The sequence below is a fragment of the Phocoena sinus genome, chromosome 11, assembly GCF_008692025.1.
Source record: "Phocoena sinus isolate mPhoSin1 chromosome 11, mPhoSin1.pri, whole genome shotgun sequence".
NCBI lineage: Eukaryota > Metazoa > Chordata > Mammalia > Artiodactyla > Phocoenidae > Phocoena > Phocoena sinus.
The window spans coordinates 42,667,221-42,809,304 of record NC_045773.1 but is presented as its reverse complement, the minus strand read 5'-3'; the positions used below and the strand labels follow the sequence as shown (position 1 = coordinate 42,809,304).

Sequence of the window (142,084 nt, the reverse complement as noted above, 5' to 3'; positions counted from 1 at the left end):
GTCCTCTGTGGAATGCGATGGAACAGGAAGCAGTTTGCCCTATGCGGACTTGGGATGCTTCTGTGCGCCCGGGGAAAAGGGCAGCTGAATGGAGACCCCACCCTGGCCACAGCAGTCTAGTGCTTCTTACTCCAAAAGACCAAACCCAGGAAGGTTCTTCTGTGCACAGAATCAATCTTTGGCTCTTTTCTGATACCTGCCATATCGCATCCACCGAGACCACCCCACCACCCCACATATACGACACGGGGTAGGGGGATGCTGCGGCAAGCTGCCCAGAGCGCCTTTTAGGGCTGAGGTATTATTGTCCCTCCAGCTGCCAGGAGTGTGGCTGCTGACAGCTCGCATCTGCACCCCCTTCTGAGCACTGCCCTTGCCTTGCGGGAGCTGCCTCGCCGGCCCACCACCAATGATTGATTGAAGTGCAGGTAGAAAAGTTTGCTCCCTCTCCTCTGGTCTCAACTGGGGACAACTCCACTGGGTCACCCAGCTCCAGAGCTTCCCGTGGCCTTTGGCTGAAGCCATTGTTGCAGCTGCATTGGAGATCCCTCTGCCTAACCCTGTCTCCCTCACATCCCTGTCTCCCTCACATTCACTGAAGGCAAAGAGTGAATAGGCTTTAGTTAGTACGAATGCCGAGTTCAGCCTGTAAAATATTTATTCTGTTTCTCACATGTTATTTCATTTGATTCTCTCAATAACTCATTCGGGTGGGTATATGATTATTCCATTTTGTATATGAGTAAAGTAAGGTCTGGAAAGGTTATATGTGTAATCCAAGGTCACATGGACAATAGTAATTGATCTGATCTGAACTTCTGACCCTCCAAGCCCTGCTCTCTAGTTCACTACACTGGCCAGAGCTGATGGGTGAGGGACAGCATTTTACAAGGAGGAGATGGGCTAGGTGGAGGCAGGAGCAGGCTGCCATGTGCAGTTGTGCTTCACACATTTTGGGGGCAAAATGCGCATTCCTAGACATCAGAGATTTACATCTATTTTCTCTCAGCTCTCCAGCAGATGGCAGTCGACTGTCCGGAGGAAGGGGACCATTCGAAGGCCAGCATCATTTGGGCTGGTGGAGACCTGGCAGAGTAAGGGGGTGGGTGTCTGACTAGGGCAGAAGGTAGATGTAGGACACAGCAGATCCCACCTGGCAATAGTCCCTCAATAAAAGCATTAGCCTGCCCATCATCTAGGTATAAAGGGGGCATCAGGTCACCAACCCTTTGGAAGCAAGTCATGTTCTTGCCCTTGACCGTGAGCAAAGTCTCTTCCAAGGAGAATGCTGACAACCCACAAGGGTACCACCTTATTACTACTTAAACTTATCTGGGGTAGACACTGAAATGGAGGACTTTCTTCAAAATATAGTGGATTGAAGACATCTCTTAAAATTCCACTAAAATTATAGTGAAATAATTTTAAAAGGCATAAACGCTACAAGGCAGAAAGTCCAGAAGCGGAAGTAACAGCGGATGTGACAACAACTTTTTGGAAGTTTGAATGGTAACTGACTTAGCAGAGAGGGGAAGGCTGAATTCAAAGAGCCCTCGGAGGGAGGGGTGCCAAGGAGAGCAAAGGACCCCTCCGCCTCGAAACCCTGGGACGTTTCTGGGACTCAGACACTGGGTACCTCTGGAAGTGGGGAGGGGGTGGGACCAAAAATAAGAGAGCTGGAGAACAGTATTGAGAGCACCTGAGCTTCCAGATCCCTCCCCACCCAACACAATCTGGCTGCAAATCACAGAGAATTCAGTCTCATTTGTTTACACAAAGATTCAAAGAAAATATGAAGGTGTGGGCTCTGCGGTTCATGGTCATTGGGGCCAACAGCTGCAAATCTCCTGGCCTTACCTCCGTGGTTGTGTGATGGCTTCGTCAGCTCCAAGCACTGTGCCCTTGTTCAAGGCAGGAGGAAGGGGAAGAGGGAAGACAGCTCATTCCAGTGCTCCTGTCCTCTTTTATCAGGAGGGGAAATGCTTTCCCAGAAATCACCGTTCCCCAGCCAAGCTTTGCTTATGGCTCGAGGCCGTTGTAGAGTCACGTGGCCAGCACCGGGTACATGGAAAATTGGACAGGCAAATACTTAGCTTGTCCAGCCTTCATAGGAGAGACAGGCAAGGAGAAATAAGATGGGAATGAATGTGGAGCGAGCAGAGCTCCTGGACAGGAGGGCTTCCAGTGGGGGAGATTGGGTGGGTGCCCACGATCAGAGGTCTTCTCTCTTGGGCTGGTCATTTTCTCAATGTGGAATTCCCCAATCCTTTGCCAGAGTTGTGGCACCTAGCAGAGGGAACCAGGGATCTCACTAGATCCCCTTAGTCTCAGGAAAGCTCCTCACTCCTGCCAGATGCCCCCTCCCAGAGCCAGAGTTAGTTGGCTGGATGGGGGACGACCAGCCTCTGTCTTAGGGGGTAGGGAGGAGGCGTCTCTGGGTCTACGGGCTTTGGTGTGAGCTTTCCACCACGCCTCCTGATTCTAGCCCCCAACTTGCACCTCCACCTTCTATGATGCCTAGTCCTGAGTGCTTATGGGTTCTGAACCCCTAATCAGCTTGCTTCTTCACCTACCCCTGCCTCAGGCATCAGCAGAGTGAAGCTAACAGAAACACAAGCCAGTTACTACTCTTCCATCTTCAATCCTACCTAGCATCCATCTCTAGGGGAATGGATAAATAAAATTCAGTGGGTGCATAATGCAGGACACTCTGCAGCTATCAGAAGCAAAGAATTCGCTGCCCACACCAAAACATGGATAGAGCTCAAAAGCAAAGTGTTGAGGGAGAAACGTAAGAAAAAGGATGAAAGTTAGAACAATGCGCATTTATATAAATGGAAAGCACATACACACAAACGGCCAATAAACCGTGAAAAAGTGTTCCATTTCATTACTCATCAGGGAAATGCCAATTAAAGCCACAATATGAAACCTCTTCACACCCACTCAAGTGGCTAAAATGAAAAAGATAAAAATACCAAGTGCTAGAGGATGCAGATGAACCAGAATTCTCTAACATTCACTGCTGATAGAGTGTGTGTTGGTAGAACCACTTTGGAAAACTGTTTGGCTGTGTCTCCTAAAAGCAAGCATACTCCCTCCCATGGCCCAGCAATGCCACTTCCAGGCAGGCACCTGGCAGAAATGCACACAGACGGTCACCAAAATTCACACCCTAGAATGTTCATAACAGTGCTATTCACGGTAACCCCAGCTAGAACCACCAAACGCCCATCAGCCGAAGAGTGGATAAATAAAGTGTGGGATATTCACACAGTGGAATTCTATTCAATGAGAACAAACAAACTATATATACGACTACAAGCAGCAGCAGGGATGAAGCTCTCAAACCCAAAGCTAATCAAAAGAATCAGATACAAGAGTCTGTACTGTATGACGCTATTTAAATAAATATAAGAAGTGGGCAAAACTAACTTAGGGAATTCGATGTGAATATAGTAATTAACCCTGGGAACAAAGTGGTGGTAACAGGAAGAGGGCAGGAAGGGGATGTCTGGGGTGCTGGTACTGTTTAGTTTCTTGACCTGTGTGCTGGTTACAGGGATGGGTTCAACTAGCGACACCTCTCGCGCTGAGCCTTCGGGTTTGTGCACATTTCTATATGTAGGTTCAATAGAAGTAAAACATAAAAAGAAAAGCCTGGGGCTTCCCTGGTGGCGCAGTGGTTGAGAATCCACCTGCCGATGCAGGGGACACGGGTTCGTGCTCCGGTCCGGGAAGATCCCACATGCCGTGGAGCGGCTGGGCCCGTGAGCCATGGCCGCTGAGCCTGTGCGTCCAGAGCCCGTGCTCCGCAAGGAGAGAGGCCACAACAGTGAGAGGCCCGCGTACCGCCAAAAAAAAAAAAAAAAAAAAAGAAAAGCCTGGGGCAGTAAAAACGCATAAGAAAATCCATAGACACAAACAACAATACTGCGTATTTTACAAAGATGTGTACATATTTAAAGATCTAGCTATAAGAATGGGTGCCTGTGTGGGGAGAGAGAGGACAGCGAGGGAGTAGATGACAGTAGTAGCAGGGAGCAGAAATAAAAGGAAGTGATACCAGAGAGGAATCCTGTGTGCATGTACAACAACAAAGTGCTTAACCCAACTTTGAACCTGAGCTAAGGGGAAGGGCGGAATAAAAGCAATAGGAGTTTTAAAAACCTTGGACTGTTTTCTGACTGCCGACTGCATGTTTCTTCTTTAATTAAATGGGGTCTGGTGAAGAGAAGGGAGTCTCCAAGATCTTGGCAAGGGCTCCTTGTAGGAGGTGCCCTGTCTCTGGCCCGTTGACCTCTCCTGCCCTCTGCCGCCACTCTCAGGCCACCAGATACGTTGGCTGAATCTCCAAATTAGAACCGAATCAGAGTTCTATTTCCTCCTTCTCATGAGCTTCTCTCCCCTCGCTTAAATCCGGGGTGCGTGCCTCTCCGGCGGGCAACATCCAAGTGCCCAGCACCAAGGAGGAATGTGAGAACCCCACCTCTGCTAGATGTAGATGAAGCAGTGGGTCTCTCTAAGCCCACCCTCAGCAGTCTCCGTTCTCTCTCAGTCTGCTGCCCGCTCCTCCCACCTAGGAGGGGTGGGTTCAGATGGTGCCACACTGGGCTGAAAAACTGACATTGTCTGCACTTCCCTCTGTGGCCGCTAGTGGGAGATGCTGGCCAACCTGAGGCCCACCACGGGGCTAGAAGCAGGTGGCCAGAACGTGGTTTATCTGTCCGTCGCCAGCCACCCTACCAGACCCAGGGCCAGAAAGGGTCCTGTGTCCGGATCTTTTCTGTAGACTGGCTTTCTTACTGATTCCCGCACTCTGGGCTGGCTGACCCGCCCCCTCCTGCAGGAACCGGTAGCTCCTCAGCATATACATAAGGCACCCAGTGACCCCAGGAGCCGCTCTCCCAAGTCCCAAAAGGAGGATGGCCCCCTGGTGACCTCTCCAAGATCCCAAAACTGGAGAGGCAGGTCATAGCCTTTGAACTCCCAAACACAGCACCTGGGTGCCCTCTGAGAACGATTTAGGAGCCTTGAAAGTGTGTCAGGAGAGATTAGAAGGCTGCTGGGGAAGAAGACAAACGCTGTGTGTGTGTGTGTATGTGTGTTTACATGTGTACTCCTGTGTTGACTCTGGGCAATAGCCGGTCCCTTCCAATGATGTTACTGGCCTGTGGGCAAAACCTGGTGGCCTGTTTCTTTTAAACAAGGATGTGTCTTCCTGGGTACATCTCCCTGTGGGTCAGCCTGCATGTGTGAGCGACTGTGCTTGTCAGTGTATGGGTCTCTGCATCCATGTATGAGAGACAGTCTACCTCATTGTCAGCATGTAAGTGCCTCCGTGTGTGTCAAGGTGTAGGTTTTCTGTAGCTCAACAGGGTGAAGTGAGTGCATGTGTTTCAGTGTGGGTGTGTCTGTTGGTTGTGTCTGTTGGTTGTTTCTGGTCTGGGTGTTGGTTGTTTCTGGTCTGGGTGTGTGTTTCTGTCAGTGCCTATATGTCAGTATAAGTGTCTACCACTGTGCAGACTTGTGTGCTCTGTGTGTGTCTCTAGTTGACTGTGGTTCTATGTGTGTGTCTCTGTGTCAGTGTGTCAGTGGATGTGTGTCTCTGAGTCATGCAGGTGTCCCTGAGTTTGTCAGAGTATGCCTGCCTCAGTGTCGGTGTGTGTCAATGATGTGTCTGCTTGTGCCCGTGTGGGAGTCTGTGTGTGTCAGTGACAGCAGGTGTCTCCGAGTGTCAGTGTATGTCTGTGTCCACAGGGGTGGGTGGCTTGGGTAAGGTCACCAAGTCAGTGAGGATGTGTGCGTGCGTACTCCGCGTGTGCCGGGGTGTGTGCCTGTCCTCGTCGGCCGTAGGCGGCTAACTGCGGCGAAGCGTCGCCAGGTCGCTGTGTGTGTACCCCCGCGTGTGCCGGGTCTGCGCGCGTCTGTCCGTGTCCGCGTGGGCCGCTTTCTGTGGCGGGGCGCCCCCGGGTCAGCGCGGGGGTGTGCGCCCCAGCGGGTGCCCAGGGCTTCACCCTCAGAATGGGCGGAGCGCCACGTGCGGAGCCCCGGGCGCGTTGCTCTGGGGCGGAGCCAGCCCGGGGCCCCAAGCCCCAGGCCGAGCCCAGGCGGGGCCCGCCCCCGACCCCGCCCCCAGCACGAGCCCGCGCCGCCCGCGGAGCCCAGGCGCCCGAGCCCAGCCGCGGAGCCGAGACGACGGCGGCGGCGCCCGTGGGATGCGGGGATCGCGCCCCCGGGGCCGCTGAGCCTGCGCCCAGTGCCCTGAGCCCCGCGCCGAGCCGAGTCCGCGCCGAGCCTCAGCCGCCCATTCCGGGCCCCTGGCCGGGGGACCAGCAGGTGAGCGAGCACACACGCGCTCGGCAGCCCCGGCCCGGCCGGAACCCCCTCACGCGCTCGGCAGCCCCGGCCCGGCCGGAACCCCCTCTGCCTGCCGCCGCCCAACTTTCCTCCCCGAGGGTTAGAGCCTCCAACCGCTGCGCGCCCCTCCCCTGCCCCGGGTCCGCAGGCAGGCTCCCTCCCCCATCTCTGCCCCCGAGGGTGGGAAGGGGAGAAGAAGGGGCGCAGAGCAGCCTGGCTGGAGGGGATCCCCGGGAGCGGGGGGCGTCTGCTAATCGGTGCACGCCCCCTCCCCTTCCCTTTCCTTCCGGGTTTCCCAATGCGCTGTCGAGGGCCGGGGGAGGGGGAGCTGCGGCTCCGGCTTCCCGGCCGATCCTGGCGCAAGCTCGGGGAGGGTCTGGGATTGGCACCCGGCTTCCGGAGGCCAGAGACCCCAAGGTCAGAACAGCGACTAGGCGCGTAGAGAGTGGGGGAACTGACCGAGAAGGACTGGGAATGGAGGAAGGGGCTATGCCCGCCCCCCTTTCTCTGGTTCCCGCGGAGCAGTCCGCTGGGGGTGTCCTCTCTGGGGTGAGATCTCTGCCGGTCCTGACCGGGGACAGATCTATGTGCACCCTGACGGGGGAGAGATCTATGTTGTGTGCCCTATCTCTGCGCGTTCCGACCGTAAAGAGATCTCTGTGCCCTCTTGACGCCCTAATGGAGACACATCTGGTCTCTGTGAGCCCTGAAGTGGAGAGATCTCCGTGTGCTCTCAACGGGGGAGATATCTGTGCTCTGGGATGGGGAGAGTTCTTTGCTCTCCTAGCTCTGACCCGGGAGGCCGGAGGCCAGGCCGTTTTCTACTTGTTTTTTGATCGTCTTTGTTGGTGCCCTGGAAGGAAGTAGAGGTGCCTAGCCTTGTGGGGGATGGAGGTGTGGAGAGTGCTGGTGGTGGTGGGGTGCTGGGCACAAGGCCCTGGCCTTAGGCCCGCCTTGCAAACACCTGTTGGAGGCCAGTGCACAGCCCCGAATCAGGAGGCCATGGCCGAGGTTGTGGCAGGAGTCGATCTTCTCTCCTTAGTGCTTTGAGACCAGTGTGGGTGACGGGATCAGTTTCCTCTTGGGGTTCTGGGCTGCCATTCCATTTCCCCACCACTCTCCTCCCATCCTGCTGGGAACGCAGGCACCTCCACTGGGAGGCTAGACTGCCCGGTAGAGACAGGCACTCCACATGACCCCACCGTCCCTGCCACAGCACATCTGCTCTCTCCCCGATTCCCTTCAGGATGCAGAGGGGCCCTGAGCGGCAGAGGCCCAGGTCATCAGGAGGCCAGGCCCCTGCTGCTGCCCTCAGCGTCTCACAGTTAGAATTGGGCAGGTGCATGTGAGTGGGTGGTAATGGAGCTGGAAGGTGGAATGAGGCTGGCACGGGCTGATAGCTCAAGCCCTGCTGCAGTCACAGGAGCGAGGGGAGGAGAGGGTCAGGGAACAGCCAGAGTGCGGAACACAGATTTTACACTAGAGTGTTCAGCCCCATGCTGAAATGAGCCTCAGTAACCCTATCATCACCACCACATCGTGCGGGGGCAGGGGGGAAACTGAGGCTGAGAGTGGGTCAAGGACTAAACCAAGGTCACCTAGAGAGTCAGTGGATTGGGGGCCCCACTCAGGGTGAAGATGCCTTGAGATCTACTTTCTGAGAGCCAAATTGACCTAGGACTGATCACAGAGAATCTGAGCAGAAAGGGATGTGGTCCTGAGGTGCCAAGAACTAGCATTCAGCCCAGTGTGGCATGGGCAGCTGCTATGCCTTTGGGGTGCTTGGTCCCGACTCAGTGGTGATTGAAGCCCCTCTGGAAAATTTCCAGGATTGAGTCACTCAACATGAAGATGGAGTTCGGAGGAGTGGTAGGAAGTACCAGAGACAACTGGGAGTTGGGGAGAACAAGAGGCTGGTGCTCAGGGATTCCAAGGAGAAGGGAGTCCTGGGGGCAGCCTGGGACAGTGGTAAATGGCAGTCTCTGTTCTGTTCGTAGGAGGCTGGTTCCTGCTGACCCTTGGGAAGCTTATTGGAAAAGTGTACAACGATAGAAGTGTGTGCCCACAAACCACTCAAAAGAGGAGTGATTGCCTTTGGCCAGGAGAGTCAAGGGTATCTATCTAACAAAAATAACTTTCCAGCTGGATTTTGAAGGATGAATAGGAGTTTTCTAGATAGAGAAGGTGCAGTCTAGCCATCAAGACTATCACGTACAAAAGCACAGAGATGTGAAAACAGTACGATCGTTCAGTGACCCGTTGGGTCCCGTGGTGTGAGGAAGAGAAGAGCAAAAGCTAAAGCCAAGGTCACAGTCACGGGGACCCTTGGAGCTCCTCTCAGGAATTGGGAATTTATCCTCAGTAATGGTACTAAAAATAGCTAACATTCACTGAGTGCTTTCTGCCAGCCAGGCACGGCACTAAGCACTTTATAAGACTCATCTCGCTGAATCCTTGAATCAACCCTGGAGGCAGACACCATAATAATGACCAATTTGCAGGTGGTGAAACTGAAGGCCCAGAAAGGTTAAGTAACTTGCTCACTGTCACACATCTACTAAGTAGCGGGACTTCAGTTTGAGCCCAGGTGTCAGTATATCTGCTTTGCACTGTGCTACCTCTCCAGGGCAGACCATGGATGCCGTCCAAAGTTTTTCAGTTGAAGGAGAGGGACAGGCAGGTGACCACAGGTGATACAACCTGTGATATTCCAGCTTCCTTCCCTGTTAAGGGATATGGCACTCTCCCATCCCCAACATCGGTTGCTCACTAAGTGATATTCGCTGCTGCTGTATCACACGGTGGGGAGTGGGGTGGATGGGCAAGTGGAGTTTGGGTTGGCAAGGTTGATGCAGAACAGAGAAGGTGATGGATGTTTCAGGGTCCTGATCTGAACGTGTAGTGCTTCCAGGGAGATGCCGATATCTAGCAGTCAGTTGGAGGGAAGGGTCCAGGGTCCAGGAAGGAGATCTGGGCTGGAGGTAGGAACTTGGAATCATCCGCAGAGGCTGGTTGTTGGAGCCATGGCAGTGAATTAGATTTTCCAGTGAGAATGCAGACCAGTGGTTCTCAACCCTGGCGATATTAGCATCACTTGGAAAGCTTTTTTTTTTTTTTAATTAATTAAATTAATTAAATTAATTTATTTTTGGCTGTGCTGGGTCCTTGTTGCTGCGTGCGGGCTTTCTCTAGTTGCGGAGAGCAGGGGCCACTCTTTGTTGCGGTGCTTGGGCTTCTCATTGTGGTGGCTTCTCGTTGCAGAGCACAGGCTGCAGGCACACAGGGAAAGCTTTTTAAACAAAACCAACCTATGCCCAGACTCCACCCCCAGAAATTCTAATTCATTTGACTCTGAGGTGAGGCCCAGGCATCAGTAGTCTTGAAAGCACCCAGGTGACCCTAATGTGGAGAAGAGGGTGGGAGAGAAGGGAGTTCAGTCTGGAGCCCGGAGGCACTCCAACACTTGAGGCTGGAGAAGTCTGCAACGAAGGCTGGGAAGGAGCAGTCAGAGAGGTAGGAGGACAGCCAGCAGTGGGAGGTGTCACAGAAAGCACGGAGGGCGCACGTCCCGGGAGTCTCCTGTTTGTGCTGGGAGAGTTAAGAAGATACGTTTTGAGAAGTTCATGGGAAGATGAAAAAGAATGCATAATTTAAAAATGAGTGTCCATTAGACTGAGCGACCATGAGGGTGCTGGTGACCTTAACAACAGAAATTTTCCTCTTGGCACCCACAGAATGTGGTGCTGGGTAGAGATGGATTTTGATGAATGAATGAATGAATGAATTGGTGAGAATGGAATCCAGTTTGGAGTGGGTTGAGGAGTGAGCAGAAGGTGAGGATGTGGAGAGAGCATGTGTAGACAGCTTTTCCAAAGAGTTTGATGGTTTAAGAGCGAAGAGAGAGCTAGAGGGGAGCTGGGGGGAGGGTGGGGTCGAGGGAGGGCTGTAGGAAGAGCCTGGAGTGGACACTGCAGGCGTGTGCGTCCGTGCAGTGCGTCCATGAGCGTGAGATTGTGGGGAAGATGCTTTCCCTCACAGGGAGGGCCAGAGATCTGTGAGTTGAAAGTGTGCCCGTGGGGTCTCAGTTGCTCTGGTTTGTCCAGTGGGCCGGTCAGGAAGGCCTGGGGTGAAATGACTCTTCCTATGAAGCTCTGAGAGGGTGATTTTGATGGCAGGAGCTGTGACTCCTGCTGGGGGCAGGGAGTAGGAAGGAGAGGGAGATTTGCTCTGAGGAGAGAAAAGTGTTCCAGAAAGCCAGTGTCTGAGGATAAGATGAGGTCGTCTAGAGCAGGTTTCCAGGAGTAGAGGGCTTGGGCTAAAAGTCCCGTGGCTAAATCCACGAAGGAGACAGAGAAGAGAAGGTGAAGCCAGGGGCAGCCTGTGGAGAGAGGCTGGACGATGCAGGGAGGGGTCACAGGGGTGGTGAGGCCTTCAAAGTGAGCCCAGGATTGATGCCCACTGCCCTCTGCCAGCCCAGACTAGCCTGCAGCAGAGGTCTGAGGCTGAGTTCAGCCTCAGGTGGTCGGAGAGAGCCTGGACAGGGCATCCAGCACCTAATCTCTGTCATGGAACATTCTAGAAGCTGTACAATTCAGATACAATAACTGCTCTCATGAAGTTTACATACTGTTGGGTAAGGACAGGGCTGAGTCCCACGAAACAATTAAATACAGAAGATAATTTTAGATTGTGACCGGTGCTATGAAGGAAATAAAACAGGATGATGTGATGGAGAGACGGGAGTGACGCTAGACTGGCTGGTCGTGGAAGGCATCTTGAAGGAGGAGACTAAACTGAGACCTGAATAACAAGAAAGAAGCAATCCTGAGGAGATCTGGGGCAAGAATGTCTTGTAAAGAGGGGAATGCCAGTACAAAGGCCCTGAGGCAGGGCCAAGCTCCTGAACAGGGTTGGCTGCTGTGCTGGAGCAAAGGGACTGGGGTGGAGATAGAGAGGTCCCTTGCCTCCATTCCACCTCCCCCCCTCAGTCGTTAGCCCCTTCAGACTGCCCCTTTGCTTATGCACGGCTTACACCACTCACCTCGGGCTGCCAGCGGTTCCTGAGGGTGACACTATATTTAGACACTTCTCTCTGTGGTCCTGGAACATCCTGTGTATTTTTAAGATGATCAATACGGGATGGGTGCTATTTATAGAGACCCCAAGTGAATTCCTGGGACCTGGGGCCCTCAGATAGTGGAGGAAATCCAGGACCGGGCTTTTCGGGGGCAGCCACTGCATCTGGCAGAGCATTGGAGACATCTGATTCACGGACTCCAAAACTCGTATCACCCCCCTTGCCAGGCCTGCTTCATCCCATCCCTGCAGAGTTACCACAGCCGTGGGCTGGGGAGCTTGGATGCCCATAGTCCACCATCTCCAGCTCTGTTGCTGGAGGGGTATCCAGTGTGCCCCCAAGCCCAACAGAAAATTTCATTGTGGTTGTTGAAACCAGAGTCTGATGGGACAGTTTGTCAATCTCTTGTTCATTCCTCGCTCTGTTTACTGGCAGAAGAGGACTCTCAGAGCCTCCCAGGTTTACCCCACTGGCCAGAAAGAGGTCTGCCCAGGAGTAAATGTGAGGTTGGCATTGGAAGCTTAGCCTTCCCAGTGGGAGGTCAGTGTGGCCCAGAGCAGCCAGGGAAGGCTGCCTGGAGGAGGTGGGATTGGAGCCCAGCCATGGAAGATGCACAGCATTTGGAGAGGCGAAAGGGATCAGATCAAGTTTTCAGGCCTGTTTTTGGAAGAATGTTTATGTTCCAAGGCTGGAGTTCTTTCTCTTTCTCTCCCCTTCAGTTTTTCTTCTGATTAAATCTCCCAGGGAGACAGTGGAAAGTCACGTCCCCACAGAGGTATTAGCTGAGTGGAAGGACGAAGCTGCTCTCACGGAGTCTGTGTGGGCCCGAGAAGATGCCTCACCCCCTTGGAGATCCCGCTGTTGTCATCTGCAAGGGCTTTCACTCCCCTCCTTACAGCCCTGAGAGGCCAAGGGCTGGTACTGGTCACCCCATAGGCTCAAGGTCACACAGGCATGCAAGTGGCACTAAGCCCAGAGCCAGTGACTCCCTGCCCCACCCAGGCCTTGCCCAGGTATTCCCAGTGCTTTCTGGGAATGGATCTTGAACAGTAGAAAGGCTCTTCGTGGCATCAGGAGGGTGGTAAACACCTTTCTGGCGGGTATTGATTCCTTGAAGGCCTGTGTGAAGGAAGGACCTGGCTCAAGAGGCAGTTCTCAGAGAGACAGCAGAGCAGGAAGGGTAATCTGGCTTGAAGTACCAACTCAGTTCTCAGGCTACCTTAGCATCCCTCCATCCGGGCTGGCCTGGGAGGTGCCCCGGGAGGATCTAAGATGAGGGGCAGGGGGAGATCAGACCATGGGAGGGACCAGCCCAGCCCAATCAATACCTCCTGCCTGGCCATCAAAGTCCCAGCCTCATCGACCTGGACCCATAGCCCGGAAGTGGTCCAAAGAGCCCCTCAGAGCCCAGGTGCCCTCCCTCTGCTGCCTGCCTCTGGGGCTTTTCCTCGGAAGAATACCAGCCCTGGGTCCATTCCCTGCTGGGCCCAGGGCCCCACCCAAGGGACACCCTACTGGTGTGTGGGTGCAGGGAGGCTGAGCGACAGAGGCCTGCCCACCACGGCCAGACTTGAGCAGAAGACACAGGAGCTCAACTGGCCATTTGCGGCGCCGACCCTGCCACCTTGCTGGGTCACAAGCAGCACAGACTGCCAGTGAAATAAAGCGACAGCTAGTTGATAACAAAACTGGAAACGTAGGGAAAGCCCCCACTCACTTGCTGGGCCTGGGTGCTTATTAGGTGTGTAACTGCTGAGCTTCCATTTCAGGAAATGTCTGAGGGAAGGAGAGAAAAAAACTCCCTAAGGATCCCCTGGGGCCGCCTGTCCCCGGAGACTGCTGGACTTCGGGTCCCTTCCAGCCCTCGAGTTTTATGATTGAATCAAGGACTTGTCCCCAGATGGTTCACTTGTCTTCCCAGTGTATTGCACAAGTAACTTAAATGGCACTCACCGACAAATAAAAAATAAAATTCTCAAAAGCATTATGTTAAGTAAGGACAGCTGACACACAAGAGCCCATACAGTGTGATTCCATGTATAAGAAGTTCCAGAACAGGCAAAACTAATCTATGGTGATAGAAGTCAGAAAAATTGACTGGAAAGGGACAGTGGGGAACCGTCTTAATTGGCGTAGTAGTTACACAGGAGTATACATTTATTAAAACTCATCCAGCTGTACACCTAAAATCTGCATTTTCTTGTATATGTATTATACCTCAATTTAAAAGAATATCAAGGCACAAGGGTTGCACATTTGGCTACACTGTGTCATGACACTTCTGCCGTGTGGACTTTGTGGATTCGTGGATTGGCTTATCCCTCTGGGGGTAAATGACCCCGTAGCACAGGGATCCTAGGTTTCTCTGGGCGCATTTCTGTCTCCTTCAGTGCATGCAGTAGGTGGCCCCAAAATGCCTAGATTGCCGTGGCGTCTCTGCAGTTCCACTGCGGAACCTTTTTTCAGCCCAGATGGAGAAAGTGAGTTGGAAGGAACTGGGCTGGAGAGAGACAGGATGCTGATTGCTGTCTCAGAGGCACCTCTGTTCTAGGAGGGTGTTTCCTGGGCCACAGGTGGACACCTTTCTGGCTCGATTGTATGTATTGTGTGGGTGTAGCTCTACAGGGTCTGGGGCAGAAGTGCCCCAGGCTGACTGAGCCAGCTCTTCAACTTCTGGGCTCTGTGGTCTCCGAATAGTAGATCATCCAGGTCTCCACCCAGGAGACCCAGGGCCCCAGCAGCTCTGACAGCTCAGAGCTGCTCAGCACATTAAACCTCCCTTAGTCATGGAGCGGTACAGGGTGTTCGGAGGAAGACTTGGGCTTGGGGGAAGTGGGTGCTGTGTGCCCGGTGGAAGGGGCCCTACATGACCTGGGGAGTTTGTGTTTCCCCTGGCCTGACACCAAAACACCACTGAACACTCAGATGAGATAATGGGATGAACTGGCACTTCCCAGCCCCCAGGTCCCCATCCTTAAATGGGGAAGGGGGATGAAAAGGCAGGAAGGAGGCTTGGGCTGAGTTCAGGGCTCAGGTCAAAAGTGCCCCTCCCTCCATACAGCTCTTCCATCAGCTCCCAGTCCAGAAGGGGGCCTGGTCTCAGGCACCCACTTTTCATCCCTGCCTGGAGAATCACTTCAGCAGAGCAAGAGGGGGAGGTTTTACTGTCAGCTGAATTAGCCTCGGCTTCAGCCTGACTGTTGGAATAAATGAGATGCAAATGCATGTAAATGAGGGCATCCCCGGCTTCTGGGGTGGGTGTGTTCACCTCTGGGAGGGATGGGGATGATTCTGCAGGACTTCCTGAGACTGCTGGGGGCTGGGATGGCAGCTAGAGAAGGAAAGCCCCTTCACGATGCCTCGCCCCCTTCCCGAGGACTGGGGTCCAGACTGGACAGGGTTAATGCCTGTGCAGCCTCAAAGGAGAGGAGCCTGCAGGGAGCCGGTTAGCTGAGGCCCTGCCCGCACAGGGATGTGCCGGTGTGCCTTTGATCTGGGAGCAGGGACCTGAATGCACAGGCCATGGGCACCAGCTGGCACCCCCGCTGAGGCTTTGTCCAAGCGGTTACCCCGGGAGAGCCAGGACTGTGCATATAATTGCCTGGGCAGGAGGGATGGCCTGAAACACACTGTCGACTCCTCCCCTTCCCCCCACCCCCTACCATCCCAACCTGTGGGATCCCCGCCCTCCAACCCTCCTTCCACCCATCCCCACCTTCCAGCCCTCCTCCCCTCCGTTTTCTGCTCCCTCCCCTCCCCCACCCCCAGGCTAGCCCGAGGCCCAGCCCCAAAGCAGGTGGAGTTCTATAAGGGTTTAGGGCCCCGTGGCTGGAACTCTACGACAGTGCCATCCAATAGAGATATAATTTGAGTTACAAATGCAAGTCACATATGCAATGTAAAATTTTCTACTAGCCGCATTTTAAAAACTAAAAAGAAACAGGTGAAATTAATTTTAATATATTTTATTTCACCCAGTACATATATCCAAAATATGACCAGTTTAAATTTTAATCGATATTTAAAAGTTAATAATGAAATACATGACATTCTTGGTCATGCTAAGCCTTCCAAACCAGTGTGGATGTAACAACAGCACATCTGGATGGGCACTAGCCGCCTGCCGGGTGCTCGCTAGCCACAGGTGCAGAGTGGCTTTCCTATGGGACTGGGCAGCTGTATCTGGTGTGGAGAGCTGGAGAGACAAGGGCAGAAACTGGCCAGGTCTCCCTGGGACCATCTGGCCACACAGGCTGCAAAGAGGGAGGACCAGCCTCAGAGGAGGCTGTTGGGCCGGCTCTTAGCTTTGGAGCGAGGATCACAGACATACTCAGCCCAGGTAGGCAGGCCACAGATAGCCCTGACCCTTCCTCCCTGCTCTCCATGTCCTCAGAGGTGGGAGGCAATGTCGTGCGGTGGTTAGGCTTAAGGCCTGGCTTCAGACAGACTGAAGCATCAGATTTCCCATGTGTACAATGGGGATAATAACGTCCCCTCTTCCTAGGATTGTTATAAGGATGGAATAAGCGTAGTCCCAGGCACATAACGAGCAAGTGATGCTGCTGGGATGACCCACCCCAGCTCATGGTTGAGGAAACTGAGGTCCAGAAAGGGGGGAGGGAGAGTGGTAAGTGTGACCTTGTCCCAAGGTCACAGTGTGGGTTAGTGGCTGGGCAGTAGGAAGGTTAATCTGGCGCTCATTCATTCATGCGTTCATTCCTTCATTCACCAGGCCCTTATAGGCACCTCTTTGAGGCCAGACTGTGCTTTGGGAGCTCAGGACACAGCCAGAGGGAGAGGCAGATGTGGAAGCAAATTACTCTACCCTGTGATGAAGCCAGTATAGGAGGAACGCAGTGTGCCAGGAACGCAGAGAAGGGAAGGGCCAGCCAGGCGGGGAGGACTGGTGTGGGCAGCGACAAGGTTTTTCAGAGAAGGGTCTTCTGAGCTGGGTTTCTTAGGAGAAAAAGAATGGCAACAATAGCCACAATGATTATAGCAAATGACACTCATTGAACACTTTCTGTGTGCTGAGCATGTGCAAGTATTAATACACTTATGCCTGAGAACAGCCCTGTGAAATAGGTACTGTTATTAACCCCATTTTACCTATGGGAAAACTGAGGTAGAGAACCATCAGTTAACTTGCCCAAGAACATACAAGTGGCCAGGACCCAGGTTCACACAAGCAGTCTTGCTTCCAAGCCATAGCCCTAACCATGCCCCTATCCCGCATAGGACTAGGAAGTCTTCCAGAGATAAGAGGGGTGAGCAGACCCGGTCACAGGGCTGGGTTCTCTGGCCCAGGGCATTTCCTCATTGCCAATCTCAACAAGACCGAGTAGAAATTTCCTTAAAAGCTACCATACTCTCCTTGCTGATGACTTTTCTCCCTTTCTTGTCATCACACCTGTTGACTTGCGACCCATCACTTAGGGAAGAAAAGTATTCTAAGAAGTCATTTGTAGGGCCATGCACACAGTGGGTGCTGATTAAATGTTCACTGAGTCATCAAAATGAGTCTATGGGTTGAGGTGTTGATTAGTTTCAACGGGTTCTCCTCAAGGGAGAAATGAAGTGGCTCCTGATACTCCTCACACCTGTGGGGAGTGAGCCCCTGCTTCGGGGCCACCCACACCCTCTCCCTGAGCCCTCAGGACTGAGGGGCAGTGGAAGGGCACAGGTGGAACTAGTGCCCAGGGTGGTGGGTGCTCCAGCCCGAGGTCACCTGGACTGCAGGGTGGGAAGGAGGCGCCCAGAGCAGAGGAAGCCAGCAGAGATTTTCTAGGAAGCCAGGGAATCACTTCCACAGAGCTCTTTGAATAAATTTACATGGCAAAGAATATTCTTTGCCTGTTGTGTTCCAGAGGCTCCGATTCCAAGGCGAGCAGAAGTGACTCAGGAACTGCCTTCAGGAGCTGGGAGGGGCTCCGAGGAGGGGTTAGGCTGGAGTCTGGTCCCTCCTCACCCCAGGGACGGCCAACTGGCCTGGTTTGTCCAGGACTGAAGGGCATCTGGGATGCAGGAATTTTAGTGCTAAAACCAGGGAAGTCCTGCGCATCCCTCCTCCACCCCAGCACTGCATGGCTGCACTGCAGGCTGCCGGGCTGTCGTGTCCCGTATCACGGCATTGTAACCACCATTGACTGAGCACCAGCTGTGTGCCCTGTGCATTCAGGAAGGAGACAAGAAGATGAGACAGTCTGGGGCGGTCCAGTTTCTGGTGTGAACAGTCCATATTCTCCCCCCACAGCATCTCCGCCCTGATGTGAATTCCCACACCTACAGGCCAGTGACTCAGAGGAGGGGGGACCCAGCCTTGCCCTAAGATGAGGTTTCCAAGATGTTTGGGGAGACCAGACCCACGCTAACAAGTGTCAGAGAGCAGCCGAGGCCAGGAAGAGATCCAGGGCTGGATGTGGGGCTCAGCCTCCTGACCCAAAGGAGAGAGGTCAGTGTGGGTGGGCAATCAGAGAGGGCGTCCTGGAGGAGGTGGCATAGTGAGGGGAGCATGAGGTGGCTCTGCCGTTGCACAGGGCATGGACAGGGTTTGGCAATGTCTGAACTAGGGAGTGGTGGGAGCTGCACATGGTGGGTGGAGGGAAAGAGGGAGGAGGCCGGTGGCAATGGGATCAGACTGGTCCCAGCTGGGGCCAGGAGGCGCATCCCACGGCCGTGGCCTTGGGGATGGAGGCCTGATGTTTGGTGGAGCTAGGGAATTGTGGCCAGTGTCAGAGGAAACGGTGTCAGGAGGAGCCAGTTTGAAAAGGAGGGTTCACAGTTTGCTCCCAGCGACTCTCAGGAGCCAGCAGAACTGAGGGAGAGATGCACCCAGTAACAGAAGCTGATGAACTTGAGACAAGATGAAGCAGGGGGTCCTTAGAGCTCAGGGGACACCGATAGGACAGGGGAAACTGGCCCAAGAAGAGGGATCATCTGGAAGAAGCTGTCCCAGCCTGGGGAGCAGGTGTAGGGCTGGTACAGATGGAGAAACCGGTGAAGGTGAAGTTGGTGCCGGTGGAGAAGCTGCTACAGGTGGAGAGACTGTTGCAGGTGGAGAAGCTGGTGCAGGTGGAAAAGCTGGTACAGATGGAGATGCTGGTACAGATGGAAAGACTGTTGCTGGTGGAGAAGCTGGTGCAGGTGGAGAGGCTGTCCTGCGTGAGGGTGAGAGTCATGGGGTGCCGGCATCTAGAAGAGTATGATCTTTGTGTGATCTTTGAATCAAATCTCGTCCAGGCTCCCCTACATGATGGAGCTGTGTGAGATAGAGGCTCCTTGCACTTCCCCAGCCAGAAGTGGGTCCTCCCTGCAAAGCTGGGGGCCTGCCCTCCCAGGCCTGAGGGGTATGGCTGGGCCTGAGCCTGGAGTGTCCTCAGATCTACCCCGATCTCTCCTTACCCTGGCATCACCGGAAAGCTTGCAGCCAGGGCTCAGCCAGTCTCAGCCTCAACAGGGCGTGGGCCCTGAGCTGCTGAAGGAAGGGCAGGGCCAGAGCCAGGTGCAGGCAGTGGGAGAACAAGGGAGAAAACGGATCCCACCCACTCACAGTGAGCCACCTGTGGGGACCCAGAGACAAAGGATGCTCTTGGCAGGTTTACCTTGGAACCTGAAGCTGCCTGGCTGCTGGGGAGCAGGGAACTTCATCTGGAATCTGGTTTCACAAACTGCTGAGTCCCAGGGGTTCTGGTGCCCTGCTGGAGGCGAGCTGGGGCAAGACCCTTCCGAGGACCCAGGGCCCTGTCATTGGGGCTTCGTTATTACTATATTAAATAATAATATCTAATAAGTGTTGTAATTTTGAAGTAGCCATGGCATTAATGCTATTTGAGATACTGCAGCCCCTGTAATGGAACAGAGAAATAGCTGCATTTCTATTGGTCACAGCACTTCCATCTTGCTGCCTACATTCATAATGGAAGGAAATGTTAAATTTCAGATAGAGGTTAATGAGAATGAGATGCAATTCCCCCCAGATTTTTTCCGCATCACTCCAAGAGGTCTGTTAGGTTCCTCTGAGCTGCAGAGGCAAACAAAGCTAGTCTCCTGACTGTTAGCAGCCGGGAGAGTGGTTATCCAGTTGCTGACTAGAGGGGAACCCCAGTCAGAGGGACTGGAAATTATCCATTTCTTGACCTGGGCACTAGTGACTGGGTGAGTTCAGTTTGTGGAAATTCATCCACCTGTGTGTACACTTAGGATTTGGGCACCGATCTGTATGAAGAGTTGACTTCAATACAAATTTTAAAAGCACCTTTACCAGAACAGATGTATATGCAGGTGCAAGCTTGCGTGCACACGCACACACACACGCACGCACACACACCACACACACATACCCCGCTATGTACCAGGGGCCCTCGGTCCATGGGTGTCCACGTGTCTCCAGAACGCTCGCAGGCATGTGGACACAGATGGATACAGTGAGACAGAGAACACTATTTTTAGGAAATAATTCCAAGTAAACGAGGAGACTTCCTGATTTACAGGACTAGTGATTGCTCACAGTGGAGAGGATTGCCCTGCAAGAAAGGGGCTGCTGTCATCCGGGCTGCCTTGTGTTTTGTTTTTTAATAAAAAGAATGATGACTTTATTGTTTTTGAAAAAATAATATAAGATCATCATAAATAATTCAAAACTGAAGAAAAGCATGAAGAAGAAAGTTTAAAATTACCTAAACTTCCACCAGCCGAGGAAAAAACGTCACCATTCATGTTTGGTGGCGAGTATTACAGACGCCTCTCTTTGTTCACGCAAAGATGGAGTTAGACAGGGACAGCTTTTATTAAGTAGGGACCTAGTCCTTCACCTGCTGTTTTCAACAAAGATGTTCCTTTAACTTTACTGGAGTGAACCAGAAGAACAAGAGGCTGAAGGATGGGGTGGTTCTGACAGTGTCTGTCCCGGGACCTCTCTCCTCTGGCTTCCCTTCACACATTCCGTGCTGCATCTCCCTGCGGACCAGAGGCGGCCTTTTGAGACCTGGCTGTGTTGTGTTTGCTCACTGTTTACCTGTTACCTGTCCAGGTGCCTACTTCACCGTGATTGGAGCCTGGGCCCTTGGCGGGATGTGTGCAGGGGTCGGGGTGGCAGCCACTCATTGGGGTCATTGGTGACACGTGTCCCAGGAGTCAGATCAAGGCAGAGCTTGTCTTTGACGGAAAGGGATTCTGTCTTGGCAGAGATCTCCAACAGGTGCCCGGCCCTGCCCGGGGGGTTTGATGTGGTAATTAGTGACACGGCCTCCCCCTCCTAGTGGCAGTGGCGTCCCAGTCAGGGGCGATGCTGACCGCATCCTGTTTTGGTGGGGCAGTCGGGAACACATCCTCCGGCCTCCGTGTCAGAGTCAGAGCCTGCTCACACCAGGTCCTGGGTCATCTGAGGCCGCTGGGGGCCACATTCTCCCTGTTTGGCGTCACATGCAGCTGCTGGCTGGGCGTCCTAGCGGAAGTGCGGTCACTGTGTTCTGGTTCCGCTGTTACTCGAGATGGGCCCTGGTTTGTTCAGACTCAGGAGGAGGGGAGTGAAGAGTCTGGGATGCTCCATCAGCGTTTTCCATCTCCGGAAGGATGCCTCACTCTGGGGATTTCTTTGAGATCCTCTCAGGGGGCTGTGTGGCAGCTGTGTACACAGCTCTGCGGTGCCAACATCTGGATGGCAGCTGCCAAGTTGTTACCCAGCTGTTCCCAAAAACCTGCAGGACTTGCCTGGGCCTCGGTGAGCAGATCCAGATACCCCCTCAGTGGCCAGATGTTGGAACCTCCGTGCCCCAGGTGAAGTCTGGGCACCCTCCCCCACGCAGGTGCGTGGTGCTATGGGAAGACCAGACAGACTGTCCCCAACCCTCTGGTCCCACCACTCAGGCCGAGGATCTGCCTGAAAAAGAAGCCCAGGGTTGGGACGTTGGCCCAGGAGGGCTCTGATCACCCTCCTAGGGTCCCAGGGTTTCCTGTAGAGGAGACAAGCTGAGGGGAAGGGCAGCAGTGGGTACCTTCTAACGCCCTTGCCCCTCATCTACATATTCGTCATTCATTCCATCCTTCATTTGTTCAGGACCAGCCTGGCCAGAGATCTGAAATAAAAAGGTGACAGGCCCCCTCCCTGCCCCATGGAGTGTCCCCCTCAACCCAGGGTGTGTCGGGATCAGTTGTGAGAAGTGTCTCAGAGTGGACTTGGTTAAGGAACCAACAGGTGTGAGTGTGCCCTTTTGTATCGAGTGGGGTAGAATGAAGGGTCCCCGATGACCCAGTCACTCGTGCCTACTTGCATTCAAACGTGCTCATTGGGATGGGAAAGGGAGGAGCGACCCTCCTGCAGGTCCCCATGCATTCCCCGGAGCCTGGAGGGCTCTGGGTTTGCCCAGGCCGGCATCCGCCAAGTGTGCCTGTGGAGAGGTGGGGAACATCTTTGCCAAGGTGCTGGTCCTTCCCTCCGCCAGCCCAGCCACTCCCCCCAGGTCTGGCCACCCTGCCCCCTGGCCATGGGCGCAGCATCAGCCCCATGTCTGTGTCTTTCAGCTTCCCTGCAGGCAGCGTGAGGACAGCCTGTGCCCCAGAAGCAGGATGAGAAGATGGCAGACTTCCTGTTACCTCGGGTCACCAGCAGCTTCCGCAGGTTCACCCGGGAGTCTCTGGCGGCCATCGAGAAGCGCATGGCAGAGAAGCAGGCCCGAGGTTCGGCCGCCTCGCAGGAGAGCCGAGACGGACTGCCCGAGGAGGAGGCTCCCCAGCCCCAGCTGGACCTGCAGGCCTCCAAAAAGCTGCCGGATCTCTATGGCAACCCACCCCAAGAGCTCATTGGGGAGCCCCTGGAGGACCTGGACCCCTTCTATAGCACCCAAAAGGTGACTGCTGCCCACCCCACCCCACCCCACCTCCCTGCAGCATCCCTGTCAACACAGCAGACAGCGAGAGGGCCTCACCTCCATACGGGGGCTCTGTTTGGGGTTGGCTTCCCTGGGCCTTGGGAGAGTGAGTCATTAGTGATCTATATTCCCATCACCTTAATGTTAGAGTTCCGGAATAAAAGGCCAGAATTATGCAGCCTGAGACGGTTTGGTGCTATGAAAGAAAGAGCAGGCAGCCACACTTGAAATCTTGCCTCCCTGTGGAGTATCTACTTTGGGAATCATCTGTGGTTAGATTATTCTCACCCCTGGAGGACTCCTCCCGGTCCCGTGGTATGTGTGAATTGGAGTCAGGCCCTGAGTCCAATTTGGGCCCCAGAGCACAGCATGTGATCCCTCTCCTAACCAGAGACAGCATGTAGCCCCCATCCCCCACCCCACGGAATTTGCTAGGCACTGGCTGTGTAATGACAGCTCAGGCTGGGGGCCACGGCAGCAGCATCCTGGGCCTTGTGGGCTGGTGATGGGACCATGATGGCCAGTGGGAAATCTGAGAGGGGTAGGGAGGGGTGGTTCTGCCATTGTCCCTCCTGAGTGTAGGGAGAGGAAGGGGATTTTGTCCACTAGGGCAGGGTAACCCAGGCTTCCTCAGGCGTGGATTTCTATCCAGGAGGTCAATTCCCCCGTCTGGGTCCCCGGCCCTGGCCTCACGAGCTCTCAGGACCGTGTGCTCAGCCCTGCACCCAGCCAGACCACGGGCATGCAGGGCTCCTGCAGAGGCCTGGTACCCACCCCAGCTGCCCACACTTCGGGCCTCACTGCCGGAAGAAGGCGGGTTCGAATTTGGGGGAGGCCTTTCCCCAGAAGGCTGGGTGCCGAGGGGGATGGTTCCTACCCACATCACTGCAGTTGGTCCAGGGCTGAGGAAGCGCTGAGGAAGTGAATGCGAGCCCCTGGCGGGTATGAGTGTTGCGTGTCAGTGTCAGCGGGCGTCTGAGTTGTGTGTCACTGGGCAATGAGACTGCATTCAGGAGACCAGGAGTCTGAGGGTGGGAGAGGTGCCCATTGTCTCCGTGTGTGCAGGCACTCGTGAGTGGGTAGGTGGAAGGAAAGCCCACCCAGGCTATATGCACAGGCGGGAGAAGAGACCTTGAACCTGGTCTCGATTCCCCCTAGAGTTCGAGTGACTCAAGCTGGGTTAAGGTGGGGGCCTGGGGCCACGGTAGGGGTCAGAGTTAGACTAGATATTGGGATTAGTCAGGTTGGGTGAGCCTAGGTCCTGGTTGGTCAGAGCTGGAAGTGAGAATTAGGGTCGGGTTAAGGCCACAGCTGGGGACGAGTCAAGGTTTGAGTGGTGCATCAAAGTGGCGATGGGGTTGAAGTTAGCTGGGACAGGCAGGAGTCATGGCACAGGGACCCGGCTGAGAGTAGGCCAGGGCTGGGCTGGGCTTTGGGGGGCTGGTGGCAGTTGAGCCTGGGAGGAGTCAGGGACGCTCTCCTGTCCCTGTGATCGGGGACACTTGAGTGGTGGCCCCAGGTAGGATTCTGGTCTCTGACCTCCCGTCTCTCCTTGCTGACCCCCCGGTCATACTGCCTGCAGCCCCACCGGGTGATGCAGGCACCACAGCAGAACTTTCAGTCCTCATCTATCTGGTCAACTTGTCTCCCCAGCCCCGAGTAAAAAGAACCTTATCTCAACAGCTCAGCCCTTGGAGAAGCACAGCCCCAGGCTATGCCACCTCAGCTGTGCCCGCTGAGCCAGGGCAGGGGGAATGGACTGCTGTCCTCAAGGGCGGCATCTGGCTCAAATGCCCACTCGATGTGCTCGTGGCTCAGCCTCTAGCACCCATTGTCCACTCCCATGCCCCGTTGAGCTGTGTAGATAGAATCTTCTGGAAGCACAGGGAGTGGGTTTACCCTGGGCTGTGCATGATCCCCCGAGGAAGACACTAGGTTGTGTCCTCCAGGGTCAGGTGGGGCTGCCATCTGTCGGGACTCCAGGAGACACGGTCCCCGGGAAAGCTTCGCTCTCCTGGGCTGGGCTCTGCATTTTCCTCATCCCTACTCTCACCCATTAGTCCTCCCTGCTGACCCAGCTCCCTTATCAAGACCCTCACTCCTCAGTGGGCCTCGTGGGGAAGCACAGAGGGGTCAGAAGGGAGAGGGGAAGGAGCGGGCATCAGCTGGGTCCTGGCCTCCGCCGTGGTAACAGCTCGGCTAGGATCATGAAAGGCCTCTTCTGGCTGGGACTGTAATTTTCAAACGAAACTAAATCCACCCAACCTGACAATCCCTTAAACTTGATCTCATCCCACCCCAGCCGTGGGTGACCCAGCAAGGGTCCACTCACCTGCCAAATATGCCGACTGCCCCTACCCCCCACCTCTCCCTCAGGCCCTCTCCTCTTCCTCTCACCCTACCCTTTCTCCAGAGTTCTAGGGCTCTGAGCCAACAGCTGCCCCCCAAAAGCCTCTCTCCTCCATAAGGGCCTAAGGGCTGCCACCCGACCTAAAGCAGCTCTCCGTCCACAGACCTTCATTGTCCTGAACAAAGGCAAGACCATCTTCCGGTTCAGTGCCACCAACGCCTTGTATGTCCTCAGCCCCTTCCACCCCATCCGGAGAGCGGCCGTGAAGATCCTCGTTCATTCATATCCTTGGCAGTCCGTCCCCGCTGTGTGGGCCCCAAACAGGGCGGGAGAGGGGGGCGGGTGGTGGATGGGGCGTTTAGGGCTGAGGGTGGTGCTGATTCCCGGTCAGTCCTCAGACGAGCACACAGTTGTCACCTGGGAGCGGTTGGACATCAGTCTCTCGGACCCCACGCCAAATCTGCATCTGCATTTTAACGAGATCCCAGGGGATCGTGGACACATGAAAGTCTGGGAGATTCGGCTCTGCTCCTTCAGGAGAGAAATGTCCTAGAAGCTCAGCTACTGAGGATCCCAGAAGAAATGAGGCCGATCAGTGTCCCCTGGTTCTGGTCTTGGCTCCACATGTCCCCTCCCACTGCACCCCCGGGCCTGCACCTCCCCGCCTACCAGCTGGGACCTCAAGCAGGTCAGCCAAGGAAAAAACGCTTCCCAGTAAAGAGGCCTCTGGTTTATTCACATGTGGGCCTCTTTCAAGGGAGGCATCGCTTGCTTTTTGATTAGGTGTTGACAAAATGTTTGCAGTTTCCGAGTATCTCAGAGAACTCTGGTTAACGTTAAGTTACATAAACCACAACCTAAAAAATCTTCAGGCTGCGGAGGAGAGCTGTGGGACGGCTGCAGTATGGTAAGGGACGGGTACTGGTCTTTGGGCCCTAGGAGGACCCCATTCGGGCCGAGCACGGGACAGGGAAACGGCTGTTCTCTGGACTTGAGAAAAGGGGCCCTACACATGGAGCCTCTCGGGGCGGGGGGCAGGTGTCTGGCTGTGGAGTCAGAGGCATCTGTGTTTCACTGTGAGGGCCTGAGCAGCTTTGCTTTAGCTGTAGCTGACTTGCCTGTTAATTGAATCAATGATGCTGGGCTCAGTGGTGTGATTAGCTGTTAGGTTGGCGGCTTGGCCCGAGAGCTCCCCATGGTCCCCCATCAGTTCCCCCCTCCGGATGGACCTCTTCTGAGGCGAAGGTGAAGGTCTCACCCATTAACCTCTGGTCAGGGCAGGAGGCTTCAGGAAAACAGCTGCTCAGTGGGGGACTGAGTAACAGAGACAGATGCTGACTGCTCGGGGGACATTTCCTGTCCAGGCAGGGATGAGGGATGCTCCTTCCTAGCTCCACTGTCTGCCCACCTGTGCCCCGGCGCCGGATCCCAAACCCAGGGACCAGTCAGAGGGCCTCAGGGCCCCGTTTGTTTTCTGCTTGCAGACGCTCTCCAGCCCCCTCCAACTGGCTCCTGCCTTTCTCATGGAGATCCTGAGATAGATGTATGTCCAGGGACCCCCCCCTGCTCCCAGCCCATGCAGGCCATGGCTGTGGCGTCAGTAGGGTGGTCTCTAGGGTGGGCCGACACTGTGGGGAGAGACTGTATTCAAGGGCAGCCTACCATTCACAGCTGCATCCTACTTTATGAGGCAAGGGTGGTCCTGGATTTAATTTTGAGCCATTCTGCAACTGTTCCTAAGCCCCCTGTAGGTGCCAGGCACTTTGCCCGGCACCCTGGGGGTGTCAAGCTGAATAAGACACTGTCCTTGCCCCCTTGGGAATTTTACAGCCCCCTCAGCGTGATTCGACAGCCACATGAGGAGTTGTCATTTCTGCCGGCACGTGGGCGTAGCCTGGTGAGAGCGGTGCAGCGGGAGGAAAGGCCAGCCGCCTTCTTGCTCTGAGCCTGTCTCCGGCCTCACTCCAAGGGCCTGGCGTCCCTGAAAGCATGCTCCGGCTCCCACCTGGGGCTTCTCCTCCAGGTATCTAACCAACTTTTTAGGCAACTTCCCAAAAGTTTGGCAGCCACGGCAGCCCCTAGGGATGCAGCTGCAGCCCCGGGGCTCCTGCAAAGCTGGGCCATGGGGCAGCTGAGGCCAGGGAGGCGGTAGGGGCAATGCAGTCCCCAGCCTGGCCAGAGGGTCCACCGAGCGGTGGCACTGAGGCTGTGAGGGGCTGGTTCCGCCCGGCAGGACGGGCCCTGAGATCACTGAGATGGACCTTGTCTCCCAGGGCAGCTGCCCCAGGGAAGTGGCTCAGCATCTGGGAGGCCCTGTGCTGGGCTCTGAGCAGCTGCCTTGACGCTCCACTGGCTGGGGATGGGAGCACGCTGCTGGCCTCCAATAGCGCCCCTTAGCGGGCTTGGGGGGCACTGAGGGAGAAGAGGGGCCTGGATTGTGGGGTTTGGGAACAGCCCCTCTGTGTCCTTGAGTCTTGCCATCAAAGTGTGGTACACCAACCAGCAGCAGCAGTATCACAAGGATCTTAAAGGAATTGCTGAGACTTGGGCCCAGAACCCACGTTTTAGGAAGGTCTCCATGATTTCTGCACACACTGCTCTAAGGCAGTCATTTCCAAACGTCAGTCTGCCAGTGGCACCTGGGAAGTTTGTTAAAAATGCAGATTCCTAGCGCCTTCCAGACCAGAATCACCAGTGTGAGGCCTAGAGATCTACAAGCTCTTCACGCATTTCCCTTTTTTTCAATCAAGATACAGTTCGCACAGCATAAAATTTACCATTTAAAGTGTACCATTCAGTGGACTTCAGTATATTCATAAGGTTGTGCAATCGTCATCACTTTCTAATTCCAAAACATTTTTATCACCCCCGAAAGAAACCCCATGCCCACTGGCGGTCACCGTGCATTTCTAATGCCCACAGATTCCAGGTTTTGAATTAGGAGCTTTCTCTCCATTTACATTTTTTTTATTGTAGTAGAAAACATGTAACATAAAATTGACCGTCTTAATCATTTTTACGTGTCCAGTGTAGTCATATTAACTATAGGCACATTGTGCCATAGGCCTCTAGAATTTCTTCATGTTGCAAAACCGAAGCTGATTGTTGGCTTACATTTCTATAGCCATTCAAACATCTCAGTCCCCAGTGTGCAAAGTTCTGTGCCAGGCCCTTTGGACAGGGCAGTAGGGGCAAAGACTAACTTACGAGGGGGCAGGCATGCAGTCCCTGCTCTCCAGAAAGAAATCCCGCTCCCTTGCGACAGTCCAGGCGTTCCCAGTGACATGCTGGTGATCGTGCCATACCTCAGTTCAGCTTTGCTCTGGGCTCCACGCTTGCAGCGTGTCCCTGGGAAGTTGCCTAAAAAGTAAATATGGGCATGTAGAATTTTTTTTTCTGAAGTATTTTTGTTATAATCCTGCAGAATGTGTTCCTGCCAGGATTAAATAAAAGAAACCAACAGAACGCCAAATTCCGCTGCAGTCACATTCAGAGAGGCCGCACATTCATGGCAAGCAGCATTTTGCTTGCCTTCCTGGGTGCATAGGATCTGTTCACAAAATCCTCCCACATTCCCCTGGAAGATTCAAATGGGCAATCAAACCACATGTTTGTGTGTGTGTGTGTGTGTGTGTGTGTGTGTGAATTTAATAGCACAAATATATGAAAATACCCTGACCATTAATTCCCTTCTCTTTGGGAGTTTTTTGATTCCTTAGCATCTGAAGACAGGCAGCCCCAGTTTCAGACTTTCCCCACAACCCAGGCTGGCCGTCCTTGCTGGCATTTTAATTATGAGGCTGGGAGTGGGTGTTTGGGGACAATGACACGGCAGGATTGAAGATGTTCAGCTGAACTCAGCCCCGAGAGCTGGCCTTTGCCTCTGCCCGACACGTGAAACCAGCTCAATCATAGGCCTGAAACCACCAGGCAGTGCAAACAGGTGTGCCCTGGCCGGGAGTACACTTGACTTATCTCTCTGGTATTGGCTGTGTGCGTGGCTCCATGGGGGACGTAGGGATGCTTGGGCGGAGTCACATGGACTAGAGCCTCAGTCTAGGTAGGAAAAGATCACATACACAGGAAAGACTGAGAATAATGGAAGGGCTGTCCTCAAGGATAGGAGAGCCAGGCAGGGTTTTGAGCAGTCAAGTGGCAGAGACCAGAGTCTGTGCACCTCACCCTCCATTGCTGTGTCTGCAAAAGCCAAAATTCAGTCAGGGAGCACTTGTCTTTTCCCACCATGTGACCCAGGCCTTAGCTAGCAGGGCTCAGCAGGGCTGTCTACTCTGGTTCTTCCCTAAGTCTTGATGCTAGACCTTGATTCACCTCTGTCTGCGTCCCGCCAAGTCCTCTGGTCCAAGGCGGCCTGTCCGCACTGCTGCTGTCTGCCAAGTGACCTTTTCTCCACTCTAATGAGAGCTATGAGTGGTGTGTGCACTGAGAGAGGGCTTGGGAGAGGCTTGGCTCCCCAGACGGGGGTCTCCCCAGTTCTGAGCCTCACCAGGACTGATGGCTGGAGGAACCCTGACCAACCTTCAGTGCCTGTCTAAATGCCTCCTCCAGGAAGCCTTCCTGCCCAGCCCAGCCAGAGGCGGGTCTGGTTTCTCATAATACCCTATCTTGGAGCAGTTCAATGGCTAAGAGGCCGCCCTATCTCCCGCACAGAGCCAGGCACATGTGCTCTCATGAGGTTTGTTCTTAAAAATGACAAATAATTCTGTTCCTCTTCCTGGGTGGCCGTCTGCTCACACTTTACAGAGCCCTTCACCCTGTGGTTTGTACCCACAGTCGTTCTCTGTGACTGCCGTAACAAACTACCACAAACTTCGCCACTTGAAACAACACAGACTTACCACCTTATAGTTCTGGGGGTCAGAAGCCCAAAAAGTTCTCACTGGGCTAAAGCAAGGTATCGGCAGGGCTGCAATCATTTCTGGAGGCTCTAGGGGGAGAGTCTGTTTTCTAGGTTTTTCTGTTTTCTGGGGGCTACGGGAAATCCTCGGCTCTGGCCCCCTTCCATTTCCAAAGTCAACAGCAGCTGGTGCAGTCTTGCTCTTAGCATCATTACTTTCATATTTCAGGAATCATCTGATCCTCAGTTGGTTTAGCAATTGATCTGTGGGGATGAATAAAGTCTGGTTGAGGCGCTTGTTAACTGCCTGCCCAGTGAGGAACACCTTGGCAGGGAGCCGAGGTGTGAGGAACGGGAATGTGTGTGCGCACGCGCGCACGTGTGTAGGGGAGAAGGGCTGCCGAGTTGGGTATCTGATTCTACCCTTGAAAGCTGGAGAGGAGCTAGGCCTGGCCGTGGAGACCCTCCCCCAGGCAGAGGGATGCACAGATACCAAGCTGAGGGAGGGACCTCAGTGTCTGGAGAGACACCCTCTGGCCGGGGAGGAATCAAGGTTCCCTGAGGCCCTGGACGCTGAGCTGAGCAACTCTGGTTTGAGTATCCAAACCCTGGGGTGGGTGTCCCAGAACCTGACCCCTCTCATCTCAGATGAGAAATTGGAGAATTCGTTATATACTGGGGGCCAGGTCTGACATGCCATTGCCTGATACCCTGGATTCCCTAGAAGGAGTGCTGGAGGTGTGGAGGGCATTCATCTAGATTCCTTGAGATATCCCACCTCTCTCTCCAGCTGGGCCAGCCCCCCACCAAAGTCAGTACCCCAGCTCAGCCCCATCTCCAGTCTGACTGCAATTGGGCTCCGCAGCGGGCCCGAGGCTGGGCCAAGCCATGGGAAAGGGTGGAACCGTGATGGGGAGGGGAAGAGGCAGGCCCCCTGGAGCTCAATTACTGCAGCTCCCGGGCTTCTGGTGGGAATCGCCTGGCTGGCAGCTGCTGCCCGCAGGGCTGAGGCCGGGACAAGGTGGTGAGCCTGGGGGCAGCTGTAGGGAATGGAGGCCCAGTTTCCTCTCTTGGGCTGGGGAGAGGATTTGTGGGGTAGCAGAGTGTCCCCGTTCTGGGCTGGGCCTCTCGGGGGTGCCCCTACCCACAAGAGGCCCAGGGTCTGGCCCTTGTTCCTCTGCAGGTCCAGTAGAGGTAAGGGAGGCCATGGCGGTCAGTCAGAGCTTTGTTCAGCCTGAAGCAGTGTCTGGGACTTGGAGACAAAGAGTCAGGGATCATGGTGGCACAGTGGTTAAGAATCCGCCTGCCAATGCAGGGGACACGGGTTTGAGCCCTGGTCTGGGAAGATCCCATATGCGGTGGAGCAGCTAAGCCCGTGTGCCACAACTACTGAGCCTGCACTCTAGAGCCCACGAGCCTACAACTCCTGAGCCCATGAGCCACTACTACCGAAGCCCGTGCACCTAGAGCCTGTGCTGCACAAGAAAAGCCACCGCAATGAGAAGCCCGCGCACCGCAACGAAGAGTAGTCCCCGCTCGCTGGAAATAGAGAAAGCCCACGTGCAGCAACAAAGACCCAACACAGCCAAAAATAAATAAATATATTAAAAAAAAAAAAAAAAAAAGACTCAGGGATCAGACAAGGCCTGGAGCAGTTCAGCATGAGGCTAAGGGCCCTGAGGATGCCCGAGACGCAATCCCAGCATTTGAAGAGCTCCCCTTCTGGTGGGGACAGATGGGCACTGCCATTCAGGGAGCCAGACATGCTGAAAGAGGGATGCCTGGTGCCGTGGGGGTGCAGCAAGCAAGAAGTCAGGGCAGGTTGCTCGGAGGAGGCCCTCGTTGAAGGAGGGAAGCAGTGTACTAGGCGGAGAAGAGGCCACGAGTGAAGAGCATGTGCGAAGGAGGAAGCAGCCAGGGATGTGGTCCCCTGCCTCCCCCCGGGTCACTGTGTCCGGACAAGGCATGAACGTTTTGGCAGAAGTCCTAGTTCAAAGGTCAGCCTGGGCTGCTCCCATAGAAGTGGAGGAGGGAACTCGGGGCCCTGCCACCGTGGCTTTCCTCTCCCTGAAACAGTGGACCCTGAGAAGCTGTTTATAAACACCCATCTCCCTCTAGTGTGGCCAAGGACAGCGCTCCCACTAGGCCATGGGTAAAAACCTCTGAGGTCTGAGGGCTGGCCCCTCCTCCCTTCTCTCCAGGATGGGCCCCACAAGGGACTCTGCTGTTTGCATTCAGGTGTCCGGTCCCTGTTGGGGGCTGTGGAACAGGGCAGGTGTCCAGCCTCAGTGGGGAGGGGTTGGCAAGGACTGGGCAGAGCCCTGGTGTGTCTCCTGGGAGCCCCTGTCTCGTTGATCTGACAGCCCTGGCCTGGCGGTGCCGACACCTGGGGCGGGACCCCCTGGCGGTGGCAGCCCGTCCGGCCCCCTGCAGGCGGCTTTCCTTGACCCTGCGCCATGCTCTTCAGCATGCTCATCATGTGTACCATCCTGACCAACTGCGTGTTCATGGCCCAGCGCGACCCTCCACCCTGGACCAAGTATGTCGAGTGAGTATCTTCAGGGCCTCTCCAGCCAGCCCCTCCTGCCCTGCCTTTTCCGTTCCAGACTCTTGGCCTCAAAGTTACCCCAGCAGAGGCCCAGGCACTCACCCACCTGGTGGGGGGGGGGGGAGTGGTCCTTGCCCTAGCCCTTCCCTCTTTCGCTGCTTCCAGTCCTGCCAAATTCATGCTTTGAGTTATGTCCTCAGGAGAGGAAGCTCTCCAGGTTGGCAAAGTGAGGGTTTCTCCCTGACCCACCCTAAAGAGGACTGATGGGATTGGAGAAGGCTCTGAGACAATACTACTAATAATTGATTGAGCACTTAGTGCCTGCCAGCCACTATCCTGGAGCAATAAGCATCACGTAACCCTCATGACCACCCCATAGGGCAGGTACAGACGCTATGCCCATCTGACAGATGAGAGACAGAACTGGAGAAGTAACCACCCCAGACCTTGCAGCTAGGGGGCGTGGTGGCCGGGAAAAGGCCCAGGACTATTCTGACCTCAACACCACACTGCTGCCTCTTTCCCCTAAGTCCTGCTTCTATAACCATTTGCACAGTTTAGAAAACTGTGCCTGGTTCTTTCTTCCCACATGAACGTTCCTGACCCATAGGTTCTAGTGGAACCCAACAGGCCCTGTTTTTAGGGGACCAGTGAAATTTTGGGGACAGCCTCTCTTACCTAAGTGGCTTGCCTGGTGGTGCTCCTTGTTCACACAGGACCCAGCAGCACGGCTGGTGCTGGGGTCTGCATCCAGCTGCTAAGAACTGGAGACAAGCATGGCTGTGGCCCTGTGGGCCGCAGTCCCAGCATCCGAACATTTGGGATTGCTCAGCTGACCCCGGACACAGAGAACAGCAACCTCCCAGCCTCAAGTGTTAGAACATCGACCCCCTTTGCGAGCCAAGGTAGACAGCTGTACCCACCTACCTGTAGCTGGTTGAGGATGAGAATCCTCCCATCACTGAGGATCCACAAACAAGAGTGAGGGCCAGGACTCTGAGTGTCCTAACTGTCCCACAGTGGCCACCGTATGCCTGTGTACCTGGACCCCAGGGCTGGGGTGAGGAGACGCGTGGAGGGTCTTCTTACATCAAGACAACCGAGAGACAGAAGATGGAGGGTTCACATGGGCATGCACAACGCTGAGTAAACGGGAAGATGCATAAGTTGACCAGGTGTTTGGAATGAAGCTCCGGCCCCCAACTCCAGCTCTGCCATGGGGGCTTTGCAGGGAGCCTGGTCTGAGAGCCCTCGAGAGGGAAGCTGCATAGTGCTCCTGCCAACCTGGCCTGCGGGCTTCACCCTCCCTGAGAAAGCCCACCGGTCTCTCCTCCCCAGGTACACCTTCACTGCCATCTACACCTTTGAGTGTCTGGTCAAATTCTGGCTCGAGGCTTCTGCCTGCATGCGTTTCACCTTCCTTCGGGACCCGTGGAACTGGCTGGACTTCAGTGTGATCGTCATGGCGTAAGTACCTCGCCCCTGTGCTGTGCGGGGTGCGGCCACACTGACAGGCGTGGGCGCCACTCCTGGCCCCAGGCTGCCCAGCCCTCTCTGCCTCCCTGCAGAGGCAACATCAGCTCTGCAGGAGGAAGATGGCGTGGAGGCCCTCGGCTCACCCTGGTGGGGAGAGACGGGTTCAGAGTAGCCTCACGCGGCATGCTGGTTAGGCCCCCTGGCTCGTCTGTGGCTCCGTGGCAGCCCTTTGCTCAAGGAACTTCATTAAGATTCTGGTTTAGTATCCTCTGCTGTTTCTGTCAAGGGAAACCAATGTTACAACCTGAAATCTCTGGACACTATGAAACAGTGACCTGGATTCCAGGGTGATTTAAAACTGCAGGAAAGAGAGCAAAGGAGCTGGAGAAGTGGCTGGGCATCCCCAGGAGCTTATGCCAGGTGCGCCAGCATGGCTGCAGTCTCCACTCAGAGAGTCAGTGTCTGGGCACATTGTGAGACGCCTGGTTACTGACATGATCCAGTGGGTCCTCACACCAGCCAGAGAGGTCACCTGGATGGGGGTTCCTTACTCCCATTTTACAGATGAGAAAACTGATGCCAGGGACACAGTAAGCAAATGTGACCCCAGGCCTGCTGCCATGCTGGCTGAGGCCCCACTTCCTTGCCAGGGAAGGGACCCTTGCTTAGGGGTTGGGTTGAGGCATGCCACTCTGGATGTCTCAGGCAATGGATGCTGGTTTCTGGTGGGGATGAACGATTAGGGCAGGCCTCCCATGCAGGAGTCATGGTCAGGGGCTCAGCCGTCAAACCCTTTATGAAAGCCTGATGTGTGTGGAAAACCCAGTGTGTGCAGGGCTGGGCGCCGTACCTTGGCAAGAGCAGAGCTGATGAGGGTTATACTCCCTACCCTTATAGAGCCTCAGTTTCCCCACTGGTGAAAGGTCGGTGTTGAGCTGGGTGGTGTCAGAGGTTCAGTTCAACTGCCACTTTCTAGGATTCTCAGATTCACGGAACCCACCTGTTCATGACAAAGTCTTTATTTACCCTTGGATGTGAGCGGCTCATCCATGCAGTGGAGGAGAGAGGAGAAGAGGGAAACGACCCTGCTGATGGGGTGCTCTCTGCCCGGTGGTCAGAACATGCATCAGAACCCCTGTTTCTAGGCACGGCTGCTTGTGAGCTGACTCCAGCCTGCCGCTTTACAGGTGGGGAAAACTGAGGCTCAGAGAGAGGCTACCGCTTGCCATGAAGCCAGTGTAGATTTAGGCCTGGGCAGAGCTAAGTGAACAAGGGAAGGAGTAGTGTGGGGGACAGGTTGTACAGCCTTACAGGCCATGATAAAAGCCAAGTGTGATGGGAGCCTGTGGGGGTTAAAAGCAGGGAGGGACGTGGTCTGATTTACATTCTAGGAAGATCACCCTGGCTGCTCTGTGGACAGGACTCTGTGGAGGGATAAGGGCGGAAGTGATGGAGCAGCTCAGAGGCTATTTTCGTAGCCAGGAGAGAGAGGATTGTGTCTGGGACCAGGGTCCCGGTGGAGAAGGTGGGAGACGTGGTCAGATTCTAAGTATATTTGAAGGTAGGCCTGACAGGAGACCTCAGGGTGGCTATTGGCTTGAGCAGCTGGGTGGCTGATGCGACCATTCGTTGGCCTGGAAAACAGAGGGAGGAGAAGAATCAAACATCCGGTCTGGAATGTATTAGGTATGAAAGCATCCAGGGTAAGATATCGAGTCGGCAACTGGATCTTCCAACCTGGAGTTCAGGAAAGAGGTCCACTCAGAGGTATAAATTTAGAAGCTGTCGGGATACAGATGGTATTTAAAGCCAGGAGACCGGATGAGATCATCTGGGAGTGTCGCCAGGGAAGGGAAGCCGCCTGGGACTGTACCCTGGACGCTCTAACATCCTGAAGTCCCGAAAAAGGAGGATGGAGCGAAGAAACTGGAGGGAACCGCCAGGGAGTGCTGAGGAAAACCAGGAGAGAGCAGTATCCTGAAAACCAGCGGGGGAGTGTGACTCGATTTGAAAGAAACCACAAGGAGGCTGAGGAAGGCGAGAACCAAGATGGACCGTTGAAGTCAACAACATAAAAATGGTTGACGATTTTGACCTTGACGAGATGGCTTCCAGGGGAGTGGGGGACACGTGGCTGATGAGAGAAGGCTTGAGGGAGGGTGGGAAGAGGGCGGGGCGGGGGGGGGGAGGCAAATGTACCCATCTGCTTTGTGGGTTTGCTCTAAAACAGGACCCAAAGTAGGGTGGTGGCCAGAGGGGAGGATGGGTGAAGGGAGGACCTTTAAAGAAGGGAGGCATCGTTGCAAGTTGATGGGAACAATCCACGAGAGAGGGGAAGTTGGTGATGGAGGAAAGGGGGCAGTTGCAGGAGCAAAGCCCTTGAGCTGGCCCGAGGGGTAGGAATCCAGGGACTGGGTGGAGTGTTGGCCGTAAGAGCAGGGAAGGCAGAATTTCAAGTGGCAGTGGAGGTAGATTGATAGAGCCGACAGTGAGAGAAGGAATTTCTCTTCTGATTGCTTCTGTTTTCTCAGTGGTAAGAAGCAGGATCATCATCTGAGAACACAGAGTTGGGAGGCAGGTCTGATGTGTGAGGACGGGGGGAGCATTCTCTCAGAGCCAGGGGCTTGCACTCATGGGAATGGAGTAGGATGGCTAAGGCGGGCCCAGGCTCCAAGGTGCCCTATGGCGGGGGTGGGGTGGGGGTGGGGTGGGCAGTGATCCACGGGCCCCTGAGGGCCCGAAGTCACAGGAAGTGGCTTCCAGAGGATAGAGCATCTGCCTGAGCCTTTTCTACCTTCCCATCCCGGAGCCTCAGCAGCTCTGTGTCATGGCAGCAACGCTCCCAGAACCCGGGCCCCTTGTCTGATGGCAGGAGCCAGGCTTTGGCTTGTCATCAGCCCACGACTCTGGGAGATGCTCTGAGTCCTCCCCATCCAGCCCTTAGCCAGTCCTCCTGTCCTGTCTCATGCCGGTCAATCCCCGTGGAATCCCGCAGAAAACCTCTCCCTCCACTGGGAATCGCAGAGCAGGAGTCCCTTCCTCACCAAGCCCTCCTGCCTTCACTTTGGACCAGAACCAGGGGAGAAAAAGCAGAACGGGGCCTCAGAGGCCACGAGACTATTTCCAGGTTTCCGAGTGTCTCACAGAAATGGACCACTGACTTCCCCTGGGGCTGCCTGGGCCCGTTGGCACGCCAGGTTTGTGCTCTGGGCTGGACTGGCCTGGCACTTTGATGGACAGTGCTCCTGCCTTATGAAAACAATGAATTACTGCCGTGGTAATGCTGTGAAAAGTGTTCTGCTATAGCCAAAATGATTCAATAATGAGGGGCTCTTAGAATCATCAGAGGAGCCTTAAGTGGCAACAAAGTTCTATTCAATGAAACTCCCCATCCCACCTTCCGTTTTACAGATGGAGAAACTGAGGCTCAAAGAGAGCCTACCACTTGCCTAAAATTGTTGAATGAATCAGCAGCAATGCTGGGGCTCAAACCAAGTCTCCTAACTCGTAACCTTGAGAAGCACCCCTATTCTGATGTTTCTGGCTAGGCCTCCACCTGATCCCCAACCCCACCCACTTTAGAATTGTGGAGGGTTGGAGGGGATGCCAGGAAGCCTGCCAGGCTCCACTTGCAATCCCGCAGCCAGAGCTCTTCCTGTCGCCCCCTTTGAGCTGGGCATTACCTGCTAGTTAGCGCAGCCTCCCACCTTCTGGGGTTGTTATGGCAACCAAACATGGAGGGGAAGGGAGGGAGGGCAGAGAGGAGAGGGTGGCAATCACCGCAGTAGCTAACGTGCTGTGCTGTCTGTACCTCTGCCTGGCAGCCCAGGAGGGGCCGTCTGCATGGAATGGGAGGGCTGCACAGCAAGATAGGGGCAGAGCAGGAAGAAGGCCAGGGTCTGCCTTCCTCATGGTCCCTCAGCCTCCAAAAGGCTCCCTCCTGCGCTGGGGCTGGTGTGATGGGGTAGAATTCTCACCCACCACCGGCTGCTTTTTCTGTGTCAGGGCCCACGATCCACCCCCGCAGCTGTCTGCCCCTGCCCAGCCGCTTGGCCCCAGCAGAAAGAGTAGAAGGACTTGGAGGAGCGTTTTGCCAGCTTGGTAGGAGCAGAGCTCCACCCTGACCTGGGCCACTGCTGAAGCTGGCCCTTTGCTAAATACAGGGTCTCTCCTGCCTTGCCATTCTCCGAGGCCCCAAGAGAGGCTTTGGTGGGGGTCTAGGGCCCCCAAATGGGAAGTAGCCAGGCACTAGGTTCTGGGTCAAGTAAAAGAGGCAGCAGCCCCCGTGTCACAGACACGGTCACAGACACACCTTGTCCTCACCCTGCTCTGTGCCCCACCGTCAAGTCTTCTTCCTCCTCAGTATTGCTCTCCCACGTGTGACCTGACTTCACCCACACTCAACCACTGGCCCCACCCTGTTCTCAGCCACACAGCTGGCCTTGAAGGCTGCCGGAAGCACATACCCTGGGGTCTCAGCTTTCCTATGCCCAGCAGGTATTGAGCAAAGGGCAAGCACTGTCAGCGCTGGGGGCCCTGAGGGCGTGGGGAAGGCAGGGTCTACACTGGGACAGGCGAAGACAGGCTAAATCCAAGCAGGAGATGGGCAGGGCTTCACTGGAGACACGAGGGGACAGGCAGGGTCTGGAAGGGACAAGAGGCTGAAGCAGGGACGGTTGGTTCCCTCTCCATTTGGCACAGTTCTCTGCCCATTCCCTGTAACCAGAAGAGACAGCCTTGAAGCCAGTGTCCTGAACAAGAAAACTTTGTCCCAGGCCACACCCATTGGAGTAGCAGCAGAAAATGGATCCAGAGCCATCCACAGGCTGAAACTGTGGCTTCCATGTAACAGCGACATCGGCAGCGGTCCAGGTTCAACCTGGCAGTCCCATGGCCACACCATGTCTGGACAGAGAGTCCAAGCCTGAGAGGAGAGTGTGGGACAGAGGTCTGAGGGTCAGAGCCCTCACAGAAAGTAGAATAGCCATCAAAAGTTGAGAGGGAGCTTCGACTAAATCAGTAGACGTATATGGGCCAGAACAAGGGAGGTGACTTCTACGCCCCCCGGAACACAGGGCTGCATCTGACTGTCGCGCCCGAGAAAGATGTGCAAGCTGCAGTGAGTCCAGCAGAAGGAATGGAGACCACACCATGGAAAGGATCTGGTGTAGACAGAAGGAAAGCTCTGCTGAGAGTGAGTCTGCTGACTTCCCAGCGCTGAAGGGATGTGGAGAGTAAGGAGGGAGCAGGCCTCGTCCACGGGGCCCCGTAAAGACGGAATAGCCCCATGAGTGGATGGAGAGGAAGCTGGTGTCAGCCCAGAGTCAGAGCTGGACCCGGCTGACCCGAGGACATTGAGTCCCTTGTCACAGCCTGCCAAGTCCCTCCCTGCAGACCCCAGAGCTTGAAGGCAGATTCAGAGACTCTGAGCCAAGTGGAAGGGCCTGGAGGTCCACCATGATAGGCAGAGTGAGTCTGTCAGCACTGTCAGCCCACCGTCGACACTCACCCAGTGTCCCTGGACTGACGTCACTCAGACACCGGGTCGGACACAGTTGGTTAAACATCTCAGACATCCTGAGTCTGCTGTTCTTTGTCAAACATCAGACACCTTGGGTTAAATCTCAGACACCCTGGATATGAAACCTTTGGTTAAATATCACAAATCACTTGCCACTGTCCCAACAGCCCTGGTCACACACTATCCATCCATCTCTCAGACATCCTGGTCATGTGACCCATCCACGCGTGTCTTCACGCTCTGCTTGGGCGGGTCCCTGCCAGCCAGAGACCGACTCCTTCCTCCTGTGATTGTGCAAGCTATGGATGGACAATTGTCCAAGTTGCAGGTGGGAGCCCCACGGCCACTCAACCCTGCTGAGCACCACTCGGGCCCAAGCAGGACATACACCGAGGAGGGCTGCTTGCCTCCCGAGGTCACTACTCCTGTGGACACCCAGGGCCATCGTGAGGAGACACCAAGACTGGGGTGGACTCATGGGAGAGGGGCTGGCACATCCCTAGGACCCCTCAGCCTGCTTTTTTCTTTTCTTGTGTTGGCCGTGGCCCGTGAGTAGTTAAGAGCTAAATATTTGGGCAACCTCCCATCTCATCTTCCAAAGCATCATTTTGGGAACTCTTCTCTCTTTGAGTACTCAAGTCACCTCCACCTCCTGACTTCAGGGACTCCTGAGCCACGCCTTGCACAGAGAATTGTGATTGGAAGGAGGGAGTGGGATGCCCTCAGACACCCAGCCTTGGCTCCACAGCGGTCTCAGCTAGACTTCAGGGTCCCACGGATCAGAGCTGCCCGGCACGAGCTGGTGACACCGCAGAAGACATAGAGCAAAACCAGGACCAGAAACCCGCTTGCTTCCTATATCACCTGGCCTGAGCCTCCTGGAAAATGGAGTTTCCCTCTTTGCTCTGTCCCCAGTCTCAGACGCTCCCCCATGTGGCTTCGTGTCATAGTCCGCAAGTGGCATGGAGAACGTGGCAGAGTCGTTGCCTCGTGGCGCTGGTTATTCACAGGACCATCACCGAGAGAGCCGCCTGGGAGCTTGCTCTGTGGACATCCTTAAGGCACCCTCACTGAGGTTCCCCGTGGCAGGAGGGATGAGATCAAGAAGAAAACGTAGGGGAGGCCCCGGGTCATGCACAGCCCTCCCCGTGGGAGGGGGAGAAGGGAGAGGGCCGGTCGGGGAGGGCGGGCTGAGGTGCCGCTTTGTAATTCCCAATAACTGTGATTTGATTCTACAGGTATGTATCAGAAAATATAAAACTAGGCAATTTGTCGGCTCTTCGAACTTTCAGAGTCCTGAGAGCTCTAAAAACTATTTCAGTTATCCCAGGTAAGATGCCCAGGTTTGCCTCCCAGATCTCAGCTACAAGTGACTCTCTCTCCGTCTCCCCCACCCCCCTCCTCTGACTGTGTGTCCTACTGGCGTGTTGTCACTGTCTTGTGTGTGAATTTCCCTTGTTACAGATACACCACTGAATTTGTGGACCTGGGCAATGTCTCAGCTTTACGTACCTTCCGAGTCCTCCGGGCCCTGAAAACTATATCAGTCATTTCAGGTGAAAATCAGGTTAAACGCCAAGGCTGGAGGGACACGCTTGGGCCTTTCCAGCTACCTGGGAGCCAAGGCGACCCTCGGGAAGGCCCCTTCAAATGTGCCTGTCCCCAGAATACCTTTCCCAGAGCTTGGGTATGGGGGCTGTCTTCAGTGGACACGGCTGTCCCCTCCATGCCTCAGAATGGGCTTTGGACTGTCCACGCCAGCAAAGCCCACCACCATAGACCCCCGGGGGCACAGAGTACTCCATGGCAGGTCCTGGATTGAACCCAAATTCTTCCCAAGGTAGTGATTTATTTCCCAAACTGAACTCAACTATTGGAATAGCTGAAAGCTTGTATGTGAGTTGCTTCAGCCTGAAGCATCGTGCTCCGATAAGGAAACTAAAAGTACTGTTTGTGAGGGAAACCACACCCAGAGTAAAAAAGGACAGCTCAGGCATGGCCTTTCATGGCCGAGCGCCCGTTCCCTGCCTTGAGCCCCCTTTGGTGATACACACACAGCCGACACCGCAACCCATTCTGTGAAACAGAGAGTACTCTGTGGACAGGTGTCACCGGGCCTTGGCGTCTAACAGCCCTTGCTGCATGTGCGGTAGAGGTTTAGCAAACCGTGCATGGTAGCCTCGGGAAGAAATTCTCCTTGACGCATGTTGGCAATTGTCCCGGGAGACCTTCTGAGGCCCAGACGACCTCTCTAGAAAGCCAGTCTACCCCATCCATCTAAGAAAGCTCTCAAAGACTCTAATGATTTCAGAGCCTAGAGGCCCCTTCCAGAAACTTTTCTGAGTGCATCCCCACTCAGAGCTGGAGAAGGCATTTCTTTTAAGAAGGCAGCTGGAAACAGGTTGCATGTCACCGATCTGGAGAGATGTCAGAGCTGGTGAGCCAGATGGTTGTATCCACTCCTGACTTGGAAAGCCCGGACGTCCTGGGCCCTTGGCCTGCATTTGCTATTGCTGCCCCCAGGGAGGCAGGGGCCCTGCTGTGAGCTCCCAGAAGGAGTTCAGACTCCCCCGGTGGGGCTAATTATCTAATAAGTGGAGCCCCCACTTATGCTGATTTCACACTGAGCCTCAATACTCCTCCTGGCTCTGAACCCACCATGGGGTGAGCACAGGAGCCCCTTGCCCGCACACTCCCTGCACGTGGCCCAGACCTCTGCTAAGAGCCCGTAGCGAGTGGGGCACTGTGTTCCCATCCCCATGGAGCCCCCCCCAATGTTGTGACAGGCATCATCGGCCAGGGTCTGTCCTCTAGGGGACTTCACAGCACACACCTGGCAAGGATAGCTAAGCACACTGACCACAACAATTAAGAAAAATCATCTTCCAGTTTGTTTTATTAAAAAAAAATAAGGCTGACAAAGGAAAGTATTTCTCAGTCCGGGGTTAAGGGAGGGAGCCAGCCAACCCCAACGGAGTCCCACTGGCTCTCTTCAAAGCTGCCAGCAGCCCAGTGAGGCAGCACACAGCAGCTGCTGAAAGCGGTCATTAGGAAAATGCTGTGGTCACAGCATTACCGACGTCTCCCTGGAGGAGGTGTTCCCTGAGCTGAGGCTTAATAGCCGTGACCCTCTCCAGACCTCAGTCTCCTTTCCTTTAAAATGGGAACGAATCGGAATGGTTAGTTTCCAAGGGCTCTTCGCCCAGCCTGTTAGAACTTCAGTGGAGGGAGAATTTCCCACTTGATCCCCCAGCACCCATCTCTTCCTGGGTCTTCTCAGAAAGAATCCCTTTACTTGGTTGGAATCATTCTTGCCAGAAGTGGACTCTCATCAATGTGAGAAATGGTTAAAGGAATGGGTCACCAACTGATTGTCCCCAAGGACACTATCTCCACAGACCAGGAGGTGCTTTTCAGAGCCTTGGACTGAGTGATTCAGGCCACAGATACTTTGGAGGCAGAGTTTAATTTGGGTATGTGAGCTGCTGCCCACGGCCCCTCACTTTGCCCCCACCATGCCCCACACTGTGGGTGGGTCTCCAAGCGTGGTGAGGAGAACCAGATGCCCACCGAGGGTCCTAGAAGCTCTGCTAGAGATGAAGCGTAGTTCTGGACTACAGAGGGCTCATGAACCCCGCCACCACCATCACCACCTCCACCACTCTGGGCCCAGACCCCTGCAAGGTCCACCCAGTGCCCAGGCAGTTGCCAACATCTGCCAGGATGATTTCACAGAGAACGCTGAGTGCCTCCCAGCCCTGGACAGGCAGCAGCATTGGCGGCACTGTGGGAAGGACTTCCTCTCCCCTCTCCCATGTTTGCCCATCGCTGCCTCCTTGTCTCTGAGTCATGGGCACAGCAGCTGCGGACACAGCCGCACAGGTGCTCCTAACACATTAACCGGCTGGACGATGGATGGATGGAGCTTAATCTGAGATCTGGCTGCTTTGATGGGGGGGAGGGGTGGGGAGGAGGGATGGGAGGTGAGTCCCTGCCGCTGGCAGAGAAGCCCCCTCGCTCCCAATGCTCTGCTCGAACTTGTGAACTTGCTGTAGGACCGCAGCCAAGTGTCAGACCAAAGACGTCTACACGTGCTTTTCTGTGCGGCGCTGGCTTCTGCGGGGAGCTGGGCCGTGCAACTAACAGATCACGGCCTCTTAGCTTTGGGGGGTGGGATGGACGGGGGTGGGTCCCAGGGGGACAGGGCAGAGGAGGAAAATACAAAACAGGTACCCCTGTGCCTTTCCCAAAAGTGGGGCCTGAGCCAGAGCAGGCCCCTCAGGACATCACCCACCATGGCCTTAGCCAGACCCACCTACCCCCCAGCACCGCCCCGTCAACCTCCCCAGTGCACACACCACATTCCCCTACCAAGAATGGCTGTGTCTCTCCCCATCTCAGGATCAAGGCCAAGGCTGTCCATTGCCCTGGAGGGGGCCTGGCCCTCTGTCTCCTTTCCAGGAACTACATTTAAAGGGACAGGCCTGGCATAACTTGGGACTAACGGGGGGGATAGGCTTTGAGTGTTTTCTCCTGCAAGGAAACAGCATTTTCCATACTTATTTCATTTATTTGGCTATGGAGAGCAAAGAGAACTAGGCCCCTCTGAAAATACACAGCCAGACTGGACTCCCGCCCCGGGGGGATCAGGACAGACTCTCAGCAGCAGAGGAAAGGGAGGTTTCGGTCTGAAAAGCCCAGGAGAGGCCTCCTTCCCCTGCCCGCCCCCATGATGGCTCCCCCAGCCCGGCACCCCTCAGGCCTGGCCCGTGTCCACTGGAGCGGGGAGCACGGGTGCCGTGGGTGACTCCGAGCTCCTCCTCGTCTCCCCCAGGCCTGAAGACCATCGTGGGGGCCCTGATCCAGTCTGTGAAGAAGCTGGCCGATGTGATGGTCCTCACGGTTTTCTGCCTCAGCGTCTTTGCCCTCATCGGCCTGCAGCTCTTCATGGGCAACCTGAGGCACAAGTGCGTTCGCAACTTCACCGTGCTCAGCGGCACCAACGGCTCCGTGGAAGCCGACGGCCTGGTCTGGGAATCGCTGGACCTCTACCTCAACAACCCAGGTGCTGACTGGCTCCGTGGCCCAGGCAGGGCTTTGTGGGGCCACCAGGGCCGAGCATCTCCCACACAGGCCTCCTTCTGAGGATGTCCAAGCCCTACCTGCTCCCCCAGAGACCCAGCTGCGTGTCAGAGATCCCAGCCCCTGCCCTTTGGGGCTCTGGGAGAGAGGACAGGAGAGGAGCAGACTCAGCACCTATCCTCCTGAGTTCTCAGGCTAGACGGAGAGATAACACTTGAAGAATGGGAAGGATGGAGAGGTAGATAGGAGCACGGCAGCTACAACATTTGAAGGGTCAGGAATGGTGAGGAGACCAGCCTGCCAGCAGGGAGAGGGGTTTCGCTTGGGAAAGGGTGGGGGGGACGGAGCTGGGGTAGTTTGTGAGGCTTCCGAGTAGAGGCCCCATTTGCTTGGCATGGGCTTTTTCACTTGACTTCAGTGATCCTTGTCAGGATGTTAAGTCCATACCCATGCACCCCAGGACAAGCTCGGTGATTGTACAAAGCCATGTGAGCCCCTCGAGTTGTTTCACTGCCCCATGGGTTACACTTCCATCCTCCGGGCTGATGACCAGCACCTCTCTTGACTAGAGCCATCAGTCTAGGCCAAAGGTAGATGCTGGTACAAGGCCAGATTCCAGGCCACAAGGACCCCGGGGGCCATTCTGAAGTTAAGGCCTCTAACATACACCAGCAGTCCACTGTAGAAAAAAGAAATAGATGGAAACTCAATGAGTAAATTTGCTTGTGATTCAGTATGGCCACGTAGCAGCTGTTCTAAAACGTACGTGTACACCAAAGTCACCTGGAAGGCTCTGGAAAACACAGACTGCTGGGCCCCACCCCACGAGTTTCTGGGTCAGTAGCTCTGGGAAGTTACCTTTCTAACCAGTTCCCAGTTGATGCTTGATGCTGCTGGTCTGGGGACCACACTTGGAGAACTGACACCTAAGACTAAGGCAGGTAGTGGGGAGTGATGGGGACTGATGGATGGTCACAGAGTGGAGGCGACAGGACTGATGTCCTACGTCTCTTCTGGTCCAGCCCCAGCCATGTCTGAACAAACCCCTGCCTCCTGTTCAGGGCCTCTCTTGACCCAGGTTGGCCCCCTGAGTGATTGGGGCAGGGTCCGGAAGCTCCCCGTGGGGATTTCCTGAGTGCACCTGGGGACACTGGCAGCTGAACGTCGGAGGAGGAGCCAGAGGAAGCCCAGGGAATCAGCCAGAGTTGCCTCAGACCTGGTCAGGCAGAGGGCAGAGGTCAGGCAGAGGGCAGAGGAGCGGATGGAAGACCCCCAGTAGTGTCTACCTCCCCAAAGCCCAGGGTGCAGTCTGGAACCCCCAGGAGTCTGGGCCACACGTGCCTCTCACCATTGGATGCTTCTCTTCCAGAAAACTACTTGCTCAAGAATGGCACCTCTGATGTGTTACTGTGTGGGAATAGCTCTGACGCTGGGTACGTAGCACCCACCCCCCCCAGGGCCACCTCACCCAGCTGGGGGAGTCTCCTTCCAGTGCTTTATCAGCTGACTATGCTTTCAGTTTATGCCCTTGACCCCAGGGACAGCAGGACCTTTCCCTGCCTCCCTTCCCTGCCAGGCCCATGGCAGCTGCCCCCCACCTCCACAGGGAGGCAGCTGGGAAGGGGTGAAGAAAGAGATGGGGCTTTGGCTTTTCAGGGAAGGCAAACAGAGCCTTGAAGATGGGACTGGACTTGGGGGGCAGCCCAGGAAACCCTGCAGGGCCCCACAATAGCCCAACCCTGGCTCCATTCCCTTCCCAAAGCCCCCCAGGGCGGCACCCACCCCCTCCTGTCTTCACTTGCTCCCTCCTCATCCGTCCATTAGGTCAAAAGTGAGTATGGCCTCCCCTGGCAGCCTAGACTCTCCTCCAGGGCAAGCAGGGCCTGGACCTGCAGCCTGGGTGTGGTACCCAGAGATGCCCAGTAGCCACGTGCAGCTTCCAGGGCCCTGTGCACACCGGCACCTGGGTCAGTGTGACTGTGTCATAGGTTGTTATGGGGAGGGTCACACAGGCTCACCTAAGGGAGGTGCTCTTCGGGGCTGTAGTCCCGCATCTCTGAATATGTAGATCTTCCCTGCAGACCTCAGGGTCTGGGGGAGCAAGGCTGTGCCAGGGGTTCAAATGGCTGCAGAGCCCTTCCTATCTCTAAAGAAAAAGTCTTAAATTAGGACATTAGCAAGACACAGAGGCCCCCTTGGCTGCATCCTCCTACTTGCCAAGTTCCCCTTGCCCCCATCCTCTCTCTCACACACTCACTCCACTCGTGACTCCAGACCAGCGCTCCCTCCTTGGGAGAGAGGCTGTGCCCTCCAGACATGGCCGGACCCCAGCCCATCCACCCTAGAATCATCCCACAGCCCCATGGCCGCCTGACCTTTGCCTTGGGCTCCATCCTGTTCACCTCAGCCTCATGCTCCCCCTGTGTGTCTGCACTGTGCCCAGCTCCCCTGGGGTAGGCAGGCAGGGAAGAAATCTGAGCCAGGCCCTTGGCACTTCCTCTGGGAGGGGAGAGGCAATGCAGACAGCAGCTGGGATGGTGTGTCACGTGGGCAGAGGGAGCTGGATTTAGGCCTAGCAGCATACAGATGGGTAGAGAAAAGAGGAAGACGGTGTCCCGGGTGGGAGGCACAGCATGAAAAGTCACGGCAGCAGGACCCCGCAGTGTGGCAGTAGGTTTGTGGAGCTAGCGTCTCAGGGGCAGAGGGCCCCTCACAGCATGGGATAAAGTCCGTGTGTCTGGCCGTAGGACATGTCCCGAGGGCTACAGGTGCCTGAAGGCAGGCGAGAACCCTGACCACGGCTACACCAGCTTCGACTCCTTTGCCTGGGCCTTTCTTGCACTCTTCCGACTGATGACGCAGGACTACTGGGAGCGCCTCTACCAGCAGGTACGTGGGTGCATGGGGCCAGCAGAGAGCTGCCAGGAATGGGCTCAGTGTCTAGCACCAGGGCCCAGGCTGCACAAACGACTAGTCACAAGCGCCCCAGCAGCTTCCCCACTGGTCAGAAGAGAGGAGGCACAGGGGACGTTTGAGGGATGGGGACTCAGCAAGCAAAGAAACTTTCCTTTAGCTGGTGACCAAGTACCCAGCCCTCTATATAGGATACTCCATGCTCTGTTAGTGGAACACTGGTCCACCCTATGTGACACTTCCTGTGTCAACTGAAATGTACTGCCTCCTTCCATGGGTGGGGTACTGCCCCCTGTGTGCAGGTCACTCTCTTCAGTAGGTTAGGGACACTTCCCTCTATAGGTGGGTCATGCTCTACCCGTTCTCCAGGCTGTGGCCATTTGAACCCCTGGCACAGCCAGGCTGGGCAACTTGGGATTTATGGCCTTGACCCGGAAGGGGCCCCAGTGAAGATGACCTCCGCCCCCTTGCTCCCCCAGACCCTGAGGTCTGCAGGGAAGATCTACATGATCTTCTTCATGCTTGTCATCTTCCTGGGCTCCTTCTACCTGGTGAACTTGATCCTGGCTGTGGTTGCCATGGCCTACGAGGAGCAAAACCAAGCCACCATTGCTGAGACAGAGGAGAAGGAAAAGCGATTCCAGGAAGCCATGGAGATGCTCAAGAAAGAGCATGAGGTGGGTGAGCAGTGTGGCCAAGGAGCCTCCAGAACAAGCCTTCACCTGATTGTGGATGCCTATAAGTGTGGCGCCTGCTGGGTAAAAGCTGGTGGCTGTAAGTGATGCATGCTGGGTGAAGCTGGCGCCTGCTGGGTAAAGCAAGTGTCTGGTGGGTGTAGGTATTTCCTGTGAATGTGGTGTCTGCTGGGTAAAAATTTGTTACCTACTGGGTAAAGACAAGAGCCTGTTCATGGGGAGGTGCCTGCTAGGTAAAAGTGGTGCCTGCTGAGTAAAGGTGGGTCCTGTGAGTGTGGTGCCTGCTGAGGAATGCTCTTCCCTGTGACCGTGGTGTCTTCTGGGTGATGGTGGTGCCAGGTGGGTAAAGGTGGTAGCTCCTGGCTAAAGGTGGTCGCCGTGAGCCTAGTGCATGCTGGGTAGAAGAGAGCCATGTGTCCGTAGACATAGTTTATCCTAGTCAACGGATGCCTTCTGATGGGGTAGTGAGGAAGATCCAAGGTCGGAGGCCTGAACAGGCTCAGCAAATGAGCACTGGCGATGCTGCCATGGCTGTCCCCACAGTTCCACACATGGTGGGTGCCGGAGGCTGACTGCAGAGCAAACTTTTTAGAAGCTAGGCCAAGGACATCCACTTCCTTCTCACCGCTCCATGCCACATCCTGCAGCAGCCATTTTGACCAGCCGAACCTTCTCGAAGATCCCCTGCCCTCTAGTGCTGTCACTACCTCAGCTCATCAACACCCCCTCTCCCACCTGCCCCGACACTCCACTCTTGCAAGAACTGCCCACTTAAGGCACTACTCTCTTCATCCCTGGATCTGGATCTTTCTCAAAACATCCTGGGTCGTCTGAGCTCACCTCTCCATGATGTACTCGTTTGGGGGGGGTGTGGGCAGGTCCACTTAACTGTTGGGGAAAACAGAGGTGCTGAGAGTTGCCTGGCCTACCTTGGCCTGAGGTTGCATCATGTCTCAATGACCAAGACATCCCTTCTTCCACCGTTTTTCAGGCCCTCACCATCAGGGGTGTGGACACCGTGTCCCGCAGCTCCTTGGAGATGTCCCCTTTGGCCGCAGTAATCTCCCACGAGGGAAGGAGCAAGCAGAGAAAACAAATGTCTTCAGGGTCGGAGGAGTGTGGGGACGACAGGTTCCCCAAGTCCGACTCGGAGGATGGTCCCCAAGCAGTGGTAATCTCCGGCCGTGGCTCTGGCCCTTTCAGGGTGGATCCGGCATCAAAAGGCCATCGTGCTAGTCCCCTGGTGCTGTCACAGCCCCCACGGTTGCTCCCCAAGGAGAATATTCCTTGAGCCCCCTCCCAGCCCCTCCTGTTTCCCATGGCCACTCTTAGAGTGGAGGAGCCCTGGGCAGAGGGATAGGGTAGGTTTGGGTGTTAGGATATCCCCAACCTCAGCTAAGTCCCCAGCATTGGGACTGGGACTGAGGGTCTCCCCATGGTGTGGATTGGTAGGAGCTCAAGGACGTGCCCAAATAAGTGAGGGACATGACTGATTGCCCCAGGCCCTGCTCGGGCCAGGCCTGTTTGCAGGGGCCTTCCTGCCCCCTTCTCCCCCAGATAAGCTTCGATCTCAAAGCCCCAGAGGCACAGGCTTCACGTGAGCAGAGATCCCAGAAGATGCAGGATTGCCTCTAACGCTGCACCCCTCCTCTGAGCACCGCCGGCTCAGCCCATCCAGTTCCTATGTAGCCGACAAAAGCCCTCGATGCTCCAAGTTGAGCTGGGGCCAAAGCCACAAGTGATAAGCTGGGAGCACGGGAAGAGCTGCCTTCGTCATGTCCCCTCTCTGTGTGCCCTCAGAATCATCTCAGCATCACCCACGGCCTCAGCAGGACCTCCTTGAAGCCACGCTCCAGCCATGGAAGCATTTTCACCTTCCGCCGACGGGACGTGGGTTCTGAGACAGATTTTGCAGATGATGAAAACAGCACTGCCGGGGACAGTGAGAGCCACCGCACATCACTGCTGGTGCCTTGGCCCCCGCGCCGGCCTAGTGCCCAGGGACAGCCCAGTCCCGGAACCTCAACTCCAAGCCACGTCCTCAATGGCAAAAGGAACAGCACTGTGGACTGCAACGGGGTGGTCTCCTTGCTGGGGGCAGGCGACCCTGAGGCCACTTCCCCAGGGAGCAGCCTCCTCTGCCCTATGATGCTGGAGCGCCCCCTGGACACGGTGAGTCCGCCCCGCCATGCAGTGCCAGGCGCGTCCCATCTCCCAGACTGGTCACCAGAGCCAGGTCTAAAAGTATTTACTTTTAGAGTAAAGTACTAAGTATTTACCAAGTATTTACTGAGCGCCTATTGTGTACTGAGCTCTGGGGGTGAATAAGCCTACTAAAAAATCTCTGCCTCCTAGAGCTTCCAGACAGACAAAACTTAAAGAAAGAAGAAAAATGTGTATGTATGCATATATGGTATGTAATGATGATAAACAGGGATGACAGTTAAATATTTAGCAGCTAGTAAGGCATGGGCACTGAGACACTGTGGTGACACAGGACCAGTGCCCTAGAGGTCTTGTGTGTGCCAGGTGTGAGCCCTGGAGAGTTGCGGATCATGGACAATCTGGAGAAGGGCCAGAGTGGCAAGGGAACACTTCTGAGCTTCTGGGCGACAGTTATTCATCAAATTCAAAATATTTTGGCACTTTACAAACTGATACATGTCAAGTAATATTAGCCCAAGCTCTAAGTACTGTGCGAGGACGAAAGTGGGGGAAGAGGGAAAGGGAAACCCCCTTATTACAAGGCATTTAAACAATGACCTGAAGGAGGCAAGGAGCGGGGAACCAGGTGAGGGGTGGTATAGCAGAGGGGTTAGCACCCAGATTCTGGAGACAGGTGGGGTTTGCTTACCAGCTGGATGGCTGTGAGCAAGTTATTTTATTTCTCTGTGCGTCAGGTCTCTTGTCTGTAAAATGGATTTAAAATACCCACCTCAGGGACTTCCCTGGTGGTCCTGTGGTTAAGACTCCACACTGCCACTGCAGGGGGCGCAGGTTTGATCCCTGCTAAGGGAACTAAGATCCCGCATGCCCCTCGGTGTAGCCAAAAAATAAAATAAAATAGTAAAATAAAATACCCACCTCAGGATCGAAGCCAGGATGAACGCGTAAAGCAATCAGGACACGCACGAGTACGTTGATGTGGTGATAATGTTGTAGTAACATACTGCCATTGCATCATCTGTGGGAAACATGTTCCAGGCCTAAGGAACAGCAAGTGCAAAGGCCCTGAGACAGAAGCATATCTAGTGTATTGGAGGAAATGCCACGAGGGCAGTGTGGCTGGAAACCAGGGAGTAAACGGGAGGGGAGTTGGAGCAATTGTCAGAAAGGTGACAGGAAGGGAGGGCCAGATCATGAGAGGCCAGTCAGAGCTTTGATCACTCAGTCAGCCTATCCCATGACAGGCTGATGTCTGCCCAACCAGTCACCGAGTGCCCTTGCTGACCCCTGCCCCCAGCACAGGGCTCAGAGCAGCCCACCCAGGAAAAGGGCAAATGTGGGTCTCAGACCCTGAGGCCTGCAGGAGGTGGAGGAGGGCAGACCTTCTGAGGAAGCAGGACAAGACAGGGAAACCTGATCAGGAAAGTGGAGGCAGGTTGAAGAGGGTGCTCACAGCCAGATGGCCTGTTTGGCTCCAGCTCAGACACTTGCTCTAGCTGTGGGACTTTGCACAGGCAATTAATCTCTCTCTGCCTCAATTTCGTCATCTGTTAAGTGGAAATAAAAATAATATCCACATCAGAAGGTGGTGGTGAGGACTAAAAGTGTTAATACCTGTCTGGTGCTTAGACCAGTACTTGCCTCATGTTCAATAATAATTATTATTATCTATGATTGTTATTATTGAGCAGGACGGAAGGAGTGAAGACTTGGGGCCCTCGTGCTCCTCTGGAGCAGGGAGTCAAGGAGAGGGTCCTGGGAACGCACTGGGGGCAGACCATAGCTTCTGGGTGGGTCTGGGGACCCACCTGGCCATTACCTGGAGGGTGGGGGTCTGGCTTCCCAAGAACACAGATTCCCAGTTGCTGCAGGTCCAGCCCTGGAGCCTCAGCCTTGTGGAATCAGGTCAACAGCTGGAGCGCTAATAGAATTCCCTAATCTCATTAGGGAGAAAATCATCTCATTGTACTGCACATGTCCGGAGGAATCCAAGTTCAAACACTTCATTACTGGGAACTCTGACTTCACCCATTCTCACTTCTGTGGGGCCCATTTATAACCTTAAAGGGATTAGCAGGCCAAGGGGGTTATCTGCAAAGTTAAAGGAATTAGTGGACCAAGATGGAGATGTTGAAAAGTTAAAGAGGTTAGCAGGCTGTAGGCCTCTGAGGATGCCTTCCCTGCTTCAACTGGGTCCCTGATGACACCTCTGCCCAGTTCTAGTCTGAAAACAAAGCACAGTGTCGGGCACGTAGTGGTTTCTTCATCAACACAGGAGGCGGCAGGCCCAACAGACAGCTCACTTTATTTTTTTTATTTTTTTAAATATATATTTATTTATTCGGTTGTGCTGAGTCTTAGTTGCAGCAGGTGGGCTCCTTAGTTGCAGCTTGCTGGCTCCTTAGTTGTGGCAATGTGAACTCTTAGTTGCGGTGTGCATGTGGGATCTAGTTCCCTGACCAGGGATCAAACCCGGGCCTCCTGCATTGGGAGCGTGGAGTCTTATCCACTGCACCACCAGGGAAGTCCCTGGACAGCTCACTTTAATTTGGGGCAGAGGGTGAAGGTTTACTTTGCCTGCTGTCTGTATGCGTGCCTGGCCCCAAAGGCAGAGGGAGTTGGGGAGGCACCTTGAACAGATTCTTCTCCCTCCTCCCCACCCCCCTCCCCACCCCCGTCATCTTAGGGACAGAGCTAGAACTTAACCCAAGCCCCTGAGTGCCAAGTATTTATCCATTTAACCCATATCTATCCAGTGCCAGCCCTCTGCATAGAGTGCCAGTGTTTAAGGCTCCAAGGATGGAACAGTGCACAGAACAGACAAGAGCTCTGACCTCATGGAGTTGGCATCATAGGCAGGAAGACAGAGAGTAAACTGATCAATATTTCTAGGGACCAGTAAGGGTCATGTGATAGAAAGTTGCTAGGGGGAGGGCTGGGAATGGGGGCTATTAGTTAGAATATGCAGGGAAGTCCTTTATGTGGAGGTGACGTTAAAAATTGACCACCAGGTGATTTTAGGGAGCCAGCCACAAAGATGTGGAAAAATTGTGTATTAGGCAGAAGGGACAGAAAGTGTAAAGGCACTGAAGAGGAATAAGCTCAACATGTCTAAGGGATGAGAGGGCCAGGCAGGGCTGGGTGTGGTGGAAACAGAAGGGGATATAAAATGAGTTTGAGGAGTTAGGATTTAGGCTATGCAGGGCCTTGTAAACTATAGAAAAGTTTGGATTTACTCTGAGTAAGGTGGGGGGAGTTGTTGATCAGAGGCTTATCATGATCTGATTTACTTTTTAAGGAAATCCCTTTCAGCTGTGTAGAGAATCGAGTGGAGAGAAGAGGCCAGTTAGGAGGCTGTTGTAGTAGTTTTGGGAAAGAGATGATGACAGCTTGCACTAGGACAGTGTATCAGTCAGCTATTTCCACAATACTGCTGTGTACCAAACTACCCCCAAAGTCAATGGTTAACAACAAGCCTTTATTCTCACGCTCACTTCTCTGCAAGTTGACCATGGTTTGGCTGGTCTAGGTTGACCCTGGCTGGGCAGCTCTGCCTCAGACTGCACATGGCCTGGCTCCATACTATAGGTTAGGCTCAGGGCTGCTCCCCTTGTCTTTGTCCCGGGCTGAAAGTGTGGCAGCTACTTGGGGAAGCTCTTTTCCTGGAGGATTACTGGAGCACAAGAGCAAGGCAAGTGGCACAAGCACATTCAAAGCTTCTGTTCACATCATGTCCACTAACATTCCCTTGGCCAAAGCAGGCGTGTCACCAATAAGACAGGGAATTTTGCTTCAGTCACAGTGGGAGAGGAAAAGGTAAATATTTGCTGAATGATAACCCAAACTATCACAGATGGTAAAGGAGAGAAGTTGGGAGAATTTAAGACATGCGTGTGAGTTAAGCTGGCCAGATTTGTAGTTGCATTGGACCTAGGGTACTACTGTTCCACCAGCTATCTCAGCTTTCTCAGGTGCCTCTGCTTGAATACTTCGATGACTGGGAGCTCACTCCCTCCCTAGGCAACACGTCAGGGCAGTCCTACCAGTCGCAAAAGCTGACCTGAACTTGAGCCCAGATCATTTTGGTACCCACCCCGGGCCCTGGCTCTGCCACCCTGCGTTGTCCAGGCCCATCTTCCCTCTGACAGATTATGGAGCCTCGCTCTTGCACGTTGAACAGCGCAGTGCCTTTGGCAGCCCCAGCTTGGGCTCACGGACTGTGGTCATGCATGGCCATGCTGACATGAAGTCTTTGCGGGCCCCTCTTGGTTCTGTGGGGGGCTCTGAAGTAAGCCTAGGGAATGTCTGCTGCCACCCCCTTCATTAGATCACACCCCATCTCCATTTGTAGGCCTGGTTCTTTTACTTACAAAAATGACACAAGCATGTTGAAAACAAATCCAACAGTGCAGAAGTAAAACTCCTTGCCTTCCCACACAATCCCATTCCCCGGATATAGCCACTTTAACAATTTAGTGTGTTATCTTCCAGATCTTTTTCTTGTTTTCTCATCAAACTGTTTGTCTTGGAAGTGCTCCCATGGGAACATACGTGTAACAGCCTCGTTCTCCTTATTGTCTGCGTCAGAGTCCAGAGTCGGACTGTATCCATAACTGATTTTAATATTCTTCCTATTGATCAGTTGTTTTGTTTTTATGGTATTTGAAACGACGCTGCAGTGAACATTGTTGCATACGTATTCCTGGTGCACGTGTATAATTATTTATGAAGTTTGATTACCAGACAAGGCAATGCAGAGCCAATGTAAAATTTTCTTGGTAGATACAGCCAACCTGCCTCCACAAAAGCTCCCACCAGCTGTGTCTGAGCATTGTGCTTTATGCTTCCATTAGTGTCGCCTTAGAGCATTGTGGATTTTTTTTCAGCTTTTGTTGACTCTGGGGAGCTTGGGGTCAATTAAGACTCCCAGATTGTTTTTGCATGTACTAATGTATATGTCAGCATCTGGTTAAAAGAACCTGGTACATGTCATTTCCCGTCCACACTCAGGAATCACCACTAATGAGAGATGGTGAAAAAAAAAAAGAGAATGAAGGAGATAATGATTGGCGAGAGGGGAGTTGTTAGCTGGGAGGGAATTGGGAGCAAAGAAGCCCAGCACCCAGTGTCCCATCAAGACCCCCATGTGGCCCCCTGTGACCTCTCCAACCTGAGTCTGGGGCAGCTGCCCCAGATCCAGGCAGACCCCCGTCCCCAGGCTGATGCGTATCTCCCGGTTACACACAGACCACACCGTCGGAGGAGCCAGGCAGGCCTCAGATGCTGACCCCCCAGGCTCCGTGTGTGGATGGCTTCGAGGAGCCAGGAGAGCGGCGGCGAGCCCTCAGTGCAGTCAGCGTCCTCACCAGCGTACTGGAAGGTCAGCCCTGGTGTCATCCAAACACTCCCCACTTCTAGTCTGAGCACCCTCACAGTTAGCCAGGCCTGAGCCAAGTTCACCCCAGCTGCTTTGCCTGCCTTGGACATCTGCACAGCTGTCCCAGACTTTTCAGTCTCTGTGGCCTGTCCTGGGTGTCTTTTGGTCTGTTCCAGCTTGTTTTGACCTGGGCATCCTCAGGAGCCATGTCTGTGTTTCTTCCAAGCATCCCCACAGCCGTCCTGGCCTGTCCTAGGTGTTCATTGGTCTCATCCTGTCCTCTCCCAAGCATTCCCATGTCTGCTGGAACCATCCCATCCCAAGCATGCCTGTTCTAGCTTATCCCAGCCATCCCCATATCTACCCCAGGTTATTCCAAGCCTCCCACATCTGCCCAAGCCTGTCCTACTTTAGGCAACCTCACATCCAATCCATCCTGAACTTGGCACCCCCTGATTTGTCCTCTCCTGTCCAACATGACTTCTGTCCCAGGCATCCCCCCCGCATCTGTCCTGACATGTCCCAGATATCCACATCTGTTCCTACCTGTTGGGTCCTGGGTGTCCTTATATCTGAACTTGCCTGTCTCAGATGTTGTCTCAGCCTATACCTCCCCTGAGTGTCCGCGGATCTATGTGGGAGTGTTGTCTCAAGAGAGCCCACATTTGTCCAAATCTATCTTGTCCCAGTTTTCCCCACATCCATCCTGGTTTTCTGTCCCTGTGGCCCTCTTCTCCCGTATTCCCAGAGTAAGGAGCCAGGACATAGGCCACTCTTTCCCTTAGTCATCCCTGCCCCTCTTTCTGTCCCCCCGTCATGTAGCAGCCCTGTCATCTCCTGGGTAGGTCATACATCTTTTCTGGAATACCACGAGTTATATAAGAGTTGGTCAACAAAAACATACCAGCTCATTGGCTCTCTGCCCCGCCCCCTCCCACCCAGAGTTGGAGTCTCACCGCAAGTATCCGCCATGCTGGAATCGCTTCGCCCAGCGCTACCTGATCTGGGAGTGTTGTCCACTGTGGATGTCCATCAAGCAGAGAGTGAAGTTCATGGTCATGGACCCATTCGCCGACCTCACCATCACCATGTGCATCGTGATTAACACACTCTTCATGGCACTGGAGCATTACAACATGACAACTGAATTTGAGGAGATGCTGCAGGTCGGAAACCTGGTAAGGGCTGCTGGCAGCTGACTCTCAAATGGGCATCGTGTTGTGAAGGGCTCTTGGCCAGCTGGCACGGCCTTCGTGGGTAAGGGAGGAGTGACTCAGAACATGAAAGGATCTTCTGAAGATAGGAGTCACTGTGGAAGACCTTGTGGGAGGAGCCTCAGGATCAGCTTTCGTGACAGTTGTAATTGGGAGTGAGAGGTTAGGGATAAAGATGCCCAAAAGCTAGAAAACAAAAGTGAGTTGAGTGTGAGCCTGAAATGTGTGGGGACGTGAGGTGTGGCAGTTAGTAATGGAGGAGGAGAGTGTATGCAAAAAGAGGCAGTTCTCTTAGGGAAAGGATGGATGGATGGCTGGATGGAGAGAAGGAGGAAGGGAAGGATAGAGAGATAGATGGATGGATGGATGGATGGATGGATGGAGTGAGTAAATCAGGCAGAGCCAGATTTGAATTCTGACTCAGCTCTTACTAACTATGTGACATCTAGCAAATTACTTAGTTTCAGTAATTGGTGCAGTAAGTATTTGTTGAATTTAATAAATGTAAAATTAGTATGACGATATCAACTTCATAGGAAGCTAATGAGGATTGAATAAGATAACGTGTATAATGTGCTTGGCTCAGAGTTTGATAAACCATAAGCACTCAAAATAAATGATAGCTGTGGTTATTATCTTTGTTGTTGTTATTAAGGAGACTGTTCCTGGAGGTCAGAATGTCTGGGTTCTAATTCTGATTTTTTTTCTTCTTGACACCAAATCAAGTCCTAGCTCTTCACTCTGAAGATGGAAAACTGAGGCCAGAGAGGTGACATAGTGATGGCATAGCTGGGCATGTAGCTGTTGTCTCCTGACTCTGGGGGACAGGGTCCTACTGGCTCTGTCCAGGTAAACAAAGGGTCGACCCTTCTGCAGAAGATCCTAGAGCAAGGCTGCAGAGAGCCCACTGGCCTCTGAAAGGAGCTCCTGGGATCATCACTGAGGTTGAGTGGGGGGAGGGGGTCATTCATTCCAAGCTCTCTCCTCTTGCAGACCCAGCCCTGTCTTGGTCCCAGCTGCACAGGTGGCCCCCACAGGTAGGCACGTCTCCTACACTGTGGAGTGTGAGGATTTTCTTCCCTTATTACTTCCCATATCCAGAACTCTAGATAGTTCTCTACAGGGTCTATTCAAATTTTTTCACAAATGTGAGTCCGTTTTGCTGTGATTCTGCTTTTCTTTTCTTCTTCTGTATACAAACAGAAGGAAAAGCTAGATATCAGTCTGCAAGAGTCCTGTGGCACAATTGTGCCTGCCTTGTGTTGGGTGGTCTTCAGAGGGTGGTTACGTAGGATTTCAGTTGAATACAGTTTTAATGGAATGTGACCGTTGGGTTGGACTGAGCAGCAGTCGAGGTGATGAAGAGCACTGGTGGCTTCCCTGGAGCATTCAGTTGTGATTGAATTGCAGTTGTGTTAAATTTGTGGTTCAGTTATTAGTAATGGGTCATGTCATTGGATTACAGCTCTATTTTGTTCTGTTTGGATAGCTTTATTGCTAGTGTGTAAGGTTTCGATTGTCTTGCAGTTAATATATTCTAGATGGTTTAAATATTAAATGTAAAGAAACAAAATCACAAAAATAAGCATGGGTAAATAATCTTGGTGTGAAAAACATCCTTTCTAAGCATGTCACTAAAGACAAATTCCATAAAGGAGAAGATTGATAGATTTCACTAATGTTTAGCCCATCATATAAACAAAGGTAAAAGGCAAATGAAACGTCTGTTCCTAGCAATACTGTGGACAAGGAAACCTGAGATGTTTCCAACTATGAAACAATTAAAAATACAGCAAACATTCTTTGACATGCATAGTAAAGTTCATGAGAAAGTAACAAAAACCCCCAAGTGCCAAAAACAAAGAGGGACTTAAAAACCATAGCAGTAAACGTGTGAAATCGTTCTGTAGTTGCCCTGAGGGATGGGAGGGGTGCTGATTTGAGTAATCTTGGGGGCTTGGATTTCTGTGAACACGCAGGGACAGGACTTATACTTGGAACAGTGCAGGTAGGGTTTGGAACTGAGTAGCCCCATGAGAATGTGACCCTATGTTCAGTAAAATGGTAAACTAAAATAAATCCACACACTGACCCTGGGAAACAATAAGGAAGGAAGGTTGTCAGTCTCAGCCAGGGCTGGAGGGGGGTGAGGGGGTGGGGAAAGTAACCTCCAGAAGCTTGTGACTATGAATTTGACCTTATACAGATTTGGAGTTCAAATTTATACCTGGGTGTTCCTGGAACCTATGTCTGAAAAATTAACACACAAAGTGATCCTGGCAATCCTAGCTAATACTTGTTGAACACCTAATTTTTATAACAACCAGTAAGGGGGATGGTATTATTATTACCCCTATTTTACCAATAAAGTAACAGAGGCACAGAGTGGTGAAATAAGTTAACCAAGGTCACACAGCCAGGAAGTGAAAGACCCAAGATTCAAATCCAAGCCATTTGTATCTAGAGTTCATTCTCTTACCTAGTGTCTTACACTGCTGTGCTGCAGCTCTAGCTTTTTTCCCGTCTCCCTGCTTCGAGTCCAAATTATACTGGAGTCCTTGTCAGTGTGGTAAGAGAAGAAAAAGAAGAATTATCTATAGAAACAATCCAAGAAAATCTACAGAAAGACAATTAGAACCAGTAAGAGAGTTCAGCAATGTTGGTAGGTACAGACGCTACATACTAAAATTAATTCTGCTCCTAGCCACCATCAGTGATCATTTGGAGAGTAATTTCTAAAAGTTAACACTTACAATAGCAATAAAAACTGTGAGGAATCTAGGAATAAATGTAGCAGAAGATTGTAAATTTTATATGAAAAAAATTACAAAACCATTGAAAAATATAAAAGAATAAATTAGTGAAGAGATATGCCATTTTCATGGATAAAATTCTGAATGCTGTAGAGATATCAGTTCTTACCAAATTAACCTGGATGTTTAATGTAATTCTGATCAAAATCCCAACACATTTTTACCCATGGGATTTGAAAAGGCAATCCTAAAATTAATATGGAAAAATAATGTCTATGAAACAAATTAATGAATCAGCTGGGGAGCTTACCCTACCATGTATAAGATATATTATAAAGCTATAGTAATTGAAACATTATAGTATTGGTGCAATATAGAAAAACAGACCAGAACTACAGAATCAAGAACTCAGAAATAAGAAATGCATATTTGGAGACTTGATAAATAACAGAGATGGCGTTATAAATCAATAGGAAAATGACAGACTATTCAATAAATAAGATTGGGAAGAATAGTTATCTCCTTTTTTTTTTTTTTTTTTTTTTTGGCTGCACTGCATGGCATGCAGAATCCTAGTTCCTGGACCAGAAATCGAACCCATGCCCCCTGCAGTGGAAGCACTGGAAGCATGGAGTCTTAACCACTGGACCATCAGGGAAGTCCCCAGAATGGTTATCTCTATGGAAGAAAATAAATTAGATCCCTACCCCATACCATATTCATTAATTAGTTGCAACGAAATGGATTCAACACCTAAAAGCAATAAAATAAAATCTTAAAGCTTTTAGAATAAAAATGTGGAAGAATATTTAAAATTTGGAGGTTGGGAAGGCTTTCTCCAACATACAAAAAGTTTATACCATGAAAGAAAAGATTGCTAAATTTACCTATGTTAAAAAATTTGTAATATGTGTACAATAAAGGATATGGTAAACAAAGTGAAATCACTACCCCAAACTGGAAATTGATGTTATGAAAAGTATTTAACTGGAAAGACATGGAATCCAGAATATGCATTGAATGCTTACACATCAATAAAGAGAAGAGGGACAATCCACTGGCAAAAACACGACCACAACAATGGACAGAAGAAATGACAGAAGAGGAAATTCAGATAGTTATAAACAAATGAAAAGAAACACAGAGGAATGCAAATTAAATCAACATTGAGATACTGTTTCTCACCCATTAGAGAATCAGCAGTAAACTTCTGTGTGTTGGCAATGATATGAAACAGCGGCAACTCACACTTTGTAAGAGTGTCAATTTGGTACAGCCATTTCAGGGAACAGTTGTACAGTATCTGATAAGTCACGGATATGCATACCCTATAACTTAGTTTCAGATATACATGTTCTTGAGAAAGTCCCACATGTCTGTATAAGGAGACATGTACAAGAAAGCTCTTTGCTGCATTGTTAGTCACAAGGAAAATTGGAATCAATCTAAATGTCTGTCCCTCCGCTTAAAAATGGATAAATAAACTGTGGTGTTTTCAAACTGTGCACAATTAGAAGGAATATGTATACATCTTTCAATATGGATAAATCTCACAAACCTGATGTTAAGAATAAAAGGAACTTGCAAAAAAGAACACATATGGTTACAGAAACCTTAAAACAATGCAAAAATACTATGCATTAAAACTGTAAAAACATGCATGGGAATGATAAACATCAAATTCAGGTTGGTGATTACCTTGGAGTGAATGTAGTTCTATGGGTTTTACCTGCGATGGCAGGTGGTGATCAAGACTATGCAGAAGAAGCCAACTGTTTAGGTTCATGTCAGGTTCCATCATGTGGGCCAGTGACTTAACTTCTCTGTATCTCAGTTTCCCTATCTGTAAAATGGGGATAACAATAATACCTCATAGAGTTATTGTGAGGATTAAGTGATTCAATATATGTAAAGCACTAGTACAGTACCTGGCATATAGTAAATGCTATTTAAGTCTTTGCTGTTATTTTGAGGGAAAAATGAAACAAGATTTGCAGCAAATACGGCAAAATGTTAATATTTGGTGGAGTTTGGTAGTGGGTACAAAGGACGCATCATATTATTCTATACTTGTTTATATGCTTAAAATATTTTATAATTTTTAGAAAGTACAACGACAAAGATAAATGACAAACCAAGAAAACTGCAATGCACACAGTAGATAAAGGGATAATACCCTTAATATATAGAGGACTTTTATAAACAACACCAAAAAAGGCAAACACCCTAATAGGAAAACAAGTAAAGGATATGAACAGGCAATTTCACAAAAGGAGAAATACAAAAATCAAAGAAATATCCAACAAGGCAACAGTAAAAGATGGCTTTTGTCCTATTGGATTGGAAAGGTTAGTGGGACAGGAATTAACATTTTTATGAGGGAAACAGTTATCCCATGTGGTTCATGGAATTGGTTAAAACCGATCTCTGAGGATCCTTTAGTAGTTATGTGTCAGAATCTCTAAAAATGCTTGTTGGCTATGCAATTCCATTTCCAGAAATTTATACTAAGAAAATAATTGGGCAAGTTGTTTTAAAATAGGTATGTGAAAGGATATCTATTATGGCAATGGTTTTTTAAACTTTATTTATTTTATTTATTTGGCTTCATCAGATCTTAGTTGCGGCATGCGGGGTCTTAGTTGAGGCATGCAGGATCTTTTGTTTTGGCGCGAGGGCTCTTCGTTGCAGCACGCAGGCTCAGTAGTTGTGGTGTGCGGGCTTAGTTGCCCCGAGGCATGTGGGATCTTAGTACCCCAATCAGGGATCAAACCTGCGTCCCCTGAATTGGAAGGAGGATTCTTAACCACTGGACCACCAGGGAAGTCCTGGCAATGTTTGTAATAGGGACAAAAGAATGCCCATCACAAAGAAATGGTTAAACTACTTACGGCACATCTGTACCGTGGAATATCCCACAACTATTTTTTTTTAAGGAAAAAGAAAATGATGCTGTAGATGATGTTTAAATGGCATGGAAGGATGTTCACAAGGTGTTACGTTTCAAAAGCAAGTTTACAGTGTGTACAGGGTGATCCCATTAAAGACATTAGCCAAGGTCAGGAGAGTTAGGGGTTTCTCAAAAGTCCTCCCACTTCCTGAGAAGCCACCATTAGCACTGATGGCTCCGTGTGCCACCTGCCAGGAGTCAGGCGAGGTGGGTGGCCACACTCACAGCCTGCCTGCTAGATCCCAGTGAGCCTATAAATCATGCAGAGCCGTTTGTATCTGAAGCCCCTGCCTGGGCCTGGAGTTTTCAGCAGCTATAATAAATGAGGCCAATGAGAACAACAACCGCCCTCTCTTAGGCAGTATCCACTTGACATCCACTAGCTCTAACTCTTAGAAACCATCTATGGTGTTATTATTATCCCCATTTAACATATGGGGACACTCAAGGCTCAGAGAGATGGGGAAACTGGCCCAAGATCCCACTGTGGCAGACCCTGCTTTGGAACTCGGGTCTGGCTGCCGTTCTCTGCACATCTTAAACCACCCAGCTTTGATCTCGTGTCCTTACAATGCCAGTGGTGATCCTTTGGAAGGAGTCACACCAAAATTCATGTACTTCTAAAGCAGTGGTTCTCAAGCTTAGCTGCACATTAGAACCACCTGGGAAGTTGATAAAACTCTCGCTACTTGGGTACTCCAGTCCAACTTACCTCGAATCTGTGGAAGTGGGACCCAGGCATCAATATTTTAAAAATTCCTTAGGGGGTTCAAAGCGCACCAAGTTTAAGAACCATTGCTCAAAAATAGCACTTCTCAAACTTCAAATCACCGGTGAGTCTGGTCACAATGCAGATTCAGATCAGCAGGTCTGGGACGGTCAAGATTCTGCATTTCTGAAGACCTTCCAGGTGATGCTGTTGGCTCTTCTGCTCATCACCTCCCCAAAGGAAATCCCCAAGAGCCTCCCTGTGCTGTCTTTTTCTTGCTGGCTTCCAACACCACCTTGTATCTGCTCTTTTGCTGCCAGAACAGCTGCGAACCTGGGCAAAGTGAGGTGGGGGGTCTTTCCTGAGCTCCTTTACCAAGACATGCGTATTAGCACTCGTGGGTCTTAAGCACACACTCACTCACCCTGGCATCCTCAGGCAGTGGCCGGGGAGACCAGAGGGCTGGGGCCAAGGAAGGGCAAATCCAGGCCCCACCCTTAGGGGCTCTCAGCAAAGCCCAGCGCAGGGAATGCAGCTGGGTGAGGGCCGTTGCTGAGTAGGGAAGGCCTCAGGAAGACAGGGACATGGAGCTGGGCGCTGCAGGAGGTCTAAGGCCCAACCACTTGCATGCTTATTCAGCCAATATTGATGGCCCGCCTATAGGCTGAGCACTGTTCCAGGTACAGTAAGACAGGAAAGGTCCCTCCTACTGTGGAGTTTACAGTCTAGCCAGAGGAGACTCAACACACAAACACACAGCTACCGTACAGTATGTCAGGGTGGCATATGAGGGAACAAAAAACAAAGCAAGGAAGAGGATAAGCACAATCGTGGGCGGGGCCCCGATTTTAAGTGTTAAGAAGTTTTGTTGAGTTGATGAGGTGGCTTTTAAGCAGAGACCTGAAGGGAGTGAGTCCTGTGGATTGGGGAGGGGAGGATCCAGGGAAAGGGAGCAGCAGGTACAGAGGCCCTGAGGAGGTGACGGCAAGGAGGCAAGCGTGGCTGGAAGAGTAGTGGGAGATGGGGTCAGAGAGATGGAAAAGTTATGGGGGCAGGGAAAGCGGCGGAACCCAAGGATGCCTCTTCACATGTGAGGGCAGCCTAGGAATTTGAGCAGAGGCTGGAGGATTTTGGGGTCTCTCCCTTCCCTAAGACCCCAGCTGGTGGAAGGACAGTTCTCTCTGGGCACAAGCACTAAAGGGACCACTGAAGTCACATGGGCTGGGCTGATGGGTGGTACCCTGTATGGTAGTGCAGAGGTGCCCACCCACCTGCCATCCTAGTGCCCTCCCTGGGCCAACAGCAATCCCCTGCCCCCCAGCCCACTGCCACAGGGCCTCGTTTCCGGAGAAGGGGAAGGGCTGGTGCTGGGGCCACCAACAGGTGCAGATGCCTCTCCTTCTCTCCTTTCAGCGCAGAGTCTCCTCAGGGCAGGTGCCAAGGACAAGGTAACCCCCACTCCTGAGTGCTGACCTCAGTGAGATGCCTCAGCCATGCCTCCCATGCTTCTGACCTCCACAGCTACTGAGGCCCTCTGACCTCAGGCCTCCCCTGCAGAAGACCGAAGAGCCTCCTCACCACCCACAGGATAACCCCACCCCCTACCCCACCTGGCTCCAGGAAGGCCTGATACACAGGCACCAACTTCCTGCTAGCCACACCCTCAGGGGATATCCCCTCCTCCCAGAGCCATGCGCCCTCCTGTCATAGCAGTTGACACAGCTCAGAGCCGTTGGGCCTGCCTGGCCCATCACACGATGGACTCCTTAACCTTGAGTCTCTGTCTTCTGAAGCTGGGCTGCTCAGGACTCGTGAGTCGGTGAACCAGGTGAAGCCCAGCCCTTGCCCACCTCAGGAACGTTTCTAGAAGGGAGAGTGGTTGCTCTAAATCTTGAAGGACTGCACTGAGTTCATCTCCTGGTTCTCAAATTTATGAGCTACTTGACCCCAGGCATGTTACTTAACCTCTCAGTGCCTCAGTTTCTGTACCTGTAAAATGGGGTTAATGATACTTTTCTCGTCGGGTTGTTGGACAGATTAAAAGAAACAATGTATGCAAAGCATTCTAGCCCAGCTCTTGGTACATAGTCAAGCCTCAAGAGATGGTGGCTGGTTGTTATCACAGTGAGAAGAGTCAGCATGTGCACAGGGAGGAAGTGGGAACAGCACGGGCAAAAGCCATGAGCCATGAAAGTGTGTTTGTGGGAATGTGTGTATTTGGCATGTGTGAAACTTCCTGTGGCCACACGGGCTGGAAGGGGTCTGGAGCTGTGGTGTCAAGGCCCACCCCAGCTTCCCCTGATCCCAGGTGCCTCCCAGAGCCGTGAGTCCCTGCAGAGCCTGCAGTGGGCCCGGCTGTTTCTGAGGCCCAGGCTGGTGGGTCATGCCTGGGAAACAGCGGAGTTGGCTGGAGGCATCAGGCTGGAGGTGTCCCCACTGGGATTCTGGGCGCAGTCAGAGCTGGCAGCCCAGAAGGGGGACCCTACAGGAGCAAGAGTCAGGAGGCAGGGAGCCCCTGCTGCCACAGGCTTTTTCCAGCCTAAACGTCGGGAACCCCTGATTCCCGCTGCTTCCCAGGTCTTCACAGGGATCTTCACAGCAGAGATGACCTTCAAGATCATCGCCCTGGACCCCTACTACTACTTCCAGCAGGGCTGGAACATCTTCGACAGCATCATCGTCGTCCTCAGCCTCATGGAGCTGGGCCTGTCCCGCATGGGCAACTTGTCGGTGCTTCGCTCCTTCCGCCTGGTACACGGCTGGGCCCGGCAGGGGGCGAGTGGGTGGGGGTCTGGGGTACTGAGCCACACCCCCTCCGAGGTCATCACTTAATCACTGCTACTGTGATCTTTCATGCCTTACCCAACAGCTGTTTGCTAGGTACCCCAGGGCTGGTGATGTGGGGGACACAGAGGTGGGCGAGACAGAGGGAGATAGCCCTCCCTCCAGAGGGGCAATTGGGGTGCCCATCCATCCTGACGATTTGCAAAGCCCTTTATGACTCACCATGCCCCCTTTGGTCCTCACAGGATCCCAGGAGAGGAGCTAGTATTACTACATTCCCATACCACACTCAGAGAGATGAAACGATTTCCCAAAGCCACATGGCAAGCAACAGGTGGAGCCAAGTCTGCTGAGGCTCTACCTCCTGGTTTTGGAATCTGCATTTTTGAAACTTTAATGTGCACACAAATTGCCTGGGGATCTTGCGAAAGTGCAGATGTGGATTCGATAGGTCTCGGATGATGTCAAAGCTATGCGTCTGTGGACCATGCTTTGAGTTCAAAATGTCTAAGAGGTCCAGGCATGGGGCTAGAGGTAGGTCAGGGAAGGCTTTCTGGAGGAAGTGGCTTCACTTGGGGCTAGGCAGGCGGGCTGTTGGGGGCAAAATAGAAAGCCTAGGCTGTGGGTTTTAATTCCGACTCCACTGCCAAGAGCCAAGGGACCTAGACAACATACTCCACCTCTAAGGGTTGGCTTCTTCATCTGTCAAATGAGGTAATAATAGTGCCACCCTCATGTAGTTATTTGGAGTTCTGAATGAGCAGGTCCATCCTAAACATAAGGCCTGGCACAGTGAATGTTCAGTAAATGCGAAACACCAGCTCCCTTTCTCTGTGATGACTGAGAGGAGGGAAAGATGGAGGTGACTGGGCAAGTCAGGGATGGTTTGAGCTCACCCAGAAGGATATCTGATGAGGAGGGTTCTGGAAGAGGGACATTCCATGATGGGGAATCTACTGGGTGGTTCCTGGAAGTGAGACCAAGGTGGATAGGAGGCTGGTGTGGGGACAGAGAGAAGGGGTGGGTTTGGGGGAGGAGTCTGGAGCTGTTGACCTGACTCCCAGAGCAGGGCCCGATGAAGCTGCCCTCAGGCTGTGGAGAGAAGCAATAGTGTGTGCTCTTGCACAAACGAGGAGAAACAGGTGTCGGTGACCTTTAAGGGTGCCCTGGGTTCTCAGGCAGGAGCTGTCGGGGGTGAGGGTGTCTATGGGCAGTGGGAGCCAGAGCCCCTCACAAGGACCCCTCCCTCCCCAGCTTCGGGTCTTCAAGCTGGCGAAGTCCTGGCCCACCCTGAACACGCTCATCAAGATCATCGGGAACTCAGTGGGGGCACTGGGCAACCTGACGCTGGTGCTGGCCATCATCGTGTTCATCTTCGCTGTGGTGGGCATGCAGCTCTTTGGCAAGAACTACTCAGAGCTGAGGCACCGCATCAGCGACCCAGGTGTGCTGCCCCGCTGGCACATGATGGACTTCTTCCACGCCTTCCTCATCATCTTCCGCATCCTATGTGGCGAGTGGATCGAGACCATGTGGGACTGCATGGAGGTGTCTGGGCAGTCGCTGTGCCTGCTGGTCTTCTTGCTTGTTATGGTCATTGGCAACCTCGTGGTAAGTTGGCCGGTGGCCTCACACACACTCACTCGCCTACCCATCCATTCATCTACCCAGCTACCCACCCACCCAGGCATCCATCTGTCCATTCACTTACGCTTCCTTCCATCCGTCCACTCCCTCACTCAGCCATCTATCAAACAATCCATCCACCCATCAATCTCTCATCCATCTATCGATTTACCCATCCATCCATCTACTCATTTACCCATCATTCCATCTATTTACTCACCCGTTCATTCATTCACCCATCTGTGCACCCACTTACCCATCCATCCATGTCTCATCAATCCCTCTATTACTTACCCATTCACTCTTTCATCTCTCTACTCATCCATACATCTACCTATCCAGCCATCGATCCACTCATCAGTAACCCACCCACCAACTCACCTATCCACCTGTCCACCTTTTCATCGATCTGCCTACTCAGTTACCAATCTCCCTACCCATTTATGCACTCACTCACCCAGCCATTCATCCATCAACCTCCATCTACTCATTCACTTACCCCACCATTCATCTATCCATCAACCATCCATCCACCAACCCCCGTTCGCACACACGTGTGCACACCTGTTCATCCATCCATTTGCCCATCTGTCTACCCATCCATTCATTCATCCATCACCCATCTTTCCACTCACTCATCTATCCCTCCATTCATTCATCCACCTCTACATCCATCCGTCAACCCACCCATCATTCATCAGTCCCATCCATCTACTCATTTATCCATCCAGCTATCTACTCACTCACTCATTTAGCTATCCATTCACGCACATCACTCTTCATTTGCTCATTCTTCCATTTACCCATCTATTTACCTATTTATTCATTATGTATTCATTTTATATCCATTAATTAATTATTTTCTCCTCTCCTCATTGTTTTATTAGTTATTCACTGTCAGTGATTTGTCGCCTGGTTCAATTCGGCGTAACAAACATTTGTTGAGCTCCCACTGCACGCAGAATATTGTGCCAGATGCTTTTGGGCACACAGAGATGAATGTGGCTCTGACATTGCTCACCACCTTGAGAGAGTGAGGAGGTGGAGAGTTCAAACAGGCCTGAGATAACTCTCAAGCTGGTCAGAATGGTCAGAGCCATTAAGAGGGAGCCCGTGGGTGCTGAGCCCCTTCAGCTGGGGAAATCAAGGAAGGCTTCCTGGTGGAGGGGGTTTCCCGCTGACCTGATTGACAGGTGATGCTAGAGAGGGAAGAAGCAAGGTAAGCAAAGCACAGGCACAGGCAGGTAGTGGTGGTCCAGGTGAGGTGGGGCCCGAGAGAACCTTGTATGTCATCCTGAATAGCTGTGGTGAGAGTCCCTGCGGTCCTGTAATGAGAAGCCCAGGTCTTTGCTCCCATGGCCACCTGTCTGTCCCAGGGAAAGTGCATCTTGCCTTGTGTCTTTACAATGTGGGCAATTCTGGAGTTGAGAGAGATCAAAATCTAAATGCCAGAGAAGGAGCCTTCGGAAGAGGCAAGTTGGAGAGCGGTCAGTTGTTCAGGGAGAGGTCAGTGTCCACTGTGGACATGCAGCCACCTTCCTGGGTACACAGGGGGACCACACACGCTCCAACGTCACACCTGCAGTGTCTGGCTCCCACTGCCCATGGTGTGGGCAGCTCAGGCTCACAGAGGCTCATAGAGGGATTTTAGGTGATGTGAGTACTGTGGGCTGCAGATTCCAGAGCCCTTCTCCAGACCCGCCTGCTTTCTCCTCCCATGTGACTTAACCAGGCCAAGTTGGGGTCGGTCTTCCTCAGCCTCCATAGGTGGAGCCCAGAGAGGAAGCAGAGTGCACAGTGCCAGTGGATCCCAGCTCTTTGGAGGGCCCTGCAACCCCCCTCCCATCCCCTCAAACCTGCCGCCCCTCAGGGTGCCCCTCGCTCAGCCCCTGGCACAGCTCTGGGGCTGCCAGACTCTGTGTGTTCCAAGGAGGATGCGAGTACACAGAGCTTTTAGCCCAGGGCCAGGCTGAGCTGCCCTCGTGCACACACAGCACGCACACACAGCCTGCGACACACACAGCCTGTGACTGGGGATGAGAAGATTAGAGGCTGCTGGAGGAGGGAAGCTAACGCAGCCCACGCGGCCCCCTCCCTGGCTGCCTCAGGAATTGGGCTGCTTCGGGGCGTGGGTGGAAGCAAGATTGTCATTGAAATGGGAAGTGATCATCAGGCAGGGGCTGGGGAGCAGCAGTGTGATTGACAGGGAAAGCACTGGAAGCAGCCGAACTTCTGAAGCCGGCGGCAGGGGAGGCCCTAGCGTCTTCTGTGGGTGGGCAAGGCTGCCCAGGCACCCCCTGCCCTGCCCCCAGCCTGGCCCCAGATGCCTGGAGGTCAGGGGATGTGAACCCAGGGTGGGCTACCAGGAGCTGAGGCAGGCCAGGCCTGGGCCAGTGTGGACAGAGGCCAGGAGCCTGGCCAGAGGTCAGTGTAGACAGCAGCTCTGCAGCTCTGCATCACATCACATGCGTCACCCCTCCAGTGACGACATAAAAGAGACTGCCAGGTGTCAAAAGTGATCATCTCTCTGTGGAGATAGAACAGGAGAGCCTACTCCTTAACCTTTCCATACTGTCCACATGAATGTTAATGTTTAAAGCAAAGGCACGTTTCTGAGGCCTGGCACTCCAACCTTGCCCACTGCTTTCGCCAGAATTCTCGCTCCCAGCTCGCTGACAAGCATGTCTCAGGGGCTTGTAAGAAGCCAGAGCAGGGACTCAGATAGGGTGTCCACCTTCACACACCACCCTGCTATAGAGGCCCCCATTCAACTGGACTCCCTTCTGGGAGTGGCTGCGGAGGGGAGACCCGAGCCCAAGGTGGGGAGCTTGTGTCTCTGTCCTGTTGGCCTGGTGATGCTCATGAGCCAGTCTGAACCCTGTGTGGAACGAGCCCACCACCATCTTCAACTACCCTCCCCAAGCCCAGTCCCTTGTCACTTGGTAAAAGTTCTCTTTTTTAACAAAAGCTAAAACTTCACACTTGCAGGGTGGTTTAACAACAAGCAGTAGTCCAGAACCATCCGAAGACAGAGAGATTTTTCAAACCCCCCTTAGGGATGGACATCAAGTCCATAACCCCTAATAAATAACTTAAGTAAAGACTGTGTGTTCCGGCACCTCTGAAGCCTCAGCCCCAGGTCCCTCCACTCTATCCAAGTGTGTAATCCTGCACGCAGCACCCATCCAAGCACCCCTCACTGCCTGGACACAACTCTGTCTCAGTAGCTTGACCCTACAGTTAGTCCCAGGCGCCCAAGGGCTGCCACCTGGCCTCTTTTCCTGGCATCGCCCTCTCCTCTGCTCATTCTCCCATGTCCTTCACCTGGAAAGCATGGTCGGATCTGGGGAGAGTGGAGAGTGCTGCACAGCTGGAGCCCCAGATCTTTGAGTGGTGACCCAGCTTCAGTGGGGAACTCAGGGACATATCACTGCCCCTCCTTCACCAACAGATGCAGAGGCCTCTTCCCAGGAAAGCCCCAAGAGCAGATGGGTGATGGATGAATGAATGAATGGATGGGTGGGCCCTGCTGATCCCAGATTGGATCTCACTTCCCAGGGAGCAGCCCTGTGCTCACCCTGACCTCACTGCCCCCCATTACTCCCAAGACAGCAAGGCCCCATCTGCAGGCTTTGACATCACATGAACCCATGGTTCTCCCATTGAACCTGGGCCAACACCCAAGAAACCTGGGTTTGAACGCCCTCAATTCAGACTGTATCTGAGTCCTTGGGAGGAGGGATTGATTCTGGCAGTGAAATGCTGGAAGAAGGACCTCAGTTCTTCTTTGAAGAAAGGATTCAGCAAAGAGACCAAGATTGTGAAAAGATAAAAGCATTTATTAGAAGCAAAGTACATGTGGAAAAAACAAAATATCTGTGGAAGAAACAAAGTAAGTGCGGAAAAAACAAAGTATGTGTGGAAGAGCACACAGGCAAGCTCAGAGGGAGGGGCTTAGGTGGTTTCAATAGGGCCAGTGTTCCGGATTTTTTTTCTGGCCCATCCTCTTCAGATCTGGTCCTGGTGTGGGCACGCATCTCTCAGTCAAGATGGATTCCAGCTGGCGTCTTCTCCCTCCTTTTGTCCTTCGCCTAGACTGAGGACCTTCTCTGAGCATGTGTCAGGCCAGGGAATCCATGAGAACGCACCCAATCAGGGCCCAATGCCCCCGCTGGTATCCCAACTGAAGCATCAGCAGGAGACCAGCTGCAGCTGCTCAGCCTGGGCCTATCGCCTACCTCAGGATGAGAACTTGTCTTTCCTTTTATAGCCAAACTGTCTATATTCAGGGGTATGGGGGGTTAGGATGAGAGCCTAGGGCCCAGGGTTTAAGCCTCGAGCTGTCTGCCTCTGGCAGTGCTCATCATAGCCCCGAGGCTGAGCACGCAGGGCACGGCATTATCTCCACAGGTCCTGAACCTCTTCCTGGCTTTGCTGCTCAGCTCCTTCAGTGCAGACAACCTCACAGCCCCTGACGAGGACGGGGAGATGAACAACCTCCAGCTGGCCCTGGCCCGCATCCAGCGGGGCCTGCGCTTCATCAAGCGGACCACCTGGGACTTCTGCTGTGGGCTTCTGCAGCGGCGGGCTCAGAAGCCTGCAGCCCTCGCCACCCAGGGCCAGCTGCCCGGCTGCACCACCACCTCCAGCCCCCCACCACCCTCAGAGACAGAGAAGGCGCTGCCAGCCCGCAAGGAGACACGGTTTGAGGAAGGCCAACGGCCGGGCCAGGGCACACCCGGGGATCCGGAGCCCGTGTGTGTGCCCATCGCCGTGGCCGAGTCAGACACGGATGACCAAGAGGAGGATGAGAACAGCCTGAGCACAGAGGAGGAGTCCAGCAAGCAGGTGAGCCCCATCCCCCATCCCAGCCCCGCACCGTGTGTGCAGCACCTACTGTCCAGGGGACCCAGCCTCACTCAGAGCATCTGCCCCAGCAGGTGTGGCCTGGAGGGAGAAGACAGGCCATCCCCCAAAAACCAGCCTCATGGAGGCGTGCTGAAACCAGCTCTGAACCCTCTCTCCCCAGCCCAGCCCAGCCCAGGAGGGCATCTTGGGAGGGACTGCTGTCCATCATTCATCCCCTGGCTGGTCACGGGCAGCTAATTGTACAGAAAGGGAAACTGAAGCACAGCAAGAGAGAGAAGAGAGAGACTTGCTAGGAGTTCCTCATGCATCTAGGACAGAGCTAGGACACCTGGCCCCCAGACCCTGCCCTGACCTTGTCACCTCCAGGACTAACAAGGTGGAATGGCTTGGTGAGGGAGGAATGTAACCTCCAGACCTCCCCACTGCCCCTTCCCCTCCTCCCAGGCCCAGAGCTAATTCTGAGATTTAAAAATAAGCATCCCTAAGATGGCAGGTGTCAGAGACAGCACTATCTTATCTCCCAACCTGTTATTTTTAACACTTAGGACTAGAGTCTGGACAAACGGAATGGTACCCCTCACCGCCACCCCAGCTCCCTCAGTTTTCTCATGGCCTGAGCTAGGCTTAGATGGCTTCTCCCTATAGGTCTCGGGTCAAACAGAGAGGACTGGTTCTCTCTGTTTCGTTGGGCCCATCCTGGCCGCTTCCTCAGGGCCTGCACTGGGTAGGTCTGGCTGAGAAGAACAGCTGTTCCCTTGCATGGAATTTGATCTGAGGCTCCAGGCTTGATTCCACATCCTCCTGCCTCCCTGTGGTCCCAGAGGCCAGCTTCTGCCCTTTCAGTCGGGCTGCAGGACAGCCACAGTGTCGGTTGGGGGAGGGGGAGCGTTGGCGTTGCCAGGACCACAGCTTCCAATTAGCTCCAGGACGTTCCCAGCACAGGAGTGGAATTCCGCCTGCCCCTCCTTTTCCTCCTCCTTTCCTTCTCTTGAGCCTTTTGGCCCTGGCTCCCTGGGGCCAGTGTGTGTGTGTGTGTGTGTGTGTGTGTGTGTGTGTGTGTGTGTGTGTGTGTGTGTTTGTATGCGTGCGCGCATGTGCTCACACGTGCGGGCACGCAAGCAAGCTGGGGTGCCATGGGAACTCCTGGGAAAAGTCAGCATGTCCTTCCTAAGTAGAGTTGCCAGCATCTGGGAGCTGGGCATCATAGCCCAGCTGTACCCTTCAAGGAGTGGGAGGAGAGGGAGATTTGTCTAGCCTTAGGCCCTTTGCCCGAACCTATCAGGAGCCTCCTTCGGCCTCAGGACGCCCGAGGGAGGGGTCTTCAGTGAGATGAGACCTCATGAAGAGGGCAGGAGGCAGTGCCCCGCTGCATGGGCAGGGCCTGAAGCAGAGCCAGGGGTCCTAGAAATACTCCGACCTGGTAGCTCATGGGCTGCGGGGGGGTCTCTTCAGCAGGAATCCCAGCCTATGTCTGGCAGCCCAGAGGCCCTCCCGGAGCCCAGGTCCTGGAGCCAGGTGTCAGAGACCACCTCCTCTGGGGCCGAGGCCAGTGCAGCTCAGGCAGACTTGCGGCAGCAGCGGAGAACAGAGGCCCCAGCCCCAGGGTGCAGTGAAGTAATGCACACCTTTGTCCCTGAAGCCGGTGGGGCACCGCTGCTGGGACTAGAGGCCGTGAGAGGCCCTGGGCACAGGCCTGCATTTGCTGCTGGGAACCACAGCCACCGTCACAGCCAGCGTGGGAGACCCGTCTGCGGAGCGGGGCATGGGCAGCCCTGTCCTGTTAGGGGAGACACGGCTTGGGGCCCAGAGCCATGGGGAAATTCTGGAAGCAGCCCCTCAGGACCACGATGCAGAACTAACCCCAAACTTGTGCTTGTCACCCCCTCCTCACTCGGTTCCTGTGCTTTGCTCCTGTCGGCACGTTTGTCCTGTGAATCAGCCCATCCCAGGGGGCGGTGGGAGCTCTGAGAACAAGTTCTTGGCACACAAGCCACCAGCTGCTTCTCACCTGGAGAAAAGCAGAGGCAGCAAACACAAGGCCTGCCGGAGGGCTTTGGAGCACAAAGGGTTTTAATTTGAATTTGCTACCAACATTTAAAACCCAGAAGCTTTTGTGGAAAAAAATCTGCATTTCTGGCTTCTCTTGGAAAAAAAAAAGTTGCAAGAAGAGCCGCCCTGCTGGAGACGAGTGGTAACCGCCGCCTCCTCCTTGACACCGGCTGGAGCGCTCCGGTTTGCCAGTTCCCACCTGCCTGCCCTCATTCCATCACCTACCTGGCCCTGTAAACATTTGAGTTTGCAACCCCTGAGCTAACTGGACTGTGGCACAGCTGACTACACCCCACCCTGGCTCTGCCGAGCACCAAGGAAGATGGAGGTCATATGTTCAGAGGCAGCACTCAGGGGCCCTTGAACTGCTGCCTGACCTCGGTCCTCATCCCGGCAGCTGTGACTTGCTCCAACAGGATATTTCTCCTTTGCCTTGTTCCTTACGTGAGATGGGCCCATTGGTGGCTTTGTGATCATGGCCAGTTTGTAAGCACGAGGGCCTGGTGGAATCATCATCCTGACTGTACAGGTCACACTTCTCCCCCTGGAGAGTCTGACACACCAAGCCTTGTGGGAACAGGAAGACATAGGAGGAGCAGAAGGTCACGGACGGAAGAGGCTCCCGTACTAGAACGTTGACCTTTGAACGAGTTTTGTAACTTCATCACCTCTTCAAATCAGGTCACGGTGGGAACGAGGGAGAACGAGGTAGGCTGGGGCTTTCCTGGGAGAAGGACACCTCATCCCATCTGCAGCGGGATTCTGAGAACTTGTCCTCCCACGTGACAGCTCCAGTGTCTGAAAAGAAAAGCTGCATGAAGACCTCTGACTGTGCCTCTCCCAGCTCGGTGCCGCTCAATGAAGCTGGGAGAAGGACATGACCCTCAAAGCCACGGGAGACCACCCTGCACCCAGGAGCACTGTCTGCATTCTCACCAGGATCCAGCCCTTCCTTATCGCAAACCTCAAGGTTAAAGAGGACTTTGAGACAGCGGTGGAGTGAATAGTGGAAGGAAGGGAAAAGAAGGCAACTTTGAGAGCAAAGGCTGCCCAAGAACTCAAACCAGCTCGCCCCTAAGTGGAGTGGAGCTTGAGTGGCATGAGGCTGGCCAGTTGTGTCGGGGAATGTAGACGTGACCTGAAGCAAATGAAGGCTGCCCTTCCTTTACAGAACCCCCTTCCCCACCATACTTATCATTAAGGTGGGCTCCTAGAAGCAGAGCTGGAGCCTGGCTTCCTGTGCTAATGTTTCGTTGAGGGAGTACCCTCAGGAGAGACCCATAAGGAAGTGAGAGAAGCAGGATGAGGCAAAAGAAGCAGCTCCAGATGGCATGCGGGCTGGATTCCAGCCTCAGCTTGGTGTCCTCCATATCAGTCAGTCACTAGGCGTCAGCCACCCCTGGCTTCGATGTAACCACCAAGCCATTTCCAGGGATTGCAGGTCCCTGGCTAAAGACACTTTTCTGGAGAAGGGGCTGGCTAAACAGCATTCATGGCAGCTGGAGATGGGTGCACTGGCCCAAAGAGGGGAAGTGGGCAGAACTACAACACCCCTATACACTGGCACCCCACATGTGACACACACAGACACTCATAAGGGCACCTGCACACACCTCTCTATAATCAAGTTATGCGGGATCAGGGCAGCAGAACCCTGCACAGCCGGGCAGGAAAGCTTCCAGCACCTTCTCACTCTTGTTCCAGGCTCTGTGCATCACACCAGCACCCACATGAATTGAGTGAGAAATGTGGGCTGGGTTGCTGGCCTGTTCTTTGCATGTCTGACCTGCTACCTGTGCGTGCCCATGATCCTGGCTCTGACTCTGTTCTGGGTGTGGCATGCCTGTTTCCTCTGTGTGTGCCGAGCTGCCACTATGTGTCCGTGTCCCAGTGTGTGTCCCTGTTGCACCCCATGTCTGTTTTACTTCCACCTGGATGCCTTCCCCATCCCCAGGGTTTTCCCAGAACCCTTCCCCGACCCCCTGTACCCTGCCCTAGACACCAGTAGACCAGAATCACAAACTCAGGAGCCCTAAGGTCCAGGCTAGGTGACCTTCATGGCAGGTTCCCATCCACCCAGGCTCAGATTCCCCAGGTGTGCAATGGAGGATAGTCTGGGCACCTCCACTCTGGGAGCCCCAGGCTCCCCCAGACTCTGGGCCTGAGGCTGGAGGCTGCTACACAGCCCACACTCATGCCCTCATCCACCCTACCCCACGGTCCTGCCCACAGACACACGAGAACAGTTACTCTGAGGGGAGCACAGCAGACATGACCAACACTGTTGACCTCCTGGAGCAGATCCCCGACCTCGGAGAGGACGTCAAGGATCCAGAGGACTGCTTCACTAAAGGTACTGCCCTGGGTGGGCCTCTGGCCCAGCCTCAGCCCTGCCCACCGGGGCAGGAGGACCTGCAGCTCCTGGGGTAGTGGGCCATGTCGCACTCCACTCTGATCTGGGTGCCTGCCATTTTTCCCCCATTCTTCGAGACCCTGGGGGCCCCTCCACCTGCCTGTGACATGAGTCATGGCAAGTGTGCCGGTGACGTGCTGGGCTGGGCCTCTGTGGATCGGCTGCGTGTGTGGGACGGTAGCATGACCAGGTGTCCCCACAGCGGCAAGGACTGGATCTAATTCCCCCTGTTCCCTCAGGCCCTGGCACGGCACCTGACATATAGTGGGCCCTCTGTAAATATTCAAGGTGGGTGTGGCATGTGGCTGTGCTGGTGATTGGCATCTAGAGCTTTTATGAATCCATGGTATATTCGGAGGGCCGCTGGGGATAAAATGAAGGTTTGCCCTCCATGTGGCACATCATTTGGGGCTATCAGTGAGGAGTCTGCCCTTCTTAAGGCTCAGAAACTGCAAACGTGGAGAAAGACCAGGGACACAGCACCCCAGGGGGTTCTGGTACATTCCCCCAGGGGGAGAGTTTCCTAGATGAGCACAGGGCAAGCTGGAGCTCATCCCAACCCCAGCCTTGCCCCTGCCCAGAACTGCCAGGCCCTTCCTCTACTTACTGGTTGCCTAGTCCATCCAGCTTATCCACAGGGTACCTGCTGAGTGTGGGCTCCTGAGGGCGGCACTCAAAGTCACCCCTCCCTGCCACCCACCCCCTGCCATGGCCCCACCCACCATGTTACCCAGTTCATTACCCATCATTGTAACCTCTTTCAGTCATTCTTTCAACCATTCAACTTTCTGCCATCAGATGTGGGCATTTGCAGGCCCTGGACTGGGTCTGACTCCTCTCCCTCCCCCAAAGGCTGTGTCCAGCGCTGTCCCTGCTGCACCGTGGACACCACGCAGGCCCCAGGGAAGGTCTGGTGGAGGCTGCGTAAGACCTGCTACCACATTGTGGAGCACAGCTGGTTCGAGACGTTCATCATCTTCATGATCCTGCTCAGCAGTGGAGCGCTGGTACCCTCCTGGGGATTGGGCAGGGAGGTATGGAGGAGGAGGGGAGGTAGAGAAAGGAGATCTCCAGCTGGAAAACCAGGTCAGAAACTGGGGCGGAGCCTCTGTTGAAAATGCATTCCCCCAGGGCCCCAGATCAGGACCAACTCATAAACTGTCAACACCCACAGCACATATGGAGGTCAGAGCAGAAAGGGCTCACAGAGGTCATCTCTCCAGGCCTCCTTGTTCCACAAAGGGAAGTGATTTGCCCAGATCACAGTGCACAGCTGGCATAGGTCGCAGGTCACCAGTCACCTACACCCAAGCCCTGGTGATACACCCACCTGCACACAGCGTCAGACACTCCGTCAGACTGGTTCAATGCAATTAACAATGCAGGCTGATATTACACTGGTAGCTCCACTCATTCCATGTCTTCTAGGGCTAGAGGCCAAGCTATGTAGTTCACGCATTATCACATTTAATCCCCATAGCAACCCTTTGTAGAAACATTAAGTAACTCACCCAAAGCCCCACCACTTACAAGCAGCAGATGTGGCATTTGAGCCAAGAGAGTCAGATTCCGAGTCCTTTGTCTTGACTTTCCATTTGTTCAATGGGTCTTTACTAAGCTCTCCTTGTATCTACTGGTCCTGTGAGCCGTGGAGGAGCAATAGGAGGAAGAGACTCTGGCTCTGGCCTCAGGGGCTCCCAGTCTAGTTGGAGAAATCAGATTCAGCAGGTTTGAGATAGTCAGATATCAGCTCGAGAGAGAGTTGAGTAAGAATGGAGTAGATGACTCAGGGTGATGGGAGGTCAGGGGGAACTGGAGCAATCAGGAAGACTCCCTGGAGGAAGCTGATGGAACTGGACTATGGAAAATAGGGAGGTTTGGTGAGGCCGGGAGGAGCAGTGAGGCACTCCAGGGATGCCCTATCTGGTTCCCAAGTACCTTACTCATCTCTCAGAGCCCTTCTAGGAGATGGAACAGCCCTGGAGAGGGTTGTGAAAGGTGCTGGTGGGCAGAGAGAAGGGTGATCAGAACAAACAGAAACTTTCCTAGCCCAGAGGGAGCAAGCACCTGATATTGTTGAGGAGTTTAGAACCCCATGGGTGAGCAACTAACAAGGAATGCTTTGGACTATAGAGAGGGAGAGGGCCACTCTGATCCCAGGCTGTTTGCCTCCAGCACATGCTGCCTCCTGTCGGGGCAGGCCATGGGGAGACATTGCAGCTATCACTTCTAAACCTCTGGGCCTCCCATCCCACCCTGTACTGCCCTGCCCCTGTTCCAGAGTGGGCCTGGAGCCATGGCTTGCAGGCTACATGCTGTTTTACCATCAGCAGCTAGAGCCAAATCTCTGTAGGCTTCAGAGAAGGAGGATTTGACAATATGTTAACGAGTTTTGTTTTTAAACAGCCACAAACAAGGGCAGCCAGAGCCATTTAGTCTGGTCTGTGGAGGAAAAGCTCAGTCTAGCATAAGTGAGGAGGAGTTTTGGCAAGTGAATGGTGAATCTCATCAGGGTAGAGAGCCAAGCACTGTAAAAAAAAAAAAAAAACACACACACACATCAATGATATACAGAGAAAAAGAAGTCAGAGTGTGTTATTTAAAGTTATAAACTTGTTTAACAGAAAGCAGAGTATGTATCACTTTGAAATTGCTGAAGGGAAAAATTTTTTAAGAACACAGAGAATTTACAGCAAAAGATAGGGGGAAAAAAGGAACAAGGAAGCATTAAATCAGGAAACAATATGGCAAAGGCAAGATCAAGCATGTGTTTTAATAATAAATGTAACTGGATAAAATTCATCTTTTAAAAGAAAAGGACTCTAAATGGACTGAAGAAAAATATCTTCAGCTATGTGTTCTCAAATGACAAATCTGAAACACTGTGACTCAGAAATAGTAAAAGGAAATAAGATATAGCAGACAAATGCAAACAATGACAACAAAAATCAGAGTGGTTTTGTTTGTTAATGTTAAACAATGTTGAATTCAAGGTAAAAATTGAGATAAAACAAAGAGGGTCCAACCTATAATAAAAATACAACTATTATGAATATATTTGCTTGGGATTTCATAGCACTTATACAAAGCAAAATCAGAAAAAAAGTGGCAACAGTGCAGTAGTACAGTGAGATTTTACCACACTTCTATTAGCGCTTGACAAATCAAGTAGAAAGAACAAGACAATGAGATATGTAAGAAATATGTATAGTTAATAAGTTTGATCTAACATAATAAAAATAACAGCTAACACTTAAATAGTACTGACTATGTACCAGGCCCTATTGTAACATTTTACAAACATTAATACATTTAATTCTCATAATAACCCTGTGAAATAGGCACTGTTTTACAGATAAGAAGACTGCTAAGTGTAGCAGGAATAGAAAGATTAAAAACAAACCCTTAAAAATGTAAAAGTTATTCTTAAACTTCGGATCAAACAGAAAATAGTTTCATGGTGGGTTCATGGGTGTTCATTATATTAATAAGTAAGCAAATAAATAGAGACTATTCATGGACTAAAGATGACAGTGTGTCATAAATCAAAGATTACAGTTCAACCAGTTTTGTCCACATGAAATCTAGAAAAATAAGAACGGAAAAATAGAGGTATAGAAAAAACTTCAACTTGGGAGAGGGGGAAAGAAACTAGAAAATAACAATATCAGTAATACTGCATGTGGGATGCAGCCAAAGCTGTAATGAGTAAAATTAATAGACTTAACCATTTTCATTATTAAATAGAAAGAATAAATTCATTAACTCAAGAAATTAGAAATACAACAACAAATTATTCTTAAAGAAAGCAAAGGAGGGACTTCCCTGGTGGTGCAGTGGTTAAGAAACTGCCTGCCAATGCAAGGGACACGGGTTCGAGCCCTGGTCCAGGAAGATCCCACATGCCATGGAGCAACGAAGCCCGTGCACCACAACTACTGAGCCTGTGCTCTAGAACCCCTGAGCCACAACTACTGAAGCCCATGTGCCTAGAGCCTGTGCTCAGCAACAGAGAAGCCACCACAGTGAGAGGCCTGCGCACCACAAGAGTAGCCCCCAGCTCACCGCAACTAGAGAAAACCCCTCGTGCAGCAGTGAAGACCCAACACAGCCAAAAATAAATAAATAAACAAATGTAAAAAAAAATTTTTTAATAAAGCAAGGGAATAATTAATAAAATAAAAACACAAATTAATGAATTAGAAAATAAATAGTAAATCTGATAAAATTTCCAAAGCTGATTCCTTCAAAAATTAAAACAATCAAATAAACCACTAGGTCTAATCTCTTACATCTCCAAGAGTGGATTCTTTCATATTTTCAAGGAAGAAAATAATTTCAATCCTATTTAAAATCTTCTAGGGTATGAAGAAAGATGGAAAATCTACAAATTCTTTTTATGAAAGCTAAATAGTGCTGATTTTTAAAACCTTAAGTATACCAGAAGTAAAACCACAGACCAGTTTTCGTACTCTATACTAGTGAATAGTGATGCAAAATTCTTAAAATACATGCAAATAGGATCTAGTAAAATATTTGAAAGACTAAATGAGTCATAGCTAGGTATATCCTAAAAAGTCAGAACGATGCCCTACTAGGAAATCTATTTGTATGAGTCAGACAAAGAAAAACCATATAATTGTCTCAATGAATGCCTGATTTTTAAAACTTTGGTAAGAATAGAAATAAAATATATTTCCTTTACTTAATGAAAAACTTACTTTCAAATTAACTTCTTCCATCATCATTAGTAGTAAAGCACTAGAAACATTTTTATTAAAGTCAGGAATAAGAAAAGGATGATTTAACTACCTTTTAGCTGTTTTTCATTATTTAATAATAATCTTGAAGTACTAGCCAGTGCAATTAATCAAGAAAATTAAACATACAGCATAAAAACCAGAAAAACAGAAGAATTTAAGTTAATACATTCAAGTATAAAATGAGTTTAAAATAATAGAAATATATCATTACTTGTGGATAGTGATTGGTTAGAAAAATTTTAAAACCTATTAAAAATATTATATGACCAGTTATAAAACAAATATACAAATAATTGTTGCTGTTGTTTTATACTAACAGAAACCACTTAGTCACAAGTAACATTTCTCCAATAGTCCTTACATGCCAGGCATTGTAGCCATAAAATAATTGGGAATGAATATAACATGGAATGTATAAGAGGTACATGAAGAAAACTATTAAACTTGCCTAAGGAGAGTGTAAAAGAAGACAAACAGATAAACATACTATAAATATACTCTGGTCTTGGGCAGAAAGACTGTATCAGTTCCTAAAGCTAATGAGTTATTAAACTCAAGGCAGTAATAAATTTCTAACATTTTAAAGGGAATTTGACAAAACATTGCTTAAGTTTGTCTTAAATATTATGAAAAATGGCCAGGAAAATTCATATGACACTAATTCAGAAATAGACCAAGACAGCAGTAGAACCACACCGAGGTTGGAAATACATTTAAGCAAATATAGAAATGTGGTAGATGATAGTGTTGACTTCTACTCTGTGGATTCTTTAATAAAGTGTTAGGACACTTGACTAGTCACTCTGAAAAAAACATTAAAATATATATTTGCTCCAACCAAAATATGTTAGATTTTAAAAATTGTAATATAAAACAATGAAATGAGAAAGGAAGGAAGGAAGGGAGGGAGGGAGGAAGGAAGGAAAGAAGGAAGGAAGGAAGGACAAAAGGAAAAGGAAAAGGAAGGTCATTTTTTTCCTAGCCTTGGAATAGGCAAGGGCTTTCTTTTTGCTTTTTTCTTTTCATTTTTTTTCATATGTACCTCATTTAAAACTTTTTGGTAGTATTTTTTTATACATTAAAATTTTTTATTTATTCATTCATTCATTCTTTATTTTTTGCTGCACTGGATCTTAGGTGTGGCACACAGGATCTTTGTTGTGGCATGCTGGATCTTTAGTTGCGGCACGCAGACTTCTCAGATGCGGCACATGGACTCTTAGTTGCAACATGCAGACTCTTAGTTATGGTATGCATTCAGGATCTAGTTCCTGGACCAGGGATCCAACCCAGGACCCCTGCATTGGGAGCACAGAGTCTTACCCACTGGACCACCAGGGAAGTCCCTATAGTCTTTTTTTAATTAAATTTGTATGCTATATTGGAGTATAGTTGATTTACAATGTTGTGTTCATTTCAGATGTACAGCAAAGTGATTCAGTTATAAATATACATATATCTATTCTTCTTCAGATTCTTTTCCCATATAGGTTATTACGGAATATTGAGTAGAGTTCCCTGTGCTATACGATAGGCCCTTGTTGATTATCTATTTTATATATAGTAGTGTGTATATATCAATCCCAAACTCCTAATTTATCCCTCCCCCCCACAACCTTTCCCCTTTGGCAACCATAAGTTTGTTTTTTCATGTCTGTGAGTCTGTTTCTATTTTGTAAATATGTTCATTTATATCATTTTTTTTAGATTCCACATATAAGTGATATCATATGATATTTGTGTTTCTCTGTCTGATTTCACTCACTATGATAATCTCCAGGTCCATCCATGTTGCTGCAATGGCATTATTTCATTCTTTTTTATGGCTGAGTAATATTCCATTGTATATCTGTACCACATCTTCTTTATTCATTCCTCTGTCGATGGACATTTAGATTGCTTCCATGTGTTGGCTGTTGTAAATAGTGCTGCAATGAACACTGGGGTGTATGCGTCCTTTTGAATTATGGTTTTTCTCCAGATATATGCCCAGGAGTGGGATTGCTGGATCATATGGTAGTTCTATTTTTACTTTTTAAGGAACCTCCATACTGTTCTCCATAGTGGTTGTACCAATTTACATTCCCACCAACAATGTAGGGGGGTTCCCTTTTCTCCACACCCTGTCCAGTACTTACAGTTCGTAGACATTTTGATGATGGCCATTCTGACTGGTGTGAGGTGATACCTCATTGTAGTTTTGATTTGCATTTCCTAATATTTAGTAATGTTGAGCATCCTTTCATGTGCATTTTGCCATCTGTATGTCTTCTTTGGAAAAGTGTCTGTTTAGATCTTCTGCCCATTTTCGATTGGGGAGTTTATTTTTTTGATACTGAGCTGCATGAGCTGTTTGTGTGTTTTAGAGATTAATCCATTATTGGTCACTTTGTTTGCAAATATTTTCTCCCATTTTGTGGGTTACCTTTTTTGTTTTGTTTATGGTTTCCTTTGCTGTGCAAAAGCTTTTGAGTAGAATTAGGTCCCATTTGTTTGTTTTTATTTTCATTACTCTAGAAGGTGGATCCAGAAAGGTATTGTTGCAATTTATGTCAAAGAGTGTTCTGCCTGTGTTTTCTTCTAAGAGTTTATAGTATCTGGTCTAACATTTAGGTCTTTAATCCACTTTGAGTTTACTTTTGTGTATGGTGTTTGTTAGAGAATGTTATAATTTCATTCTTTTACATGTAGCTGTCCAGTTTTCCCATCACCACTTATTGAAGAGACTGTCTTTTCTCCATTGTATAGTATTGCCTCCTTTGTCTTAGATTAATTGACTGCAGGTGGGTTTATTTCTGGGCTTTCTATCCTGTTCCATTGATCTATGTTTTTTTGTGTGTGCCAGTACCATACTTTTTTGATTACTGTAGCTTTGTAGTATAGTCTGAAGTCAGGGGGTCTGATTCCTCCAGCTCCGTTTTTATTTCTCAAGATTGCTTTGGCTATTCAGCATCTTCTGTGTGTCTATACAAATTTTTTTTTAATTTTCTAGTTCTTCAATAAATAACATTGGTAATTTCATAAGGATTACATTAAATCTGTAGATTACCTTGGGTGGTATGGTCATTTTGACAATATTGATTTCTTCCAATCCAAGGACATGGTATATCTTTCCATCTGTTTGTGTCATCTTCGATTTCTTTCATCAGTGTCTTATAGTTTTTGGAGTACAGGTCTTTTGCCTCCTTAGGTAGGTTTATTCTTAGGTATTTTATTCTTTTTGAGACGATAGTAAAGGGGATTGTTTCCTTAATTTCTCTTTCTGATCTTTCATTGTTGGTGTATAGAAATGCAACCGATTTCTGCATATTAATTTTATATCCTGCAACTTTACCAAATTCACTGGTGAGCTCTAGTACTTTTCTGGTAGCATTTTTAGGATTTTCTATGTATAGTATCATGTCATCTGCAAACAGTAACAGTTTTACTTCTCCTTTTCCGCTCTGATTTCCTTTTATTTCTTTTTCTTCTCTGATTGCTGTATCTAGGACTTCCAAAACTATGTTGAATAAAAGTGGCAAGAGTGGACATCCTTGCCTTGTTCCTGATCTTAGAGGGAATGTTTCAGCTTTTCAGCACTGAGTATGATGTTAGCCATGGGCTTGTCATATATGTACTTTATTATGTTGAGTAGGTTCCCTCTATGCCCATGTTCTGGAGAGTTTTTATCATAAATTGGTGTTGAATTTTGTCAAAAGTGTTTTCTGCATCTGTTGAGATGATCATATGGTTTTTATTCTTCAATTTGTTGATGTGGTGTATCACACTGATTGATTTGTGGATATTGAAAAATCCTTGCATCCCTGGGATAAATCCCACTTGATCATGGGGTATGATCCTTTTAATATATTGTTGGATTTGCTTTGCTAGTATTTTGTTGAGGATTTTTGTATCTATGTTCATCAGTGATACTGGCCTGTAATCTTTTTTTGTGGTATCTTTATATGTTTTTGGTATCAGGGTAATGGTGGCCTCATAGAATGAGTTGGGGAGTGTTTTATCCTCTGCAATTGTTTGAAGTAGTCTCAGCAGGATAGGTGTTAATTCTTCTCTAGATGTTTGATAGAATTCACGTGTGAAGCCATCCGGTCCTGGACTTTTGTTTGTTGGAAGTTTTGGGTTTTTTTTTTTTGCAGTACGTGGGCCCCTCACTGCTGTGGCCTCTTCCGCTGCAGAGCACAGGCTCCGGACACGCAGGCTCAGCGGCCATGGCTCACGGGCCCAGCCGCTCCGCGGCATGTGGGATCCTCCTGGACTGGGGCACAAACCCGTGTCCCCTGCATCGGCAGGCGGACTCTCAACCACTGCACCACCAGGGAAGCCCCAATTTCATTACTTGTGATTGGTCTGTTCACATTTTCTGTTTCTTCCTGGTTCAGTCTTGGAAGATTGTACCTTTCCAAGAATTTGTCCACTTTTTCCAGGTTGTCCATTTTATTGCCATATAGTTGCTTGTAGTAGTCTCTTATGATCCTTTGTATTTCTGTGGTGTCCACTGTAACTTCTCTCTTTTTTTCATTCCCAATTTTATTGATTTGAGTCCTCTCCCTTTTTTTCCCTTGATGAAACCTGGCTAAAGGTTTATCAATTTTGTTTATCTTTTCAAAGAACCAGGTTTTAGTTTCATTGATCTTTTCTACTGTTTTCTTTGTTTCTATTTTATTTCTGTTCTGATCTTTATGATTTCTTTCCTTCTACTAACTTTGGGTTTTGTTTGTTCTTCTGTAGTTGCTTTAGGTGTAAGATTAGGTTGTTTATTTGTGATTTTTCTTGTTTCCTGAGGTAAGATTGTATTGCTATAAACTTCCCTCTTAGAACTGATTTTGCCATGTCCCATAGGTTTTGGGTCACTGTACTTTCATTTTCATTTGTCTCTAGGTATTTTTTGATGTCCTCCTTGATTTCTCCAGTGATCCTTTGCTTGTTTAATAGCATATTGTTTAGCCTCCACATGTTTGTGTTTTTTACAGTTTTTTTCTTGTAGTTGATTTCTAATCTCATAGCGTTTTGTTTGGAAAAGATGCTTGATATGATTCCAGTTTTCTTAAATTTACGGAGGCTCACTTTGTAGCCCAGCATATGGTCAATCCTGGAGAATATTCCATGTACACTTGAGAAGAATGTGTATTCTGCTGCTTCTGGATGGAATGCTCTATAAATATCAGTTAAGTCTATCTGGTCTAATGTGTCATTTAAGGCCTGTGTTTCCTTATTGATCTCCTGTCTGGATGATCCGTCCATTGATGAAAGTAGGGTGTTAAAGTCCCCCACTACTGTTCTGTTACTGTTGATTTTTCCTTTTATGGCTGTTAGTATTTGCCTTATATATCGGGGTGCTCCTATTTTTTGTAAGTATATATTTTGGGTGCATATATACTTAACAATTGTTATATCTTTTTCTTGGATTGATCCCTTGATCATTTTTGTGTGTCCTTCTTTGTCTCTTTTAACAGTCTTTATTTTAAAGTCTATTTTGTCTGATATGAGTATTGCTACTCCAACTTTCTTTTGATTTCCCTTTGCATGGAATACCTTTTTCCATCCCCTCACTTTCAGTCTGTATGTGTCCCTAGATCTGAAATGGGTCTCTTGTAGGCAGCATATATACGGGTCTTGTTTTTGTATCCATTCAGGCAGTCTGTGTCTTTTAGTTGGAGTGTTTAATCTTCTTACATTTAAGGTAATTATTAATATGTACGTTCTTATTGCCATTTTGTTCATTATTTTTGTTTTGTTTTTTTTATGTCTTTTTTCTTTCCTTCCTCTTTTATTCTCTCCTCTTATGATTTGATGACTATCTTTAGTGTTGTGTTTGGATTCCTTTTTCTTTTTCGTGTGTGTATCCATTGTAGATTTTTGGTTTGTCGTTACCGTGAGGTTTTGCTATATCAGTCTGTATATATACAAGGTTGTTTTAAGATGCTGGTCTCTTAATTTCAAATGCATTTCCAATATCCTGCATTTGTACTCTCCTCTTCTCACAATTGCTTGTTTTGATGTCATATTTGTGTGTAGATTATTTCTTACATTTACTGCATGTTTGCTTTTACCAGTGAGCTTTCCCATTTAAAATTTTCTTGTTTCTAGTTGTGGCCTTTTCTTTTCCACCTAGAAAAGTTCCTTTAACATTTGTTGTAAAGGTGATTTGGTGGTGCTGAATTCTCTTAGCTTTTGCTTGTCTGTGAAGCTTTTGATTTTTCCATTGAATCTGAATGAGAGCCTTGCTAGGTAGAGTATTCTTGGTTGTAGGTTTTTCCCTTTCATCACCTTAAACATATCATGCCACTCCCTTCTGGCCTGCATAGTTTCTCCTGAAAAATAAGCTGATAACCTTATGGGGATTCCCTTGTATGTTATTTGTTGCTTTTCCCTTGTTGCTCTTATATTTTTTCTTTGTCTTTAATTTTTGTCTGTTTGATTAATATGTGTCTTGGAGTGTTCCTCCTTGGGTTTATCCTGTATGGGACTCTCTGTGCTTCCTGGACGTGGGTGGCTGTTTCCTTCCCCATGTTAGGGAAGTTTTCAGCTGTTATCACTCCAAATATTTTCTCAGGCCCTTTCTCTCTCTCTTCTCCTTCTGAGATCCTTGTAATGTTGGTATGTTTAATGTTGTCCCAGAGGTCTCTTAGACTGTCTTCCTTTCTTTTCATTCTTTTTTCTTTATTCTGTTCCACAGCAGTGATTTCCACCATTCTGTCTTCCAGCTCACTTATTTGTTCTTCTGCCTTATTTATTCTTCAGTTGATTCCTTCTTGTGTATTTTTCATTTCCGTTATTGCATTGTTCATCTCTTTGTTCTTTAAATTTTCTAGCTCCTTGTTGAACATTTCTTGTATCTTCTCAGTCTGTGCCTCCATTCTTTTTCTAAGATCTTGGATCATCTTTACTTTCATCACTCTGAGTTCTTTTTCAGGTATATTTCCTATATCCACTTCACTTATTTGTTCTTCTGGGATTTTATCTTGTTCCTTCATCTGGAAGATATTTCTCTGCCATCTCGTTTTGTCTGACTTTCTGTTTTTGTGGTCTCCGTTGCTCAGGCTGCAGGATTGTAGCTCCTCTCACTTGCAGTGTTGGCCCCCTGGTGGGTGCAGTTGGTCCGGGGGCTTGTGCAGGCTTCCTGGTGAAAGGGATTGGTGCCTGCCCACTGGGTGGAGCTGAGTCTTGTCCCTCTGGTGAGCAGGGGTGTGTCAAGCAGCTGTCAGCTCAGGACTTCTTTAGCCAGCCTGTCTGCTGATGGGTGGGGCTCTGTTCCCACCCCGTTGGTTGTTTGGCCTGAGGAATCCCAGCACTGGAGCCTGCAGGATGCTGTGTTGGGCCAGGTCTCAGTGCCAAAATGTTGACCTTTGGGAGAGCTCATGCCAATGAACATTCCCTGGGGCCTCTGCCACCAGTGTCCTTGCCCCCACAGTGAACCACAGGCAACACTTGCCTCCTCAGGATACCCTCCAAGACCCACAGGTAGGTCTGGCCCAGGCTCCTATGGTGTCACTGCTTTGCCCTGGGTCCCAGTGCACGTGAAACCTTGTGTGCACCCTCCAAGAGTGGAGTCTGTGTTTCCTCCAGTCCCGTGGAGCTTCTGTACTCAAGCCCCACTGGCCTTCAAAGCCAAATGCTCTGGGGGCTCCTCCTCCCAATGCTAGACCCCCAGGCTGGGGGAACCTGATGTGGGATTCAGAATTCTTACTCCTGTGGGAGAGCCTCTGCGATATAATTATTTTCCAGTTTGTATGTCATCCACCTGGCATGCATGGGATTTGACTGTATCGCAAAAGTGCCCCTCTTACCATCTTGTTGTGGCTTCTTCTTTGTCTTTGGATGTAGAGTATCTTTTTTGGTAGTTTCCTATCATTTTTTGTCGCTGGTTGTTCAGCAGTTAGTTGTAATTTTGGTGTTTTCATGAGAGGTGATGAGCTGAAGTCCTTCTACTTTGCCATCTTGTTCAGGGAGTCTCTGGCAAGGACTCTCTTAACATGATGCCAAAGGTTTTACTAAATGAAAATCATAACAAATGATATAAATATATTAAATTATATAATTGAAAGTAAAGTATAGAACTTCAGTATGGTAAACAAAAGTAAACAAGATTTAAAGGCACAGAACTAGGATAAAGTATATAAAACAAAGAGTTAATGTCCCCAAATAAACCAGACCATCAAGTGAAAAAATAGGTAAAGGACATGAACAGGCAATTTATAAAGAGAACACTGCAAATATCCAAGGAAATGATGTCAGTATCACTAGTAATAAGATAAATTAAAGTGTAACAAATACAAATTTCATTCATTAGTCTGGGAAATGTGACAAAGGAGAAACTGCACCAGTATGGGTGGTGGGGAAAGAGCCACATTCATGCACTGTGGAAAGAGTCTCAAATTGGTGTCCCTTTTTGGAGGTCCTTTTCCTAATCTGTACCAAAAGTATAACTTTGACCTGGCACCTCAATTCTAGAAATTTATCCTCAAGATAATCAGACACTGTGCTCATTGCAATGTTGTTTCTACTAGGGATAAATTGGAAACAATGGCTAAATTAACAGTAGTATATGCAAATAATGAAATATCACACAGCCTTTAAAAAGAATGATAGATCTTGTATGTATTCACATTACTTAGTAGGTAAATGTTCACAAAAGATTGTTTCATGGAAAAAGAAATTTCAAAGCAAAATATTTTAGCCTATTTATAAAATTGTGCACTCAAATATATACACACAAATAGTGAGGGCTGAAAGAATGTTAACCTAAATGTTAGCAGAGGTTACTTTAGTGTCATAAAATTGGAGATGACTTTTATTCTCTTTTTTTTAATCAATTTTTTAAATTGAAGTATAGCGATTTACAATGTTTGTTAATTTCTGCTGTGCAGCAAAGTGATTCAGTCATACATATATATACATTCTTTTTTTTATATTCTTTTCCATCATGGTTTATCATAGGATATTGAATATAATTCTCTATGCTGTACAGTAGGACCTTGTTGTTTATCCGTTCTGTATATAAAAGCCTACGTCTGCTAACCCCAACCTTCTACTCCCTCCCTCTCCCAACCCATCCCCCCACCTTGGCAACCACCAGTCTGTTCTCTATGTCTGTGATTCTGTTTCTGTTTCGTAGATAGGTTCATTTGTGTCATATTTCAGTTTCCACATAGAAGTGATATCATATATTTGTCTTTCTCTTTCTGACTTACTTCACTTGGTATGATAATCTCTAGCTGCGTCTGTGTTGTTGCAAATGGCATGATTTCATTCTTTTTTATGGCTGAGTAGTATTCCATTGTACATATGTACCACATCTTCTTTATCCATTCCTCTGTTGATGGACATTTAGGTTGTTTCCATGTCTTAGCTATTGTGAATAGTGCTGCTATGAACACAGGGGGTGCATGTGTCTTTTTGAATTATAGTTTTGTCTGGATATACACCCAGGAGTGGGATTGTTGAATCATATGGTAATTCCATTTTTAGTTTTCTGAGGAACCTCTGTATTATTTTCCACAGTGGCTGCGCCAACTTACATTCCCACCAACAGTGTATGAGCGTTCCCTTTTCTCCACACCCTCTCCAGCATTTGTTATTTGTGGACTTTTTAATGACGGCCACTCTGACCAGTGTGAGGTGGTACCTCATTGCAGTTTTGATTTGCATTTCTCTAACAATTAGCACTGTGCATCTTTTCATGTGCCTACTGGCCATCTGTATGTATTCTTTAGAGAAATGTCTATTTAGGTCTTCTGTCCATTTTTTGATTGGGTTGTTTGGTTTTTTTGTTGTCGTTTATTCTCTTTTTTTATAATTTCTGTATTATTTCATTTTTTATAGGACGCATACATTTTTATACTCAGAAAAAAACAGGCCTACTTTCTGTCTTGAACAACTCCCAAAGTCCATTTTGGGGCCTGAATTATCCTGTTGTCATATCTACATGGACCAGATTAGCTATGTGGTCTGCTAATCTGACTGCTGACAGCACCGGCCCCCTGGATCACTGTGGCTCACAGGGGCCCTGCAGTCAGACAGGGAGGCCCAGAGCGACAGGTGGAGGCAGCTCCCTGGGGCCCTCAGTGACGCATTCAGTTGCCTAGACTGGGAGCCTCAGAGTACATTCTGGATAGGGGAAGGTAACTCAGGAGGGGCAGGTACAGATCGGAAGCCTGGAGTTAGAAGAGGACAGCGGGGCCATCTGAGTCTCTCTATTGGCTCGGGGATTTGGCTTGAGGCAGCAGTGAGGAGGTGGGGAAAGACCGACAACTTCTAGCATTTTAGGAATGTTGACTCCCAGATGCTGAGAATTGCAGGAGGTTTGACTTCATCTAGTCCTGTGTTTCCTAATCTTCATATCTACAAACCGCCTTTATTATCATTTCTTTAAAATTTTGCCTTAGATGAACATTCACTGTTTTTTTGTTTGTTTAAATACGTTTAATTTAAAGGGCAACTTTGAATGATCGTTGTCACTGGAAACAAATATTCTTTCCTATGAAAAGTAGGTAATTGCCAAAGTAAATTGAGTAAAAACACAGTGGAGTAGAGGGGGTGGGGAAAGTGTATGCTGTTTCTAGCAGCAGGCCTTGAGCTGTTTCAGAGAGGTCTTAACAACGCACTAGCACTGAACTGAGACTTGCTCTTTAAAGTGAAGGAAGAAGCATTCTCACTACACATTCTGCCTTGTTGTCCACACACCACATAACATCATTTCCTAAGCCAGCAATGGTGCACACGCGGCTCAGAGGGCACACTCAGGAATCCCCTCCACGACATGGCTCCCCTCTGCCCCGCCCTCCTGGGCAGCAGATACTGTCAGAGATGAAGACTTGTGCGGGGTGGGACTGGCTGGGTCAGGATATCATGTCTACCTTGTCTACCCTGGTCTGGAGGCCTTCGAGGACATCTACCTGGAGGAGCGGAAGACCATCAAGGTCCTGCTGGAGTATGCCGACAAGATGTTCACCTACATCTTCGTGCTGGAGATGCTGCTCAAGTGGGTGGCCTATGGCTTCAAGAAGTACTTCACCAATGCCTGGTGCTGGCTCGATTTCCTCATTGTGGATGTAAGTGAGGACCCTGAAGGGAAGAGAGGAGGGGAGCGCCCGTTGCCAGTGTGAGAAGGAGCTGAGGCCGAGGGACAGAAGGGCAGAAGGACAGGGCAGCAGGAGACAGCAGGACGAAGTGGAACATCTTGGCTGTGCCACGGGGTGGGCAAAGGGGCAGGAAGCCTGAGTCTGGGGTCACAGAGTGGATACCTGGGCTCTGCCATCAAAACCCCCGACTGGGGACACAGGGAAACCTAGGCTTCTGGGAGAAACTATACTCACCACGGGGGATAGTGAAGTGCAGTTCCTGCAGCGGTGTGAGCCAGGGCAGGAGTGGGGTCCCACCCTCTCAGGACGTCCAGAAGGGGGAGCGATGAGCCCGTATTGCAGCCCTCACCACGGCACCTTGTGAAGTGTCTGTCAGGCCCACTACACAGATGACCGGTTAAGAGCCTACATGTCCACACACAGAGGAGGTGTTGTATAGGAGATGGAATGAGCCAAAGGCCAGAGGGCACGGCATTGGGAAAAGGGTGCTGGGCAGGCAGGAGATCCTCCTGGCTCAGGTAGAAGGTACCACTTGGGGAGGATGAGAGGGGTTGGAGTCACCTGTGAGAAGGAGGAAAGCATGAATACTGGCTGAGGGGTTCCAGGTGGCTGCCCTGGGTGATCAGGCAGCTGGCAGGGCTTGCCTGACCTCCGGTGTGCCCAGGGGACCTGGGGCAGGAGGTTGGCATATCCCCTGAGCACCCAGTTGGCAGATGGAATGGGAGGCCCCTGACCCACAGTTCCCCAGGCCGCGGGACACTTCTGTGTACCAAGCAGGGTGAGTGCAGGGTCTTGAGGGGCTCCTGAGCACAGTCAGGTGGGAGGGTAGCCATGGCGGGGTGAGAATTGAGACTCAGAATGCGGGGCAGCCTTGGATCTGTGCTCCCTAAGGGCGGAGGGAACGTGGCGAAGGGCTCAGGCGAGGACTCATCATCTGGTTGTGGTGGGTCTCGCACAGCAAGATGTGGGTCAGGATCTGCAGGCTGGGAAGAGCTTTCCAGAAGACACTCGTAGCTCTGCCCACCAGCAGGGGCTGTCCTTCCTATAGTTATAGATGAGCGTAGGCCTGTGCTTGGTCCCCACTTTGGGCCCACAAGCTAAAGGGAGGGGCTCAGCTGCCAGTGGGCCTGGCCAGGGTCCAGGCCTGGGTGGGAGGACAAACTTGAATGGCTCCGTGGGCTAGAGTATATGTGGAGACAGACATCCGCGTTGCTGGGCCTCCAGCCCAGGCCTCTTTCATCACCCCAAGTGGCCGATGCTAATGCTGGGGTGAGAGGTGCTGGGTTGGCAGAGACGGGGGGAGCTCAAGATGCTCTTACAGCCTGGAGCCCTCAGAGCCTCCCTGAGATGAGGGAAAGGACCCCTGAAGCCTCCTTGCCGAAGGGCCGGGGGAAGGCCTGGGATCCTGGCAGCTCTGCCCTGAGGCCCCCTCACCCAGCTGTTCCTGCAGCTTTTTGGGACTCCCCCAGGGCAGGCCAGATAGAGTTTGCAAAGACTTCTGGGGAAGCCCACCCACCTCCCACCACCCAACACCTTGGGGAACTCCACTGAGGCCAGGCCTAAGGGCCTGAAATTCTCAAGATTGGAGAATTAGCCTGTGGAGAAGGAAACTGAGGATCACAGCAGAGAAGGGCCTGGCCCAAGGTCAAGGAGAAGGAAGTGGGTGCTGGAATCCAGCTTTCCAGACACTGGCCATGCCCCCCTATCCCCACACTTCATGGGAATGGTGGACTTCAGGCCTCAAGGTCTGGAAAAGGATGTTTCCGTGTTCAGTTCATGCATTTTTTCGATACTATTGAGCATCTACTGTATGTGGGTGCTATTGTAGATGCTGAGGATCTTGGGGAACAAAACAGACAAAACCCCTGCCTGCACGCAGGAAGGTGACTGTGAACCAGAAACATAATACATGAGCCAGCTTTATATTACGCTGGTGATGTATACACATGGAGAAAAGGAAGTAGAGAGGGAAGGGGGTTAGGAGGGCCAGGACTCAGGGAAAGGAAGACAGAGATTAGAACTTTAAACAGGCTGGCCAGAGTGGGCTCACTGTGGTGACATTTGAAGGAGGTTGGGGTTAGCCAGGCAGATGTCTGCAGAACATTCCAAACAGAGGTTGGAACAGCAGTGCAAAGGTCCTATGGTAGGAGGGTGCCTGGGATACTTGAGGAACTGCAGGGAGGCCAGAGTGGCTGGAGCAGAGAAGTGGGGAAGGGAAGTGCAGGAGATGAAGCCAGACTGCATGGGGTAGAACGGATGCAGCCTTTGAAAACCATGGGCCTTTATTTAGAATGAAATGGGGAGGCGTTGAAGGGCTTTGGACAGAAGAGCGACATCATCTGACTCATGTTATGAAAGAATCACCCTGTCAGGGTGGTGGGGGAGGGGAGTGGAGGCAGGGAGAAGGTTGGGAGGTTGTGGAAGTGATCCAGGGGAGAGATGATGGCGGCCTGGCCAGGATGGTGGCGGTGGAAGCGGTGAGAAATATTTGGACTTCTGACATATTTTGAAGGCAGAGCCAACAGGAAATCCTGATGGGTTGGATGTAGGATGTGAGAGACAGAGAGAAGGCAGGGATGATGCCAAGGCTTGTGGCCTGAGCAGCTGGAAGGATGGAGTTGCCATCAACTGACATTGGGTGGAGCAGGCAGGGCGAGCTTTGGAAGCAACAGACAAGGCTGGCCTGCTGGGAGCTAGGCGGGGAGACTGGCCGGACCTGGCTGCCCTCAGCAGCAAGTCCCTGAGAGATGCCCCTCACCCTCTCCCGGGTGGGGGCAGCACAGAAGTCCATCCTGGGAGTCTTCCTCTTCCAAGCCCCTCTGCCCAGACTTCTCCCAACCTGCTGCTTCCAAGCCTGGGAGGAGGGCCCGGGAGTCAGGGCCCCGCCTGCGGCCCCTCGCCACCGTCAGGCTGCCCTCAGAGCTAGGGTGGTGGTAATGGTGATTGCCGGCGAGGTCAGGCAGGAGGCCACTTCTAACCTGTGATCACCGGCCAGCAGTGACATAAGAAGGGTTTGGATGCCCCTGGAACTTTAGAAGGATAAAATCCGCTGGGTGGAAATGCCCTGGTGAGGGCGGGGCAGAGAAAGCAGACAGCAGAGAACAGCCCTCAGGGGCTCCATCTGCGCTTCCCTTCTTTGAAGACAGCAGAATGTTGTGACGTCCAGCTTTGGGGAAATGCCCCAGGATTGTCTTGTCTGCACATACTCAACTCAGGACCGTCCTTCTTCCCCAGAGAGTCTACTGTGGGGCAGGGAACGGGCAGGCCCAAGAATCTGACTTGAAGGAAAGCACATGGGACCTAAAGCGCAGGCTTTGTGGCCCTGCTCCTCCACACTAGCGGGTGGCTTTGGAACTCAGTTTTCTCATCTGTAGCACTGAGAGGTGCGTTCCAAGTCCTGGGGTGATTGCGGCTATTACAGACATGTGAGTGTGTGTGTATGTGTGTGTGTGAAGTGCACACAGCAGGCCCTCGGTGGAGGTCTGAAAGCTGGGACATGCTTGGGCTTGCCCCCAGCCTCTTGGGCCGCGGAAAGTCTGGCCCAATGCAGGACAGCCTGTGAAGACGATCCAGCCGGGAATCAGAAAGACTGGACACAGGAAGACCTGCTGACTCTCTCACACCCAGCCTGTTTTCGGTGGGCCGGGAGCCCTGCCACTGTCTTGAGCTGTCCCCGTGGCTCCACTCCCACCCTGCCTCCCACAGGTCTCGCTGATCAGCCTGGTGGCCAACGCGCTGGGCTTTGCTGAGATGGGCCCCATCAAGTCACTGCGGACCTTGCGTGCGCTCCGACCCCTGCGAGCCCTGTCACGATTTGAGGGCATGAGGGTAAGAGGGGTGGCTCTTCCCACAGGGGCAGTGGGAGGTGGCTCCATGGAGGGGACCCGCAGGCCCACTTGCTGTCCAGGCGGCCCTGACCCGGTGGGAGCATGTGCAAGATCTCCAGGAAGCACGGCTGGGCTTGGTGGCACTCGGAGATGGAGAGCTGTGAGAACCTCCCCCGAGGCCTGCCACCCCCAGCCCTGTGGGATCCACGAGGGCCAGAGAGCCCTGGATAATGGAGAGGAAGTGAGGCCTGGGGCACAGCCGTCTCAGCTGCAGCCAGCCCCACCGGCCCAGGGCCCCTTCGGCTTCTGCTCTCCAGCGGGGCCTCGTGTCTGTGTGTGCCCCGGCTCCATGTGTCCATCCCTGTCCCCTGCCTCCTGGCCATCACAGGCTGCCTTCCCTCTGTCTGTGATAGGCAGTAGGGCAGTGCTAGGGAGGATGAAGGAAGCAAGGAAGGAGCCAGCTGTATTCTCACCATGAGAGAGCAGCTTGTATTTGCTTAGTAAACCCTTTGGCACTATTTTCTAAGTGCAGAGCCCTCTGCGTTTGTTTCAAGTCACCAAATTTTACCAAAGAATGTGCACATGTAAGGCAAATTGAAAAGCCCACCAAGAAAAAACATTATCCATTTTATATAGCAAGAAAACGAACCCATGTGTTTGTGTGTGGGGTTTTTTTTGTTTCTTGTTTTTACAAAATGTTCACAGTTCTGTTGTGACTTTAGCAGACACATCTGTGTGTCTCTCACTGACCCTGCAGGCACCATTACACAGCCCCAGTTTGGTTGATGGTTTTGAACTTTGCTCACACCCCCAATCCATGGAGAAGCAAGCTGTTTATTTCTGGTGGGAAGCCATTCACAAGTGAATAATCCGACCAAAGTTAAATGTCTCTTTGGGAGCAAGGACATTTTGTTCTGGGACAAGGGGACATGGGGGAGACACTAGTTGCCAGGAATGCCTCTGCTGTGGCTGCTGTGGCCACAGAGCCAGAGAAGGGCAAACGGGAGAGTTGGTTTCCCACCCTGTTCCCAGGTTCATCATGCCTGCTGGGGGGCCACGGACCGACCCCCTTCTTTGCGTGTGTCAGCATTACCACATCCACCACCCAGCCCCACACCAGCTCCACTCCTAGTCTGTGTGGCAAACATGTTCCTGGCTCACAGACAGCTGAGAACTAGCTCCCTCACTGGAGTGGAGTCCCCAGTTATTTTTGCCAAGGATACTTCTCCTGGGTGCTGTGAGTTTAAATGAAGAGCATGGGGCCATGGCCCCATGGGGTCAGAGAGCCTCTCCCTGGGGAGGGCAGAGGCACACGGAGCGCGCACACCACCCACCCTGCCAGCCCTGCTCCCACCGCAGCATGGGAGGGCTGTCAGAGCACCCTCCAGACGTACCACCCGGAGGTCCCCTGGGCACACTTTACAGGAGAACACCCATCCATCCCAGTAGCAGCAACCCCAAAGGAAACCAGAAGCTTAGCTCAGAGAGTGTATCTCCAGAGGCCCTTTCTCATCAGACTTGTGGCATACTCATCCAGCACAGACCCTGCTGAAAATTAAGTTTGAAGGTCATGGATTCCGGGCAGAGCCAAGAAGGGAAAGGCAGATGTTCTGAGCTCTGTCAGACTTTAGGGTGCAAAGCAAAAGGCGTGTGTGTTCTCTCTCACTCCCCTCGCTGCCCACCAGAGCTTCCAGCCATGGGTTCCCCTTCACTGGGGACAGGAATTGTTCCCCACCCCCATAGGGACCTATACCCACGAGGTTCAGTAGGTTGGGGCTCTTGAAAAGGATGTGTGTTCTGGGCACCCCCAGGAACTGAGCCTCTTCTCTGCCCACTTGAGGTTGTGGTCAATGCCCTGGTGGGTGCCATCCCCTCCATCATGAACGTCCTCCTCGTCTGCCTCATCTTCTGGCTCATCTTCAGTATCATGGGCGTGAACCTCTTCGCGGGGAAGTTTGGGAGATGCATCAACCAGACTGAGGGAGACCTGCCCTTGAACTACACCATCGTGAACAACAAGAGCGACTGTGCGTCTTTCAACGTGACTGGCGAATTGTACTGGACCAAGGTGAAAGTCAACTTTGACAACGTGGGGGCCGGGTACCTGGCCCTTCTGCAGGTGGTAAGTCCTGTGGGGGTGGGGAAGGGCCTTCCTTCTTCCTACCGGCTGACCAGCAACAGGCACCTTCCCCTGTGCTGTGGGCAGGAGAGGGAGAGCAGGGCCACTCTGGATCCTCGCGATAGGATCATGTTGCCCAAAGGAGGCTTAGGATTCTCCAGGGGAATCTTGGCTGCTTGGGAAGGCCCCAGATTTTCCATTCTAAGGAAGATGCTACATTCTCCAAGTATGGCATGGGGCTCCAGCACTACGGCAGAACCAGCTCCCCAGACAGCAGTCAGTTTGGCAGTACGATGGCACAGATTGCAAGTGAATGACCATAGACACCCAGGGACTGAACTATTAGCAAAATTGTGACTCTGGCCACCCCTCTGTTATAAAAGGTAGTGATACCTCCTGCATTGTTAAAAGAATATATTTCCTTTCATCTCTAATGTGCAAGGTGTGTGATGTTGAAACACGCATGGCCTTCCCCAGTCTTTCCGAAGTTTCCATTGATTTGCGAGGACAGTGGCTTCAGTGATTGTAATGCACAGCATACACGTAACCTTGACAACAGAAATCAGTCTGAACCATAACATGCGAAGCTGCAGCTTGTTCTTCTTGCTGTCCCAACCAAAAGCCCAGACACCTGTCTCTAGTCCCCAGAACAGAGGGAAGCTTGGCACATCCCCTCACACCTCCACCCACCTCTTAAATCGTAGGGATAGCTTTCCCCAGCGACTCGCCTGAAATACCTCGTGGGGAACATGATTAGAGCCAAACTCAGAGCGCCTTCCATCCCTGTGACTGTCCCTTCTGAATGTCAGAACTTGGAAGGAAAGCCCCCTTTCTGTTGCAGACAGAACCGCACAGTGGCTGGGAAGAATTCGGCCACGGGCATCTCGTAACCTTGGGTGGTCCCCAGCAGGTCCCACAGCATCTCCAGGCCTCTCTGTACAGGTGAGGGCCCCGTGGCACAGGGAGCTGAAGCAGTTGCCTTCTCTGCGGCTGCCTTGGTTTCCCTCTGCCCTCCCTGACTCATGAAAACTCTTAGACGTGGAAAGTCTGTGCAGACCAGCTTATACCCTGAAAGTAGGCTCAGGACACGATCGGATTTTGCCGAGGACACAGGTGAGGTCCGCTAGGCAATTGGTCTCACCACCAAGCATGTCCCCCAGGGCTCTTTCTGAATCATCATAGCATCCCAGACTTGGGCAGTCCATGCAGCCAGTGCCAGGACCTTGTCCTATTCGGCCTCCTCTTTCCTGCCTCGTGTGCCATGCCAGCGCCGGCACGTATGGACTCACAAGAGCCAATTGCTACATTTTCCAATATTTGGCAAGCCATTATTAAAAATTAGATTTTTTTAAACTTGTAATTAACTCAATGGTATTGAAACGAAATCAGAACTCACCATTACCACTTATTATCAGCTATGCTCCTGGGGTTATTCACGCCTATTATATCCATGGAAATATTACAGAAATACAGTGGAAATATTACAACGCTGTGTTCCTGTGCATCTCTCCCCAGCTCTGTGTTCAGTAATGACATGTTGGCAACTTAAGGATGACAATGATGGGAGTATTTACACAGAGAAGTTGGCAAACGCAACAATCAGGGCTTTTCTTTTTCTTCTGGAAAGCCATTTGTTAGCCATTTGCCAACACACCACTAGCAAAAGGACCCCCTTAAGTATGAGGGAAGGTTGGGATTCTTCAGGGACTTCCTTTGAAAAGCTATGAAGCAGAAGCACTAAGGCTCATGACAAAGGGGACCAGGTCAGCCCTGGAGTCCACCTTAAGTAAGAACTGAGAGCCCAAGAGCCACCTCTCTCTCCCTGATACCTGCTGTGCGCTTCTGTGTCATTTTAGAATCTGAAATGAATGTGGATCTGAAGGGAAGTCTCTTGACCAACATCAAGAAGTTTATTCCCCCACTGTATGACCTTCTTGGGGTGTCTGCTTGGCTGGCTTCCCCTCCTCCTCAGCCCTGAACAAGAAGGCCTTTCCCTGACCACCCAGCCATTTGGATACTGCTGAAAGGGTGGGATGGACTGCTTGCTTCTTGTAGGAGGTTATTTCCTGGCCTCATCTGCCCAGACAGGAGCCCTACGTAGCTCCATAGATGCAGGATTAAAGGATTTCCTTACTTTTGTTTTTTCCTTCCAGGCAACATTTAAAGGCTGGATGGACATCATGTATGCAGCGGTGGACTCCAGGGGGGTAGGTTGTCACACTGGCCTCTCGGCCTGAGTCAGGCATCCGAGGTTCCCAGCTTCTTGGCCACCAGGGAATCAGGGTCTACATCCCATAAGGGCCAGGTCTCTTGTGTCAACCCAGAGTTGAGCCTCTCTGGAATGCCTAGGCCTGGCCCTGGGGCAAGGTCGTGTGGTCTCCCAAGGAGTCCCCAGATTTACAAGTATCTTTCAAATTAAATTCACTGTAATTTAGTTGAATCAAAGTCTTACCCCAGGAGGATGGGGTGGAACCAACAGAGACATAAATCAAGTTTCTCCTTTGTCCTTGTGCTCCACCCCCATCACACTGACAGTTGCAGGCTGAGAGATGCCCCTATATACTCAAACCTCCCAGTGGCCCAGGGGAAGGAGCCATGCAGGGACGCTGTGCCAGCCCTGAGCCCAGCATGCCTGCCCTTATCACCTGCCACCACCCACTCTTCTCAACTCCATCCCCACCCACCCATCACACACACTCAGACATACACCCTGTGTGGTGACCTTCCTCTGACACACCCAGCCAGCCCACCCCCGTTCCCGCCTGTCTGACCTCCCGTCTGGTTTCTCCCCTCTAGTATGAAGAGCAGCCCCAGTGGGAATACAACCTCTACATGTACATCTACTTTGTTATTTTCATCATCTTCGGGTCTTTCTTCACCCTGAACCTTTTCATCGGTGTCATCATTGACAACTTCAACCAACAGAAGAAAAAGATACGTAGAGCGCAGGTTCCCCAGGCTGCAGGGCAAGGCTGGATGCCAGGGACTTGGGAGCCTTTCCAGCTCCTGGCCCCATTTTTCCTTCCTGTTGGGGATGGTCCTCTTCTTGCTCCTGTTGGGATAGGGTGGGAGAGGGGTGTGTCTATGATGTGACCTGCTTAGGGCTGTAAGCCTGTAACAAGGGGCCCCACGCCTGCCGTAGTCTGAGAGATGAGGCTCCTAAGAGAACCTGGGGTGAGGGTTGTGTCTATTTACCTGGTCCGTGATCAGGGACAATGGTGGGGGCGGTGCTGCACAGAGGCCAGGGTCTTCCAGGAGCTCCATCAGAGGGGCCGTGATTGGGTGGCAGGCAAACCAAGTGGGCAGAGAGAACTTCCAAGGTGGCTGAGCTGGGCAGGGGAGAGGATGGGAGTAGGGACTGGATTTGCAAGTCACAAAGTCAGAGAGAGCTCAAGGAGAATGGGGACAGGGACTCAGGAGAAGCAGGTCCGGGGGTGGGGGGAATCTCTGGTGCAGGATAGAGGCACACTTTTGTCCCCCGGGAGAGGAAGTACGGAGGAGCGCAACCCTGGCATCCTCATCAAGGAGGCGAGATCCCTGTGCCCTCCATGCTGGGGGCTCTGAGGACTCCAAAATGAAGCTGGTGCCTGTCTCTCTGCACTTAGGGGGACAGGACATCTTCATGACAGAGGAGCAGAAGAAGTACTACAATGCCATGAAAAAGCTGGGCTCCAAGAAGCCCCAGAAGCCCATCCCACGGCCCCTGGTGAGTCAGGCTCTCGATTTGGTGGGAGTGGGGAGGACCAGCTGAGGGGACCCTGAGAAGGCCCCATGCCACAAGACCAGCTATCAGGGCCTCTTCATAGTCTTTTGGCCCAGCCTAGGGCCCTCAGCCTGTCCAGGAAAGGAGGGACCTATAACCACACACAGGGGCCTCAGTCTCACGGAGATAGAGGGGAAGGCATGAGACAGCTATGGCAGCCCAGGGGACACTCCCCTCCCACAGGAACCTCTCAGTGAGCCCCCTTCTCCCCTGCAGGGCTGCAGGCTTTCCCCAGGGAGCGCAGGGCAGCCTGCCCCCACCCCCGTGCATAACCTCATCCTTGCAACTCCCTGAGCAGTAGAGTTCCCTGGTAGGTGGGGCCCAGAGGGGTGCTGGGTTCTCTGCTAGGCTGACTCCCTTGGCCCAGAAAAGTGTGTGTGTGTGTGTGTGTGTATTGGAGCAGGATGGGGGCAGTACTGAGGTTAATTAGGTGAATGGTACCTAAATCACTAGCTTGTAAGTGGCAGCCCCAGTTTTTGCATCTGATTCATCCATTTCATCTTATACTTTCCTGTTCTCCATGCTCAGTTCTAGGTTACTTGTGTGTGTACGTGTGTGTGTGTGTGTACATGCGCACACGTGTGTTTTCACTTATTTATAATCGTCTCTCTTCCCCAAAATAATCTTACAATTAAAGACACATATAAATACAGTCAGTAGAATCCACTGGACCACCGGGGGAGTCCCAAGTAGAATAAATAAAATAAATTCCATAAAAAGAGTGGAGAAAATTTGTTAACCTGAGGACTGAGACAATTACTAGGACTGAAATTTAAATCTGACCTTGAGCCTTCAGACAGTGGGAACAAAAAGGGAAGCATGATGAATGATGTGCTGAGGAAACTCGGGGTAAGAGAGGTCCCTTTCTGAAGAGCCATCAGAGATGGTCTCAGGGGAGAGAGAGCCTAGGACTGGGCCTGGAAGCCCAGGGAGCTTTCAGCAGGAGAGCCAGGCTGGCCGGCATCCTGACTTCTTCTTCTTCCCGTGACTGTCTGGGGGCATTGGCCCCCGCCCCCCCCAGAGGATGAAGTAGGAGGGTAGGTGGCCTGGGCTGAGAGGCAGCAATGGGGGCGTGCTAGCCTGTCTGAGACCCCTGCTGAGCCCGTCCTCTGCCCCTCCTTTCAGAACAAGTATCAGGGCTTCATATTCGACATTGTGACCAAGCAGGCCTTCGATGTCACCATCATGTTTCTCATCTGCTTGAACATGGTGACCATGATGGTGGAGACAGATGACCAGAGCCCTGAGAAGGTCAACATCTTGGCCAAGATCAACCTGCTCTTCGTAGCCATCTTCACAGGCGAATGTATCATCAAGATGGCTGCCCTGCGCTACTATTACTTCACCAACAGCTGGAACATCTTTGACTTCGTGGTTGTCATCCTCTCCATCGTGGGTGGGTATGCAAGTTGGCTGGGCAGAAAAGCCCTCCCCAGGCCAGGACTTTCCCTCTGCTCCAGCCCTGGATCTGTACTTCACCATAACAAGTACACCAGGCTCCTACATTCTTTTCTCTCTACATTCCTTGCCTCTACCCCCATCTCATACACACACACACACACACACACACACACACACACACACACACACACACACTCACACACACATCTGGGAGGGCCCAATCAGGCCAAGGGGCCAACCTGATAGAGGACCCAGCACCCCCTCCTGGCCCCACCCTCCCTGGAACCCTGGAACACAGCTCTCTGATTGGAGAGCTTCAAGGATGAGTCTGGGAAAGGGAATGGGACCTGTGGGGGCTTTCCTGCCTTCCCAAGGGAAGCCTGCCCCTTAGGCTGAAGGAGGAAGAGGTTCCAGAGTCGGGAGGCAGGTGGCCCTCTAAAGTAGAAGTTATCCCTGGAGATGGAAAATTCTGGAGTCTAGCCACCCAGGTATGTGCCAGCTTCCTTCAGACATCACCTGCCTCATGCAGTTTACCTTATAAAGTCAGCACTGAGGCAGGGAAATCATACAACTAGGGAGAAGCAGAGACAGGATTCGTACACAGTCTACTCAGGCTGCTATAACAAAATACCAGACTGGGTAACTTATAAACAACAGAAATTTACCTCTCACAGTTCTGGATGCTGGAAGTCCAAGATTAAGGCACCAGCATAATAATGTTTTCTGGTGAGGGTCCTTTTCCTGGTTCATAACCTGCACCTTCTTGCCATGTCCTCACAAAGTGGAAGGGGCTAGGGAGCTCCATGAGCCTCTTTTATAAGGGCACTAATCCCATTTATGTGGGCTCCACCCTCATGACTTAAGCACCTACCAAGGTCCCACCTTCTAATACCATCATCTTTGAGAGTTGGGATTTCAACATATGAATTTAGGGGGAGACAGAAACATTCAGACCATAGCACATGCCCATATCTGTTTAACTTCAGAGCCCAAGTTCTTTTTTTAACAACAGTTTTATTGAGATATAATTTACATAACATAAATCCACCCTTTCAAGTGTACTTCAGTACTTTTTAGTATATTCACATAGCTGTGCAACCATCATCACACTCTAATTTTAGAATATTTTCCTCATCCCCAAAAGAGACTCTGTACCCATTTAGCGATCAGTCCCCATTTTCCCTCTCCCCAGCCCCTTGGCAACCAGTAACCTAAAATTTTGAGGGGCCGCCAAACTGTTTTCCAAAGTGGCTGCACCATTTTACATTCCCATCCTCAATGTATGAGGGTTCCAATTACTCCACATCCTTACCAACACTTGTTATTTTCTGTATTTTTTAATTATAGCCACTCTAGTGGGTATGAAGTGATATCTCATTGCAGTTTTGGTTTGCATTTCCCGGATGACTAATGATGATGAACATCTTTTTATGTGTTTATTGGTCATTTTCCTTGGTATATCTTGGTATATAATAAGAGAAATGTCTTGGAGGAATGTCTTCAAATCCTTTGCTCAGTTTTTTAATTGACTTATTTATGTTTTTATTGAGTTGTAAGAATTCTTTATATATTCTGGAGGCCAGTCCCTTATCAGATATATGATTTGCAAATATTTTCTCCCATTCTGTAGGTTGTCTTTTTACTTTCTCGGTTGTTATCTCTTGAAGCACAAAGCTTTTATTTTTAAGTCCAATTTATCAATATTTTTTTTCTTTTGTCACTTGTGTTCAGGGCCCAGTCTTGACCCTGCCTCCACAGACCTCTGCCTTGGGGTGACTGGCTTTCATCTTTCTGCCATGTTCAGACCCTGCCTTCAGTGACTCAGAGGCAAAAGCAGGGGCTGCTATGGCTGCAGTAATGGACAGATGGTTAGAAGCTGGAAGTTAGGTCAGGAAATGCTCCAAGAGGTCCCAGGTAGGGGTGAGGGCGAGATTGTGCCTGGTGGGACTGGAGAGAAGCTTTAGAGAATGCGGGTATCAGGAACAGAGCCCTTGAGGCATAGTCTCAGAGATTCCAGGAGGTGCAGTCTGTCCTCAGGAACACCTAGTGATCCCAGAGCTTGTGTACCAGAGAGGCATAGTTAACATGTCGACTTGGAGCCAGAGTGTCTGAGTCAAATCGCAGCTTCTCACTGACTAGGTGGTAACTTGGGTAAGTTTCTTCTTCCAGAAAATGAGGATGATGGTATCAGCTTTCCTCCTAGGGTAAGCCCTTTCTTCTGTTGGAAGGGCTAAATGGATGGATATGAATTGCTCAGCCCAGTGCCCTATTGACAGTGAACACTGGACATATGTCAGCCAGTGACATTATTATCATATGAGGAGTCGGGAAAGGTCACTTGGGCCAATACGAGGCAAGTGTATTCCACTCTTTCTCCTATAACTTACATCCCTGCCCCTCGGAACTCCAAATCCAGAGTAGTCAGTAGAGATGGGTGGGCAGGCCCGGCAGCTAGCAGAGTTGAGAGGGTCATAGGAAGCACCTCAGAGAGGCTGAGATGCGACAGGTGAGGTGCGGGGAGTGGGCCGACTGCCTGGCCAGTGCCTCTTGTATTTCAGTGTGCACACAAACGACCTGGGCTTGTTAAAACACAGTGGGTCTGGGGCGGAGCTGAGATTCTGCATTCCTGATAAGTGCCCAGGAGATCAGGCTTCTGGTCCTTGGACCACACTTTGAGTAGCAAGGAGCTAAAAGTTCCCGAGTTCTCGTCCAAGGTGGGCCACCAAGATGCTGAGAAAGTCCCCTGAGGCCTCAGAACCCAAGATCTGGAAGATGGGCCTGGTACGGCTCTGCATGTGTTCTCAGGAGACTCGGGAACGGAGAGCTAAGAAGGCACTTTGCAAAAGATGCAGGTACTGTAGGTCCTCCTTTTCTGGACCACAGATGCAGCAATGGAGCCTCAAAGAGGTGGGTGGAGGCAGGGTCCTTGCAGGCCCCAGGTGACCCAGGCCTCCGCTTCCTGGCTCCTCGCTGTACAGAGACCCCTCCCAGCGATGCTGGGCTGGAGGGAGGACAGCAATGCCATCAGTGGCCACAGTCTGCATTGTTTCCCACAGGCACTGTGCTCTCAGACATCATCCAGAAGTACTTCTTCTCCCCAACGCTCTTCCGAGTCATCCGCCTGGCCCGGATCGGCCGCATCCTCAGGCTGATCCGTGGGGCCAAGGGCATCCGCACGCTGCTCTTCGCGCTCATGATGTCCCTGCCCGCCCTCTTCAACATTGGGCTGCTGCTCTTCCTGGTCATGTTCATCTACTCCATCTTCGGCATGGCCAACTTCGCCTATGTCAAGTGGGAGGCTGGCATTGATGACATGTTCAACTTCCAGACCTTCGCCAACAGCATGCTGTGCCTCTTCCAGATCACCACGTCGGCAGGCTGGGACGGGCTTCTCAGCCCCATCCTCAACACGGGGCCTCCCTACTGCGACCCCACCCTGCCCAACAGCAACGGCTCCCGGGGGAACTGCGGGAGCCCCGCCGTGGGCATCCTCTTCTTCACCACCTACATCATCATCTCCTTCCTCATCGTGGTCAACATGTACATCGCCATCATCCTGGAGAACTTCAGTGTGGCCACGGAGGAGAGCACGGAGCCCCTGAGCGAGGATGACTTCGACATGTTCTATGAGATCTGGGAGAAGTTTGACCCGGAGGCCACCCAGTTCATTGAGTATTCGGCCCTGTCCGACTTTGCTGACGCCCTGTCTGAGCCACTCCGAATCGCCAAGCCCAACCAGATAAGCCTCATCAATATGGACCTGCCCATGGTGAGCGGGGACCGTATCCACTGCATGGACATCCTCTTTGCCTTCACCAAGAGGGTCCTGGGCGAGTCTGGGGAGATGGACGCCCTGAAGATCCAAATGGAGGAGAAGTTCATGGCGGCCAACCCGTCCAAGATCTCGTACGAGCCCATCACCACCACACTCCGGCGCAAGCACGAGGAGGTGTCGGCCTCGATCATCCAACGGGCCTTCCGCAGGCACCTGCTGCGGCGCTCCATGAAGCACGCCTCCTTCCTCTTCCGCCAGCAGGCGGGTGGCAGCGGCCTCCCCGAGGAGGATGCCCCCGAGCAGGAGGGCCTCATCGCCTACATGATGAACAAGAACTTCTCCCAGCGCCTTGTCCCGCTCTCCAGCTCCTCCATCTCCTCCACGTCCTTCCCACCCTCCTACGACAGCGTCACCAGGGCCACCAGCGATAACCCCCAGGCACGGGCATCTGACTACAGCCCCAGCGAGGATCTCGCGGACATCCCCCCATCCCCAGACAGGGACCGTGAATCTGTCGTGTGAGCGTGCCCCGGTGGGCCAGCGCACAGCGTCATGGCAAACCCGAATGCAGCCCCAGACCAGCAGCCATTGGGCCATCTGTCCTTGCTTTGGGCTTCCGGAGTGAGAGATGAGCCTCAGCCCCATGGACCGACAAGGCAGAGTCCTGTGCACCATGCTGACGGCTGGAAGCATTTGGCTAAGCCAGCCATTCGGGGTGGCCTGTCCCTAGAGGCCCCAAGTGTACCAGTCCTGGTGGAAGGGTCTGGTCAGGCAACACCCCAGGGCTCTGACAAGCAACTCCATCCCAGCTGCTGAGACAAAATACAAAACTGAGACTGTATGTGTTGTGAACGGGCTTTCATAAATTTATTATATTTGATATTTTTTTACTTGAGCAAAGAACTAACTTTTTTCACGGACGGATCGGCAGCAATTCCCGCTGCCTCTTCTTAACTCTGCACAAGAGTGTCTATGGAGCTGCTGGGACTCTGTTGTCAAAGCAAAAGTGAAATCCAGTGTGTGTCCCACAGGCCTTCACTGCCCAGGGGTTGGGCTAAGGTGCCAAGAGGGCTGAACCCCTTCCCCTTCATGCGTGTGCACACTCTCATACACACAGAGGCCAGGCACAGGCCACGTGTGGCCTGGGCTCCCCGAGGTGAGCACCAGGCAGCCTCTTCTGCCCTAGCCTAAGGGAGACAGGCCTTTCCTCCCGGCCCCCATGGGTGGGATTCTTGTCAGCCGGGGCTCATCCTGGCCTTCCATTGTCCCCAAGGTCCATTTTCCCCTTGTATTTTTATGCAGGCCACCCTGGGGTCAGTTCTACAGATACAGCAAGCTTCCAGAAGAGAGTGTCCCGGGTCCCAGGGCTGGTCCTCGGCACTGATGTTGCCTTTCTTCCCTGGAGAGCGTGGCCTCTGTTAGTGTATTAACATTAAACGAAGGGCCTGAGGGAGGAGCCCCACTCACTTCCTGCCACCCAGCTTGTCCTTGCTGCCCAGCCTGGCCGGCCCTGCCCCACAGGCGAGGAAGAGAAGGCTGAGCCCGTGGGGTTAGGGCTGAGAAACACAACAGCCCTCAGAGCAGGGGCCCCTGGCCCATGTGGAGAAGGGAGTCTGTTGTCATCACCCAGGCTCTCTCTCCGGACCTTTCTGCCTCTGCCCAGCTGTGAGGGGATGCCCGTGTGGCCTCCAGCTCCTCTCCAGATGCAGTGGCATGGGAGTGGGGAGGGCTGTTTGGGCCCTGTGCAGAGAAGGGGCCTCAGGAGGCTCAGGCCCAGTCCCTGTGCCCTGGGAGGAGAATGGACCCCAGGCCCCCTGGGAAAGGGAGTAGTGTGACCCTGGACCAGCCCCTCCCGCTCAGCCCAGGGTCCTGGTGGCACCCGCATGCAAGGACCTTCTGGGGCAGCGGCCAGGCTGCCCATAGGTCTTGTGAGCAGTCCTTTTCAGGGAAAAATACTTTTTCTAGTCCAATTACCACCCCCAGGGCCTCTTCAGCTGCTGACAATCCTACTTAGCATATGCAAATCTTTTAATGTAGAGAACTGTCACCCTGAGAGTGACAGTGGTGGCTGGTGGAGCCTGTGCAGGCAGGGGCTCGGCTGCCCAAATCCGCTCTCCAGCAAAGCCGCCCTCCACCCGGCGGCAGCCACCTCTCAGGGCAGTCCAGGAAGCCAGAAGCTGGCTGTCCTAACCTACCTCGCCGAGCCGTCAGGGAGCTGGCCGTGGGGAGCTAAGGGGACACTGCCGGCGAGACAAGTATTATGTTTCTTCTTGTCACCTGAGTTCCCTTGGTGGCAGCCCCAGCCTCCACCCCCTTCCACCCCAGTGATTTCTCTTCTCCCATGTTCCCTTTGAGTCCAGTGTGGGATGTGGTTTTTAACTGTCCCAGCGACACTTCTCTGAGTGGAAATCTTATTTTTGTAGCTCTCTGTGCTGTGCTCTTAAGGCTTGGAGAGGTGTGTGCCCTCCCTGGCACCTGGCACCCGGCACCCAGAGCCTGCTGCATGGACGGGGATGAGGCTGGGAGGCCGGCCGGCCTGCAGGCCCAGCTGACCAGAAGGCAACTGGGGTTTTATGTGTGGGGACAGCCTGGGAGCCTGAGGCAGGTGCCCAGGGCCAGCCGCTGACAGACGACGCTGGCTGCACCAAGTGCCAGCCGTTGTCTGAACTACCCAAGCACTTCTCACCAAACTTCGTGCGTAAATGAGATACATATTTTTAAAACAAACCAATAAATGGCTTACATGACCTGGCCTGGACTCTGTTCTTTTTTTTTTTAATTGAAGCATAGTTGATTTACAAATTTACAATATTGTGTTAGTTTCTGGTATACAGCAAAGTGATTCCGTTTTATATATATATATATATATATATATTTACACATACTTTTTTTTTTTGCAGATACCCGCAAAGCCAGTATGTAAACAAAGGTGACCCCCAGTGTCATCAAATCCAGCCTTTATTTTTGCCTCTTCCTGTCCCTTTCAGCTTCATTCAGTGGAGACAATCTTCCCTGGCCCCAGGTAAAAACCAGGCCAATGCTGGGGCTTTTCCACTCAGTCTTGGGTGAAACAGCAGCCTTCAGCCACCCTGTTGTAAATACCATCTTAGCCTCATCCTGAGAGTGTCCAGTCCTACGACAGTCGGCGATAGGGTGGCTGGACGGCTAGAGGGGACTCTCATACGGGCATCTTCTGGCTTTCTGGAGACTCCCTACTGGGCCTTCTCCCTGTAGTCTCCTCAGCCCTAGGAATGCACTCTTCCGGGTGCCCCGTGACCCTTCCTTTGCCTGTGGGCACCTGTGGGTCTACTCCCAGCCTCTTCCTGCCAAGCCCCTGGACCTTCCCGGTAGCCCTGTTGTGGAGGCTCACACAGGTCCTCTCTGCCTGCTGCCTCTGGTCCTCAGGAAGCACTAAGCACACTTGCCCCACCCACACTGGCCCGCGGCCAGGCCCCAGCAGCAGTGTGCTCCAAGGCCACCACCAGAGCAACCCTCCCTCCAGGTCCCAGGGCTGGTCCACTTGAGCCCCAGTGAGGCCCAGTCCTCTGTGTCAAAGCTCTCCAAAGGCCCAGGAAGCCCCCCTCAGCAGGCCAGGGTTAGAAGGTGGCACCCTCCACACACAGGCCATCCCCCAGAAGAAAGCCACAGGGTCCTGGAAACAACTCATGACAGTTCTCTGCAAGAAACCCACTCGCAACAGGTTCCCTTGGACCCCTTTTTCTATCCTTGATGTGCCTATGGGGTCCCCATGTCCGGCTCCATTTCTCTTGTAAGCCATCTGCATACAAGAGACACATGGTTTGGCATCCTGAAACCCTTGGTATTGGTCCCTTGGTCAAAACAGGGGCAGAGACAGTCCATTTTAACCTCCTGTGACACTTAATTGTCTCCCCAGCCAGACCAGGGCATTTCAAAGGGCAGGCCGTGTCCCAGTGTAGTGGGCCACGACCAGCTTTTTTTAAAATGATATCAGAATTTAAAATAGCAGTGGATGCTATGTGCTTAGGATAAGTGTTGTTTTGTGAAGCTATTGTTTCAGATATACATAGAAAACTTGGGTGAGTGCCTGTATGTACACTGGGTGGTGAAAGAAAATATATTTTGTATTAGAAATTGCAGCAAAGAGAGTGAAAACAACATGAGGAGAGGGGTGTGAGACAAGACAACGGAGTAGAAGGACTTCAGCTCACCATCTCGCACAAAAGCACCAAAATCACAATTAGCTGCTGAACAACCATTGACAAAAAAGACTGGAACTATCAAAAAGATACGCTACCTCCAAAGACAAAGAAGAAGCCACAACGAGATGGTAGAAGAGGCGCATTCACAATACAATGAAATCCATACCCGCAAGGTGGGTGGCCCACAAACTGGAAAATAATTGTATCTCAGTCGTTCTCACACAGGAGTGAGAGTTCGAAGCCCCATGTCAGGCCCCTAGAGCATTTGGCTTAGAAGGCCAACAGGGCTTGATTGCAGGAACTCCACAGAACCAGGGGAAACAGACACTCCACTCTTGGAGAATGTACACAAGTTCTCATGCACACTGGGACCCAAGGAAAAAAGCAGTGACTTCATAGAAGCCTGGGCCAGACCTACCTAAGGGCCTTGGAGGGTCTCCTGGGGAGGCGGGAGTAGCTGTGGCTCACTCTGGGGACAAGGACACTGGTGGAGGAAGTATTGGGAGTATTCATTGGTATGAGCTCTCCCAGAGGCTGCCATTTTGTCACCAAGACCTGGTCCCACCCAACAGCCTGCAGGCTCCAGTGCTGAGACCAAACAACCAACAGGGTGGGAATACAGCCTCACCCATCTGCAGACAGGCTGCTTACAGTCTTCCTGAGCCCACAGCTGCTTGCAAAAATCCTTAACAAAACACTAGCAAACCAATCCAACAATACATTAAAAGGATCATACACCATGATCAAGTGGGATTTATCCCAGGAATGTGAGGATTTTTCAATATCCACAAATCAATCAGTGTGATACACCACATCAACAAATTGAAGAACAAAAACCATATGATCATCTCAATAGATACAGAAAGTGCTTTTGACAACATTCAACTCCCATTTATGATAAAAACTCTCCAGAAAGTGGGCCTAGAGGGAACTTACCTCAACATAATAAACACCATATGTGACAAACCCACAGCTAACATCATACTCAACAGTGAAAAGCTGAAAGCGTTTCCTCCAAGATAAGGAACAAGACAAGGATGTCCACTCTTGCCACTTTTATTCAATGTAGCTTTGGAAGTCCTAGACACAGCAATCAGAGAAGAGAAAGAAAAGGAATTCAAGTTGCAAAAGGAGAAGTAAAACTTACTGTTTGCAGATGACATGATACTGTACATAGAAAATCCTAAAGATGCTACCAGAACACTACTAGAGCTCATCAATGAATTCAGTAAAGTTGCAGGATACAAAATTAATACACAGAAATCTATTGCATTTCTATACACTACGAATGAAAGATCAGAAAGAGAAATTAGGAAACAATTCCATTTACCATCACATCAAGAAGAATAAAATACCTAGGAATAAACCTACCTAAGGAGGAGAAGACCCATACTCCAAAAACTGTAAGACACTGATGAAAGAAATCAAAGATGACACAAACAGATGGAAAGATATACCATGTCCTTGGATTGGAAAACTAAATATTGTCAAAATGACTACACTACCCAAGGCAATCTACAGATTCAATGCAATTCCTAGCAAATTACCAATGGCATTTTTTTGCAGATCTAGAACAAAATATCTTAAAACTTGTATGGAAACACAAAAGGTTGCCAAAGCAATCTTGAAAAAGAAAAAACAGAGTTGGAGGGATCAGGCTCCCTGATTTCAAACTATACTACAAAGCTACAGTAATCAAAACAGTATGATACTGGCACAAAAATAGAAATATAGATCAATGGGACAGGACAGAAAGCCCAGAAATAAGCCCACACACCTGTGGTTAATTAATCTTTGACAAAGGAGGAGGAATATACAATGGAGAAAAAACAGTCTCTTCAATAAGTGCTGGGAAAACTGGACAGCTACATGTAAAAGAATAAAATTCGAACATTCTCTAACATCATACACAAAAATAAACTCAAAATGGATTAAGTACCTAAATGTAAGACTGGATATCATAAAACTCTTAGAAGAAAACATAGGCAGAACACTCACTGACATAACTTGCAGCAGTATCTTTTTGGATCCACCTCCAAGAGTAACAAAAATAAAACCAAAAATAAGCAAATGGGACCCAATTAAACTCAAAAGCTTTTGCACAGCAAAGGAAACCATAAATAAAACAAAAAGACAACCCAGAGAATGAGAGAAAATATTTGCGAATGATGCAATCAACAAGGGATTAATCTCCAAAATATACAAACAGTTTATGCAGCTCAATATCAAAAAAACAAAAAGCCAATCAAAAAACGGGCAGAAGGGTTTCCCTGGTGGTGCAGTTGTTGAGAGTCCGCCTGCCGATGCAGGGGACACGGGTTGGTGCCCCGGTCTGGGAAGCTCCCGCATGCCGCGGAGTGGCTAGGCCCATGAGCCATGGCCACTGAGCGTGCGCGTCTGGAGCCTGTGCTCCACAACAGGAGAGGCCACAACAGTGAGAGGCCCACGTACCAAAAATAAAATGGGCAGAAAATCTAAATAGACATTTCTCCAAAGAAGACATTCAGATAGCCAAAATGCACATGAAAAGGTGCCCAACATTGGTAATTATTAGAGAAATGCAAATCAAAACTACATTGAGGTATCACCTCACACCAGTCAGAATGGCCATCATTAAAAAGTCTAAAAAGAGGGCTTCCCTGGTGGCGCAGTGGTTGGGAGTCCGCCTGCCGATGCAGGGGACATGGGTTCGTGCCCCGGTCCGGGAAGATCCCACGTGCCGCGGAGCGGCTAGGCCCGTGAGCCATGGCCGCTGAGCCTGCGCGTCCGGAGCCGCAACGGGAGAGGCCACAACAGTGAGAGGCCGGCGTACCGCAAAAAAAAAAAAAAAAAAAAAAAAAGTCTAAAAAGAATAAATGCTGGAGAGGGTGTGGAGAAAAGGGAACCCCTATATACTGTTGGTGGGAATGTAAATTCGTAACAGCCACTATGGAGAACAGTATGCAGGTTCCTTAAAAAATTAAAAATAGAATTACCATATGATCCAGCAATCCCGCTCATGGGCATATATCCAGAGAAAACCATATTTCAAAAAGATACATGCACCCCAGTGTTCACAGCAGCACTGTTTACAATAGTTAACACATGGAAGCAGCCTAAATGTCCATCGACAGAGGAATGGATAAAGAAGATGTGGTGTATATATACAATGGAATATTACTCAGCCATAAGAAAGAATGAAATAAGGCCTTTTGCAGCAACATGGATGGACCTAGAGATGATCGTACTAAGTGAAGTAAGTCAGACAGAGAAAGACAAATATTATATCACTTATATGTGGAACCTGAAAATTGATACAAATGAACTTATTTACAAAACAGAAACAGACTCAGTCATAAAAAAAACAAACTTATTTTTGCCAAATGGGAAAGGTAGTGGGGGTAATAAATTAGGAGGTTGGGATTGACATATACACACTAGTATATATAAAATAGATAATCAACTAGGACTACTTTATAGCACAGGGAACTCTACTCAATACTCTGTAATAACCTATATGGGAAAAGAATCTGGAAAAGAATGGATATATGTATAACTGAATCACTTTGCTGTACACCTGAAAATGACAATAAACTAACACAAGATTGTAAATCAACTATACTCCCAATATAAAATATTGGCCTGGGAGGTGTCAGGTGCATCTGGAGGGAGGCAAGAGTGGGCCTTGCGGTCACCACACCACCACAGCTGTCACCCGGCCACTCTGGGGTGAGGCTGAGGTCCAGGTTCCGTGAGGGACGGATGCCGGCTCCTGTGTCAGAAGGAAGGCATGCAGCCCAGGATCTCAGCCCTTGGCAGGGAGAGAGATGCTCCCGGACAGACGTCAGCTCTCACCCCGGGGCCAGGGCCCTGGCTGCTCCATGCCCCGTGCCAGCCGCTCTTCCGCCTCAGCCTTGACGGCCACGAGACTCAGTGCCGGGCGGCTGGGAGGGGCAGGGAGACAGCACAGGCACTCACTCCTACAGGCGGAGACAGAGCGGGCAGCGGCCGAGAGCTAGGAGGTGCCAAAGGCCACCGCGGATGGGCTGGGGAAGCCACAGGACTGTGTCTCCTGCACACCCCTCCAGCTCACCATCCTGTGCGCTGCCTGAGGGCTGCGGAAGGCCAGGCCGGCCCGCTCGCACCACACTCTCTGGCCCCCGCCCCGTGCCTGGCACAGAGAGCAGCCCCGGAATGCTGGCACAAGAGACACCCCCTCAACCCAGCCGTTCACCGTCCACTGGGTTCACCTGGATCCTCTCCTCCATTTGAGTCCTTCCTGCCCTTCTGTCCTCTTAGGTCCCTGGCTCCTATTCTCACCCACAGCCCCACCTTCCACTCTGTTCTTCTGGAAGGACGCCACCTACATGAGATGCTCGCCTACGTGGAGAGGCAGGTGCGGATTCACACACATGCACACTCAAGGCACAGCAACCAGGATCCGTGTTGGGGAGCGAGCAGGGCGTGACCATAGGGAGATGCCTAAAATCCTAAGAAGGAACCTCAGGCTTCCTGTTCCAACCACCCTGGACCAGGGGCCTCAGGACATTCCCAGGGACAGAGGCAGGCAGACAGGCCTGAGGTGGGGGCCGAGGGATTTGGTTCAGAAATGACACTCAAAGCCCGGCAGCTGCCAAGCTCTGTCTCAGGGGATCCTGGGGCGATCCCAGAGGGACCCGGGGGGCCCCCACGCAAGGTGCCTCTCTCCTGTGGGCGTCCCAAGTCAGCCTGAAGGGCAGGGGACGGGGACGGGCCAAGGCCAAGCCCAAGCCCAGCACGTACAATCACCACTCCGACAGGCACTTCCTCCCAGGCCAGTTCACGGGGCTGGCATCCACGGGCAGCTGCCAGGCACCTGCTGCCGGAGAGAAAAGCCCCATCGCCCCAGCGTTTGTGGAGGGAGGCGCCAGCTCGGATTCCAGAAAGGCGTGCAAGTCGAAGCAGAGCCCCCCTCCCCGGATGTGGGCTGACCGGCGGTGGTACCTCCTGCCCTCCCACCCCGCTGTCCTCCGGCCCAGCCTCTGTGGGGCTGAGCTTGCCTCCTGTATTTGCTCTTGGAGCCATGTCTCCTGGGGACCGTCTGTCTGCCACTCACCCTCTTGGGCTGCACTCCCTCTTCTTGGACAGCCAGGGACCAGGCTGCTTCTGCCTTCAAGGCAATGGGAGATGCTGCAAAGACAGAGAACGGGGAGGGCTTGACCAAGAGGAGAGGCCGGCTCGACAGAGATAATTGGGCCTCCTGTATCCTGTATCAATCCATCACATTTATGGTCTTCTCTCCAGACAGGAGACAACGAGGAAATGACAAAAGCCAATAAGGCCAATAAATAAAGGGTAATGGAATAACCAGTACAGGCAGCCCATCCCCTGAGCCCCAGAGCCAGGAGCAGGGCTGAGCCCTCCCCTGTGTCTGTCTTCACTTCAGCCACACGCCCCAGGGGACAGGTAACCCCGGTCAGCAGCCGCCATGGGGTTTTCAGCTGAAGCTCCAGCTGCTCAGGCCAAAAACCCTGGCATCATCCCTACCTCCTCTCTCTCACACACCCCACATCCAATCCAGCAGGAAATCCTGCCGGCTCTGCCTTCAAAATATATCCCAAGTCAGGCCACTCCTCAACACCACCGTCGCCACGCTGGTCTGAGCCACCAACGCCTCTTGCCTGGATTCTTACAAAGTTCTCCTGGTTGGTCCTTGGCCCAGACCGTTCTCAACATAGCAGCCAGTGGCGTCTATTAAAAGGCAAGTTCCCTGGTGGCGCAGTGGTAGAGAGTCTGCCTGCCGATGCAGGGGACACGGGTTCGTGCCCTGGTCCGGGAGGACCCCACATGCCGTGGAGCAGCTGGGCCCGTGAGCCATGGCCGCTGAGCCTGCGCATCCGGAGCCTGTGCTCCGCAACAGGAGAGGCCACAACAGTGAGAGGCCCGCGTACTGCACACACAATAAAAGGTAAGTTGCACAGAACCCCCGAGTGGCCCCCGTCACACTCAGAGAACAGCCTGAGCCCTCTTCAGCCCTGCAATGCACCCCGCTCCCCAGCGCCTGTCTGAGCCCGTCTACAACCCCGGCTCTTACTCCACGTCAGCCACACCAGGTCCTTGCTGGCTCCTGCCTAGGCCGTGCACGCCTCACCTGAGGGCTTCAGCAGTGGCTGTTCCCTCTCTGTCACAGTCTTCTCCCAGAGAGTGCATGGCTCCCCTCTTTCCTCTGATGTCACTTTTGCAATGAGGCAACAATGACCATCGTACTTTCTATCCTCTCCAGCCCACTGTTTCTATACTTAAATCAGGGGGATGTGAACTCATCTTAGTTGCAGCATGTGGGATCTAGTTCCCTGACCAGGGATCAAACCTGGGCCCCTTGCATTGGGAGCATGGAGTCTTAGCCACTGGACCATGAGGGAAGTCCCAAAATTCACCCTTTTAAAATGCACAGTGTGGTTAGTTTTGACAAATGTATAAGCAGTATAATCACCACCAAAATCAAGATATCAGATATTTCCATCACGTCCTCATGCTCCTTTATAGTCAACCCCTTCCTCCACCCCAGCCCCTGGCAACCACTGAGCTGTTTTCTGTTCCTATAGATCTACTTTTTCTGGAGAATTCATATAATGGAATATTGCACGTAACCTTTGTGTCTGGCTGCTGTCATTCAGCATAATACATTTGAGCCTCATCCATGTTGCTGCCTGTGTTGGTTTGTTCCTTTTCATTGCTGAGAGGTATTCCATTATATGGATGTACCATGGTTGGTTTTGCATTCAGTAGTTGATAGACATTTGGGTTGTTTATAATTTTTCACCATCAGGTATAAGGCTGCTGCTATCAACATTGGGTACTGGTGTTTGTATGGTCATATGTTTTTATCTCTTGGGTAAATGCCTAGAAATTGAGTTTCAGGGGACAACTAATCAGTTTCATCTGATTAGTGTATGTTTAACTCTATAAGAAGTTGTCAAATGTTTTCCAAAATGGTTGTTCATCATCCATTCCTACCAGCAATGAGAGTTCCAGTTGCTCCATATCCATGCCAACATTTGGAATTGTCAGTCTTTTTTTTTCCTTTAATTTTAGCCAGTTGGGTGGGTATATCCTATAATTTTAATTTGCATTTCCCTGATGACCAATGATGACTAACGATGTTGAGCATCTGTTCATGTGCTTACTGGCCATTCCTATATCCTCTTTGGTGAAACGTCTGCTATTGTTTTTAAGGAGCTCTAAAGACAGACTTTATATATATATATATGTGACATACATATATGTCACCATTTGAAGGAGCAAAACTCCCTGTGCAGTGTGAAAACATTCCATTGCTCTGCATGGGCTTGCTGCACCATGTGGAGAAACTGACCTCACTGTTCCAGTCTCCATTTTCTCATCTGTAAAATGGGCATGACAATACTTACCTCCTAAGGTAGTGTGAGGATTGTGTAAACTAAGACACATGAAGAATCTACAATAATCCCTAGTACACAGTAGCACTTAATAGATATCCAGCATGATAATGATGAGCATGACTACCAGCCCCCGTGTGACTTGTTCATGCCAATCCAATTTCCCTCTTCCAGAGCCCTGTGTTTTCATCTGTAAATGGTTAGGGACAATCTCTAAGCCCCTTCCACAGTAACATCCACTGATTTCCTGAACTGCTCTCTGTTTACTGACACACCCCTCACAGGTCCCTTCCTCCACCCAGGGGCACCCCCAATAGCCACCCACCTCCCGGGACACTAGTTACACACACAATGCAGCAGAAAGCTCCCTGCAGCCCGTCCTTCCTGACACACAGAATGGCCTAGGCCCCAGCTCCTCAGTCACCAATGAGAGGGACCATGAGAAGCTGGAAGGACCAGTGGGGGACAGTGGAGACTGAGGAAGAGCTGGGAAGGGCAGATGGCGCCAGCAAGACCAAGGAAGCTGGGAAGGTAGTGTGGTCCTTCTGGGCCCCCATCCCCTGCCCCGCAGTGCCCCACATGCCCTTCCCTCTCCCCACACCACCCTCTCCCTAGCTCATCTCCACAGCTCAGGGTGGGGGGGGGGGACCAGGCCCTCCGTCAGCCACACCCTCCCCCCACCTAACCTCTGGGGGAAGCTGGATCCCCAAGAGAGCCCCTCCCTGGGGGTGTGGGGCAGGGAGGACAGGAGTGTCGGGAAATCAGTCCACACAGACTTGGGGCTGGTGCCAGGGCGCCACAGGGAGTGGAAGGAGGTGAGAGAAGGGGGCTGGCCAGCAGGGCCCAGGCCACTGGCAGGACAGGCCAGAGGTGGCGACTGGGGAGCTGAGGGACAGGGAGGCTGGGAGAGCGGAGGGCGTCACAGGGGCTGGGGGCCTGGGGGTTCTAGAAGCCCAGAGCAGGGAGACTAGGAGGCAGTGAGGGGCTGGAGTACAGGAGGCGTGAGGAAGACCAGAGGCCAGGGGCACGGCTGGGTCGGGGTGCTGAAGCTCTGGACTTCCTACCCCCAGTCCTCCATTTCGCTTACACTAAGTGGGCTCTTTACGCCCACTGTCACCTCCTCGATTATGGGCAGCCCGCCCAGCCCTCCTAGCCATCAGCCCAGACTCTCTTGGCACCTTGGCCACAGTGCCCTTCTCTCCCCAAGGCAAGTCACCAACTCAGGGCCGCCCTCGCCACCCACCTGCTGCCAGGCCCCAGCTGCAGAGCCCCCCGTGCCAATTTCTCTGCTCCTGTGCCCTGGCTGAAGACCACCTGGCCCCATGTGTCTGCTTCCCGCCAGCCCCAGCTGCTGCGTGACCACCCTCCTCCTCCTGTAGAGACTCTGGTGTTTGCAGGATAAATAAAAATGGAGCAGTGGGGCCACAGCCTGGCCTGCGGGCCTGACGGCAGCGAAACTCCCAGGTGCGAGGGACAGGAGGCCCCGGAGCCAAAGGAGTCCCCTTCCTCACTCACTCACTCCTGCTAAGTGATGTCAGCCTACACACGGGACCAGCTGGGGAAACCGAGGCATCTGTCCATTCTTCCTTTAGCAAACATGTGCTGAACATCTCCCAGATTCTGGAGAGCACAATAATGAGCACAAACAGACAAGACCCCCGCCCTCATGGAACTCAGTCATGCTGGGGAGACAGACATTAACCTCAAAATCCACAAACCAGAGCTCTTTATAATTACAAAACAGTGAGGGGGTGAGGTGGGACAAAGTACAATGAGTACAAACATCAGGGAAGACCTCTGATGAAGACATGGCATTTTTGTTGACTGAGGTGGGTGCTTCCAGGCAGAGACCAGGAAGGGCAGGTGTGAAGGTCCTGAGGTGGAAGAGTCGTGGCCTGGTCCAGAAGGGAAAGATGGCCCACGTGGCTGGCTTGGGAGTGAGGACGAGCCAGGAGCAGAGTGTGGATGTGACCCAGCGGCACACAAAGAGGTGCCTTGTTGTACATGCTTTCTATTATTTGCAGGGAGGGGCACGGTTGCCAGCTGGGTTTGTACTTTAGAAAGATCCTACCTCTTGCTCTGAGGGAAAGATCTGTGGGGCATAAGAATGGATGAGGGGAAACAGGTCAGGTGGTCCCTGTAGGGAGAGATGATGGTGGAGGGTGAGAAATTTGGGAGCAATTTGGGATGCAAAATTGGATAACAGAGCGCCCAAAAATGGGTGAGGAGGTGCCTCTGGTCTCTGACTAGGACAACAAGGAAGGTGCCACAAGAGGCTATCAGCCTCCTCAGGCCACCTCCTGGGCTGGCCCTCAGGCCTCTGACATCTGCCCCAAAGAGTACTTGGCAAGCAGGGTGGATGATTCACCGGGGGCCTATTCTATTTAAGAATTAATTCTCCACTATGGAGAACAGTATGGAGGTTCCTTTAAAAATTAAAAATAGAGCTACCATATGATCCAGCAATCCCATTACTGGGCATATATCCAGAGAGAACCATATTTCAAAAAGATACATGCACCCCAAAGTTCACTGTAGCACTATTTACAATAGCCAAGACATGGAAGCAACCTAAGTGTCCATTGACAGAGGAATGGATAAAGAAGATGAGGTACACAGAGACAATGGAATACTACTCAGCCATTAAAAAGAATGAAATAAGGCCTTTTGCAGCAACATGGATGGACCTAGAGATGATCACACTAAGTGAAGTAAGTCAGAAAGAGAAAGACAAATATATGATGTCACTTATACGTGGCATCTAAAAAATGACACAAATGAACTTACTTACAAAACAGAGACAGACTCACAGACATAAAAAAAAGCAAACTTACTGTTACCAAAGGGGAAGGGGAGGAGATAAATTAGGTGTCTGGGATTAACAGATACACACTACTATATATAAAACAGATAAACAACAAGGACTTACTGTATAGCACAGGGAACTATGTTCAATATCTGTTAATAACCCATAATGGAAAATATCTGGTAATAACCCATAATGGAAAAGAACCTCCTATGTCTACCACAGACAGCAGAAGCTCTACAAGATAGCAAGTTCCTGTACCTGCCTGAAGCATTGCACTATGTCGCTGCTGATAGGAAAACACTGCTTCTCTGGTCGTTGTGAATGTAGCTATATGAACTGCCCCCTGAGCACAGAGCACAAAGGCGGCCTCAGTTAGCTTTTTTTTCTTGGCTGTGTGGCTTGGGGGATCTTAGTTCCCCAACCAGGAATCAAACCTGGGCCCTCATCAGTGAGAGCTTCAGAGTCCTAACCACTGGACTGGCAGGGAATACTCTCAATCAGCTTTTAATGTTTTCTATCAACCTATCAAGAATTTACATGACACATCCAGTCCCTCTCTTGAGGGAACTTCACCTTCTGCTTGAATTGTTTACAAAACAAAATTGGGGTTGAGGTCTGACGGCACTGCCATGTCACTGTTGAGGACACTTGGACACGTCACAGGATCCAGCCCAGGCTACCAGAAGGCGGTACCATTCCTCAAAGTCACGGGGAGCCCAGGGAGGGAACCCCACTTTGATTCATCTCTAGGTGACACTCCTGTGGATAAATAACCACAGTCTCCAGTCGAGAGCACAAGCGCAGCTCAGCACCTCCCAGCAGTAGCCTGACTCCACACTGAAGCCAGCGTTCCCCCATGAAACACAGGGGAGCCCTTGCTGGGATCCTGTCACTACCCCTGACCTCTGCTTCCCCAAGATGATTTCATTTCAGGAGCCCCCGGTCCAAGGCCTTTATTGTGGTCACGCCACTCCCACACAATACACCTCCTTCCCTTCTCATCTTAGGATGTAGCAGCTGGATACTGTTTCCTCCATCCCAGAGGCTCTGGGTCCTTCTGTAAATTGATGCAGTTCCTCCAGAGGCCAGCTTTCCATACCCCAGATCTCAGAGAGAGGAAGCCTTGAATATAGTCTCAAAACAGTTAACTAACTCCCAAGTGGGGGACCAGGGATATGTACTCACCCTACATTTGAATAACTAACAAAGCCAGCCAAGTGGCCTTCCCCGGACTCCAGGCAGTTTCTTTGTAAGCCGCACCTGTACCTGCTACCTGTGGACATGGCTGCACTGGGCATGTAACCATTCCTGTGGGTCCCCTGAGCTTTGCAGTGGCTTATTTGGAGAGCAGACCTCCAACGGCACCCCAGCCTTAACCTCAGCACAGGTTTGGGTCTGTGTGCTTTTCATGCCGGAAAAAGGAACATTTCCAGGTGGAAATCTTCCAAATGTGTCTTCCCCAATCACCCTGTCACCAGATTGTTCTAAGCAAAAACTTTCTTGTAAATTATCTTTGCCTTTGACTGTTCACACACAAAGGTTACATAGTTGTCTGTCTCTGATATCACACACGTAGCTGGGGAAATGGTTTCAGAGGTTCCCACAGCTGGAATCTCCAGAGGAATTCTGACCAAGAAGGGGGACATGAGGTCATGATGAAGAGGGAAAGAAGGAAAGAGAAGGTGGGGAGGACTCAGAGAGCCAGAGAGGAGAGGGGACTCTATGCAGGTCACCCTTGCTCCTTTGCCCCTCCCATCTCCAAGCTGCAGTTTCATTGGTGCTGCCCCAACCTTCGCATACAAGTGAACAGATGATAAAATGGTCAAGGAGGAACAATAATACACCAGTATCAATGAGCACATGCAGCCCCAAGTCTTGGTTTCTAAATACCATTCTCCGTTCAAAGGAAATCGGACTCCTTGGTGAAATGGCTGATTCATTGCTAGAGCAGAGAGAAAATACAAGATGAGCCCCGGACCATCCTAGAAAGTAAGAGAGTGCTTAGACTGGTATATACATGTCAAAAGACATGGGAGCCAGTTTGAATGGTCCAGTTAGTAAGTTTAGAAGGAGGGAGGGAGTAGCAAATCATCAGTGGATGAAAATTAGGATAAAAGTTTGGTGAGGAACCTAGTCTCAAAGTATCTTCCCACAGCTGCTCTTTAATTTTCTTAATTTAACTGCGGGGGAATTTGACACACACCTCCTAAACCAAGTGATCGGGGGGACAACATCGCTACCAAATGGGAAAATGGATATCGCGTGCCTCCCCAGGTGATACTCCGAGAGAGATACAACATACCCTTTGTGGTAATCTTACCAAAAATGCATAACCTGAAACAAATCATGAGGGAACAGCAACAGGACTTGAGCAATGTCATTCTACAAAATAACTGGCCTAAACTCTTCAAAAATGTCAAGTTCAAGAGACACAGGAAAGGCCAAGGAATTCTTCCAGATTAAAGGAGACTAAAGGGACGTGACAACTAAATGCAACAGGTGGCCCTGGACCAGGAAAAAAAAATAAATAGAAAGAAGACGTGATTGAGACAACGGATGAAATTTGAATATGGCCTGTGGATTAGATAACAAATTTTCTGATTTTGTTAACTGCATTGTGATTTTGTAAAAGAATATCCTTGTCCTCACCAATACACTCTCAAGTATTTAGGGGTAAAAAGGCATGATGTCTTCAACTTACTCTCAAGTGATTCAGAGAAAAAAAATCTGTATGTGTATATACTATGTATAGTATATATACAATATAGCATATACAGTATATTATACATACATACATGTAGAGAGAGAATTATAAAATTAATGAGCAAAATATAAATAATTGGTGACTCTGCATAAAGGATATATGTGAAATTACATTAAAGTAAAATTTACACAAATAATAATAATGGCCAACAACTCCATGGTGCTTACCCTGTGGCAGGTGCTGTTCAAATACTTTACATGTAGTAACTCATTTGATACTTGCAAGAGTCCTACAAGGAATGTGGTACTATCGTCCACGTTGTCATCTTCCTTTTGCAGATGGGGGAACTGAGGCACAGAGCAGTTAAGATGGCAGAGCTGAGATCTGACCCCAGGTCAATCTGCCTGGCTCCAGAGTCTGTGCTCTTAGCCAGTGGGCCTTGATGCCTCATAAGCTGTGCAGAGGCTGAGAACGGAACCCAGGGATGGGAACACACACAGAGGACACGCACATCTTTACACCCCAATGCACATGGATGGGCTGCCCGATGCACAATGGTGGCAGACTGAGAATCAAAGCAATCTTCGGCTCTGAACACATTAGCGAGCCTCTGAGAAAGCAGAAGGAAGCTTCGAGTTGAGTGCCTTAGGCCTGGGGGCAAAGACCCTCCTTCCCGGGGGTGTCCTGCAGCCTCTAGCCCAGCCTTTTTGCCTTTCCCTTCCCCTTCCTGAGAGCTCCAAGCTCAGTTTCTCTTCTTCTCAGACCCCTAGGCCCACAAACCCAGAAATTAGGGGTTTCTGGCCTTGGCCTGCTAGTGGTGAACACTGGCTGGGGCCTTGGAGGAAAGAATGTGGGCCCCGATGAAACAGTGGCCCCAAAGTCAGAGTTGAGGGGGGATGACTGAAAGCTGATGGCCACAGAGGCTGGAGGAGACTGGGTGAGGTCAGGAGATGAGAGGACCAGCCAGGCCCCAGCCCCACGGTCACTGCAGGAGCAGCTTGGCAGGGGTGACTGTCCTCCTCGGCTCTTTGCCAGAAAGGACTGAGGGAGTTCTGCTCCCTGCACCCCTGAGGAAGCTGAACCTCGCTGGCCGAGTGTCAGGGAGGATGGGGCTGCTTGGGCCTGTCCAGCCCAGCAGGGAAAAGGGGGTGGGGGAGGAAGGCGCTGACGTCCGGATTCAGCAGAGGCCTGGACCCCCGCCATCCCCTCCCCACTGAAGGACCTGTCACAAGGCGGCCGTGGCTCACACCCGCTTATCGGGGCTGGGGTGTGGAGAGGGTGTCGCGGATGGGAGATAGGACTGGGACAGGGCTGTCCACACTGGCCTGCTCTGCCTCTCCCTCATTCACGCCTCCTCTGAGGCCCCTCAGCCCACTATCCCCCGCACCTCCAGGCTGCCCCTGCATGTCTCCCTGCAAAGCACCCCTGCAGGCTGCATTCTGAGAAGGATTGCTCTGCCCTGGACAGTCAGAACACCGAACACAGAGGGACCCTGGAGAGTGTCCAGTCTAAAATCACGTTGCACACAGGGGACTAGGCATAAGGGGGTGCCACTTACCTGAAATCATATTGCAAGTATGCAGAGGAGCAGAGCTAGGTTCTGACCCTAGACCAGAGCTTGTAAGGCTCTGAGCCTCAGCCAGGGACCCCAGAGGAAGGGTCCCAGGGCCACAGTGAAGGAGGCGTCACAGCACACTTACCCCTGAGGAATCCCAGTCTATTCAAGTTTCAGCCTCATATGGGGAAAGAGGACACAGACACGTCACACTGTCCTGGACTCCACTGACCTTGGAGAAGATCCAAGGTCTCTGCCCGTGTCTGAATGGCAATGACAGCGAGAGGTTGAAGGCTCCCTCTGCAGTGTGGGGCAGTGCAGGGCAGAGAGGCGAGAGGGGGCACACAGCACAGAAATCAGGATGCCGGGGGAGAAGTCAGGGGCCCATCATGGGAGGTGTTGGGAACTAAAATATGTGTCCTGCCTAGTGGGCTAAGAAAGCCAGCTGGGCCCCAGATGTGCCAAGGCCTCGGAGCTGCTGGGGAGGCCTGGAAAATTCAAGGCCACTGTCTGCCACTGTCACCAGCCTTAGAAGACATTTGGGCAGAAACGAGCCCTGGCATCACCAGGGGCATGACGGTTCATCCTGTGCCTGTCGAGGAACTGGGGCTGGGGGAGGCAGAGGAGAGAAATAATTCCAAGACCCTGGCTGGGGGCAGGAGAGAGGGCAGGGTTCCACACCTGCATACAGCTGGAAGACTTAAGTTTAACTCCGCTTCTCTCTGGGCCAAACACACAAAAGCCCTGCTCAGCACACTCTGACGGGCACCTCCGTGCTCCCATCTTCCCACTGGGACGGGCGGCCTCAGGACCAGACCCTGTGGATCCTGATGAAAAGTGAGTGGGGAAAGCGCCCGGGGAACTCCAGCCGGCTGGAAGCAGTGCTCAGCACGCCGCTGGGAGTCATCCCAGGCACAGGGCCCTGCTCCACACAGCGCCTGCCCACAAGCTCACAGCCAGAACAATGCACATGGCTTCCTCCTTCCTCTGAGAAGCCATCGTCTCAGAGGCCAGTCTCTCTGTTCCCTGCAGGGGGACTGGCCCCCCAGCCAGGCCCTAGTCCTCAGCCTTCCTGGGTTCCCTCACAGGGACCATGAGCGCAGTGACACTCAAGCAGGATAAGCTCAACGTTTCCGACTTGCTGGTAACTCCATAACACGTCTCGGGCACGTGCTGTTTACAGAACCCTCTGGAGGCCCCAGAAAGGAGTCAACTCTGCAATCTGCCTGCCTCCAGGAAGTTAGCAGGCCTTGGAGGGCAAAGACAAGTAAATGATGAATGACTGAACTACAAAGCAAAGTAAAATAACGGCAACAGCCTTGCGGGTGGAGGGCAGACATTACACGTGTAAGTGGGAAGATGGGCTGGGCAGTCTCCCTGCATAGCACAGGTGTCCAAAGCGCTGGCCCAGCCGTGCTGTGTGCAACCAGAGGTACAGTGGGCAATCTCCCTGTCCCAGAGTGACTCACAGGCAAATTTTCATGGAGACCTATTTCTGCATTGTACAATTTAGTGTTGTTTTTTTTTAAAGACATAGAAGAGAATCGAATGTAAGTTCTGAAAATATCAGAGCCCATCATTATCACATGAAACTTGCTGCATGGGTAGGTGAAGCAGGTTGCCAGGTAAAATGAATTTTTTACCAAAGGGACCTTCCTTGGCTCTTGTCTCCTTCAATGTTTTTAACGGACACATTGAAGGCTTGATTTTCCAATCTGCAATCTCAAAGCTGGGAGGCATAGCTAACAGGTCAGATGGCCAAATCAGGATCATCGAGAATGTGAACTCGCCTGAAGATGGGTAGGAATTATAATCAAGTGGAATCTTCATAGTTGGGCATATACATAAAATGCCATATTTGTGTTCCAGAAATTGACTACGTGAGCACGTGATGAGAAAGTGATTTGACAGTAGGTCATGTGGAAAAGACCCGAAGCCGTCAGTTGGAGCGAGTCCCACGTGAACCAGTGGTATAGTGAGAAAAGTGGGGTGTCAATCCCCCACCTCGATTCAGCACTGCTATCACCTCACCCTGAATGCTTTGTCCAGACGTGGCCGCCGCACCAGGAAGACATGTGAAATCACGGTGAAGGGTCTGAGATCCATGAATGCCTGGGCATGAAACGAGATGCCCTGATGTCACCAGGAGCACCTTATCTCTAAAGGGCTATCAGGTGAAAGTAGGTGCCAGCCAGTTCTGTGTAGCCTGGAAAGGCGGTTAGGGCCTGTCATTGATGAGCAGGAGTTACAGGGGAAGGCTTCAGCTAAATGTTCTGCAGCTCTCCTAGAAAGAAAATTGGGCACCTGGGGGCCTTAATGGGATAGGAGAAAGTTTTCCCTTGATAGTCACAAGGTCAAACTCAAAGACCACCTGCTTGCCAGAAGACTTCTGTCTCAGGAATGTGTGCCTTGGGGGAGGGTGGGAGCAAAGAAGGGCAAATGGTCCAGTTCCAAATCCTGGTTGCTCCTCAGGATGGCCAGTGTTGCTTGTTTAGAAAATACAGATTTCAGCTTCACATCGGATCTACTGAATCAAAATCTTCAAGTGTGGGGTTGGAGAATCTACTATTCTTTTGACGCTCACCAGGCAGACTATTCTAGATTGAGAGACTAGACATAATTAACAAAATATAATATAGGAACCTTGATTGAAGCCTGGATGTTTCAAAAAAGTATAAAAAACATTTGGGGAACATGCAGGCAAATTCTAATTGAGATTGTTTATTAGACGATATAGAATTCTTGATAATTTTCTTAGATGTGATAATAGTTACTTTGGAAATAGGGGAATATCTTTTTTCTGAGGTAATTCAGGCTGAAGTATGAAAAAGTGAAGTGCTGTGCACCATTCACAATAGCCAAGACATGGAAACAACCTAAATGTCCATCGACAGATGAATGGATAAAGAAGATGTGGTAGATACAGACAATGAAATATTACTCAGCCATAAAAAAGAATGAAATAATGCCATTTGCAGCAACACGGATGGACGTAGAGATGCTCACAGTAAGTGAAGTAAGACAGACAAAGACAAACATCACATCATATCACTTATATGTGGAATCTAAAATATGATACAAATGAACTTACCTACGAAACAGACTCACAGACATAGAGAACAGACTTGTGGTTGCTAAGGGGGAGGGGGCTGGGGGAGGGATGGAGTGGGAGGTTGGGGTTAGCAGGTGTAAGCTATTATATATAGGATGGATAAATAACAAGGTCCTACTGTATAGCACAGAGAACTGTATTCAATATCCTATGGTAAACCATAATGGAAAAGAATAATTTAAAAAAGAATGTATATATGTGTAACTGAATCACTTTGCTTACAGCAGAAATTAACTTTGTAAGTCAACTATACTTCAATTTAAAAAAATAAAGTAAAAAAACAGCAAAGGACTTCCCTGGTGGCGCAGTGGTTAAGAATCCGCCTGCCAATGCAGGGGACATGGGTTCGAGCCCTGGTCCAGGATGGTCCCACATGCCGTGGAGCAGCTAAGCCCGTGCGCCACAACTACTGAGCCTGCGCTCTAGAGCCCGTGCTCCGCCACAAGAGAAGTCACCGCAGTGAGAAGCCTGCGCACCACAATGAATAGTAGCCCCCACTTGCCACAACTAGAGAAAGCCCACGTGCAGCAACAAAGACCCAATGCAGCCAAAAAGAAAAAATGGAAAAAGAAAAAAAACAAACAGAAAAAAAAAAGAGTGAAGTGCTGTGTCTACAACTTACATTTTTTTAGACAATAAGTTACTTTTAAATGGTTCAAGACAAGAACGCAAATGAAACACAGTATGGAGGGAGAGGGCATTCGTTGCACTTTCAACTTTTCTGAAAGCTTGAAATTATTCAAAATAAAATTGGGGGGCAAAATTAAACTCTCTAGGCTTCTCTGACGTGAGCCAAACATGAGGCGCACTGGAAGAGATGACCCCTCCTGTCCCATCCAGCATGAGAGCTTGGAGCCTGCCTACTGAGGCTCTGTGTTGGGGCGAGGTCCCAGCGGTGTGACATTAGGCCACAGTGACCCCTAGAGGTGCCGTGCACTCAGGGTGAACCAGCCCTTGGCCGAATTGTCAAGTTCAGGAACATGGAAGAGAAGCCCATCCAAGCACCCCATCTCCCCTGCCCCAAATTATACAGAGTGCAGTGCATCCCACTTGGCCCTCTGATGACCTGAGGCTTGGTCCCTGAAGGTGAGGCTGGACTGCAAAAGCAGCACTGGGTCCCCTGATAGACCATCTCCATGACGACACCCAGAAAAGCAGGCCAGACGAAGAAGCTGGGCATGGGCGTGGGCAAGAGCAGGGGTTCCATGGTCGATGTGAGGCCACCCCTGACCAGCTCCACCAGAATGAATTAGAGGCTCAAGGAGGAGAGTGAGGGCCCAGAAAGGGGAAGGGCACACAGGGTGGACGTGGTAGGGAGTTAGCAGGGAACAGAACAGCGGACCCTGGGGTCGGGGACAGGCCGCTGACGGGAAATTGGAGATTCGTCATGTTAACGCCAATGACATTTATGGACTCACGATCAAGGCAGGGAACACGGGTGACATGGTGATACTCACGGTCACTCCAAGAGCCCGGCTGCAGGCTGAGCCCAGCTCTGCAAGAAGCCATTCCCTCAAGATCAGACTCTGTATCTCCTGCTGGGCTCTATTTTAAGTTCTGAAGGAGGGACGGAGGTTTTCAGTCGTTTGAAGATGGAGGCACAAGTGCAGAAACACTAACAGGTATTTAAGGGGCTAGCACACCCATCCTACCTTTGCCACTTGTGCAAGGTCCCCCTTTGCTGCATACGATATAGGTGAAACAGTCTCAATCCATAGACCAAAGAGCCTGAAGTCTCGAAATAAAGATGTTACTGCAGGTGGAGAGAGATTAGGGAGTGAGTCCCTCGCCCCCAGAGGGGGGTCCCAGCAGCAGAGCCTGGGTCCTTCTCCCTCAGCAGCCTCCCTCAGACCAGGGGCTCCCTGAGCATAAACAGAGTGGAACGCAGAGTCCCAGGTGCAGCCTGAGACCGCGGCAGGACCCGGAGAGGGCCCGGCTGGATGGTGATTGGCTCAGGTCAGTAATGAGGTGCTTTCTTTGACCAGAGGGACACACCTGATGCTGGGGGGAGGCCTAGGGCTCTGCTGCATCTGAGTCCAAGTACTCAACAGTCCCACAGGGGAGGCGGAAGTGATCTGATCCAGAGGAAAGTCCTGAGCTCTACCCAGTGTTTACATTTCAAAGTTTGTTTTGGAGGGACTCTTAGTGGAAGTGTTGAGACAATTCAAGCATCACTTGTCGTATATCAACAAAACTTTTACGTATAAAAATGAGGACTGGGAGACTGCTTTTTTAATTGTAAGTAGTTATCTCTTCTTTTTCACAATGACCAGGTAGCATTTTTCATAGGAACTAAAAACATGTTAAGACACTTTAATTTATTGATCTAAAAATCAAGATTCTCTACCATTGAGGTGGTGACACAGGAGTGAGAACAGCATGGGAATAACCCCAAGGCTGCTGGAAATTCAGGTCAGAGGAGAATGTAGTGACAGGCTCGGGGGACAGTGGATGGGGGCTTGCCTCTTGAGATGGGCGGTAGGACCTCTCCCACAGAGCCGCCCTCGGGCTCCTGGAAAAACACCCAGACCCCTCTGTCACCTCTCCAACAAGGAGAGAAAGTAACAGATTTTTTGGTCACAGTGACATTTGGGCTCTTTCTCCCTGAGAAGAAAAAGACTGGCACAAGCTAATGGGGAACAGTGTGATAAAACAGGCCGGTATTAATTGGGCTGCAGTGTTCTGACCCCCCAACTTCTTTCTTTTTTACCCAAATAAAGCAGAATAATGTCAATCATTATCATCTTACCTTTATCTTAAAGCCTTGGCATGTCTGTTAGAGACAAACACAAAGCACCATGAAAACTGTTCTAGTAACAGCACTTGGAAAGACAGCAGTGACAGGACACAGTCAGACAAGTTCCTGTGCCCTATTTTAAGACATTTTACTGCCTACACTTATGACAGCCCATGAAAGGATTCCACGTAAACCCAAATCTAGAGATCTGGCTCGGAAAACAGCCACTGTTTCCCCCAGAGGTAACAGTTTATGGGTCTTTGGGCCAAGCACCAGCCCTTTGTATGCCATCCAGGTAGGCACGCTGGCACAAAGGTGAGTGAGCCACAAGCTGGTGAATCTGTGGGCACAGACCCTTCTAAGGTTCCTCAATCTCTAGAACAAAAAGCCCATCTGGAAAGAAGGGAACACATCGATTTGGCACCAGCCAGGCTCTAGAAGAATTGCATTTCTGAAGGCAAATAGGGACCCTAATAAACCCCAAAAAGCACTGACCTTTAACCTTCAAATACCTGTGACTGTTTCTTCCCAAAGAACTAAGGAGGGTTCAAGTCAGAGGACATTAAAGTTCCTCTGGCTTGATGGCAGACAAGGAACCAGACCCCTCTTACCAAGCAGGCCCCAGGATCACAGACACCCCTTCCATCACTCAGGACATATGTCTTTCTGAGTCAAAAGCCTCTGTGTCAGGGAAGATTTTAATGTACCCCATGTTGTGTGCCCATTCCTTGTGGATTACTTCTTTGGGAAGATGAACCTTGGGCAAAATACTTCAGCTCTCTAAGCCTCAATTTCCTCTTGGGTAAAATGAGGATAGTGGTATTTCCCTCAGGGGGTAGTTGTAGGATAATACACGTAAAGCACTGAGCTTAGTATATAGAACATATTAAGTGAGCAGAAAATGTAGTTGACAGAAGAGGAGGAACAGCAGGCCCATGAGGGGAGGAACAAGAAACAAATATATGATACACATGGTCAGGACAACGCATAGGGGATATCCAAAAGCCATCTCTAAGACCAGCTCAAGTCCCAGGGAAAGAACACGTACAATATTGGGTTCCACGAAGGCTGAGCAGATACATCAAAGACACTGTATGATGTGGAGGCAGAAAATATAACGCCTTCGCATACAATACATCCAGAGAGACACACACACAGCGTCATCCCGCAGACACAGCCCTCCTGTTAACTTGACACAAGACCAACGCGTGATCTGCAGGCGTTAACAGTTTCCTTAGTTTCCCACGTCAAATAAAATACCAACCAAAACATCTGACATCTTTGATCTTTTGGGGAGAAATTTAGTCTGAAATTTAGGAGTCCATCATTTTAAAGCAGAGCCACTAAAACATAGTATCCCAAAGAGGCTGCACCTGCTTCATTACAGACAACGTCACACTTCTGAGAGGTGAACTACGAGGACTTTCTTTCCAGGACTCCTGACTGCTCTGAGCTTTGAGTTCTTCCAGCTTCTTCTTGCAGTGAGTCATGAAGTCCTCACTGGGTTCAATGCCTGCGTTCCGCAAATTTTCCACGAAAGGATTTTCCAGTCTGAGTACCGATCGGGCTCCCTGAATCTTTCTTGTGCTCAGAGTGAACTTCCTGAAATCCAGGAGCTTACAGGTGTCCACCAAGCAGATGTTCCTGATGTCACTATTTCCATCCAGATGAGGGAAAAACACCAGTCCTGACAACTTCTCCAGGTCCTGCAGGCTCACCTGGAGCTCACTTAATTGGGGCTGGAAGCCAATGTCCTCGCTGGGCACCACGAAGCCCCTAGTGCCAGGGGCTCAGTAGACCCCGGGCTTCTGCACACCAGGATCACCTTGCAGAGGTGGGAGGGCACTGCCGCATTGTCCTCGCCAATCACCCAAAAACAAAGCAGCTGTATTAGCGATGCTAATTTGCACTAGCAGGTCCCAAATTTTTCCTGAAAAGACTTTTAAATGCATTTCTGAAAATGTACTTACAAACTACCCCACCCCACCCCCAATGGATTTAAATTCAACTGCCAAAGGTAATAATAACCAAGACACAGATTCACAGAGAAGATGAGCATTTAACAGGTAGATTCTGATTGTCTTTAAAGTAACACCACCCCAAAGAGCAGGGGTCCCATTCTCTGCTCTTTGTAGGACAATGGAATGCCAGGAGTGGGTCCTGGGTTTTTTAATGGACAAGAAAAGCTGTTGCCTTTTCCTTGTCTCATAATCAGAACTTTTGGGGCTCCTACCATTCAAAGGTCAAAACGGCCAGCTTGGGGAACTCCCAGCTCTAGAAATAAAAATATGGCCTTGGTTTATCAAATTCACTAGGGAGCTAAACAAACAACTTTCAAGAAACACCCAGGCACCCCACATCAGTATTACTATCTCCAGTATCACCTAGACTGTGGCTCATTTTTTAAATTACATTAGGTAAATGTAAATGCTGTTTGCTCAGAGTTCTGCACACTCTTGGGTCTGCTATCAAACACAGAACCCCTGAATGTGTCATCAAATCAGACACTTTGGAAAGGTATCCACACAACGAAAAAGCCAGAGCCAGGGTCAGGCCTGAAAACAACTTGGCTGCCTGTGGAGGCTGGCTGTAATAATGAAATAACACTGTTATGAAACCTTTTCAAATTTCCTTCCAATTGGCTTAGAAGCCATTATCTGCTTTCTGGAAAAGAAAAAAATGAACATCCATTTCCTTAATGGTCTCCAATAAAATGACACAATCCAGCTACAATAGGCTTGCGGTACTACTGCTCCCCCTGGGCCGGCCCTTCCTTGGCAAGAGGCCTCCCTTCCAGGCCAAGCCCGCTCCCTGTGGAAGGCCCCGCTGGGAGCCCAGATAAGGCAGAGGGATGAGAGCTACAGAGGATTCTTTTCTGCTTTTCCCAAGCTCCTACCCACACGGCGCACAGCCTAACAACTCCGAGGCCATCTGCTGCCTAACATGCAGGGAAGTCCCACCGCCAAGGCCAAGTGCAGGGCTGCAGGGAAGACCCATCATTCCACAGGAGTGATCTCTGTAACTGTCTTGGAAGTTAGTGAAAGTGGTTGGTCAGGGTGCAGTTTAGAGTAAGGTTTATGAAACTACACAATCCCCTCCAGCAAGTCATTTATGCAGCTGGGAAAATAAACATGCCGTTCAAGACAAAAAAACATACTGAACATGAATGCAGTGGAGGGTCACAACTAGCCCACGGATCACCAAGAGATGTTAACTCAACACTGCAACTCAGAGGTCCTGTGCCCGGCACTGCTGGAAATACCGAAAGGAATAAGCTTTAAAGTAAATTCATTTGGCGCTGCTCTCAAGAAGCTTCCCATCCAGGGGAAGAGTCAACACCCACAGTGTGGTGGGACGCGGCCGATACAGAGCAGCAGCAGCAGCGCTGAGTGGGTGGGTGCAGGGGAAGTCAGGGACCAGAGCTGAAGGTGTGGCTGCAGCTGAGCCTTAGTTTACAAGGTTGGGGAGAAGTTTAAATGCGCTTCAGGTGGTCCAGTCACTAGCCCGGGAGCCAACAGTTAAGCAAATCCTTGGTGCCACCTGGTGGCCATTTTCCATCACTGCAGCACAGATCTCAGACTCCCAACTATCTGGAGCCTTAGGAGACCAGTCACTTGATTTTATTCTCTCCTCACCGACTCCTTGTCTACAAACAAATGACAACTCTCAAAAAACTTAATCAGTCATGCCCATGTGCTGCCAAACAGGGCTTCTAATCAGGTGCATTAAATTCCAGCCAAAAGTAAAGAAGCTTGACATTTTAAGATCCATGGATTTACCACATGGAAATCTACCATTTCTATTAGATTTTCAAAAACTCTCACGTAGCTAGAGGACCTCGAATACTACCTTTGAGAAAACCTCATGAACACAGAAATTCCTACTAAGAACCACAAAGTGTGACTCTTCCACCCATGACTTACTCACAATATTTCAACAAAGAGGAGATAAAATACTAGTCCCAGAAATAAAGAGAAAAATGAAAACTTAGCCAACTCACTATCTTCTCTGATTCAGTCCACTTTGTTCTCAGGAAGTAAACATAACCTATCTAATATAGGAACCAGTCCTATTTGGAAATTCAGAAAACTCGTTTCTTCCCTGCTTTTAAAACTTAAAAAAAAACAAACCTGAAATATCTTAAAGCTATCTTCTCTGTAGACAACTCAACCTACATAATAAATTCTTCCCACTTTTGGGAAAACTGGAAATGTTTCTAGAAACTAGGGTACTGAAGCAGAATGGTTCAGCAGATTGAAACCCCAGAGACCTGGGGCTTTGGCATGAAGTTGCAAGTCACGACCATTGGTATCTTCTTTTTTCATTCATAAAATGAGTAATAACAATCCCCAAGCTGTCTATCTCATAGAATAGTTCCTAAGATATAAAGACAGGTTAGTTTAAAAAAAAAAAGATTTTGAAATCTGCAAGGCCTATGTAAAAAGCTATTTTTGTAGCATATGTCATTCAAAAGACAGGAATGCAATTGCATTTGGTACAAAAGGTGGTTCTGCAGAGGGATAGTGGAGAAACATGGGATCAAGCAAGATTAGACCAGTTCAAGGTAGACAATAGGGTTTCAGGAGAAGAAAACAGCTTGGACACAAATGACACCCTAAACAAAGGACTCGAGGGCTTAACGTGAACCAAGTCTTTAGTATCAGTAAATCAGCAATAATCCTTTTCCTATGACATTTAGGTATAAAAATCCTTTACAAAAGGAAATCTTTGCTGCTGTTAAATTACCAGAAAGCACTGAACTCTTGTCAAGGCTGTAACAAAAGCTGGAAATCAACTGGGAATCACTAGAAAATACAACATACATAACAATCATAAAGCTGGCGCTCGTGACCTGAAATTAGTTTCCGTACTTGCTGGCCTGCGCTCGTTCCCTCCTATCCAAGAGACAGAGATGACAATTTGCTCCCCCTTCCCACCCCCAACTCCACACACAGAGAGCTGGGCCTTCATGCTGACTCAGTGCCAGCAGAGACCGGCCGCAAACGACACCCAGGCTAAGCCTGCCCTCTGTCATGTCATATCTGCAGCAACTGTGCCTTAAGTGAAATAGCAAGCAGCATCGTGAGGAAAAAGTATGTACCTGCAAGACTCAGATAGATGTAATGTATCTGGTTACGTTCCCCTGGTAAGACCAAAAAAAAAAGAAATTCTAAAAATAAAACTGTTGGACACATCAAGAGATGAAGCCCTTAAAATAAGGGTCATGCCAATCAAGAGAAAGAAAGAGACCATGACAGTGTGATAAATAGGGAGGAACCAGAAGTGAGGGAGTCACAGGGGTGGGGAGTCAACAGGGGTGTGGCAGCCCCGTGTGCTACCTGTAAAGCCTCTGCGGGAGCTCAAACCCTGGGAGACGGTGCTTCTCACACGGGGCATCCACCCAGCACAGAGGCGGGAGATGCCAGGCCAGTGAAATAAGCACATTTTCCCAAACTGTCAACTCCACTGGGTGATTTAGGATGGGGGTAAAGAAATATTTAACCAGTAAAAGAAGCAATTTCAATTAAAACAAATAGATATGAAAATGAAGATTGCCTAAAGATAAAAGAGGAGATTTCAAAAAAAATTCCCGATCACTTCAGCTGATGCCTCAAGATCCCTGGAGACATATTTTCGATTTCCTCCCCCTCCAGGAATTGTGGAAGTTTGGAAAATAATGCTGTAGAAGGAAAACACTGACTGTTAAGTACTTCTAACATCACCACCACCACCACTACTGAGCTGTCAACTCTGAAGCTCACTTTCTTGCCAGGTCAATTATAATGTTCAGGCCAGGATCTTCAGGTATGTTTCACTTGTCTTGATTCAGTCTTTTCTAGAAATAGGCACATGGATGACCTAAGCTATAATAAAGGGGGTGATTCTGATTAGAGCTGTCAGATGACTCACTCTGATAAAATCATTGCTACCAATCTTCCCTCAGGCTCACATTCACTCAAGTCCTATGATGCTGTGATTCCTTCCTACATATTCTAGCAGACGTTTCTGCCTGGCTATAAGGAATCTTCCTCTTGGCCCATTTTCTGTTCTTATTTTTGCAGGCTAGCAAATATCACTTGTAACTGCTCTCCATCCACATCATTTTTTACCTCCTGGCCTTAAGCTTCTATATGTGAAGAGCACAGCAATCCCTTCACTGTAGACTTATGAGATCTTAAAAAACAATACTATGAATGATTGGCAATTCTCATACAAGTAGAGAGACGCACAATTGGATTTCCCCCTTGACAATTACTAGCAATGTCACTTGGATGTGACCCCTCAAAACCTCAATTTCCTTACCTATAAAAGAAGATAACCACTGCTTGTTTGTAAGAGCTGTTTGTGAGGACTGACTGGGATGGCGTGAACACAGCTACCTACATACTTGGTGGTATATATGGCCCTCGATAAATACCAGCTCATCTGCTTCACTTCCTCCGAAGTATACACATATATGCTTCATTACCTAGATAGAAAAGTAAATTAATACCTCGCTTTTATTAGGTACATTCTCCTAAAATAAGGTTCAAAGTACAGTCATAAACAAGAAGTAAATACTAAATGGCTGGATTTAAGAAAACAAAACATGAACACTTCTCATGCATTCTGAATTGCCGCACATAATTGTAAGACATTCCCTGGGAAACAGGAAATCATGATTCAAATACGTATTTATTCCTTGAGAGGAACAGACCCACCTTGAGGGCTGGGCAATGCTGTGTCCCCTTTCTCAGCATCACTAAAGGACATGGTTTTATCCACAATAATTTTATCATGAATCGCTAGAAAATAACCTGAATTTTTAGCTGGGCATTAAAGGGTTCTACCACCTGGTGCAAACCTTCCCCCCCTTTTTTTTTCAAAACAACTTTTTATTGAAATATAGTTGATTTATAATGTATTCGTTTCAGGTACGGCAAAGTTATTCAGTTTTATACACACATGCACATATATATTCTTTTTCAGATTCTTTTGCATTATAGCTATTACAGGATATTTAATATAGTTCCCTGTGCCATACAGTAGGTCCATGTTGTTTATCCTTTCCTTTTATGTTTGTCTCCTTCCCTATACAAGTGCTCTAATCCAACTGTCTGAGGGACTTAACTGTTTCTCGGCACACATCCTACCATTTCCTACCCCTTCCCCTTGCCTAGCTTTGTCTCCCATGTCTATTTTCCTTAACCAAATTTGCCCAAGTTTTTATGTGTATATATTTGTATGCATACATATAATATTTTTGGCCCAACTCAATTCTTAAAATGGCAAGCTCTGAGACAATTTTTCCAATTTAATTTATTAAAGGGTCATATTTTGCTTTCATCCTAATAGACATACTAAAGATTTTTAAATTTAAAATTCCACCTGAAATCAAGTTTCATCTGAAAAATGATGCCAAATCTAACAAAAGATATAATAGAAATTGTTAGTGAAAACCATAAATACGTATATAAAAGTAGATGTCACTTTGATATGCTTCCCAGAAAGATGAAAAACTACATACCCATCCAGAGATATAGATTCCTATCAATATCCAACTTTACATACACATACATAACACACAGGGTAATCTGCTTCCTTTATGACCAGGGTCTATAAATCTCCTTCTCAAAAAGCATAGGAATATTGAAGATGGAGAAAAAAGGCCTTCCCAACAGTACATCACTAAAGGCAAAAGAATTCACATACTATGTTCTTTGGAACTCTCTCCACCCACTAAAAAAGTCTAAAAATAAATGTAGTGAACACACATGACAAGCCAAACAGCAGACCGAGTACTCGAGAATCAACTTGCCCAGATCTTGGTTTCTAAATACCAATCCCCATTAAAATGAACCAAGAGAAATGGCTGATCCCAGAGTTTGCCCAAGTTGAGTCTGGAACATCCCGTTATACCAGAAAGTAGGAAGTGCAGAGAAACTTAGTGGAAGCCGCAACAATATTGCAGGTGTTCAGAGCTTCAGCAAAATCTGAGTACAAGTTATGAAGTAAAAAACTGATAAAAGTTGCTGACACCAAAGAAATTAAGAGAGAGAGATGACTCCCAGGATGTGAAATAGAAGAAGAAGGGAGAAAGTAATCAAGAATGTAGTTTGAATCATGTCATTTATAATTCCATACACAATCCTCCCACGTGAGAGGTACTTAAAGATTTGCCGAATTAAAGATTTGCCAGTGTGAGCGTGAATAGGTCCTATCAATTAATACAGATGTGGAAAACTAATGATATAGGTTCAGAGGCCCAGAATCTGAAAGAAAAGACCAAAGACCAATAATGCTTTAAAATGAAAACAAGAAACCAAGACCATTACTCAAGGTATACTCTTCAGGAAGCTGATCTTGACGGCCCTCACACATTCATCATTATGACACTAGTTAGGGTAAGAAGAGCTGACAGGTCTCTTTTGAAACTCTCTTCAAGGTTACTTGAGCATGCCTGAATATCATTCACTGATAAACTATTTAGGAGAAGCAAGGTTAAGTCTTTTTAGTGGTTAGTTTTATATATTCCAGTGTAATAAGAATTCTGGGATAGAAAAGATATACTAAAAGGTATATATGTATATATTTGTTTCATTCTGAATTAATTGCAAATTTAAAATGTGTAAGGATGGCATATGGAACACCTGCACACCCTTCATCCAAGTTCATCAACTCAACATTTTGCCCAATTTATCACTCTTTTCCTCTCTCTCTATATATATATTTTCCCTAAACCTTTTGAAAATAAGTCATAGACACATCCTTCAGGATGTATTTCCTAAGCACAGAGACATTCACTTACATAATCACAGTCCAATGATCAAAATCAGGAAATTTAACATTGATAAAATATAATTATCTAATCTACAGACCTCAAATGTTACAAATTGTCCTAATAAAGTCTTATTTAGCAACTTTTGTTTTTCTGATCTAGGATCTGATCTAAGACAACACAATGCAATTTGTTTTCACGCATTTTAATCTTTAGTTTTTAGTCTCCATTAATCTGGAACGGTTTATTTCTCAGCCTTTATCTTTGACACTAACATTTTTGAAGAATGTAAGTCGGCTATTTCACGGAATGTCCCTCAGTTGGGGTTTGCCTGATACTCCTGCATGATGAGACTCAACATTGTGCATTTTGTGCAGAACTATCACAGAAGTGATACTGTATCCTTCTTAGTGCAGCACACCAGGAAGTAGAGTTTATCAGCAAGTCCCATACACACAATACTAACGTGATCACTCAGCTAAGGGGGAGTTTCTTTACTGTGAAGTTATCATTTCTTGCTTTGTTATCAATAAGTAATTTGCAGAGGGATTCTTTTAGACTATATACATGTCCTATTCCTCATAAAACTTCCACTCTCTAGTTTTAACATCCACTGATGATTGTCTGAAACACTTACTACCATGATGGCTGCGAAATGATTTTTCTCTTTCATTCTTACAAACTCATTAGTTGACAGTCCATGATACACAGAAGCTTCTCCTTACACCCATGTGTTTACTTATGTATTAAAATACGGATTCCTATTTAATAGGTCTATAATCCATTTTATTTTGATATCAAATAGTTCCAGACACGATAAATTAGATCTCTATAAAGCTGACTCCTGTGTCCTTTTGACATGACCTCACCATTTGTTTCAGCACTTTCTTGCTTTCTGGCACAAAATGTTCCAGTTTGTACTTTCCCTTTACCAGCCCTGGAATCAGCTATTTCTGCAAGTGCTGAGTTCTTTCAGCAGGAGATGTTTTTTTCTAGAAACGAAGATCTGGTCTCAAGGTACATTGCTAATAGCATATCACTGCTTCTAGGCCCTTTCAGCAGATAGATGATACAAATTATATCCAATTTAAGAAAAACAACTTTCCATGACAGCATTTGGCCAAAACACATTTAAGAGAAATATTCACACACACACACAAAAAGCTGTTTCATGAAATGCCCTTAATTACTGGTTAATTTTCCCTTCTAAACTTTGTATACATTTTTCTTTTGCTACACGGTAAGCTAGTCATACAAATCTTTCAATTTTATGAAAACAGAGCACTCACAAAACTGTAATTTGATTACTTAAGGTGTAGAAGTAAAAGCTGGGAGAACCTATTTTCCAAAGGTAAGAGTAAAGGGGATTTACCAGAGCTCAAGAATAATTAGTATTTGAAAAATAAGAGAATATGGAGAGCTTTAAGCCATTTTTTCTTCTAATATTACAAAAAATACGAAAATTAGTAAG

General features: G+C 50.6%; 1 protein-coding gene across 7 annotated transcripts; it reads left to right on the top strand.

The window, feature by feature from the left end:
• Window positions 1–21,996: 21,996 nt before the first annotated feature.
• SCN5A (sodium voltage-gated channel alpha subunit 5) lies at window positions 21,997–107,903 on the top strand. Of its 7 annotated transcripts, none has more exons than XM_032648522.1 (27): window positions 21,997–22,281; window positions 24,816–24,934; window positions 31,966–32,055; window positions 33,394–33,522; window positions 40,517–40,608; window positions 43,887–44,117; window positions 45,504–45,567; window positions 46,882–47,023; window positions 47,527–47,724; window positions 48,734–48,913; window positions 49,543–49,914; window positions 55,156–55,288; window positions 56,228–56,463; window positions 65,489–65,662; window positions 66,950–67,306; window positions 71,732–72,169; window positions 73,643–73,804; window positions 76,472–76,592; window positions 77,505–77,659; window positions 92,293–92,466; window positions 96,202–96,324; window positions 98,164–98,445; window positions 100,596–100,649; window positions 101,239–101,376; window positions 102,044–102,148; window positions 103,331–103,601; window positions 106,663–107,903. In XM_032648522.1, the coding sequence occupies exons 1-27, from the start codon at window positions 22,009–22,011 to the stop codon at window positions 107,901–107,903; spliced, it is 6,054 nt and encodes a 2,017-aa protein (XP_032504413.1). In that variant the 5' UTR covers window positions 21,997–22,008. The 7 variants fall into 7 exon arrangements, with proteins under 7 accessions (XP_032504413.1, XP_032504408.1, XP_032504411.1 ...); XM_032648517.1 differs by having other exon boundaries at window positions 22,009–22,281; window positions 73,646–73,804; XM_032648520.1 differs by lacking the exon at window positions 40,517–40,608 and adding an exon at window positions 40,291–40,382 and having other exon boundaries at window positions 22,009–22,281; window positions 73,646–73,804; window positions 103,331–103,505.
• Window positions 107,904–142,084: the final 34,181 nt, after the last annotated feature.

Bases quoted from the DNA above. Each gene is read 5' to 3' on its own strand.
- SCN5A (XM_032648522.1), top strand. From the start codon at position 22,009: ATGGCAGACTTCCTGTTACCTCGGGTCACCAGCAGCTTCCGCAGGTTC. The intron at 47,725-48,733 runs GTGGGTGAGCAG...ACCGTTTTTCAG, and splicing joins TGCTCAAGAAAGAGCATGAG to GCCCTCACCATCAGGGGTGT. The intron at 73,805-76,471 runs GTAATGCACACC...TCCTGCCCACAG, and splicing joins CAGCCCCAGGGTGCAGTGAA to ACACACGAGAACAGTTACTC.